Below are 137,271 nucleotides of genomic sequence, written 5' to 3'. Positions count from 1 at the left end.
CCAGTGTGGATAATGATGTGCTTAGACAGGTCCCCCACGTTCACGAAGGCCTTACTACACACGCTACACTTGTGGGGGCGAATATTATCATGGTGGCGGATATGATTGGCCAACTGGCTGGACTGGACGAATCTGCAGGGCCAGAGGGAGGGGCTTGTACTGAACCGCCCAGATTAAGACGGGGCTGAGGTGGAAGAGGACTTGGGGACCTGCCCTGGACAGCCGTGTGACCGGCTCCCGACTAGACCGGACAGAGCAGGCTTTTGTGCTCTGTCTGACCCTCTCCGCCCACCCAGTGCTGGGACGCCACCAGGCCTGGGTGGGAGGTGGAGGGGGAAGGCAGAAGGACAGCACCTCTTGCCGCAGCGCTCACAGACGTAGGGCTTCTCCCCGGTGTGCTGGCGTACATGGGCGATGAGAGAGCTGGCCTGGGTGAAGGCTTTGCCGCACATAACGCACTGGCATGGCTTCTCACCTGGGGACGCAAGGCAGGAGCCGGGACAAGATATCAGCACCTCCCTTCCTTCCACGTCCCCGTGTCGCCCCCGCGAGGCTCACCCACCCACCCGTGTGAATGCGAACGTGCCGCTGCAGGGCGCCGGGGTCAGCGAACTGCCGCTGGCAGTGAACGCACACGTAAGGTTTCTCCCCGCTGTGGATCCGCAGGTGCCGCTTCAGGTTCCCTGTGGCGAGACCAAGGGAAGGCCTGGCAGGGGGTTGGGGGGGGGCGCGGGGGGGGCGCCGTGGGGTGGGGGCCGGGGCGAAAGTAGGTGGGGCGGGGGCCAGCCGGGCCCTACCTGAGGTGGTGAACTGCTTTCCACACTCCCGGCACTTGAGGGGCCCGTCGGCGATGTGGATCTTCAGGTGGGCCTTCAGATTCCCCACCTGCGCCCAGGCAGGGGGTCAGAGGGCCAGCCCCTCCCTCCCCGGAACCTCTGGGGAGGGGAGCGGGGGGCGGGGACCCTGTGGGGGGATCCACCCTTCCTCCAGTCCGGATCTGCCCTCCCGGTTTCTCCCCAGCCTCCCCTATGGCCCCCCCCCCCCTGCCCCCACCTGGTTGAACTTCTTGTCGCAGTGCGGGCACTTGTGCTCCTTGTCGGTGTCGTGCGTCTCCAGGTGGCGCATCTTTGACGTGGGGTCGGAGAAGGAACGGCCGCAATAGTCGCACTGGTAGGGCTTCTCGCCGCTATGCACCAGCTGGTGCCGCTTGAGATTGCCCGATGTGGTGAAGAGCTTGCCACAGTCCTCGCAGCGGTAGCGCGCCTCGCCCGAGTGCCGCTTCTTGTGCAGGTTCAGCAGGCTGATGAGCCGGTAGCTCTTGCCGCACTCCTCGCAGCCATAGGGCTTCAGCGGGCTGGCGGCAGAGCGCGGAGGAGGAGGGTCGCGGGGGGCGCTCGGCGGGGATCCAGGGTGGGTCAGGCGAAGCAAGGGGGCGGCCGCGGGGCCTACCTGTGTGTCTTCTCGTGGGCCTTGCAGGCGGCCGGGTCAGAGAAGGCCTTGCTGCACTCCCGGCACGAGAACGGCTTCTCGCCCGTGTGGATGCGGATGTGCCGCTTGAAGTTCCCTGTGTGCGTGAACTCCTTCCCACAGTCCTGTGGGGGCAGGGGGCGGAGTCAGGGGCGGGGCGGGGCAGGGCGGGGCCCGGGGCGGGGTCGCCACCGCCCGCGGCGCACCTCGCACTTGTGGATGACGGAGCCGTAGGCCTTGGACTCCGTGCGGTCGCCGTAGGTGCCCGAGCGCAGGCCTCGCGCCTCAGCGCCGAGCTCCTGGCCCGAGTCCGTGCTGGCCGACTCCTCACTCTCCTCGGGGGCCTCGCCCTTCTCCAGTGGCGGCCCCTCTTCCTTGACCACCGCTGGCGCGGCGCCCTCCTCCTCCTCTCGCTCTTCTCCCTTCCTGGCTGGCTCCACCTCCATTTCTGCCAGGAGAAGGGCAGGCACTGAGGCGTCTTGGGGGTTGGGCGGTGGGGGGTGGGTGTCAAGTGAGGCTGGGGGCCGGCTCATCTCTGCGTGGGCGCCTCGCAAGCGCCTGGCAGGGTCTGGAACTCTAGGGAGACCGATGACCCGGACAGTGCTACCTGAAGGTTACAGATGGGCCTCAGTCCACCAGGGTCCCCCAAGCTGGCAACCCAGGTGGGAAGGATGCTCTCAGCCAACAAGCACTGGGGGCAGGGGCAGGGGTGGGTGCCAGGGGCAGCAAAGCTCCCCCATGGTGCTCAGCTCAGGGAGAAACAGCAGGGCCAGTACTGCAACAGCCATACTTCTGTGCTAACAGGAAGCGAGGCCAAGATGTACAACCAAGAAACTGACATCAAAGTTCAGGAATGAGAAAAGATGATGTTGGCCCAAAAGCTGATGTGAAAGAGTGACTCAGAGTGAGATCAGCTGTGGCAGGAAGAGTGCGGGACGCTGACCTAAGTGAGGGCCGACCTGGCCAGTGGAGGGTACCTTGCTCTGAGCTCTCTGACAAGGCAGCCTCAGCCTCAGCAGCAGCCATGCCACTCGTGGGGTCCGGCTTGAGCTCCACAGGCTCCCGGGGAGCATCTGCCTTCTCCGTCTGCTCTGCACCTGCAGTGGGGGTGGGGGCATCCAGGGCTGGATTGGGGCCCTCTGTCCAGTAGCTGGATGGGTCTCCTGGACTAGGCCTCTGGAAGTGGCTGTGGCCCCAGGGGTTTGGGGGGGGCGTGGCACATCCCAGCTCAGGCTGTTTGAGCCTCTGCTCTGGCTTTAACAGATGCCCCAGAAAAACCAACAATTTGTTCTGGGGAGCCTGAGCTCAAGGGATGCGTCTGCCTGTGTCCCCTCACCCCCAAGAGCGTCCCGAGGAAGCCACTTGTGGTGCTGGAGCCCACACTGCTGGTGGGTGACAGCCAGCCAGCCGGATCCTCAGCGCGGCAACTCACCGCTGCCTGTGCTCTCGGCCTGGCCGCCGCGCTCCTCCTTGGGCTCCCGGCCTGGGCCCGCGGGCGGACTGCTCCTAGCCGGGTCCAGCTCGCTCAGCGCAGTGGCAGCAGCCTTCTCCTCTTTGGCTCTCTTGTCCCCCACTGGAGATAGAAGAGGACAGACCTGCTATTTCCCATCAAGTGCCCACCACTGGGAGGGGTGAAGTGGCCCAGAACTCGCTAGCTCTTCCACACCCTCCCTTGGGATACACCTAAGTTTGTCGGTTGGGTCACTCAACAGATTCTTCACAGGTACCAACATCATGTCAAGGCTGCCGGCTAGGCCTGGGATGTAACAGCCATGGGGCTGGCAGACTGGTCAGGGAGACAGACCTCGCACATGAAACGGTGCTAATCAGAGACCGCTGCTTAATGCAAAGGAGTGTTCTTTTCTCAAAGTGTGTCAGGAGGACTCTGGCCCACACCGGGCCTCGGGGGCTTTCCTGAGGTGCTAGAGGAGCAGGAGGAGGTGGGGGAGAAGAGGCCTGCTGGAGGAGTGGATTCTGGTGCAAAAGCCCTGAGCCAGGCATGGCTGCCCAGTGCCCTCGGGAAGGGAGGACAGAAGGGCCCCTCTGAAAGGCGTTCTCAGACTTTGCTGCGGCTCCTCCCCACGAGCTCCCCATAATGCAGGGGAGGCCATATGACATTGTCCCAGAGGCAGGGGCAGAGCTCTCTTCAAGAGCCACCTGCTCAGGAACAGCCTGCCAAGAAGCTTACCTTCTGTGGCTGAGGCCTCCATATTCTCCCCAGGGCTGGCAGCCGGCTCAGCCAGTGACTTGAGGGCGTGACAGGCCGTGATGATGTCCTGCATCTGCAGGAAGCTGGCCACGGCCAGCACATCGTCCACATTCTCAGAGCTCAGGCTCAGCTTGGCTGTGTACATAAACTCCAGCACCTGCCCCAGGCCTGCCAAGGACACAGACAGCCGTCACGGACCCATCTCAAGACCTGGTACCAGCACCCTGTCCAGTCGCTCCACTCCATGGCAGAATTGAGGAATTTGTAAAAAGCAGAGTGGCGGTGGCAGGCCACCATTTCCCCCATCTCCTGTGCCAGTGGAGAGGCAGGCTCCAAAAAGTAGCACACCCACAGAAGGCAGAGGGTGTAAACAGCCACTCTGAGCACTCTCCACCCAGCCACTGCGCTTCATCACCGAAGACAGAGTGCGTCACCACTGGCTTTCATCAGGGCTCTGCCATCAACCCTCTATCTGACCTCCAGGCCAGTCACCTGACCTCTCTGGGCCTCAGTTTCCACATCTGTAAAATGGGGAAACAACACCCTGGCCAAACTTCTGGCAGCATGGCACGTCATTCTGGGCTAGGAACCTGAATCTAAGACCAGTTAGCTCCTTCTTCATTCAATCCCAGGACCTTCCTGACACTGTTCCTCCAGACCCCAAACCTTGCCACTGCCATGAAGGCACTGGGATAGTGGGTTGAAGACTGACTCAGCAATGGAAAGGGACCAGGGGCTCAGAGCCTTCCTGCTCTCTGCCCCTTCTGATAAGCCTGTCCTGTGTTCACTCGGCCTGAAGCTTATCATGAGGCCTTCCTGTCACTCTCCCCTTACCACCCCGCTCCCAGTCAAAAGAGGCCCCTCAATCATGGTAAGAACTTGATACTCAGGCACTTGTGGCCAAGTCCTGTGTGGGAAGTCTGGCACCAGCCCCCCGTCCCCCACAGCTGGAAGATGCTGCTCAAGGAGGGCCGTGTGTAGCACGGGGTCCACCACAAGCTCGGCCCTGGACCCAGCAGGGTACCTGCCGCGTTACTGATGTCCAGGTGCACCACATCCTTCTGGTCCACGAAGAGCATCTTGAAGTATTCGCTGCAGGCCGCCAGCACTGCTTTATGAGCCTTAAAGTCAACACCGTCCACCACAAAAGTGCAGTCGCACAAAAGTCCCAGTTGCCGCTGCTGGTTCAGCTGCTCCAAGACGTGTTGGCTGTGCTGGGGAAAATCCATGGCTGGGGAAAGCCACAGGCCTCCGCGTTACCACAAGGAAGGACGCCAACCGGCCCCGCCAGCGATCCCAACACCCCCAGACAAGAAGCAGGGGGACACGGAGGATGGACCCAAGTCCACAAAGGCCGTGTGCCTCTGTGGGCCCAGGCCGACCCGGGCTGGCTGCAGGAAAGGTCCAAAACCCAGAAAGCATGACGGGGCCGACACAAAACAGCCAATTTCATGTTTCAGCAGGTAAATGATACTAAAAAGTAAAAAACCAAGTAAACACAAAACACTGATCACTGTCAGCACTTTAAAAAAAACGGTTGCTTAACATTTTTTTCAAACAAAATGCATAACAGAATCTTAGAATAGACGACAGATCTTTCAACTGGATGTACTGGGCTCCACGAAAACCTCTCTGTTTTGTTCTCACTTTACTCCGTGTGCTGTGCACACGGGGAACATGCATGTGGGAGGGCAGACGTTCCAACGGCCAGCATTTCAGCACTGGCCCCTCTCCCGCAGCACCCACAGGGCTCTCTGCGAGTCCCCTTGTCCACGGCAAACCTGGCCCTTGGAGGTGAGGAGCCATGTTTCCTGCTCTTCCCCACTTCATGGGCTCAGCGAATTACATAAAGTTGGCGAGTTCTCCACCTCTGGAAACCTCTCTAGGTTGTCCCTCGAGAAAGAATGAACTCTGATGCTAAACCAAGAGCTGCCGGCCTGGCTGAAGTTTCTCTGTCAAAGGCCTTGCTTAGTTACTGCCTGGAAATTTCACACAACTATCTCAAGTAAAAATGCTCACAATAACTGCATAGCCTGGGACCAAATCACCCTGAACTGCACAAGCCATGACTGAATAAGAATCTAAAATGGCTCTCCCCTCCTGCTCAATACCACACCGGGGTCCCTCTCAAGATCGGCATTTTCTAAGGAAAAGAAGCAGGCAGGCTCTCCTTTCAAGAAAGAACCAATTTCCAAGTAAATGTCCACGCCCACTCCCTCAACCACATCACAAAGACCCAACCAGGCTGGGCTGTCACACCCTGGCCCGGCATCTGATAAGAGGCAGTGGTTTCTCTTCCAGCTCTTCTGGAACCTCTGGTCTGAGACCTGGGTCTGCTCAGAGCTGCCCTAGGTGGTTCCTGGGCAGGTGAGGGTGACCCTGGGGTGGGGTGGCGGGGTGAGGGGGTGACTTTCAGCCTCCAGGTTTCAGCAGCCACACTCTGGCTCCGGTTTTCCCCGTTACATCAGCCTCTCGGGGCTGAGTCACCACGCTGTAGCTTTGCAGTCACAGTGACCATGTATGGCTGTCTGGCTGTGATGAGACATGATGAAAGCCACGCCCCCACGCACGTGGCTCAGCCGGCACAGATCCGTCAGCTTTGAAGGATGCACAGCCCACCCACTCCACAGTGTTTGGAAATTTATCAAAAGTGGAGGGGTGCATTTGCTGAACCGGGCCAAGTCACTGGGTAGGTGGGCAGGGCTCCATCAAGTAAGGGGGGCCAGAAAGTGAAAACAGGCCATGTGCCACGGGTGCCAGCTCCTGAGTCATGAGCTCAGAACTGCTGCTGCCGGAAACTTGAAAACCCCCATCCCTCCTGGAGCGTCCCCAGGGCTGTCCCTTGGTCCCAGCTCCATACACAGCCCCCCAGCCAGAGGCACAGCTTCTGGGACCACTCAGATCAGAAGTGGCTGTGGCCCGAGGTTCTTATGGATGAGCAGGGGAGAGCTGGAAGCCAGCTCTGGAGCCAAGAGTTCAGACTCGAGGTGGCTGAACAACTTGCTGGGCAACAAACCAGCCGGCACACCACAGGGCCCCAGGAGCAAAGGCTGCTACTGACCGGGATACCCCATAAAGGCTTTCAATCCCTGGGAAAAGTTCCCATTCATTCCATTAATGACCTAAAGGGAGAAGTTTAGCTGCTCTGTTCCTGAGCAGGTCAAAGCTAAAACAGAGAAGTTTGGAGACATGGAAAAGAACCAGTGTCCAGCCTGTGGGCTAAACACAGAGGCCGGGCACTTAGGCCAGGGACCTGAAGCGGGTACATACCAGGCAGGTGTAAATGGAACCACCTAGAGCCAGACATCCTGGAATGGGAAGTCAGGTGGGCCTTAGAAAGCATCACTACGAACAAAGCTAGTGGGGATGATGGAATTCTAGTTGAGCTATTTCAAATCCTGAAAGATGATGCTGTGAAAGTGCTGCACTCAATATGCCAGCAAATTTGGAAAACTCAGCAGTGGCCATGGGACTGGAAAAGGTCAGTTTCATTCCAATCCCAAAGAAAGGCAATGCCAAAGAATGCTTGAACTACCACACAACTGCACTCATCTCACACGCTAGTAAAGTAATGCTCAAAAGCCAGCTCAAAAGTAATTCTCCAAGCCAGGCTTCAGCAATACATGAACCATGAACTTCCAGATGTTCAAGCTGATTTTAGAAAAGGCAGAGGAACCAGAGATCAAATTGCCAACATCCAATGGATCATAGAAAAAGCAAGAGAGTTCCAGAAAAACATCTATTTCTGCTTTACTGACTATGCCAAAGCCTTTGACTGTGTGGATCACAATAAACTGTGGAAAATTCTGAAAGAGATGGGAATACCAGACCATCTGACCTGTCTCTTGAGAAACCTGTATGCAGGTCAAGAAGCAACAGTTAGAACTGAACATGGAACAACAGACTGGTTCCAAATAGGAAAAGGAGTACGTCAAGGCTGTATATTGTCACCCTGCTTATTTAACTTCTATGCAGAGTACATCATGAGAAATACTGGGCTGGAAGAAGCACAAGCTGGAATCAAGATTGCCGGGAGAAATATCAGTAACCTCAGATATGCAGATGACACCACTCTTATGGCAGAAAGTGAAAAGGAACTAAAAAGCCTCTTGATCAAAGTGAAGGAGGAGAGTGACAAAGTTGGCTTAAAGCTCAACGTTCAGAAAACTAAGATCATGGCATCTGGTCCCGTCACTTCATGGGAAATAAATGGGGAAACAGTGTCAGATTTTATTTCCTTGGGCTCCAACATCACTGCAGATGGTGTTTGCAGCCATGAAATTAAAAGACGCTTACTCCTTGGAAGGAAAGTTATGACCAATCTGGATAGCATATTTAAAAGCAGAGACATTACTTTGCCAACAAAGGTCTGTCTAGTCAAGGCTATGGTCAAGTCATGTATGGATGTGACAGTTGGACGGTGAAGAAAGCTGAGCGCCGAAGAATTGATGCTTTTGAACTGTGGTGTTGAAGAAGACTCTTGAGAGTCCCTTGGACTACCAGAAGGTCCAACCAGTCCATCCTAAAGGAGATCAGTCCTGGGTGTTCGTTGGAAGGACTGATGTTGAAGCTGAAACTCCAATACTTTGGCCACCTCATGCGAAGAGTTGACTCACTGCAAAAGACCCTAATGCTGGGAAGGATTGGGGGCAGGAGGAGAAGGGGACGATAGAGGATGAGATGGTTGGATGGCATCACCGACTCGATGGACATGGGTTTGGGGAGACTCTGGGAGTTGGTGATGGACAGGAAGGCCTGGGGTGCTGCGATTCATGGGGTCACAAAGAGTTGGACACAACTGAGCAACTGAACTGAACTATAAATGGAACCAAAGGTGGGTGGCAAGGACAGGCCTGGGCCAAACCAACCTCTGAGTTGTCTTCTCCCTGCTGTGGAAAAAGCCACACGAGCAGACAAATGTGCATGTGTAGGTGTGGGCAGCCCCTGAGTCCAATCACCAGCTCACCCTCTTTGTCCTCAGGAGCCTCAGGTGAGACACCTCCCAAATGCAGAGTGAAGGACCACAAGGGCCTCCTCAATGAGCTGCAGAATCATCCCCTCAGAACTTTCCAATCAGACCCAAACCAGTCCCTCCTGGTGGGGGGCCTGGCTCTCTCACCCTCACTAGGAGCCGGGAGGAAGCACCTCCCAGGCTCAGAAACAGAGCACTGGCTCCCCACCCCCGCACAAGAGGCACCTAGTTGTTCTCATGCCCCTGGACTGGAGCCAGCTGAAAGCAGAACCCTCTAGCCGAAAGAGATCTGACTGGTTAGGAAGATAAAAGTGAGAAAAGACTCCTGGCCAACAGCGTGGAGGGACCAGCTGGCTCAAAGGTCAGGTGATTATTAGCCTTCTGTGGGACAAGGCTGCAACAAGCCCTCACACTGTTACATTCCCCGAGGCTTCTAGCGGAAGGCTGGAAGCCCAGGACTCCTGGAGGGGGATGGGGGATGGGGGATGGTGGGGGGGGGGCGGTGTACAGGGGCGGGGCGCTTATGTCCAGAAGCCTTGAGGAAGGCTGATAAAGGTCCCCAGGAGAGGGTGCTCAGTGACCCAGTAGCTCCAGCCCACAACCCCCCCCACACACAGGAGCAGCTGTGTGCCCTGAGTCATGTTTTCCACCCAAAGCTAACCACAGCTTTCCGATGAGACATGCCCGCCCAGAAGTGGGCTCCTCCCCAGATGTGGGTGTCAGAACACCGAAGCCTTCTGGAATCCCTCTGAAGCCTCCAGAGCTGTTCCAACAAGAGCAACAGTCCTAAAAGCTAATCTGTTCTGACAAAGAAAGAAAAGGACAGGAGAGGATAAAAGAGAAGGAGGGAGCAGGGAAAGACGGGGAAGCAGGGAGAGGAACTAGAAGGAAGGAAGGAAAAAGGAGAAAAAAGGCCATCCCCACAGACAGACAGCAGTGCTCACACATATGCTCACAAGCCCCATCTTGTGATCGGCCCCTGGGGGGCTTGCCAAGTGCTAAACGGTGTCACTTGTCAGCAGGTTTCATAACTCAAACCCCCAGGGGCAGTGGCGCACGGAGCCCCGGGGCAGTCTTCCAGGCTCACCCACTCACCTCCCCGAGCCTGCTGCCTAAGAAAGCTCCCACAGCCCCTTTCTCCCCCAGGCGGTGCCCAGAGCCAGTGAGGGGCCTCCCCTCAGAGGGGCTGAGCTACAACTAGGCAGCGCCCCACCTCCAGACTTAGGTGAACTGAGCATGCAATGCTCCAACCGTCTCCTCTTTCACTCTACAGCAGTGGGCCCCAACCGTTTTGGCACCAGGGGCTGGTTTTCCCGGGGGTGGGGAGGAATGCAAGTGACTGAGGTGACTGTAAATACAGATGGAGCTTTGCTCACTACCGGTCACTCTCCTGCTGTGTGGCCCAGTTCCTAACAGGCCACAGACAGATGCTGGTCTGTGGCCCAAGGGATGGGGACTCCTGCTCTACAGTGAAAGGAACCTACCAGGATCTGAGCAAGCTTAGAGGGGACGAGAAAGAGAGGTGAGTGCATGGGGCACTCAGAGAGACCTGGGGGCTCCAGGGGCGGGCAGTGTGGTGGGAGCCAGGAGTCCCGAGTCCATGTGAGGAGGGGGCACTATCTGAGGAGACTTTAAACACAAAGTAAGATCAGCAGCCATCCAACCTCTCATCGCCTATGACTGGGATCGAGTGTGGCTCCACCAGCCCACCTGTACTATGTGGTGCCCTCTGCCAAGCATAAGCATGCCTTCCTCATTTCACCTCGCTTCAAGGGCGCTACACGTAGGCCTCAGTCAAAGCTGCTTCTAAGAAAGAGGAAATTCACATAGAACAACACTGCAGAGCCCACCAAGCCCAAAGCCCTCATGTTTCTGACCAACTCCTGCCTGTGAACAGGTAGCTTCCGTGATACTGCCATCTGCCTGGTCAACGTCCCTGACTGCTAGGGCAGACCGCGTTGTCAGAGCTGGGATGCTCCCCAGAGGACGAGCAGTCTGGCTGGACACGAGCCCTGGCCGGCCTCACAAGAAATTCATTTGGGAATGAAAACATGAGGGATCTGGAGAAGCCCCGCAGCGTGGTTCCGAACAGGCGACACGGACACAGGCGCAGTGGGTGCAGTCTCCACAGACAGCGGCCAGCAATCCCTCCCTCCAGCCACACCTGCCCCAAGACTCCAGCTGAATCTGGGCAGCTCTGTGTGACTCTGACCAGCAGCAACACTGTGCCCGTCCCAGGCCTGGCCCTTAGGAGGTCTGGAAGATTCTGCTCTGCTTGCTTGGAGCCCAGGCGCCCTGCTGTACGGATGCCCAGGTGCTCTTGCTGGGGACACAGAACACGCAGAGGGCTCTGGAGGAGACACCGCTGCGCACAGGGCCCCGGTGAAGAGCTGAGATGCCTCTGCTGACAGCGCCAGGGGGCCAGCCCAGCCACTGGCTGAATGCTGGCACAGGAATAACCCCCAACACCTCACGGAACAAAAACAAATGCCCAGCCAACCCATGAAATGGGGAGGGAAAAAACTGCTGATGGTTCAAGCCACTAAGCATTGAGATTGTTGACAGCTAGAGATAACTGATACAGATGGTAAAACTGTAAAGAAAAGGGAATGATTCATGAAAAATTACAGGGTAACAGTTCTCTCTGGATGGGAAGAGGCACAATCAGGGGTGTTCTAAGATATTGGAAGCTCTCTGTTTCTTTATCTGGATTTATCTAAATTATATAAACATGTGCATTTCATATACTTTTATAACTATATCTGTAATAAGAAAGAAGTGAGGTACAGGTGCCATACTCAGTCCCATGCAGAGACGGGGTCGTTTCCAACTGTATCCCCGGCTACTCTGGACCGAGCTACCCTGAGGAGGGGAAAGGGCCTTGAAGGCTGACAGGAGTGCAGGGGGTGTAGGGGGTCGGTGGCACCAGAGAAAACACAATCCATCTTGTTTGCCTTTCAGATCCAAAACATGTGCAAAAAGACTGCTGACAAGAGGAAGGTTTCTCACTGGGTCAGGAAATCCATGCTACTCAGTTCAATGAAACCTGAATCCCAGACCCCCCATTATCAACAAAACAGCATCTCTGGAGTGTCCTCAATATGCCAAGCAGCATGGCACCAGGTGTGGCACAGTCCAATCACCTCAAAATTAAGAGCATGGCTACCCTGGGCACCAAGTTCCACCCTGCTGCCTCCAAGCGTAAGGACCTAAGAGGCAGTTCAGCACCACGCAGGCAGCAGAACCTCTGGGGTCAAGCCAAGCAGGGCCAAATCCAGGGCCTGCCGCCCACCACACCAGCAGGTGACCTTCTTTTCTTGCATACTGGGACCAATGGAACTACCTCCCATGTTTGTTACAGGATCCAGTTAGGAAATGCAAGCAAAGGGCCTGCCCAGTGCCTGGCACGTGGTAGCACTCAGCAAATGATTGCTACCAGGAAGCGGAGATGCAAACTACATATATTTTTAGGCCAAAGACCACATCAGATGATTTCCACATTATCTCTTCATGCTGGGCACCAAGTGTACTTGGTGACTTGAACCTTGTTTAGACGTTGTAATCATAACTCATTATTCCTTCTGAATGTAATCTTGAAAAATCCCAGAGCCCAGCTAACATTAAGAGACGAGAGGGCACTGGATAAGAACAAGTAAGAGCAATTTTCTCTGTCAGGGAAGCACTTTATATCGAACAACTGACTGGTAAACCCCAAGTGTGCTTCCGGCTGATGTGCCTGCCCAAACCTCTGAGTGGGTCCACAGAGCACTGCTCTATCTCAGAGTCGAATGGGCACCTGTCAAACATGAAATATTACCCGGGTTATCAGCACTAAACTGCAGGCAGGATTTCCAAACTGCGGCAGAGGGAAGCCATTAAGCCAGGAAACAACTGGCCAATCACCAGATGCTGATCTGAATGAACTGTGGTCCCTGGCTCCTAGAACGTGTTGTGCCAGCTACAGGCCTGGACACGACACAGCCATCCAGAGGCCTTGGAGGCATCTGAGAGCAGTGACAAGGATCAGCATTCCTGATTTTCTAGAAATACTGGTGGTTCCTGGACACAACTTGGCATACACAAACTTGGGCCAAGGAAACGGAAGTTCACAGCAGGCCAGCCCTGCAAACGTGAAACCTCCCTGCCCAACCCCACCAACCTACCTGGTGTGACAACCTGTCCCTTTTCAGTGCAATGTGAGAAGCAAATATCAACAACATGCAACACGACAGAGAAGCAAATCATCAACAAAACCAGCCCTATGGAACTTTCCTCCTTGCCCAGCAAATACAGCTCTTCTATTAAGTTTGTTTTTCTCAAACTTTTAGAATCAATTTCCACTTTATATAAACCCACAAACCTGACTCAGCCCTTCCCAACAGCCCCCAAATGCTTCATATTCTACTGAATAGTGGCCCCCACCCTGAAAATCACTGCTTCCTTCTATATAACGCTCCCTGCCAAGGTTTAGTATTGTTTTCTCTGCTGAATTTGTGTTATTAAAAAAACACTGGGGAAAAAAAAAACTGATTTTTTTAATCTAAAAATAATGTCTAAATATAAAATTAAATTGTGATACAGATGTTGCTTTTCAAACTATAGAACTTCCACGACCTCTAAGATTTAACCATGCTTCTGAAGAGGGAGTGGACACCCTTCTCCCTGACCCCACTGCTCTAGGAATGTGTCTGGGCGGGAAGGGCTGGCTGACCCTGCAGAAAGCAGTCCCGTATCCCAGCACCTATGCGAGTTTAGAACCCACTGTACCAGTATGTGCAGATCAAGGGCCTTGCTACCAAAAAGAGAACATCAGGACACGGGGGACATGCATGGGGTCTGATCATTCTCTGCCCAGTACTCCCTGAGGGTGGTGGCACATGGACACAGCCTGAAATTACACCAGTACATGCCTTCTCCTACCAAGTTTAATAAATTCACTGCTGGGCTTCCCTGGTGGCTCAGTGGTAAAGAAACCGCCTGCCAATGCAGGAGACATGGATTTGATCCCTGATCCAGGAAGATCCCACATACTGTGGGACAACTAAGCCCGGGAGCCACAACTACTGAGCCTGTGCTCCAGAGCCCGGGAGTGGCAACTACTGAAGCCCACTCCCCCTACAGCCTGTGCTCTGCAACAAGAGAAGCCACTGCAATGAGAAGCAGCACACTGCTCCTAGAGGGTAGCCCCCGCTCACCACAACTAGAGAAAAAGCCCACGCAGCAGTGAAGACCCAACACAGCTAAAAATAAACATATACAATTTATTAATTAAAAATAAATAAGTAATATATTCATTGCTGGGTGGGCCGACTTCTTGTTTCTTCCTTACAGCTGTTTATAGCACCTAGGACCTTGCTCTCAAATCAAGCTGGGGAATAGGCCTGGTACAGAACAGATTCCTGGCCGTGTGGAATATGACTGATTCAAGGTCAAAATATTCTGTGAAAAAAAAAAAAATATTCTGTGGACCCTTATAAAATGATCATTATACTTTTGGTGCTTGCTACTGAAAAACTAATAGACAAAGCCACTGTGAAAAGTGAACTTCCAGTCTGTTAATCACAACAGCAGCAATACATATTTGAGAAAACAGTTCTATGCATGTGAATGAGAAATCTCCCCTAAAATACAGAAGCTCTGTGGTGTGATACAGCTGCCCATATACTTACTGTACTCCCCTCTGGGGTCCTCCATCCATAAAACAGGAAACATATAAACAGAGACTAAAGAATCACACACACATTTAATGAGTGCTTACTCTGTGCTCGCCTTAGGGACAGTATCCCCACTCTGAGCCTAAGACAGGTAATAAATCAACACACTACATAATGTCACATACTCAGTGCTGTGAAGAAAACCAAAGCAAGCCAAGGTTATTAACTGAGAAAAGGGTCAAGGAGGAGCTCTCTGAGGAGGTGACATTGAAGCAAAGACCTGGTGGAGTAAAGAGCGAGTCATGCCACCACAAGCTCAGGGACAATTAAAGACATACGGAAGGACAAAAGCAAAGGTCCCGAGACAGATGTTACTTGGCCAAAGGGGCCAGAGTGCCTGAAAAGGGGGAAGGGAGCAGGAGGATGAGAGGCACCGAGGTTGGCAGCAGTAGAGGCTGAGATCACTCAAGGTTTCAGAGGCAAGTCAGGCTTTGGAGTTTCTTCTAAGTAGACTGGTATGTCCTGGGGGTGGGGTGGGGCTGAGAACAGAAGACTGACAGCAAGGTGGCAAGTGTGGACATAGGAACACCAGCAGAGAAGCCAGAGAGGAAGGTGGCCTCCAACAAGCTGTAGGCGGAAAGGTGAGAAGTAGTCACATTAGGGATATGTCTTGGTGACGCCAACAGAAAGGCTGATCAAGGAAGATGTCGGTTGTGAGAAAAGAAAGGAGTCAAGGATGACAGCAAAATTTTTAGCCTGAGAAACTGGCCAAGTGGCAGTGTCATTTACCGAGGTGAGGAACTGATTGTGGGAGCAAAGGGTTAATGGGGGGAAAGCAAGTAGAGAAAGTGGTGAGAAATCCAAGTGGAGAGACAGGCTGGAGGCCACGCCCATCACACCAGGACTCAGCCTCACCCCCAGCCGATGGGAGTCATGCCAGATTTAAGCAAGATGGCCACAGTTAGACTCACGTTTCTGAAAGGTCACTCTGGCTGCATGAGTGTGGAGAGGCTAAAAGGGCAACAGCAGAAGCAGAAAAACAACTCAGGAAGTCTCGCAGTGCTGGCCCCGCAGGACAAGAGGAATGGGACAGTGTCAGCCCCAGGCTGGTGCCGGGTGAGGCTGACTGGGTGCCCAGAACCCAACACACTCACTGTGGGTCTTTCTGAGCAGCATGCGCAAGCAGTACTCCTGTTGAATATCACAGCATCCTTTGAAAGCTTTAAGTACCATCCCTTACCATTTAGTACTCGACCCTGCCCGGGAGAAGCTGGGCCATGCTGTTTGTCCACCACCACACCCCAGGCTGAGAATTATAACCTCTTACTCACATTTCAAAGAAAAATGCCTGCAACTCTGGAGGGACGTACAAGAACCTGGTAACGGGGATCCCCTCACAGCAGCAGGGGAAGGATGGAAAGGAGTTACACTCTTCACTCTTGTATCCTGTCTGGGTTTTTCTGTTTTATTTTACCACTTGTAAATGTTATCAATTAAAATATTAAAACTGAGAAAGTAAAACACAGAGGGAAGGAGGGGAGAAAGAAGAAAAGAGAGAAAGAAAATGTCCATAAAGTCAGAGCTTCTTCACTTTCTCTTAACCATAACCTTTCAGATATTTTCTGCGAGACCTGGTGACTGAAAACTTCTCAAAAGCAAAAAATTTCTCATAAGGGAAATGGAACATTATGGTAATTTGCACAAAGAATGTGTCACTTGGGAAAACTTGATGAGCAAAAATTCCTTAAGGGGACAAAATGGAAAATCCCCTAGAAGAGCAGCTGGTGGCCTTTTCCAGACACGGATGAACCCCTCTGACTCTGCGATGGCCCTGAAGGCCTCTCCTGGGAGTCACACACACAGTTCAGACTTCAGGGAGCTGACTCCTCCGACCCGGTTAAAACTCCTGCCTTGGAATCCAGCCAAAGCTAATTAATTAAGTCCCTCGTGCAAGAGTACTTAAATCTCTGTACCTCAGTTTCCTTTCTGTGAAACGGGGATGATACTAAAAGTGTCCACTTCACAAAGTTGCTGATGGCCATCATTGTTATTATACACAAACCCAGGCCAGAAACATCAATCTGTAACAGGAAAGCGGGGAACGCAACACTCGCCTCCCTGCCCTACCTTCTAAAAATGGACATAGGGACTTCCCTGGTGGTCCAGTAGCTAAGACTCTGCGCTCCCAATGCAGGGGGCCCAGGTTTGATCCCTGGTCAGGGAACTAGATCACACACGCCACAACTAACAATTTGCATGCTGCAACTAAACATCCTGTGTGCCGAAACTAAGACTCAGCACTACCAAATAAAAATTCTAAAAATAAATTAAAAAAAAAATAAATTTAAAATAATAAAAATAAAAATGGACGTAAAATCTCATCAGTAAGCCAGGCACCCATGACAGATAAAGCTTCAACCTGAAAAAAGATCAGAAAAAGGTCCTGCAAACTGCAAAGCTTCTTCCACTCAACAGTAACCAGAAGGCAAGGCAGAGGTGCTTTGTACTTGGCCAAGCAAATGCCACCTGCTATTCTACAAGGAACATGATGATTTTGGAGGAGCAAAGCAGCTTTCATTGAGAAAGAAGATAAAACATGACAATTCCAAAGGAAGGATTAGTCGTCCCAAGGTGCTAGTTAAGATCAAGAATCCAAAATAAAGAAGTTGAATACTATTAATAATTACTAGAAGGTATCTGTATGTATCTGAACTTCAATGTAGCACATGATTTTTCATGTGACTGACTTTTTCTGGGTTTGTTTTCTCATTAGGATTAGTGACTTTGAAGGTCCCTTCTACTGTTCAGATTTAATAAATGTCGAGTAAATGATTTCATTAATAAGACTGAAGATTACAAATGCATGCATTTGAAGTATAACAGATACCATGTGAATGACATGAAAATGACATATTTACCTAGCACCTAGCAGTTTGTTTTTTTTTTTTTTCATCTAAAACTTTCCTTATATTGGAAATCTTATGATTTCCAACTAGGAACATGAACCATAAAGGACATGAACATCAACTATGAACCATATACTGGGATGTCCCTGACAGCTCAGTTGGTAAAGAATCTGCCTGCAACTCAGGAGACCCTGGTATGATTCCTGGGTCAGGAAGATCTGCTGGAAAAGGGACAGGCTACCCACTCCCGTATTCCTGGACTTCCCTTCGGGCTCAGCTGGTAAAGAATCTGCCTGCAATGCGGGAGACCTGGGTTCAGTCCCTGGGCTGGGAAGATCCCCTGGAGAAGGGAAAGGCGACATGAACATCAACTCTGAACTATATATGCATATCTATGACCTATATAAGCCAACATCAAACTGTACATTCAGTATTCCATATAGGATTAAACTGAAGTTAATATTTGGTAAAACTTGACTGGGAAAAACTAAAAGTAAGGATATTTTAGAGGAGTATTTTCAGAGACCTCAAAAACTTAAGATAGGCCTGGACAAAAAGTGGTCAAGAATTCAGTGCCTCTACTTCCAAGGATTTCTTCAAACTGTTAGGCTCCTCAAATCCAGATGCTGAGTGCTGCCCCAGAAGACAGCGATGTTTGGACAGCAGCCCTGGGAGGATGAGAAGCAGCTCACCCCGACCTGGCCCTTGAAGAAACAGTGCTGCCGGCCTCCTGCCCCTCCACCCACCACCTGCAGCAGCATGAATCAGCAAAGCTGCTGGAAGCCTTTTTAACGAATGACTTGCAACCCTGGCGGTTTTTCAGCCAGCCCCTTTTGAAGTGCGAGCTTCTGAGTGAAACTTGGAAACCACCCTAAGCACTGCCTGGTTGCTGGTCCGAGGGCAGGCAGGCCAAGAGACAGACAGAGGCAAAGAAAGAGAGACAGACAGAGCACCTGCAAGGCCATATAAGGAAGCAGGTCAGTCCCAAGGGGCCACTTAATGGGACCATGATGAGAAAGCGATGGTACCCGAACTTAATTCTTAAGGGCATGAAAGACAGGTCAGAAACCTAAATGTTCTGTCTCATTCACATTTCTACCCTTATCTTCTCAACTTTCCAAATGCAAATATAAACTGGGGGGGGGGGGGGGCGGGATATTTACAGCCTATATGGGAAATAAGGGTTAACAGTCCCAAAATATAAAGAACTTTAATCAAATGAAAACATATGTCCACACAAAGCCTGTAGACAAATGTTCACAGCAGCATTATTCGTAACAGTCAAAAGGTCAAAACAGGACTTCCCTAGTCATCCAGAGGTCAAGAATCCACCTGCCATTGCAGGGGACACAGGTTGGATCTCTGGTCTAGAAAGATTATCCATGCTGTGGGACCACTAAGCCTGTGCTCCACTACTGAGCCCACAGGCCCTTGGGCCCACGCGCCACCAGAGAAGCCACTGCGATGAGAAGCCTGCACAGCAACTAAAGAGGAGCCCCTGCTCGCTGCAACTAGAGAAAGCCTACGTGCAGCCACGAAGACTTAGCACGGTCAGAAATTACTTAATTTTTTTAAAAAGACAACAGTCCAAATGTCCATTAACTAATGAATAAGTAAATAAAATGAGGCATGCAGAGAATTATTTGATAATAAGAAATTACTGATAACGTGCTACAATTTGAATTGAACCTTGAAAATATCGTGCTATGTGAAAGAAGCCAGCCACAAAAGACTAAGATGCATGATTCCATTTATACGAAATGCCTAAAATAGGCAAATCCATAATGATAGAAAATGGTTGCTTCAGGCTGGGGGAGACAAGAGGTAAACGGGGAATGACTCGGTGGCAGGTTTCTCCTGGGGATGACGAAAATGTTCTGGTTGTGATGGCTGCACAACTTTGTGAATTGTGCCACTGGATTGTGCACTTAAAATAGGTGAATTGCATGGTATGTGACTGTCTCAATAAAGCTGTTATTAAAAATTAAATAGCAAGAAAAAAATCTTCCAACAGAAAAATAAGCCAAAGAAATGAACAGGAAATTCACAAATGAAAAATGAGTGTGGTCAATATACTCGATACAGAAAAAAGATGTTTAACCTTACTAATAATCAGATATAAATAAGCACAAGTTACCACTTCCAGTTTCAAGGTGGCAAAGATTGAAAAGACTGAGTTTCCACTGTGGGCCAGGGCACATTCCCAGCGAGCAGAAGCAGAAAGTGGTACACTGTGTCAGACTGCAGCCTGTCAACACCAATGCAGATTCTAAATGCGTTCATTGGTTAGGTACAAATTAAAAATGCCTGGATATGAGTAACTGACCAGAGAGCCCACCATGCGGAGGCTACGATTTCCCAACCTGATGGGGTATTACCCAGCTGTAAGGAAAGAGTGAGTCCTGGTAAAGGACTGTGGGACTGGGTCCAGAGAAAACAGAGCCATGCTAATAATAAGTCCCACTATGATGGACACTTGAGGGGAGGTTACTGGCAAGAGAAATAGTTGGCTCGCTGTTTCCCAAGGGCAGTGGCACGTGGGGCGCACAAGTCCAACAGCAGCCACTAGGGAAAAACTGGAATAGCTGCCGGGGCAACCTGCCTGCCGTGTTTCCTACATACACGCAACCTCATCAAGTGTTCGTATTAATTCTCTGGGAGAGTAGTAATATGATCACCCTCGCTGCGCAGATGAGCAAAATAAGGCTTAGAGAGGTTGTCATTCCACCCAGGTCTCAATGACATGCCTGGATCCAAGGCCAAAGTCCACCATACTCTATGAGGTGTGCTCTTTTCACTTTAAACAGAGACAAAACTTCCATGGACAGACAGAATTCTTGAGTCACTGGATCCTCAGTCTGTCCCCAAAGGGCAAATTCTCTGTCATTAACTAGCAACTCCCTTTCCTTATTCTAATTAGTGTTACAAAACATGTTATGTATTTTTTAAAAAGTCAGAAATGAGCAATATTAAGTCTTAGTTCTGATCTTCAGTTTGCAACTGCCAAATGAAACATAAAATTGAAACTCTGAAGCATCTTAAGTTTATGAAAGCATGGCACACCAGGTAAGGGCTTCCCTGATGGCTCTGTGGTAAAGAACCCACCTGCCAATGCAGGAGACCCGGGTTTGATCCCTGGGTCAAGAAGATCCCCTGGAGAAGGAAAATGGCAACTTACCCCAATATTCTTGCCTGGGGAAATCCTATGGACAGAGGAGCCTGGCAGGCTACAGTCCATGGGGTCATAAAAGAGTCAGACATGAATTAGCAAGTAAACAACAACACAGCATTATCAGGTACCCTGGCTGACTCTCACTACACAGGGCTACAAATGCTGAAGAAAAACTGTATGACATCTTTTAAAATGCATCAAAGAACTGGCAAATCAACAAGGAATACTGACAGGTCAAACAAACTTAAGCAAAGGCTGGAATTCAGATAGCAAGTGGAGCTTTGCGGGTGGGCAGCAAGGGCATCTGCAGAACTGGGCAAGCTCAGATTCTCCCCCTACCCCCAAAAAGGGAGGTCCCTCCAGAATTAAGCTGGGTCCCAAAGGGTTATATCTTAGTGGAAAGAAAACAGCATAGAAAACAGCCTATATCAAATCAAGGCACCAGATGGAGAGGTGTACAATCCCTCTGGGAGAATCTGTAACCACTAGATGGCCCCCCATGGACTACAGCCCAAAGTCACACTGTAAAAGATGCACATCAGGTAGATAAAAAGTGATCCCAAAATGAAAGTATTTGATGCAAGGAGTGAGGACCAACTAAAATAGTAAATAAGAAGTAAGTGTATCTAGGGGCTTCCCTGGTGGTCCAGTGGTTACGAATCCACCTGGCAAGAGTCACCGGTTTGATCCCTGGTCTGGGAAGACCCCACATGCCACAGAGCAACTGAGCCAGGGCATCACAATTACTTAGCTCATGTGCTGCAACTACTGAAGCCCATGTGCCTAGGGCCTGGGTTCAGCAACAAGAGAAGCCACCACAAGGAAGAGCAGCCCCCACTCGCCATAACCGGAGAAAGCCCATGCAGCAGTGAAGACCCAGCACAACCAAAAAATAAAAGAACTAAACTACACACCTATGGAATGGAAGTTGAGGAGGGAGTATTAGGAATTAAAGTGTGATAAGGTCCTAACTGCTTGGGAGTAAAGTGTAAAGACACTGACTAAAGTTTCCCTGATAGCTCAGTTGATAAAGAATCCACCTGCAATGCAGGAGACCCCGGTTCAATTCCTAAGTCAGGAAGATCTGCTGGAGAAGGGATAAGCTACCCACTCCAGTATTCTTGGGCTTCCCTTGTGGCTCAGCTGGTAAAGAATCCACCTGCAATGAGGGAGACCTGGGTTTGATCCCTGTGTTGGAAAGATTGCCTGAAGAAGGGAATGGCTACCCACTCCAGTATTCTGGCCTGGAGAATCCCAGGGGCTGTATAGTCCATGGGGTCGCAAAGAGTTGAACACAACTGAACGACCTTCACTTCACAAAATTAGAATGTGGCAAGTCATGTAAATTGAGGGATATGCCATGTTCATGAATCAGAAGATCAATATCATAAAAACATTACCTCTATCCAAACTGACATGTAATAAATTCAATTCTAACAAAATTCAAAGTGATTCTAATAAAAGACTCCAACAATTTTTATGGAATTTGATAAGCATAATCCAAAATGAAAATGGTAGAAAGCCAAAGCCTTACCAGATACCAAGAATTGTTATATAAGAACTTAGAGAAAAAAAAAAGAACTTAGAGGGACTTTCCTGGTGGCTCAGTGGCTTAAGAATCCCACTCCCAGTGGAGGGGACCTGGGTTCGATCTCCTGGTCAGGGAACTAGATCCCACATGCTGCAACTAAGAGTTTGCAAGCTGCAAGTAAAGATCCCATGTGCCACAACTAAAAGATCAAAGATTCTGTGTGCTGCATCTAAGACCTGGTGCAGCCAAATACATAAACAAAAAATAGAAAAAAAAAGTAAAAGAACTGAGAAATTAAATCGGTGGGATATTGGCACACAGACAGAGATAGATGGTAAAGAGCCCAGAAATAGGCCCATACATTTGTGGACACTTGATGTACGATAGTGGTTACTGCTGACTTTAAAGATCCACAAGAAAGGAATGTATTTTTTCAATACATAGTACAGGCTTAATCTGATGTGTTTATTTAAAAAAAGGAAAAACTTATCTCCTATCTCAAACCATATACAAAAATTATTATGAACAGACTAAAGACCTTTGAGTAAAAAAAAAAAAAGAGCTTTGAGTAAAAGGTAAGAATCATAAAACATCTGGAAGACAATACACGGGGAAATACCTTTATAAACCTGAAGCAGGGAGAAAGTTCTTAAAAAGAAATAAGTGCTAACTATTAAGAAAAAGTCAATAAATGACATTAAAACTAAGAATTTCTATTCATTAAAAATAAACTAGAGTGACAAGACAAGCCACAAACTGGAAGTGGATAGTTTCAACACATCTAACTGACAAATGATTAGTATCAAAACAAAAAAAACAAGGAGAAAAAAAGTTTCCATATAATAAAACAATGAGCAGAAAGATTTAAGTCATTTTTTCAGAGAAGCTGAAAACTGAATGATCCATTAGTGCATGAAAAGATGCTCAACCCACTAATAACCATGAAGATGCAAATCAAGACCACGTGCGGTACCACTGAGCTTCCAACACATTAGTATAAAGTCTTAAATCTGATGATACCATTGTTCGGAGGATGTGAAGCAGGCAGAATTGCCAGCTGAGTAAACTGGGGAAACCACTCTGGAAATGACTTGGTATCACTGTATTTAGTCAAACTGAAGATGCACATACCCTAGGATTCGGTCCTCCTCCCTGGGGTGTATGCTGATAGGCTGCATACGCGTGCCCCAGGAATGGTCACCGTATCACTGTCTGTCTCAGCAAAATACTGAAAACAAATGTCCATCAACAATAGAAAGGATATGTAAATTCTCATACAACGGAACATAACTCACCAGTGAAAATGAAATACACCTATATACAACATGGATTAATCTCAAGAACACATGTTAAGCAAAAAATTTAGATCACTGAAAAAAACAAGATAATGTACTGAGTTCAAAATCATGCAAAATTAACTAATAACATTGCTTAGCAACACAAACACATGTGGTAAAACTATAAAGAAAAGCAAGAGATGGGAATTCCCTGGCGACTCAGTGGTTAAGACTTGGCACTTGCAATGCCATGGCCTGGATTCAATCCCTGGTCAGGGAACTAAGATCCCACAAGTCATGGGGCCAAAAAAGAAAGAACACTAAAAAAGAAAAGAAAAGAAAAGCATGGACACAGTAAATGCCAAATCCAGTGATTACGCTGGGGAGGGAGAGGACAGGATCAGGGAGGGGCACTTCAAAGGTAATGTAACATTCTTTAGTGTAAAGGAGGTGATGGGTATATGGGTGCTCCTTGTAAGATTATCCTTCAGGTGGTATATATTCTTTTGTATCTACTCAATATTAAACAAGACAACTTACAAAATTAAACAATGTTACTTCTGACTTTAGGCCATGATTTGAAGCATTAACTTGGGCAGCTGACTTGAGTTACACTCAACCAGGAAAGTCCCTGACAGGGGCCCACCCAGCCCTGAGACTACAGTAATGAGAAATGCTTCACCACCCAGGCTCCTGAGCTGGAGACAACTTCCCACTGGGCCCTGGAGCCTTCTACTCTGGACAGGAAAGGTACTGCTTAGATGAATCGGGTCAGTAGAGGAAGTGGGGTGGGTGGGGTAGGGGGAACAGGTTCTACTGCCAGACCTTTTAAGACCAGAAGCTGAGTACATTTTTGATGCGACAATGAACCCACCAAGGCCGCTTTCAGGCTGGGTCTAGACTCTCAGCAGGAACTGTCACCTCTGAGGCTCTGCATGCTGCTCTTTAAACACGAGTGAGCAACTCTCAACTCTAACCATGCCCTCTGCTTCCTTCCTTTGAAGCTCAAGGCTGATCTCTCCAATTCCTAACAAGCAGGTGTGAATGTAAGAGCCCTGGCTTTCTGTATGCATCTGTGACTACAGCATTGAGGTCAACCGTAGGTAGCCCTCAGACTGTTAGGCTATTGATACCCATGAGGACCTCTGAGAGTGCCAGACACCTATGCTGACACTGAACACACACACCCAGAGCAAACGCTAAAATCACTTGGTGCTAAAATGCTTACTCTTTGTAACCTCTATTATTTCAGTCATTTAAACATGTGGCTGGTAAATGAAGTAGATTATGGTAAATTATGGTCTCCAGGACAATATGCTTTGTGCACAAAATGTACTTGGAGTTTTTCGCTTCCTGTGAGGTTGGAGTCCCGCCCTTTGGTGGTGTCTGTTACCCTGCCAGACACCAGGTCTGAGAACCTCTGTGCCACCCATGTGGCACCATCCTTGGGGGAATTCCAGGACGGTAGAGAGTGGGACACCTGGTCTTTTTTGTGGCAAACTGTTCAAACTGAAGCTCTGCCCACAGAGGCTGCCCTTTTGGCATTCTAGACTGCAGGCTCAGTTTATGTGCAACAAAATCAAGCCACCTGACACTTTAAAATGTCTCTCTTGTACACACATACAGGCATGCATGTGCACAGAAGGCCCGGCACGAGGACACACAGACGTGGTGAACAGTTGTCTGGGACAGGAACTGGGTCAGACATGATAGCGTTAGTTACTTTCCCACCCTAAGCATTTTTTTCTTCCTCAACTCTGCACACTTTCTTTCTTGACCCTCATAAGAGGTTGTTGTTAGGTCATCCTCTCCTAATTAACACATAGAAACACTAGATACCAACTGTGGACTCAAAGACTAGATAAAGCATTTTACATGCATTACCTCATTAATAATTCCACCCAATAAAGCTAGCATGAGGTCATCATTATTCCCACTACACCCCCGAGGAAATGGAGGCTTAGAGAAGTCAAGTACTTTGTCCAAAGGCACACAGCTAGTAAGTATAAAGACCAGGTATGTTAGGCTCAAGTGTCTTTGACTTAGAAGTTCAGCACCTCATACCCCAGAAATTCAGTTTTTTGTTGTCTAGTTGTTCTGTTGTGTTCGACTCTTTGCAACCCCATGGACTGTAGCCCGCCAAGCTCCTCTGTCCATGGGATTCTCCAGGCAAGAATCCTGGAGTGGTATTGCCATTTCCTTCTCCAGAGGATCTTTCTGACCCAGGGATTGATCCTGTGTCTCCTGCATTGGCAGGTAGGTTCTTTACCACTGAGTCACCTGGGAAGCCCACACTGTGATTACCCATGTGGCTAAGAGCACCTTGATCCCGGGACCCATCTCCCTCATCTCCTCAACCCGAGCCCCCAGTGCAGTGTCTGACACATCAGGCACAGAAACACTGGCTGTGTGAGCAAGCCTGGACTCCCTGGACCCAAGCAACACGAACGACCCAAAGCCAGAGGAGCCTGCCTTAGGGTCCCAGGGGCCCAGGGGACACACCCCACCCTGTCTCACCAGTGAACGGACACCCCTCAGGCCTAACCATCAGAGTCAGCAATCCGGTCACACTGGGAACAGAACAGGTTCTCTCAGCCAGCTTCCCTCCAGCATTGGAACAATCGTGATTCCTCCTTTGGTTGTACACCAGAGGCTGGGGTTTGGGGACAGATTGTACAAAAGTATGTATCTTTAAACATTAGAACCTTAAAAGGAATGGGTATGTGCTCCCTACTCTGTCTTTCCCTCTCTGCCACACGGAGTGCATACACAATGGCAGGATCCAGAGCAGCCTGCTCAGTCCATGAGGTGGAAGCCAGGGTTTGAGAAAGGAGAGCCACATGATCAGTGGAACCTTGCTTCTGGATGACTTCGAAGAACAGAGTGAGCTGCCCTGACCAGTTCTGGACCACCTACTCCCAGACTGTTAAGGGACAGGAATAAATTTCTATTTCCTTTCAGCCACTATATTTTGGAGCACTTTAGATTGCACTTAATTAAAACTGCCCAGGGATTAATCTAGCATGATCTTTGTCAGCAAAATGACAACAATATTATCAACATTCTCCCAACCAAACTAACTAGGATTCTGTCATTACTGTACACTTTAAAGAAAAAGTCGTCTTGAAAGGGTGAGTTGAAGCACACTGCGTCTAGAGAAGAGGGACAAACAAACTGACCTCCTGGTTTGTTTCATCTTTGAGTCTTAACAGACATACCTCAGATTTCCAAGTAGCCCAGGCTACTCTGTTCCGACAGTTTGTCTGGGGAAACTCCAGCTTGGCTCTCCTCCTCCAGCTCATTACCTGAATCAAAGACCAAGTGGAAAATCTGATGAGAACCTGCAGGATTCTAAGAGCTGCTCTTATATACACCAAATACAGGCAAATGCAGAGCACTGAGCACAGAGTCTGGCACAAAGGCAGCGCTCAATAAATGTTACACTGGATTGTGACTGGGCTGCTGCCTGCCAGACCCTGTGCTGGACAGCTGGGACACAAAGATGAATAAAGCTAGTCCCAGTCCCTACACTCAGGAAAGCCCCCTACACTCGGGGAAGCCTGCTGACCGGAAGACGTAACACAAGGTTGATAAGCAAAGGCAATGAGGCTGTGGCCAAGTAGTCCTACAGCACTAGCATTCCCCAGGGATGTCCCAGACATCGTGCTTCCCACTCCAGACCCTCACGCAGGGGACACATCCCTTCCCACAACTGTAGTGACTTTTGATGGATGCTAGATCACCAATGGACAGTTCCACTTGAATGTTTTACAGGCACTTACAACAGACATGTTCGAAACAAAATATATCCTCTCTCCTTAAATCCCCTCCCTATCCTGTTCCCTATCCCACTGAGCAGCATCACCATCCACCAGTCAAAAATTCAGAGCCAACCCTGACCTCTCCCCCGGCCTCTAAATCCCCCACCTAAGTCATCATCAACTTTGGTCAAGTCTACCTTCAACACATTTCTCCCCACCTTCTGCCTAATCTAACTCAAGGCCATGGTCATCTCTCACCTCCCCAGTTCTAGTAGCCTCTTAACTGGCCTCCAGGCCCATTCCCTTTAATACAGTCTTCACTAGCGTGATCTTTCTAATCCACAAATCTGATTCTTAAATGCGTTCTCATTAACCTAAAACTGCAAGTCCACGGCTAGGTTTAAAAACTTCCCTAGGGGAAATTCCACTACAGGATCCGTGGCTGGCAAACTAAAGATGCCTCATGCCCCATGGCTGCTTTCCCTCCCCAAAACAAGACCCCTGAGGACCAGACCACACTTAGGGTCTTTCATCTCTGTCCCTAGGCAGCTTTCTCACACATTTCATCTTCAACTGAGAATACTCTTCCCCTTTTCTGCCTGCACTCTCCAAGCATCCTCCAGTTCTGCTTCCTGGGGAACAGAAGCCTTCCTGGATTTGCCTAAACTGTGTGAGGTGCCTCTACGCAGTGTTTCCTGCTTTTTTCCATCATGTCAGAATTGCGTACATGTCAGTATGTCTCCCACGTGAGTTTCTGAGCTCTGAGTGATGACGATGATATAAAAAACAACAGCAACAAGCACACACAGCATTTACTTTGTGCCAGCAGGCCTTCTCAGCACTTTACACCGATTATCTCATTTAACCTTTACAATAGTTTTAGGAGGCAGGTTTTATTCTCAACCCTGCTTTAAGGATAAGAAAACCGAGGCAGAAGGCGAGGAACCAACGTGCCTAAGGACACGGTTGGCAAGCACCGAGACAGGATTCAAACCCAGCTGCTTGGCTCCACAGCCTACACTTTTTAACCACTCGCTCCATCCTCAGAACTCATCAGGAGTTGAACCACCGTCTCTGGAACGAATGAATGAATGAAATGATCTCATACGGGGGCAGTATCGGTCTCCACCACGACAAACTCCTCCTAGGCCCTCACAGGCATGTGTCCTCCGGCCCCGCCGGCCAAAGTGAGCTGCGCGGGCACCCCGCCACCTCTCGGCCTCAGAACGCCCACCCGCAGCGGCGCGCGGGGTCAAGGGGCGGTGACAGCCGGGCGGCGGGGGCGGAGATGCTACCAGCTGGGGTGTTACCCAGCCCGGAGGCGACTCGCGCTCCCTCGCCGGGACGGCGAGTCCAGTCCGCCCGCCCACTAGCCGCCCGCTCGCCGGGCAGCGCCCCCCACCCATTTGTCCCGCACCCTCATGTTGTGCGGGGTCCCCTCAGTCCGGGTTCCAGTCCCAGTCCACTTCCCTCCCCTCCCCCACACAACCGTCCCCGGCGTCCCGCCGCGTCCCATCCTCCGCCGCCTCAACCCGACTCCTGGGACTCCCCCGGCCCCGGGTGCTTGCTGACCCTCACCTGCCATGTCCTGGACCCCACCGCAGAGGGAGGTGCATCACGGCCGCGAGAAGGCCGGGGACGGCACTTCAGAGCAGACAAAGGGCGCCGCCATGTTAGAGTCGGGCGGAACCGACCTCGCTGGCTTCCCGGCTGCAACTTCCGGCGCATGCGCAGTGCCTGTCCTAGGCGTAACTCGTGGACAGGCGCATGCGCATAGCAATCCATAAGTTCTGTAAAACAGTACTCTCTGCTTAGAATTTCTCACATTGTAACCTTTCCTTGGTTTTCTGTTTCAAATGTAAAAGTAGCAGCTTCTACGTGTTCAGCGCTTCCTGTGTGCCAGGCACTGTGTTAACCACTTAACGTGCATTATTTCAAGTCCTCTCACCATCATACGATAATATTTTTCTCCCACTTTTGAAGAAGGGAAAACGGAGTTTCAGGGTAAATGAATTGCCCGTTGTCACGCGTCTTACAAGTGGTGAAGCAGAGATGTGAATGAACCTAGTTGTGGCATCAAAGCTGTAGGACCACAGTTATGTTTTTCTACCTTCTGAGTTAAACGTTACCCCTTTCCCTGTTTAGGGGATATCCAGGATTAGCCTGTGTGTGAATGAGGGTACCTGAAAACAAAAATCGGCTTGCAGACTTTACCAGCTCCTCTGTGGTGTCTTTCCATCTTTTCAGCGCTGCCAGGCCATTGACTTTTCTATTTCCTAATAGTTCTCCTTTCTTCATTTTTTACCCTGTTTATTTTCATGATCCATAATTTTAACAACACCCTTGCAACAACCTTGATCTCCTTTGCTCTCTTGTCTTTTTGTCACGTGGATTTCATAAGAATTTCAACCCTGGATGAATCCAACTGCTCCTTTTTTACCTTTGCCGACACCTAAAGAGCCAAACACAACTGGAGAAAGTACCCAATGGGACAGACTGTTCTCTACAAATTCATGACTGCCAGCCTTAAGACGGACTTCAATAAATGTCAGTCTGGCCAGTTCACTGCTGCTGTCTTCGCAATAACTAGAGAAACTAAAACACTCAGCAACAGTTGACTTCACCCTTTTTTTTTAGCAGGAAAAATAGTAATAGCAAATCTGATAGGAACCCTCTTGTCTTCCCAATACTAAATATGTAAGTTTCTACTTCTGAGTCCATCTGTGTTGGATGTAGTCCATTGAGACTTGCAATCCATTCCTTTCAGAATCTAAAAAGTTAAAATTTTATGTCCCAGACTCAGTAGTAGTTAGAATCCTAGGTACAGGTAGGTTCTGCCAACACGTAAGATTTGGAAGCCATTGGCCTGCTGATGTTAGCCAAATTTTGCTGGCAAGAAAGGTCATGCAAATATGGGGTGTTGCAGCCAGCAGTGTTCAGAAGTATCTGTGAGGTGGGGGCCGCCAAACTCAGCATTCTGGTGCCTGGAGCCAGTGTCTAGTCCCAAATCTAGATCCATGGACACTTGCTGTGGTGATGTGTTTTTTTTTTTTCAAGTCTTAGAAATCATGTTTTTATTTTTTTCATGTTTATTTTTATGCATTTATTTGGCCGTGCTGGATCTTTGTTGCTGGGTGGGCTTTCTCTAGTTGCGGCAAGTGGGAACTATTTGTTGTGGTGCATGAGCTTCTCATTGAGGTGGCTTCTCTAGTTGGGGAGCCCAGGCTCTAGGAAACATGGCTTCAGTAGTTGCAGCTCCTGGGCTCTAGAGCACAGGCTCAATAGCCGTGGTACACAAGCTTAGTTGCCCCGAGGCATGGACATCATGTTTATTTTTACCTTTTACACCATGACAACAGAAAGTACACAGTGGAGAAGTGAATAGTTACATAAACTAATCAAAGGCCTAAAAGACAATGCAATTGAAAAGATGAAAATGAATAAACAGTTTAAAAAATCAATCTAAACCCCAGAAGGAATTAATGATAAATGATCCATAAGAGAAATTGGGAAAATATGCTAGATGCAGGCTTCCAGCCTCCAGTTCTGAGGATAAAGTCAGGATCTGGAAATGTGTTCATTATACGTGCATTTCAGCTCACTATTTGGGGAGCAAGTGGTTGCAGGTATTAAAAAATCACATTAAAAAAAAATCACATTAACTGTATTTATAATCACACATTCACTCGCTTTTTAAAACAAGTAGTTTTATAATTCACAAAGCAATTACCCGAAACTTACAAAAGACGACCCTCTTGGAGCCATGAGAACATCGCCAGCCTCTCCTTTCTGGGCGACCTCCCACCGTGACCAGGCCCAGACACCCTATTCATTAATCTCAGGTTGACTATTCTTACATTTAGAAGAAAACGACTTATCTTTCCCCAAAGGTGCTCCAAGTAGGCTGGAGGGCTTAGCCCCAGAGTCTGCTCAGTTGATGCTGGGAGCCCGAAGAGGAAGCTCAGGTGTGAAAACTGATTCTGGCAGAAAATGAAAAAAATCTGGAAGACCCCACCAACTTGACCGAGAAGTTACACTTGAGCCCCACACAGAACACCAAGTTTGAAGCTGCTCTGTATTCCAAAGGACTCCAAGGCAAAAGGAAGAAAAAAAATTTAAGGTCAAGGTGGTGGGGGGGGCTGGAATTTACACTTATAAAAGGACACCTAAAGACTCACTGCAACCCAGACAAACCTCAGATATTAGGCAGAAACCTCCTAAGTTCCCATGTTGTACAACCATGGGTCAGAAAGAGGCAGAGCCACAGACAGGGAGTGGGCCAGTGGGTGCCAGGGACTTCCCAGGGTGAGAATGTTCTACAGTCTGCTGGGTGCCCATGGACCCACACACTTGAAGCAGGTGAGAGGCGTCCAAAGGAAAGACACCTCCTATGTGTCTGGGGAGGGTCAGGTGAACCTAGATTTCCTGACAATTACAGCTGACAGTTCCCTCAGGGGAGGTGATAGCTTACAGTGAACAGTGTCGGATTTGTGATAAGAAGAAGATTTAGCTTCAGGACCAGGGAATAGGTTTGATCTCTCAAGGGCTTTTGTGTAGCAGAGTTTTATTAAAGTGAAAAAGGACAGAGAACGCTTCTGTCATAGACATCAGAAGGAGGATGGACAGTGCCCCCATCCCCAGTCTTAGCAAGGGAATTATATACTTTCCAATTGGTTATTACAGTAAATCAAAAGGATGTCTCAAGTTGTAAAGATCTTACTAGACCCATTCCCATTATATACATTTTAAGATAACAGGATTAGTCAGAAGGTTTTCAGGAAGGAGAAACATGTCCTCAAGCATGATACATTATTGCTATATAATCCTTACTAAGGAATAAAAATGTTTGTCCTTTCCTCCTCCTTGAGAGCCCCAGACCCCTTTCTCCTCCTTGGGCACCCTGGACTTCTTATCAACCTGCCTAGGAATTGACTCTCTCAGAGGGATGTGTAAACCTCACCAGGTGGGCCCATCTGACTCTGTTCACAGGCTTGGCCACATCAGATAGGTGCTCCTCGGCTACACTTGTCGCTGTGGGCCCGAGGCAGGATCCTCTCCACCCTCAACCCCACTCCTGCTTGTGGATAGAAAACCAAAATTAAACCCTTTAATGCTTCCCTGGTGGCTCAGACGGTAAAGAATCTGTCTGCAATGCGGGAGACCTGGGTTTGATCCCTGGGTTGGGAAGATCCCTTGGAGGAGGGCCTGGCAACTCACTCTAGTATTCTTGCCTGGAGAATCCCATGGACACAGGAGCCTGGCGGGCTATAGTTCATGGGATCCCAAAGAGTCGGTCGGATACAACTGAGCGACTAACACTTTCAATTTTCACTTTCAATTAACAAACTGCTTGGATGCTAAAAGGACCATAGGCCTAAACTCTCTGAAGGCTCAGGAACAACAGAGCCCCAGGCCCCAGCCCAGAGCAGAACCAGGCAGAGCCCGCAAGTGTCCCAGGGCCGTCCATCAATCCCCACCAACAGCTTGGCCTCAATTCCCAGCTCTGCCCAACAATGGGCATTTTCTCTCCCCTGAAAATTTGAACATTTACTGAATGTTGTTTTATCTTTGGATTACATCTTACTATATTCTCCTAGGTTTGCATTGCAAGTTACAAAAAAACACCACTTCTGCAAAAGCAGGTTTTCAGGGTACAGACGAGTTTTCAGCTCTCACCTGCTGTATCCTGAGTACATGGACAAAACATGGGGCTCACTGCCCCACTTCTGCCCTAGTCAGCAGGTCTTCCATCCTGCCATTCCTTTAGTGTACAGAGACCCCAGCCCCTTCCCCATCCCCACCGCCCCAGGCAGACCCTCCGGCTTTACTGGCCAAGGGCTGACTTTGGTGGAGCCAACACAGGGCCAAGCACAGCCATGTCTTGCCCCTTGGAACCCGCATCTAGAAGGCAGAGATCCCACCCAAGCAAAGCCAGTAAACTGACAAGGGTCCCTCCCAGAGCCTCGTGAGGGGCACCAACAGGGGTCTATGGGGGTGACTTCCCAACCGTGGGCACAACCATCCCCTGGACTGAATGCTCCGGAGGAGACCATGAACATGTACAGTCACCCCTAGAGGGAAGTCTGAGCCCTCAGAAGCTGGGTTCTGCCCCTCTGTTTAGAGCACTCACAGAGGGGCACTCACAGAGCCCTTCCAGATTTGATCTTAAATGTGTAAACGCTGCTCATTCCCCAAAATAGCTCTGACATGAAAGGACCTAATGGACAGTAATTAAGGGAGTACTAACAAGTAACCATAACCTGTTTTCATTTCTCTCATTGAGTTTAAGAGTTTTTAAAAAACAAATGGTGCTAACTGAACAATAATCTTCAAAGATAGACAAGTCTCAGGGTAAGTGGTGGCTCTGATGGTAAAGAATCTGCCTGCAATGCAGGAGACCCAGATTCTATCCCTGGGTTGGGAAGATCCCCAAAAGAAGGGAATGGATACCCACTCCAGTATTCTTGCCTGGAGAATTCCATGGACAGAGGAGCCTGGAGGGTACATGGGGTCACAGAGTTGGACATGACTGAGTGACTTTCGCTTTTTCACAAGATAAGCTTGTCAACAGGGAGAGCTGGCAGTACAAGTACCAAAAGCCTGGAGTTAGGGTCACAGCTTTTCCTTGGGGACGTGCCTCTTGGCAAGGCCAGGGCAGCTCTCACTGCATGGACCTCAGGGGAGGAGTCTTTCGGAGACACGAGAGCCCATCACCTCCGAGCGGAGACCAGAGCTCGGCGGGCAGTTCCCCACAAGTCCTTGGAAAGTGTTACTCACTCAATCGTGTCCGACTCTTTGTGGACCCCTGAACTGTAGCCCACCAGACTCCTCTGTCCATAGGATTCTCCAGGCAAGAATACTGGAGTGGGTTGCCATTTCCTTCTCCAGGGGATCTTCCTGACCCAGGAATCGAACTGGAGTCTCCTGCATTGCAGGTGGATTCTTAACCAGCTGAGCTACCAGGGAATCCCCCAATGGTTACAATATCCATGTGATAATGGACAGTTTGCAAGTGCTATCCAGAAAGTGGAAACACAGAATGTAAAAAAATATTTGTACATGATATATCTAATAAGAATCTGTTCTTTAGAATACATTAAGAACTTATATAAATCATCAACAAAAAAGACAACCAAAATTTTAAAATGGAAAAGAACTTGAACAATGACCAGAAAAAATGTAAATGACCCACAAGCACATAAAAAGATGTGTTCCATGAAAAAAAGAAACCCAAAAGATGGATCCCCTGGATGGGATCCTAGGGCAGAAAAAGGTAGAATGAAGGGAACCTGCATACAGTATGGATTTCAGTTTCTAGTAAAGTATCCAAATTTGTTCATTAATTGTGAGAATTCTGTCGAAAATTAGGATGAGAGGTGAAATTAAAAAGTCAAATGAGAACAAGCTATTGCATCAACCTGGAAATTTACAATGAAACAGTAATTTCCTAATAACAAACAAATGAACCCTAAAATATGGAAAATACAAGCAGAACGATTAATCATCCTATGACCCATCCTCCCGGCTACTTCTCCTCTGGTTGTTCTGGGATTTCCCTCTTCTGGAACAGAGAAGAAATAGACACAGAGTGCCTGGGCAGTTCCCCTTAGATCTGACCCCACCCAGTGTCTCTGTCCGCCTCCAGGCATGCCGGCCCAGTGAGGACACTGTGCCAGAGGGAGTCTCAGGAGTCATTGGTCTTGATGTGTTGGGACTTTTTTGATTCCCATGGACTAGATATGCTTACTCAAGTTAAATAAATTAATATTATGTTAAATGATTGCTGTTGTTGTTTAGTTGCTAAGTCATGTCTGACTCTTTTGTGACCCCATGGACTGTAGCCCGCTAGGCTCCTCTGTTCATGGAATTTCCCAGGCAAGATACTGGAGTGGGCTGCCATTTCCTTTTCCAAGGGACCTTCCTGACCCAAGCATCAAATCCATGTCTGTTACATTGGCAGACAGCTTCTTTGCCACTGAGCCACCAGGGAAGCCCGTTTTTTGATAGAAATAAGTTAATGCTTACCAGAGACAAGTTAAGAGTAGGCTTGGAGGTGTCGGGTCCAAGGGCTCACGTTCATGTAGTGTGACCTGGTCCTTCTCCAACCATCAGTCCTGCTGAGTGGTTTCGGGGCCCCATTCACAGGCACAGTCTCTCTCACTGCATCCAGGACCTCAAGCAACTCTGGGATGTCAACCACTCAACATCCATTCTACTGGGAAAAGTTTCTCCTTCCCTAGGACTCCATGAAAACGCATGACTTTGAATGCCTTTGGTGTGGCTTGGGTCACGTTCTCATCCTTGCACCAATTGCATCAAGCGGAGGACTGAAGCTGGGATTGGCTGGACAAGGATCATACACCCATCTTCCACGTGAGTGGAACATAGGGTCAGTCCCCTGAAATTGTTTGGACTGGAAGCAGGTGAGAAGCAGTTTCCATGGGAAAGATGGAGGTACTTCACTTGGACATGAGAACAGATACTGGCTTGGGGGTAAGCAGCAGATTCCATATCACTCACAGTGCACTGCACAGCCCAGAATTTGAAGTCCAAGGTTACAGGGATTTACATAAGATGGGGAAGCCACCCCTCTGATGCCCAGGCTGTCCTCCCACAGCAAGAAGTTCTCCCATTTTCTGAAAAGCAAGGTTGATGATGGTGGTAAACTCAAGGGTCCTACTTTGGGTCCTTGCATCTCAGAGACTGGCCCAGAATAGCCCACATGTCCCTGAAAGGCACACGGACCTTGTTCTTGTTCCTGGGAAGTGGTCACCCAGGATTCATGCCTGCCCCTGACTACATTAGTCACCAACCCCTGAAGAACAATACTGCTTATTTTTACAGCCTATTCCCTCCCCTTTACAAAAAGCAGCTACCAAATGCTAGGGTGGTAAGGAAACTCTTGCTCAGTGGAGTATTGGAAGGGTCAAGGATGATTCAGTACCACAGAGTCATAATCAGCCAGCGCCCCAAAACCGCATGGGTCATGTAGCTTTCCAACACCACTCAGCCCCGGGGAAATTGCCTGGTCGGAGATCCAGCTGCTCCCCCATATCATGACTCTTAATGAGTATGAAAGTCAAAAGTTTGTAATGACTGGAAGGCCAAAGTTTTTCAGGGCTGCAATCTGCATTTGGTTCTTGTGGCCTGGGCACACTCAACATTTGTATTGTTATTACCCCTGTGGGCAGGCTAGAAGGCTAGGAAGGAGGAGCCCCTTTTCTAAACCACATGGCTATCGGTGATATAAACATGCCAAGGAGCTGTCTATGCTGTCAGGGTGGTGTTCACTTGCCCAGCAGCCTGATCACCTCAGTAACTGGTCATGGGGGCTTGACAGGGCCCAGGTTGGCTGGAGCTGGAGAAGCATGGGTGCCTGCCTGAATGGTCAGGTGAAGTGCTATCCTTGAGGTCTCCAGAGATGGAGAGGGAAAAAAGGGATGAGGGCAGTTTATGCTTAAATCTAATTCTGTTGTCATTCAGTCACTCAGTCATGTCCAACCCTTTGTGACCCCATAGACTGCAGTGCTCCAGACTTCCCTGTCCTGCACCATCTCCTGGAGCTTGCTGAAACTCATGTCCATTGAGTCCGTGATGCCATCCAACCATCTCATCCTTTGTTGTCCCCTTCTCCTCCCACCTTCAATCTTTCCCAGCATCAGGGTCTTTTCCAATGAGTTGGTTATTTGCACCAGGCAGCCAAAGTACTGAAGCTTCAGCCTTAGAATCAGTCCCCCCAAAGAATATTGAGGATTCATTTCCTTCAAGATTGACTGATTGGATGTCCTTGCTGTCCAAGAGACTCTCAAGAGTCTTCTCCAACACCACAGTTCAAAAGCATCAATTCTTGGCAGCGCTCAGCTTCTTTATGATCCAACTCTCACATCCATACATGACTACTGGAAAAACTGGAGCTTTGACTAGACAGACCTTTGTCAGCAAAGTAATGTCTCTGCTTTTTATTTTTTTTATTTTTTTTTTTTTTTAATTTTTTTTTAAAATTTTTTTATTAGTTGGAGGCTAATTACTTCACAACATTTCAGTGGGTTTTGTCATACATTGATATGAATCAGCCATAGATTTACACTTATTCCCCATCCCGATCCCCCCTCCCACCTCCCTCTTCACCCGACTCCTCTGGGTCTTCCCAGTGCACCAGGCCCGAGCACTTGTCTCATGCATCCCACCTGGGCTGGTGATCTGTTTCACCATAGATAGTATACATGCTGTTCTTTTGAAACATCCCACCCTCACATTCTCCCACAGAGTTCAAAAGTCTGTTCTGTATTTCTGTGTCTCTTTTTCTGTTTTGCATATAGGGTTATCATTACCATCTTTCTAAATTCCATATATATGTGTTAGTATGCTGTAATGTTCTTTATCTTTCTGGCTTACTTCACTCTGTATAATGGGCTCCAGTTTCATCCATCTCATTAGGACTGATTCAAATGAATTCTTTTTGACAGCTGAGTAATATTCCATGGTGTATATGTACCACAGCTTCCTTATCCATTCATCTGCTGATGGGCATCTAGGTTGCTTCCATGTCCTGGCTATTATAAACAGTGCTGCAATGAACATTGGGGTGCACGTGTCTCTTTCAGATCTGGTTTCCTCAGTGTGTATGCCCAAAAGTGGGATTGCTGGGTCATATGGCAGTAATCCATCCACAAACACCGAGGCCTGCACTGGGGCTATCCTTGAAGGAATCGGGAAGCCGCCGAGCTTGGGTGTCCACTGCTGGCCGCTTGTCAGACATGCTGCCAGGAACCAGAGTCGCTACTCTCAAGTCGAAGTCGCCACAGCCTGAGGTGGAACATCGAAGAATGCCCGGAGATGACCCGGGAGCCCCTAGACACAGGCAGCAGTCTGTCTCTGCTTTTTAATATACTGTCCAGGTTGGTCATAGCTTTTCTTCCAAGGAACAAGCATCTTTTAATTCATGGCTGCAGTCACCATCTGCAGTGATTTTGGAGCCCAAGGAAATAAAGTCAGCCACTGTTTCCATTGTTTTCCCATCTATTTGCCATGAAGTGATGAGACCAGATGCCATGATCTTAGTTTTTTGAATGTTGAGTTTTAAGCCAACATTTTCACTCTCTCCTTTCACCTTTATCAAGAGGCTCTTTAGTTTCTCTTCACTTTCTGCCATAAGGATGGTGTCATCTGCATATCTGAGGTTATTGATGTTTCTCCTGGCAATCTTGATTCCAGCTTGTGCTTCATCTAGCCCAGCATATCACATGATGTACTCTGCTTATAAGTTAAATAAGCAAGGTGACAGTACACAGCCTTGACATACTCCTTTCCCAGTTTGGAACCAATCTGTTGTTCTATGTTTGGTTTTAACTGTTGCTTCTTAACCTGCATACACATTTCTCAAGAGGCAGGTCAGGTGGTCTGGTATTCCCATCTCTTGAAGAATTTTCCACAGTTTGTTGTGATCCACACAGTCAAAGGCTTTAGTGTAGTCATGAAGCAGAAGTAGATGTTTTTCTGGAATTCTCTTGCTTTCTCTATGATCCAATGGATGTTGGCAATTTGATCTCTGGTTCCTCTGCCTTTCCTAAATCCAGTTTGAACATCTGGAAGTTCTCGGTTCACATGCTGTTGAATCCTTGCTTGGAGAATTTTAAGCATTACTTTGCTAGCATGTGAGATGAGTGCAATTTTGCAGTAGTCTGAACATTCTTTGGCATTGCCTTTCTTTGGGATTGGAATGAAAACTGACCTTTTACAGTCCTGTGGCCACTGCTAAGTTTTCCAAGTTTGCTGGCATATTGAGTGCAGCAATTTCACAGCATCATCTTTCAGTATTTGAAACAGCTCAACTGGAATTCCATCACCTCCACTGGCTTTCTTTGTAGTGATGCTTCCTAAGGCCTGTTTGACTTCACATTCCAGGATGTCTGGCCCTAAGTGATTGATCACACCATCGTGGTTATCTGGGTCACTAAGGTCTTTTTTGTATAGTGCTTCTGTGTATTCTTGCCACCTCTTCTTAATATCTTCTGCTTCTGTTAGGTCATACTATTTCTGTCCTTCATTGTGCCCATTTTTGCATGAAATATTCCCTTGATATGTCTAATTTTCTTGAAGAGATCTCTAGTCTTTCCCATTCTACTGTTTTCCTTTATTTCTTTGCATTGTTCACTTAAGAAGGCTTTCTTATCTCTCCTTGCTATTCTTTGGAACTCTGCATTCAGATGGATATATCTTTCCTTTTCTCCTTTGCCTTTTGCTTTTCTTTTTTTTTTTTTTTTTTTTTTAAAAGTATTGTTGTATTTTTATTTTTGTGCCAGGTCTTCCTTGGAGTTTGCAGATTTTCTCTAGTTGCTGCAAGTGGAGTCTACTCTCAGTTGCAGTTCGAGGGCTTCTCATTGTAGTGGCATCTCTCGGGCACTCCAGCTTATTAGTTGTGGCCCCTGGGCTTAGTTGCCCCTGGGCATGCGGGATCTTCCCAGACAGGGGATTGAACCTGTGTCCTCTGCATTACAAGGCAGATTCTTAACCACTGGACCACCAGGGAAGCCCGCCTTTTGCTTTTCTTCTTTACTCAGTTTTTTGTAAGGCCTTCTCAGACAACCATTTTGCCTTTTTGCTTTTCTTTTCCTTGGGGATGGTTTTGATCACTGCCTCCTGTACAGTGTTACAAACCTCCATCCATAGTTCTTCAGGCACTCTATGAGATCTAATCCCTTGAATCTATACTGTTACCTCCACTGTATAATCATAAAGGATTTGATTTAGGTCATATCTGAATGGTCTAGTGGTCTTCCCTACTTTCTTCATTTTAAACCTGAATTTTGCAATAAGGAATTCATGATCTGAGCTACAGTCAACTCCTGGTCTTGTTTTTGCTGAATGTATAGAGCTTCTCCATCTTTAGCTGTAAAGAATATAATTAATCTGATTTCGGTATTGACCATTTGGTGATGTCCATGTGTAGAGTCATCTCTTTGTGTTGTTGGGAGAGGGTGTCTTCTATGACCACATGACCACTGTGTTAAAACTCTGTTAGCCTTTGCCTTGCTTCATTTTGTCCTCCGAGGCCAAACTTGCCTGTTACTCCAGGTATCTCTTGACTTCCTATTTTTGCATTCTAGTCTCCTATGATGAAAAGGACATCTTTTTTGGGTGTTGGGTCTTGTAGATCTTCATAGAACCATTCAAGTTCACCGTCTTCAGCTTTAGTGGTTAGGGCATAGACTTGGATTACTGTGATATTGAAAGTTTGCCTTGGAAATGAGCAGAGATCATTCTGTTGTTTTTGAGATTGCACCCAAATACTGCATTTCGGACTCTTATATAGAACCATAAAAGACACTGAATGCCAAAGCAATGTTGAGAAAGAACAAAGCTGGAGGTATCATGCACGCTGATTTCAAACTATATTACAAAACTATAGTGATCAAAGGGCTTCCCTGGTAGCTCAGCTGGTAAAGAATCTGTCTGTAATGCAGGAGTCTCAGGTTTGATTCCTGGGTCAGGAAGATCCCCTGGAGAAGGGACAGGCTACCCACTCCAGTATTCTTGGGCTTCCCTGGGGGCTCAGATGGTAAAGAATCTGCCTGCAATGTGGGAGACCTGGGTTCGATCCCTGGGTTGGGACAACCCCTTGGAGGAGGGCATGGCAACCCACTCCAGTGCTATTATCTGGAAAATTCCCATGGATGGAGGAGTCTCGCAGGATACAGTCCATGGGGTCTCAAAGACTCGGACATGACTGAGCAACTAAGCACAGCACACATAGTGGTCAATACAGTTTGGTATAAAAACAGACACGTGGATCAATGAAACAGAATAGAGAGCACAGAAGTAAGCCCATGCATACAGAGTCAACTCATTCACGACACGATGCCAACAGTATGCAATAAGGAAAGGATAATCTCTTCCATAATGGTGTTGGGAAACATGGTCAGTTGCATGTAACAGAGTGAAACTAGACCACTATCTTACACAAATATTGACTCAACACGGATTAAAGACTTTAATGTAAGACCAGAAGTAGGCTCCTAGAAGAAAACATAGGTGGTAAGCTCCTTCAAATCCATCTTGGCAATGACTTTTTGGATTTGACACCAAAAGCAACAAATGTAAAAATAAACAAGTGGGACTATATCAAACTAAAAAGCTTCTACACAGCAAAATATATCATCAACAAAAATGAAAGAGCAGCTCATGGAATGGAAGAAAATACTTTCCAGTCACCTATCTGATAAGGGGTTAAAATCCAAAATAGATAAAGAACTCACACACACAAAATGAGCTCATAGATAGAGAATAGATTGGTGGTTGCCAAAGGCAGGAAGTGGGGAGATGGGCAAAATAAGTGAAGGGGGTCAAAAGGTACAAACTTTCAGTTATGAAGAAACAAGTCATAGGGATGCAATGTACAGCATGATGGCTATAGTTATTAATAATAATACTGTATTACATGTCTGAAAGTTGCTGAGAGTGTACATCTTAAAAGTTCTTATTATAAGAAAAATATAGTGTACAGTTGCATGTTGAAGGGGCAGGTATTGAAGCCATGGGCACATTCTTCAGGAGTGCGTGTAGAAGGTGGCAGAGGAGAGAGCCTCAGAAGGAAACAGGCAGTGCTCGGGCACAGAGGGAAGCCAGAGGGGCATTGGCAAGAGCACCACCCCACGAGGGTGTGCAGCCAGGAAAACTTCCCAGAAGCTGGGGGGGAGGAGGCTGAAGAGGGACATGGACTGGTAGCATGGAGGCTGCTGATAACCACCCCAGGGCCTGACCACAGTGGTGGGACGTGGGGGAAGTCAAGGAATGGATGCCACCCTTCCAAGAAAGGGGTGCGTAGAGCAGGCCAGGAAAGGCTCTGACACCCTCACCCTGCACACAGCAGCCGTGGAAGGAGTCTGTTGAACTGAAATGCTTGAAGGCAGAGAAACAGACTGGCCTGTGAAGAAAGGTTAGCAGCCAAGGAGTTTTCTGGAATGAAGGGCTCCTCCAGCATGAGCTCCGCCAGTGAAAGCTTCCAGATAATCCTGGAAGTTCCCCGGGTCTCCCCTTCAGTTTACATTCTCATCAGCACCTTGGCAGTGCAGCAGGCCTCCACTGGTGACCATCGTAGCTGTCCTGACTGGGGTGGAGGCATGAGTGGTGTGTAGCCTCCCAGGCCTGAAGCACCCTGCTTGTGCCCAGAGTCCCCAAAGCCTCCAGGAAGCAGCACCCTTGGTGTCATCCTCCAAGAAGATGGTTATGTGCTGTCTAGATGCCAGGCCACCCTCCCTGTCTCTCCATGTTCCCTCTCTGTTCTCCCCAAGTTCACCTTTCCTCTTTTGAAAAAAGCTACATTCCTTACCATATGCAGTGGGGACCTGGAAGGCTTCCAGAAGCATCTGAACTCTAATCCTGCCCCCAAGGACACCGTGGGGCCCAGGACCACACTGACAACTAAGTCTTCAGCTCCTGGGTGGCATGGTGAAGGCAGGAGCGTCCCAAGGTAGCAGGTTCCCAGATCCCCAGCAGGACCATCAGCATTAGACCTGGCTGCTTTTGCAGGTGTCTGCAGTGCACCTGCCCCAATGTCCCGGCCTGAGCACTCCCTAGCGTTCCCCCCACCATGAGAGTGCCTGCTCATCTGGCTTTTCCTTATCTGCTGCTTTTTCTCAGCTTGTCCTGCTGGTTGCAGGAGCCTCTGCACGCTGCTTGTTGGCTCATGAACCCACTGTCCTCTTGCCTAGAGCTTGGGGGGGGGGGGGGTGTTAAGCCATTTCCCCTGCTCTTCCTCCTCTGGGGTTTATTAACTCTCTCCCTTCCCTGGTGTCTCAAAGTCTCACTGCTAGGAAACAAGAGGGTCTGTGAAGGACTAGAGGAAGGACAATGGCACTTGGGATTCTGCATGTTAGAGGATGCAGGGCTGGGCGGGTGTCAGACTGGCTTTTGTTGAGAAAATGGAGCATCTCTGCTCATCATCTGGGGTGGGGGCTATTCGGAGCTCAAGCTGCTTTTCTAGGAATTGTGGTAATTCAGGAGGAGAAGCTGCAGTGGGGGGCAGGGGCCAAGGCATCCACACCCCACACCTGACCTATACCTCATCTCTGCCTTTATCTGTAAGTTATGGCCCCTCTGGTTTTGAGCAAATGTCCAGTGTGCCCAGGGCCCAGGGGTCCTGGCAAACACTGGGAAGAAGCCAGGCCCTGACCTGCTTCAAAGGACTGGTTGGCAGGGACAGCAGCACCTTCTTTGAATGAGGACGTGGCGGGGGGGGGCTGCTCCTCGGGACACCTTGCTGACACTCTGCAGCATGTGGTGCAGAGTACTCTCACACAGGACTCCCCCAACCCAGGGCTGCGTGCAAGTCTAACCTCCTCCACGGCCCAAAGAGGACACCCCCACACCCACATTTCTTAGTAAACAGAGTTGTGTACCTGACTGTCGCCTCATTTGGCCACACGTGCTGACCCCTTCACCACGACAAGGCTGTGATCCATGAAGGGGAACTTAAATTTACAATATTTAAAAATCATGCTTCTGCCTTAATGCTGTGACTTTTAACATGGGTACTTTCTGATATTCTTTTCATAGGTCACAGCCTTGCCGTGGTAAAGGGGCTTGCATAACTCAACGAAGCTATGAGCTATGCAGTGCAGGGCCACCCAAAACAGACAGGTCATAGTGAAGAGTTCTGACAAAATGTCATCCACCGGAGGGGGGAATAGCAACCCACTGCAGTATTCTTGCCTGGAGAACCCCATGGACAGTATGCACATGCAAAAAGATACGATATTAGAAGATGAGCCTCCCAGGTCAGAAGGAGTCCAGTGTGCTACTGGGGAAGAGCAGAGGGCAATTACTAATAGCTCTGGTAAGAATGATGCAACTGGGCCAAAGTGGGAACGACACTTAGCTGGGGATGTGTCTGGTGGTAAAAGTAAATTTCGATGCTGTAAAGAACAATATTGCATAGGAATCTAGAATGTTAGGTACATGCACCAAGATAAATTGAACGTGGTCAAGCAGGAGTTGGCAAGAGTGAACATCGACATTTTAGGAATCAGTGAACTAAGATGGACTGGAATGGGTGATTTAACTCAGATGACCATTATATCTACTATTGTGGACAAGACTCCCTTAGAAGAAATGGATCAGCCCTCATAGTCAACAAGAGTCCAAAGTGCAGTACTTGCGTGCAATCTCAAAAATGACAGAATGATCTCAGTTCATTTCTGAGGCAAACCATTGAACATCACAGTAATCCAAGTCTGTGTCCCAACCACTAATGCTGAAGAAGCTGAAGTTGACCAGTTCTGTAAAGACCTACAATACTTTCTAGAACTAACACCAAAAAGAGATGTCCTTTTCGTCATAGGGAACTGGAATGCAAAAGTAGGAAGTCAAGAGATCCCTGGAAAAGAGGCAAGTTTGACCTTGAAGTACAGAATGAAACAGGGCAAAGGCCAACAGAGTTTTGCCATGGGAACGTACTGGTCATAGCAAACACACTTTCCCAACAATCCAAGGGACAACTCTACACATGGACATGACCAGATGGTCAATACCAAAATCAGATTGATTATGCTATTTGCAGCCAAAGATGGAGAAGCTCTAAACAGTCAGCAAAAACAAGAGCAGGATCTGACTGTGGCTCAGATCATGAGTTCCTTATTGCAAAATTCAGACTTAAATTGAAGGAAGTAGGGAAAACCACTAGACCATTGAGGTATGACCTAAGTCAAATTCCTCATGATTATACCTTGGAGGTGACAAATAGATTCAAGGGATTAGATCTAGTAGATAGAATGCCTGAAGAACCATGGATGGAGGTTTGGAACATTGTACAGGACGGGGTGACCAAAACATCCCAAAGAAAAAGACATACAAGAAGGCAAAGTGGTTGTCTGAGGAGGCTTTACAAATAGCTGAGGAAAGAAGAAAAGCAAACGACAAGACAGGGAAAGATATACCCAACTGAATGCAGAGTTCCAGAGAATAGCAAAGAGAGATAAGACGGCCTTGTTAAACCAATGCAAAGAAAGACGAAAACAACAGAATGGGAAAAACTAGAGATTTCTTCAATAAATTTGCAGATATCAAGGGATCACTTTATGCAAGGATGGACATGATAAAGGACAGAAACGATAAGGACCTAACAGAAGCAGAGGAGATTAAGAAGAGGTGGCAAAAATACACAGAAGAACTATACAAAAAAGGTCTAAATGACCTGGATAACCACAATGGTGTGGTCACTCACCTATAGCCAGACATCCTGAAGTGTGAAATCAAGTGGGCCTTAGGAAGCATTACTACAAGAAAGCTAATGGAGGTGATGGAATGCCAGCTGAGCTATGTAAAATCCTAAAAGATAATGTTGTGAAAGTGCTGCACTCAATAAACCAGCAAATTTGGAAAACTCAGCAGTGTCCACAGGACTGGAAAAGGTCAGTTTTCATTCCAATCCCAAAGAAAGGTAATGCCAAAGAATGTTCAAACTATACCACATTGCACTCATCTCACATGCTAGTGAAGTAATACTCAAAATCCTTCCAGCTAGGCTTCAGCAGTACATGAACTGAGAACTTGCAGATGTACAACCTGGATTGCAAAGAGGCAGAGGACACAGAAATCAAACAGCCAACCTTCCCTGGATCATGGAGAAAGCAAGGGAATTTCAGAAAAACATCTACTGCTGATTTCATTGACTATGCTGAAGCCTTTGATAGTGTAGATCACAACAAACTGTTCAAAATTCTTAAAAAGATAGGAGTACCAGACCACCTTACCTGTCTCCTGAAATGTATGTGCAGGTCAAGAAGCAACAGTTAGAACTGGAAATGGAACAATGAACTGGTTCAGACTTGGGAAAGGGGTATGACAAAGCTGTATATTGTCACCTGCTTATTTTTAACTTTTAGGCAGATTACATCATGCAAAATTCTGGGCTGGGTGAATCACAAGCTGGAAACAAGATTTCCAGGAGAAATATCAACAACCTCAGACATGCAGATAATACCATGCTAATGACAGAAAGTGAAGAGGAACTAAAGAGGGTGAAGAGATGAGGGTGAAAGAGAAGAGGGAAAAAGCTGCCATGAAACTCAACATTCAAAAAACTAAGATGGCATATAGATGTGGAAAAAGGGGAAGTAGTGATAGATTTTATTTTCCTGGGCTCCAAAATCACTGTGGATAGTGATTGCAGCCATGAAATTCAGCAATGCTTACTCTATGGAAGGAAAACTACGACAAACCTAGACAGAGTATTAAAGAGCACAGACATTACTTTGCACATAGAAGTCCATATAGACAAACCTATGGCTTTTCTAGTAGTCATGTACACATGTAAAAGTTGAATCATAAAGAATGTTGAGAGCTGAAGAATTGATGCTTTCAAATTATAGTGCTGGAGAAGACTTTTGAGAGTCCCTTGGACTGCAAGGAGATCAAACCAGCAATCCAAAAGGAAGTCAATCCTGAATATTCATTGGAAGGACTGAGGCTGAAGTTGAAGCTCCCATACTTTGGCCACCTGATGCAAATAGCTGACCCACTGGAAAGATCCCGATGCTGGAAAAGACGGAAGGCAGGAGGAGAAGGGGACAACAGAGGATGAGATGGTTGGATGGCATCACTGACTCGAGGGACATTAGTTTGAGCAAGCTCTGGGAGTTGGTGATGGACAGGGAAGCCTGGTGTGCTACAGTCCATGGGGTTGCAAAGAGTCGGACACGACTGACAGACTGAACTGATACAAATTTTAGGATTTTTTTTCTATTTCTGTGAAAAATGGCATCAGAATTTTGATAGGAATTGCACTGAATCTGTAGATTGCATGATAGATACGTGCCAGGTACTTAGGAGTCAAGAATGAAGGAGCACAACACACCTATGACTTCTGCTCTTAGTAACACAAGTTCCTCTCCTCCTTCTAGACTGTCCTCCACTCCCACCTCCACATAAATCACCTCAATTCATCCTCAAGGCTGGGATCCCAATCCTCCCTGGACACCCCAGAGCATGATGACATTGGAAAGGGGTCCTGAAGCTTATGCCCTCTGGATGCTGGCTCAGTCTCCAACTAGGCCCTGCCTTCATTTTACATTAGTGTATGTAAATACATACTATTTTGGAGAATCATGCTTTTAGCTGGAAAAAATTTCCAAAAAGGCAAAGACAAGGCTGAACACTGGGCTTGTGCAAGGGGAACTGGAGCCAGAGGCTCAAGGAGAAGGTTATCCCAAACCTTTTCCTCTGCTTGTAAAGGGGCACAGGCAGACAGCATCAGAGGTGACCAGGCCCAGGAAAGATCTTGGATCTGAGCTGGACCAGAATTTGGCCTAATGAGGGGCCTCTGAGTGAAACAGACACAGCTGTAGCCTAGAGGGTTGCAGCCTGAGTTTCTCCATCAGTGGAATCCCTGGACTGCACAAAGGGGCTTGTGCGTGAGCACTGTGCCAGCCACTCGGGACACTGCGATCCTCACCCCGGTATCTTGTTTTGCCTGTTGTGATTTGAAGCAAGGCCTTCAACCTTCCTGTGCCTCCAGAAGTGCTGAGAAGACAGCCTGAGGGTTGGAGGGCACTAGGTCATGCCTCTCTGAACCCAGATTTCTCCTCTTCAGAGGCAGGGATTGGAGAAGATGCAGGCGGAGGGCCCTTCTCACCCTCAAATCCATGAGGTCCAAAGAGGCCCTGGCTCCCAACAGTCTGGTGAGTCTTCAGGGCCACCTGATACTGGCTGCCATTACCCTATTTGTGTTCAAGAGATGTGCCCACATCAAGGCCCCTCCTGTTCACGCTTTTAGTTCAGTTCACTTCAGTCGCTCATGTCTGACTCTTTGTGACCCCATGGACTGCAGCACGCCAGGCCTCCCTGTCCATCATCAACTCCTGGAGTTTACTCAAACTCATGTCCATTGAGTCAGTAATGCCATCCAACCATCTCATCCTCTGTCATCCCCTTCTCCTCGCACCTTCAATCTTTCCCAGCATGAAGGTCCTTTCAAATGAGTGAGTTCTTCGCATCAAGTGGCCAAAGTATTGGAGTTTCAGTTTCAACATCAGTCCTTCCAATGAATATTCAGGACTGATTTCCTTTAGGATGGACTGGTTGGATCTCCTTGCAGTTCAAGGGACTGTCAAGATCTTCTCCAACACCACAGTTCAAAAGCATCAATTCTTCGGCACTCAGCTTTCCTTATAGTCCAACTCTCACATCCATACATGACTACTGGGGAAACAATAGCCTTGACTAGATGGACCTTTGTTAGCAAAGTAATGTCTCTGCTTTTTAATATGATGTCCAGGTAAGTCATAACTTTTCTGCCAAGGAGTAAGCATCTTTTAATTTCATGGCTTGAGTCACCGTCACGCTTTTAAGAAATCCCCAAGAAACAGGGCTGCTGGGGCTCAGAGTGCTAGGTCCATGTCCCTGCTTGCCCCTTGGGCTTCCTTCCCACCTAAGCTAGATGACTGAGGTGCTGCTGCCTCCCACCCTCCTCTCACCCATATCCTGTCCTTAGATGCTGTGAAGGTGTTAGTCGCTCAATCGTGCCTGACTCTTTGCGACCCTTTGCACCTGGATAATGCTGCAGCGGGTCGTATCTCTGTCCCCTATCTGCACCTAGAAGGCACCTCCCACCGGATTTTCCGGAGGGAGCCGGGTCCTCCGCGCAGGCTCCCAGTGCCGCCACCAGGGGGAGCTGCCTCCTTGAAATGGCGCTTATTTTTCCCGGATTTGCGGCAACCCTGATGAAAGGTTGACCATAAGGTCCCACTGTGCCGAGTTCGACCATAATGAAAGCTCAGTGCCGAAGCACTGATGCTTTTGAACTATGGTGTTGGAGAGGACTCTTGAGAGTCCCTTGGACTGCAAGGAGATCAAATTGGCAATCCTAAAGGAAGTCAACCCTGAATAGTCAGTAGAAGGACTGAGGCTGAACCTGAAGCTCCAATACTTCAACCATTTGATGCAAGGAGCCGACTCATTGGAAAAGACCCTGATGCTGGGAAAGACGGAAGGCAGGAGGAGAAGGGGACAACAGAGGATGAGATGGTTGGATGGCATCACTGACTCAATGGACATGAGTTTGAGCAAGCTCTGAGAGTTGGTGATGGACAGGGAAGCCTGGTGTGCTACAGTCCATGGGGTTGCAAAGAGTCGGACACGACTGACAGACTGAACTGATACAAATTTTAGGATTTTTTTTTCTATTTCTGTGAAAAATGGCATCAGAATTTTGATAGGAATTGCACTGAATCTGTAGATTGCATGATAGATACGTGCCAGGTACTTAGGAGTCAAGAATGAAGGAGCACAACACACCTATGACTTCTGCTCTTAGTAACACAAGTTCCTCTCCTCCTTCTAGACTGTCCTCCACTCCCACCTCCACATAAATCACCTCAATTCATCCTCAAGGCTGGGATCCCAATCCTCCCTGGACACCCCAGGGCATGACATTGGAAAGGGGTCCTGAAGCTTATGCCCTCTGAATGCTGGCTCAGTCTCCAACTAGGCCCTGCCTTCATTTTACATTAGTGTATGTAAATACATACTATTTTGGAGAATCATGCTTTTAGCTGGAAAAAATTTCCAAAAAGGCAAAGACAAGGCTGAACACTGGGCTTGTGCAAGGGGAACTGGAGCCAGAGGCTCAAGGAGAAGGTTATCCCAAACCTTTTCCTCTGCTTGTAAAGGGGCACAGGCAGACAGCATCAGAGGTGACCAGGCCCAGGAAAGATCTTGGATCTGAGCTGGACCGGAATTTGGCCTAATGAGGGGCCTCTGAGTGAAACAGACACAGCTGTAGCCTAGAGGGTTGCAGCCTGAGTTTCTCCATCAGTGGAATCCCTGGACTGCACAAAGGGGCTTGTGCGTGAGCACTGTGCCAGCCACTCGGGACACTGCGATCCTCACCCCGGTATCTGGTGTTACCTGCTGTGATTCGTAGCCAGGCCTACAACCCTCCTGTGCTGGAGAAGTGCTGGGGAACAGCAGCCTGAGGACAGGAGGGCACTAGGTCATGCCTCTCTGAACCCAGATTTCTCCTCTTCAGAGGCAGGGATTGGAGAAGATGCAGGCGGAGGGCCCTTCTCACCCTCAAATCCATGAGGTTCAAAGAGGCCCTGGCTCCCAAGAGTCTGGTAAGTCTTCAGGGCCACCTGATACCAGCTCCAATCACCCTCTTTGTGTCCAGGAGATGTGCCCATATCAAGGCCCTTCCTCCTGCTCACACTTTTAAGAAATCCCCAAGAAACAGGGCTGCTGCGGCTTGGGGTATTAGGTTCATGTCCCTGCCTGCCCCTTGGGCTTCCCTCCCACCTAAGCTAGATGACTGAGGTGCTGCTGCCTTCCACCCTCCTCGCACCCTATCCTGTCCTTAGATGCTAAAGGCGTTAGTCGCTCAGTCGTGCCTGACTCTTTGCAACCCCGAAGCACCTGGATAATGCTGCAGCGGGCCAGGTCTCTGTTCACTGTCTGCACTCAGAAGGCACCTCCCACCGGATTTCCCAGGAGAAGCAAGGGTCCTCCGCGTAGGCGCCCAGTCCCGCCACCAGGGGGCGCTGCCACCTCGAAATCGCGCAATTTGGAGCAATCCTGATAAAAAGAAGAAAGAAAGTGAAGTCCCGCTCAGTAGTGTCCGACTCTTTGCGACCCCTCACGGACTGTAGCGTAGCCTACCAGGCTCCTCTGTCCATGGAATTTTCCAGGAAAAAGTACTGCATTTGGGTTGCCATTTCCTTCTCCAGGGGATCTTCCTGACCCAGGAATCAAACCCTGGTCTCCTGCATTGCAGGCTTGTTGGGGGAGCACTGTGCCAGCCACTCAGGACGTTGTGATCCTCAGCCCCTTATCTGGCCTTGCCTGTTGTGATTTGAATCAAGGCCTTCAACCCTCCTGTGCCTCGAGAAATGCCGGAAAGCGCAGCTTGAGGGTGGGAGGGCACTAAGTCATGCCTCTCTGAACCCAGATTTCTCCTCTTCAGAGGCAGGGATTGGAGAAGATGCAGGCGGACGACCCATCTCACCCTCAGATCCGTGAGGTCCAAAGAGACTCTGGCTCCCCGGGAGTCTGGTGAGGCTTCAGGGCCACCCGATACTGGATCCAATCACCCCCTTTATGATCAGGAGATGTGCCCACATCAGTTCAGTTCAGTTCAGTTCAGTTGCTCAGTCGTGTCTGACTCTTTGCGACCCCATGAATCGCAGCATGCCAGGCCTCCCTGTCCATCACCAACTCCCGGAGTCTACCCAAACCCATGTCCACTGAGTCGGTGATGCCATCCAGCCATCTCATCCTCTGTCGTCCCCTTCTCCTCCTGCCCCCAATCCTTCCCATCATCAAGGTCTTTTCCAATGAGTCAACTCTTCGCATGAGGTGGCCAAAGTGTTGGAGTTTCAGCTTCAACATCAGTCCTTCCAATGAACACCCAAGAATGATCTCCTTTAGGATGGACTGGTTGGATCTTCTTGCAGTCCAAGGGACTCTCAAGAGTCTTCTCCAATACCACAGTTCAAAAGCATCAATTCTTCGGCGCTCAGCTTTCTTCACCATCCAACTCTCACATCCATACATGACTACTGGAAAAACCATAGCCTAGATTAGATGGACTTTGTTGGCAAAGTAATGTCTCTGCTTTTAAATATGCTATCCAGGTTGGTCACAACTTTCCTTCCAAGGAGTAAGCCTCTTTTAATTTCATGGCTGCAATCACCATCTGCAGTGATTTTGGAGCCCAAGGAAATAAAGTCTGACACTATTTCCACTGTTTCCCCATTTATTTCCCATGAAGTGATGGGACCAGATGCCATGATCTTAGTTTTCTGAACGTTGAGCTTTAAGCCAACTTTGTCACTCTCCTCCTTCACTTTCATCAAGAGGCTTTTTAGTTCCTCTACATTTTCTGCCATAAGGGTGGTGTCGTCTGCATATCTGAGGTTATTGATATTTCTCCCAGCAATCTTGATTCCAGCTTGTGCTTCTTCCAGCCCAGCGTTTCTCATGATGTACTCTGCACATAAGTTAAATAAGCAGGGTGACAATATACAGCCTTGATGTACTCCTTTTCTTATTTGGAACCAGTCTGTTGTTCCATGTCCAGTTCTAACTGTTGCTTCTTGACCTGCATACAAGGTTTCTCAAGAGACAGGTCAGATGGTCTGGTATTCCCATCTCTTTAAGAATTTTCCACAGTTTATTGTGATCCAGTCAAAGGCTTTGGCATAGGCCGCTCCTTCTGCTCACGCTCTTAAGAAATCCCCAAGAAACGGCTTCTGGGCGCAGGGTGCTAGGTCCGTGTCCCTGCCTGCCCCTTGGGCTTCACTCCCACCTAAGCTAGATGACTGAGGTGCTGCTGCCTCCCACCCTCCTCTCACCCATATCCTGTCCTCAGATGCGTGAAGGTGTTAGCCGCTCAGTAGTGCCTGACTCTTTGCGACCCTATGCGTCTGATTAATGCTGCAGCGGGCCGGGTCTGTGTTCCCTGTCTGCACTCAGAAGGCACCTCTCACCGCGTTTCCCAGGGGGAGCCGGGGTCCTCCGCGTAGGCTCCCAGTGCCGCCACCAGGGGGCGCTGCCTCCTTGAAATCACGCTTATTTTCCCCCAGATTTGGAGCAACACTGATGGAAAAAAGAAAGAAACAAAGTGAAGTCGCTCAGTCGTGTCCGACTCTTTGCGACCCATGACCCCATGGACTATAGCGTAGCCTACCAGTCTCCTCTGTTCATGGAATTTTCCAGGAAAGAGTACTGCATTGGGTTGCCATTTCCTTCTCCAGGGGATCTTCCGGACCAAGGAATCAAACCCTGGTCTCCGGCATTGCAAGGAGACGCTTTCCCCTCTGAGCCACCAGGGAAGCCCAACCTTGATGGAAGGTTGACCATAAGGTCCAGCTGCGAGAGTTGGACCAGAAAGCAAGCTGAGTGCGGAAGCATTGATGGTTTTGAACTGTGGTGTTGGAGAACACTCTCGAGAGTCCCTTGGACTGCAAAGAGATCAAACCAGTCGATCCTGAAGGAAATCAGTCCTGAATATTCATTGGAAGGACTGAGGCTGAATGAAGCTGAAGATCCAATCCTTTGGCCACCCAATGGGAAGAGCTGACTCTTTTGGAAAAAAACACTGATTCTGGGAAAGATTGAAGGCAGGAGGAGAAGGGGACGACAGAGAATGAGATGATTGAATGGCATCACCAACTTGATGGACATGAGTTTAAGCAAGCTTGGGGAGTTGGTGATGGACAGGGAAGCCTGGGGTGCTGCAGTCCATGGGGTTGCAAAGAGTCGGACACGACTGAGCGACTGAACTGAACTGTACTGATGAAAGTCCTGTGGAGTTTTGCAGAGTCAGACATGACTTAGTGACTGAACAACAAAAGCTCGAAGCAAGAGATATCACAGCAATGGCCAGGTTCCCAAAGTTCAGGTCTTATTCTGAACCCCAAAGTATGCTAAAGAGGCTGATGTTTTGGGAAGCTCTGCCTATAGGAATTTGATTCTGACATCTGCCCAAGTCCCCACTTCTGCGTGACCACATGTGGAACTCTGATGTCCAGTGTGCAGGTTTGTGGCCTTTTTAGCTCATCTGGTGGCCAACTTAGTTCCCAAGATCCAGGTAGGGACAGCAAAGAATGAATAGGAGAGAAGGGGGCCTTGGAATCAGCAAACTCCTTCCCCAGTGAGAAGCTGTGTGTCCTTGAGCAAGTCACCCAGCCTTTCTGAGGCTGTTCTGTGATGACAGAGATAAGGATGGCTCCTGCAGGATCCTTGGGACCTTCAGAGGCAATAAGACAGCTCCAAACCCACCACTGGGCAGCTGGACTGTCTCACTCCCCAACTCCACTGGTACAGTTCTGCCTTCTGAAACCTCTCTTCAACTGAGAAAACAAATACATAAAGCAAACAAGCCAGGTACCACTCCGCATCCATTAGAATTGCTATAATCTTTTTGATGGAAGAAAAAAGCAAGTGTTGGTGAGGATGTATGGAAGATGGAACCCTTGTACACTGCTGGTGAAAATGCCATGTACAGTGGGGCGGTTTTCCTGGTGGTCCAGTGGTTGAGAATCCACCTGCCTTCCAATGCAGGGGACACGGGTTTGATCCCGGGTCAGGAAACCAAAATCCCTCATGCTCTGAGGCAATTAAACTCATGCTGCAACTACAGAAGCCCCCACATTGCAATGAAGACCCAGCGCTGCCAAAAAAAAGAAAAGAGAGAAAGAGAGAGAGAGTGTATAGTGGGGCAGCCACTGAGGAAAAATTCAGTCATTCCTCAAAAAGTTAAACATAGAATTGCCTTTCCAGTCCTCAGTATGTGCCCAAGAGAACTGTAAATACACATTCAAGCAAAATCTAGCCCCTGAATGCTCATGCCTTGCAGCAGTCAAAGAGTGGGAACAACCTAAATGCCTATCTGCCGATGAATAGATTATAAAATTGTGGCATATCCACACAATGGAATATTATTCAGCCATAAAAGAAGTACTGACACCGGCTACAACATAGAGGAATCTTGAAAACATTATGTTCCATGAAAGAAATCAGTCACAAAAGGTCACTTATTGTACAAGTTCATTTATGAAACATCCAGAAAAGGCAAATTCATGGAGATGAAAGCAGATGAGTGGTTACCAGGGGTGAAGGAGTGTGTGTGAGCTTAGTCCCTCAGCTGTGTCCAACTCTTTGCAACCCCATGGACTGTAGCTCCTCGCTCCATGGGATTTTCCAGGCAAGAATACTGGAGTGGGTTGCCACGCCCTCCTCCAGGGGATCTTCCCAACCCAGGGATCGAACCCAGGTCTCCCACATTGCAGGGAGATTTTTTACCATCTGAGCCACTAAGGAAGCCCGTAAATACTGGAGTGGGTAGCCTATCCCTTCTCCAGGGGATCCTCCCAACCCAGGAATCAAACCAGAGGGTGACAGCAAATGACTGCTTAATGGGTGGGGATCCCCTTTTGGGGTGATGAAGCAGTTTTGAAACTAAACAACAATATTGGTTGCACAATACTGTGAAGGCACTAAATGCCACCAAATTATTCCCTTTAACATAATTAATTTTACATTATGTGGATTTTGTCTCAATAAAATAAATAAGTAAATCAAGCCAGCCTCATGTGCCTGGAGTAATGGGAGCCCAGCCATCCCCTGGGAGGCCAGCCCACAGTCTGATACTCTGGGGAAAATGGTCCTCCCACCCCCACTTACAGGCCCCCCTCCAAGCCCTGCTGGCACCTTCCTTTCCACATAGCCTGCCCTCACCCAGGTGCCCCACCTTCCTTCAGCTTCATGTCTCTCATCTCCTGCTTCATCAACCTTGCTATGGAGCCCAGTTCCAAAACTTACAACCCTATTCCAGTGGCCTAGCAGCAACCTTTGGGCCTGCTCTTCCTCCTCGTTCACCAGCCTTTACCTGACCTCTAAGACAGTAGCTGTCAGGCAGTCCTGCCCTCAGACTGAGCCTGGAGTTCCTCCTCCTACCTAAGACTGACTTTGCTCCTTTTGGAAACTCCTCCTGGCTCTCCAACCCTAGCCTCTTAAGCAGACCCTTGGCCTTTAACACACTCAATTCAATTTAGTCCTTCAGTCGTGTCCAACTCTTTGCAACCCCATGGACTGCAGCACCCCAGGCTTCCCTGCCATCATCAACTCTTGGAGCTTGCTCAAACTCATGTCCACCAAGTCAGTGATGCCATCCAACCACCTCATACTCTGTCATCCCCTTTTCCTCCTGCCTTCAATCTTTCCCAGATCAGTGTCTTTTCTGAGTCAGTTCTTCGCATCAGGTGGCCAAAGGATTGGAGCTTCAGCTTCAGCATCAGTCCTTCCAATGAATATTCAGGACTGATTTTCTTTAGGATTGACTGGTTTGATTTCCTTGCTGTCCAAGGGACACTCGAGAGTCTTCTCCATCACCAAAATACAAAAGCATCAATTCTTCGGCGCTCAGCCTTCTTTATGGTCCAACTCTCACATCCATACATGACTACTGGGAAAACCATAGCTTTGCCTAGGCAGACATTTGTTGGCAAAGTAATGTCTCTGTTTTTTAATATGCTGTCTAGGTTTGTCATAGCTTTTCTTCAAGGAGCAAGTGTCTTTTAATTTCATGGTTGCAGCCACCATCTGCAGTGATTTTGGAGCCCAAGGAAATAAAGCTGGTCACTGTTTCCATTGTTCCCCCATCTATTTGCCATGAAGCCATGGGACCAGATGCCATGATCTTAGTTTTGTGAATGTTGAATTTTAAGCCAGTTTTTTCACTCTCCTCTTTCACCTTCATCAAGAGGCTCTTTAGTTCTTCTTTGCTTTCTGCTGAAAGGGTAGTGTCATGTGCATATCTGAGGTTATTGATATTTCTCCTGGCAATCTTGATTCCAGCTTGTGCTTCATCCAGTCTGTCATTTCACATAATGTACTCTACATATATGTTAAATAAGCAGGGTGACAATATTCAGCCTTTCCCAATTTGGAACCAGTTTGTTGTTCCATGTCCGGTTCTAACTATTGCTTCTTGACCTACATACAGATTTCTCAGGAGGCAGGTAAGGTGGTCTGGTATTCCTATCTCTTTAAGAATTTTCCACAGTTTGTTGTGATCCACACAGTCAAAGGCTTTAGTGTAGTCAATGAAGCAGAAGTAGAATTTTTTTCTGGAATTATTTTGCTTTTTCTATGGTCCAATGGATGTTGGCAATTTGATTTCTGGTTCCTATGCCTTTTCTAAATCCAACTTGAAACATCTGGGAGTTCTCAGTTCACATACTGTTGAAGCCTGGCTTGGAGAATTTTGAACATTACTTTGCAAGCGTGTGAGATGAGTGCAATTGTGTGGTAGTTTGAACATTCTTGGCATTAGCATTGCCTTTCTTTGGGATTGGAATGAAAACTGACCTTTTACAGTCCTGTGTCCACTGTTGAGTTTTTCAAATTTGCTAGCATATTGACTGCAGAACTTTAAATGCACTCCAGCATCATCTTTTAGGATTTTAAGTAGTTCAACTGGAATTCCATCACCTCCACTAGCTTTCTTTGTAGTGATGCTTCCTAAGGCCTGTTTGACTTCACATTCCAGAATGTCTGGCTCTAGGTGACTGATCACACCATCGTGGTTATCTGGGTCACTAAGGCCTTTTTTGTATAGTTCTGTGTATTCTTGCCACCTCTTCTTAATATCTTCTGCTTCTGTTAGGTCCATACTATTTCTGTCCTTTATTGTGCCCATCTTTGCATGAAATGTTCCCTTGATATGTCTAATTTTCTTGAAGAGATCTCTAGTCTTTCCCATTCTACTGTTTTCCTCTATTTCTTTGCATTGATCACTTTAGGAAAGCTTTCTTATCTCTCCTTCCTACTCTTTGAAACTCTGCATTCAGATGGATATGTCTTTTCTTTTCTCCTGTGCCTTTTGCTTCTCTTCTTTTCTCAGCTATTTGTAAGGCCCCCTCAGACAATCATTTTGCGTTATTGCTTTTCTTTTTCTTGGGGATGATTTTGATCACCGCCTCCTCTACAATGTTACAAACATCCATCCATAGTTCTTCAGGCAGTCTATCAGATCTAATCCCTTGAATCTATTTGTCACTTCCACTGTATAATTTGTAAGGGATTTGATTTAAGTCATATCTGAATGGTCTAGTGGCTTTCCCTACTTTCTTTAAGTTTGAATTATGCAATAAGGAGGTCATGATCTGAGCCACAGTCAGATCCCGGTCTTGTTTTTGCTGACTGTTTAGAGCTTCTCCATCTTTGGCTGCAAAGAATATAATTAATCTGATTTTGGTATTGACCATCTGGTGATGTCCATGTGTAGAGTCTTCTCTTGTGTTGTTGGAAGAGAGTGTTTGCTATGACTGGTGCATTCTTTTGGCAAAACTCTGTTAGCCTTTGCCCTACTTCATTTTTGTACCCCAAGGCCAAACTTGTCTATTACTCCAGGTATCTCTTGACTTCCTACTTTTGCATTCCAGTTCCCTGTGATGAAAAGGACATCTTTTTTTGGTGTTAGTTCTAGAAGGTCTTGTAGGTTTTCATAGAACCGTTCAACTTTAGCTTCTTCAGCATTAGCAATTGGGGCATAGTCTTGGATTACTGTGATATTGAATGGTTTGCCTTGGAAATGAACAGAGACCATTCTGTCATTTTTGAGATTGCATCCAAGTACTGCATTTCAGATTCTTTTGTTGACTATGAGGGTTACTTCATTTTTTTCTAAGGGATTCTTGTTCTCAGTAGTAAATATAATGGTCATCTGAGTTAAATTCACCCATTCTGGTCCATTTTAGTTCACTGATTCCTAAAATGTCAATGTTCACTCTTGCCATCTCCTGTTTGACCACCTCCAATTTACCTTGATTCACGGACCTAACATTCCAGGTTCCTATGCAATATTGTTCTTTACAGCACCGGACTTTACTTCCATCACCAGTTACATCCACAGTTCATCTCTCCCAAATTGAAGGAGGAGGAATTAACTTTCCATGCCTCTAACTTTCCCTTCCACTCTGCTCCTCTCTCTGACACTTCTGGTCAGACCTCTAGGAAGTGTAGCTCACAGGCGTATCTCTACTTGCCCTGTGTCCCCAGCCTCATCCCAGCCTCCCAGCCTAGGTGGCAACTCCAAGGAGCACCTTTAGCACTGTCTTCCCAGCTTCTCCAAGGCCTTTCTGAGGGTTGGTGGCCCCCCACCTCGCTAACCCCACTCCTGCTTCCTCTCACTCCTTCAAGCTGCCCTGGATTTCTCTTCTTGGTCCACCTTGAGGGGGGAAGAGGGGACACTTATAGCTGCCTTGTATTCATCAGGGTGGGCAGACATCTGGGGACACATAACCCAGGACTGGAGGCTCACTTCACAGTCACTGAGGTCCTTTCTCACTTGACAAAGTTGTGTGGTATCCCCTGGATGAGTCTCTACCTGACTTGAGGGAGCAAGGTCCTTCCACCTGTGATAGCACCATCCACGCTCGAGGAGAGGTGAGGCCCTCTGGAAGGCACTGAAAACTCGGCCACCACTCAGCCTCTCACCCCAGCCCATGCACAGAGGCCAGGAAGACAGTGGGGCTGAGCCGTCTTCCTGTGGGACCCTACACTCCAGGCTGGGTGGAGAGGAACTTCTGAGGATCAGCAGCACCTCTGCCACAACCTGCAGGCAGTATCTCCCCTCAGATCGTTCCCTTTATCTGCAGACAGACAGCTCAGTGCCTCCTGGGTCTGCAGCCATCTCCAGGTTAAACACACTCACTCTACAGTTTTCTGTGCTCCGACATCTAGCCCCAGGTCTGGGGGATCACAGGTTATAGGGCCTCTATGTGAAGAAGCTGGGCCCACAGAAACAACTGGGGGAGCCCCACTTTGTGGAGTCTCATTTTCACCATAGTACATGCAATCTAAAGTCCCAAAACTTTTCCATCATTCTTCGGTAATCAAAGTCTGCTGTTCCTTAAGGTCATTATTAAAAGTTTCATTTCATGGAGAAGGAAATGGCAGCCTACTCCGGTATTCTTGCCTGGGAAATCCCATGAACAAAGGAACATTCATGGGGTCCCAAAAGAGTCAGACATGACTTAGTGACTAAACAATAAGAATAAAAACAAAGGAAATACAATTGATTTTCTATATTGTTCTTCTTTCTGCAAGCTTCTTAATTCCATTTAATCTAGTACTTTTTTTTTGTAGACTTCATCAGATTTTTCATGTAGAAACTGTCTAAGGGGAGGGACTTTGTCCTACTCATCACTGTATTTCCAGTACTGACAAGAGTGCTTGTATAGGTAGATACACACAAAAAAATTGTTAAATGGATGGATATACTCACTGAGTAATTTCCTCCATTAGACTGCAAGCTGTGAGAGGGTTAGTTAGTTCAGTCACTCAGCCGTGTCGGACTCTTTGCGACCCCATGGACTGCAGCACGCTAGGCTTCCCTGTCCGACTCCCGGAGCCTACGGAAACTCATGTCCATCACATCGGTGATGCCATCCAACCGTCTCATCCTCTGTTGTCCCCAACTCCTCTCGCCTTCAGGACATTTTATTTTGCTCTCTGGAGCATTTCCCAGTGCCTGGAATAGAATCTGGCATATTGTAGGTGCTTAATAAATATCTGGTGACTGCCTTAAAGTAAATAAATAAATGAAAGTCTCATTTCAGTGATCAGAATGCCCAGTCCTGTGTGAGTGGTCAAGGTGACCTCCTGCAATGGGCAGAAGGGACTTGGTTCTGCATGCATTTCTTCAGTCTTCAAAGAGTGAAGGAGGAAAGAGCTGGATATGGGGTTCTCACCTGATTAAAACTGCTGAAATCCACATTCTCTGTGCTTCGCAAGTGTTTGGAGCTTACACACCCTCTCACCCTCCCCTCCCCCCAGGGATCATTGTGTGTGACCCTCATCCTGAGCCCCAGGAATCCCACGGTCACCTACCTGTGGGCCACATCACCTCTGGCACAGTCCATCTGGAGAACCAAGAAGCCCCAAGTCAGCTCTCTTTCCCAGGCATTAAAGAACCTTGAACACCCTCCATCCTGACCAGCAATGGGAATGCAGACCCCAGTGTGGAGATCACCATGATCCCTGCACTACCCACCCACTTAGCTCAGTCTTGCCTTAGGACTTCCTGGGGATCCTCTTTCTACCTGAAGGGGCTTTCCTCTGGTCAAGACAGACATCCAGTCAAAAACCAGGACAGAAGCACTGACCTTGTTAAAACCACTCTTTCTCAATCCTCCACATATGACTGTCTAGTGTTTTTCCTATTTATTAATTAGTTTATTTGTTCATTATATGCCCCACCCGTAGTGGAATACAAGCTCCGGGCACTTAGCGCTCTGCACACAGTTGTTGTTGTTCAGTTGCTAAGTCATGTCTGACTCTTTGAGACCCCATGGACTGCAGCACACCAGGCTTCCCTGTCCTTCACCATCTCCTGGAGTTTGCTCACACTCATGTCCATTGAGTCGGTGATGGTATCCAACCATCTCATCCTCTGCCGCCCCCTTCTTCTTTTGCCTTCAATCTTTGCCAGCTCCAGGGTCTTTTCCAATAACTCTGCTCTTTGCACCAGGTGGCCAAAGTATTTAGGAGCTCAATAAAACCTGCTTAGCATGTTCATCATATGGGGCTGTTAAGGCTGCCCAACAGTAGGCGTAGTACAAAAAGGGTCATGGATGGGTGAGCAGGGACCCAACACTTAGAACCTGCTTGCAGGGAAGTGTGGGTGGAGTTCTGGCAGCGCCTTGCAAAGTGGTTTCTTGGCTGGTGAGGGTGAAAACTGGAGAGTGAAGGGTACAAAGAAGAGGATACGGTCAGTCCTCTACAGACAGTTCTTTAGAAGTTTTGCTGAAGCGGGGACAAGACAAGGTGTGGCTGAAATGAAAGGTTTGTGTGTGGTGATGTTCTGTGAGGCTGTGGGGTTGGGGAAGAAGCAGCTGCAAAGGAAGAAGAGTCTGAAGGCAGGAGGCAGGTGGAGCAGAGGAAGATGCAAGCAGGGTTAGTGGAGGCCTTAGCCCTGAGGCAGGAGGCAGGACCCTGGAAGTCCTTCTTGGTGACTTTAGCCAAGGCCTTGCCTCTCTGGGCCTCCATCGTTTCATCTGCACCCAGAGGCAACACAGCAATTGTTAGCTTCAGGACCTCTCTGAACAGCACGGTACCTGGCACAGTAATAATACAAAAAGTAGTCATAGTCATTGTCATTTTCATCCCTGTGACGTTGGGAGGAAGGGCAGGAGAGTCCATGTGGCTGCAGAGAACCTGGTGGGTCTGGGGTCTGGGGCCTGGGCAGGGACGGGCTGTTTCCTCAGTGATCCGGGAGGAGCCAGCCACGCGTCCCAGACCTGCAGCTCCGGAGCAGCCCACTGGGACCTCTGCCCGGGAGGCAGAACCAAAGCCAGGGACACCCAGGCTCTGCAGGCCGGACCAGCAGAATCGCCTGGTACCTGCGCACCAGGCCAGGCCGGAGGGCCGGGAAGAGAAGGGTTAAGCCGCGCGGCCTCGGGGCCCAGGGGTGTGAGGCAGGGGGGCGGGGAGGGAGCCGCAGGCGCGTGGCCGCGATTGGCTGGGGCACATGCCCGGGGGCAGCTGCGGGCGGATGGCCGCCCAGACTTCCTGGACGCGCCTGGCGCCTCCGCCGCGCCGCCGCTGGCGACCTCGGGGGACGTGCCGCCGGCTGCCCGGGGACAGCTCCGCTCCCGCGCCGGCCCCCAACCCCCACCCGCGGCTGGCGGGCGGCGGGGACTGTCTCTCTAGGGGCTTGTCAACCACAGTGACAGCGTCGCCGCCGGCGCCGCCCACGCGTGCTGCTAGGGCTGATGCCCACCAACCAGCCAGCACCTCTCCCCTAACAGGGCCGAATGTGTCCAGAGGTCCATCCGCGGGGCAAGCCGCTGGCCCCGTGGAGCCAAGCGGGTGAGCCCCTCTTTAGCTGATCGCTTTGGCTGACCATACCTGCAGCGGGGAGGGGGCTGGTTCTGGAAGCTCCAGGACCTCATATTGCATAACAGATGAGGGGGTCAACTTGCTCCCCAACACCCTCCAGCCGGTCGGACAGCACCCAACTTGATGCTAAAGCTCAGCTTCTCTGTACACTGGGGTTAGATGGGGTCTGAAATCTCGGAGAGAGAGTATTGGGTGCAGTAGAAAAGGACACAGGCTAGGACAGGTCTCCCATGAAAAGACACAGACCAGGCAAAGGGGGACATGGTGGAGTCCTGCTTCGAAAAGCTATGCATCCCACCCAGGAGGAGTTGATAAGCAGTTTATTCTGGCCTAGAGAATTCCATGGACTGTATAGTCCATGGGGTTGCAAAGAGTTGGAACAGGACTGAGAGACTTTCACTTTATAACAATACTTCCCAAGGGCAGGGCTGTTGACAAGATTAAGGTGTGTGCAGAGTCTTGGTGAGTTTCTCTGGTCCTTTCAATCTTTTGCCTCAGGTGGTTTCTGAGGCAACTGTTCTAATCTGCCCTTTGGAACTCAGGGAAGGTCACGAAAGCTAGAGTCTTGCTTATGAGAAATGGTGGACAAAAAAAAAGAGGGCTCTGTGCTGGAGAGCCTCACAGAGCCCTGCAAGGTTTCACACTGTGGCCAGGGATCTTAATGGTGGATGTGCAGGTCAGCACCCCCTCCCAGGCCCACCCGCAGCTGTTCAGACTAGAATCCTAACAGGAACTCCTGGAAGAGGCTCTAGAAAACCCTAAACCAGCCACCAAGAGTTGATAAAGTCTCAGTTGTCATTTTGAAAAGTATTGGTTTGCTCATGCTGGTGAGATAAGCACTGTTGAAAAAGATATAATTCATTTCGAATAGAAGATGGAGCTGATGCTCCTGGGAAAGACTATGGCAGTTTTCAGAGAAAAGTTTCTCCACCTTTTTTTGGTCTGGACATTGCCCCTGCTCTACCTTCTATGTAGGACCCTCTGAACCTCAGCCCTGGATACGGTTAGGGGAGATCACGCCTGCCTTCCTTCCTGGGTTCCCATGGGAGGCCTGGCCTAGTCTGTGTCCTCTGCCTCCTCCACTCCCCTCCCACTCTGCCCTAGCCCACTACCCTGTGTGTGGCTCCTACCTCTTCAGCCCCCCGGCTGCCTTGCCTTTGTAAAAGGGGAGGAATTTCCTTGGAGAGGGAGGCAGTGAGGCGATCACCTGCCCTGCTCTCTCATCTATCACCCTGAACTGTGTTTCATGATAAAATTTCTCATCCACAGCCAGTGATAAATGGAATCAGCCCAGAGGAGACCATATCGGGTGGGGGTGGGAGGGGTGGGGATGCCTCATTCAGGGTTTCTGGGCCTGGGTGAGGGAAACCCAGGTAAATTGTTTCTCTGTGTTAACACACAACCTGGAAAGAGCCAAGGTAGTGGATTTGTGTGACCTGATCTGTACTGTTGGTAAGAAGGCATGCATATGTGATTCTGTGTGCTCTGAACCAGCTTGTTAACCCTGCAGAGTGATGGTGCAGGGCTGAGGGCGTGGTGTGTGGAGGCCAAGCCTTGGAGGGAAAGCAGTAGGGATTCAGAATACAGGCATGGTAGCCAGGTGGGTACTGAATAAGACCCCAGAGCAGAGAAGCTATATCCCCAATGGAAGCTGCTGTGAAACTGTGTAACTCGGGTTGGAACTTGAACCCACGGTCTTCCAACTGAGATCATACACCTGGTCTCAGGACTTAATGAAGCTCAGGTTCTTAATGTCTCATTGCAGAAAGAATTCAGGGAGAGACAAAGTGATAAGTAAGAAGTAGATTTATTTAAAGAGAAACACACTCCACAGACAGTGTGGGCCATCTCAGAAGGCAAGAGCAGCACCAGAGTGTAGGGGTTGTCAACTTTTATGTTGTTGTTCAATTGCTAGTTCAATTGCTAGGTTGTGTCTGACTCTTTGCAACCCCATGGACTGCAACATGCTAGGCTCCTCTGTCCTCCACTATCTTCCAGAATTATCTCAAATTCATGTCCATTGAGTCAGTAATGCTGTCTAACCATCTCATCCTCTGTTGCCCACTTAGAGTTGAATAATTTCATAGGCTAATGAGTGTACTGTTGGTAAGAAGACATGCATATGCGATTTTGTGAGCTCTGAACCAGCTTGTTAGCCCTTCAGAGTGATGGGGCAGGGCAGGGGGAGGGTGGGGAGTGGGTTGGTAAAGAATCTGCTGGCAATCCCAGAGACCTGGGTTTGATCCCTGGGTTGGGAAGATCTCCTGGAGAAGGGAATGGCTACCCACCCCAGTATTCTAGCCTGGAGAATTCCATGGACTGTATAGTACATGGGGTAGCAAAGAGTTGGACACGACTCTTTCATTCCAGCTGTTTGGGGAATGGGGTGGGGATTTCCAGAAATTGGGCCACTGCTCACGTTTTGACCTTTATGGTTGGCCTTGGAACTGTCATGGCACCTGTGGGCGTGTCATTTAGCTTGCTGATGTATTAGAGTGAGTGTATACTGAGGCTCCTGGTCTAGTGGAAGTTGACTTGTCCGCCATCTTGAACCTATTTGGTTCCAATCAGTTTATGTCATGTCCTCGGGCCCTGCCCCCTTCCCTCCTGTTTCAGCTAGAGGAATCAGAAAAATGGGGTTAGCCACAGAGTGGGGTGCTAGGGCAGACAGGAGGAGGGGCTGGGTGTCAGAGCCCAGCCTGCTGCCGAGGGAGGGAAGCAGGCAGCTCGTGGGCTTATGGGCAGGATGACGGGAAACAGCACCTCTAGCAGCTCCAGGTGTCAGATGAGCCCCTAGTCCTCCAAACAGGAGCCTCCAGGCCTTTAGGTATCCAGACCTCAGGCAACTCTCAGCATCAGTCCCAGACAGCAAGATGATGGCCAATGGCTCCTCTGGGTCCCCTCCTTTCTTCTGCTTTTACCCCAGGAATCCATGAGAAGTCCTTAAGCTAATAACTAAGGAGTTAATTAATAATCAAAGTGATAAGCTGGAGCAAGCTTGACCCAGAGCAGCTGAGGGTTTGTTTGATCAAAGCCCAGAGGTCCAGAGCATGGGACCACAAAGCTATTCTGCCACTTGCCAGCTGTCACCTGTAAAAGGAGGTAAAAAGAGCATCTATGTCATAGGTTGCCCTCAAGGCACCTGAGATTATGCTTGTGAGATGCTGAGTCATTATGACACGTATTTCTAAGGCCTCCTGACTGCCAGCTGGGGCCAGGAGAGGAGACCCCTCTGGGGCTCACAGTTCAGGTGGGACTATTGGATTCCTAGCAAGTCAGAGTCTGAGTTCTGGAAATGCAGACATGTGTGCTCACAAGCTCAAGTGACAATGTCCTTGTCGGTCTGGAGAGATCCAGAAGGCTTCATAGAGGAAGTGGCATTTGAACTGGCATCACAAGATGAGTAGGAGTAGATGGAGGGGATGTTCTGGGATGTGCATGGTCCCTCAGCTCCTGCGGGGCTCTGACGTGTGGGTCTCGGCCTGCTCCAAGAGGAGGGTCAGAGTTTCTTTTCTCTGATTCCCACTCGGGGAAGAAAGGGCTATGTGAACTGCCCACTTTGTCCTGGGGGTGCAACACTGTGTGGCACAGAGGCAGGCTCAGTGCTGGCTGAACAACTCAGGAGCTGTGGAGTTAGTGAGTCGGGAAATAACAAGTCAAATGCTTCAGCAGTACCCAAGAGGGGAGCAGGGAAACAGCAGGGCCTGGGGAGCTGCCCAGCCAAGGAGGCCTAAGCCTCTAACAAGGGAGCAAGCATAGGACAAGGCAGGGTCCCACCTGAGAGCCAGCCCGGAGCTGGAAGAAACACCAGGGCAGAGTCTGTGGTGTCTGTGCTGTTTGGGTGCCGAGCTTCTCAAAGCCACTGCCTTTGAGGACAGTGTCTCCCAGGAGTCACACTGGCTTTCATGGTCCACAGGGATGGGTGGAAGCAGCATCCTCCCACCAGAGAGCATCCCCAGAGGCTCTAACTTGTAGCTGGCTGTGTGGAACATGGGTGGCATTTTGAACTAGGCCCTTTTTCCATGCTCTCTCTGGGAGTTTTACCTACCACTTGATGAATTTTACCTGCCCCACAGACAGAAGAAACATAGCCCCTTTCATGACCAAAACTCATATGGATGGCACCCTCTCTTCCACTCCACTCTGGTCCACCACCTTCCACGCTGCTTAGGAACAGCCCATCCATCTGTAGAGCTGGGAGCCAAGGCCCAGGGCTCCCTGCAGGTCAGACGTCTGCCTCCGCTGGGAACCATGCCCCAGGGTGCTCCCGTGGCCAGAGGACCAGCCTGAGAGGATTCTCCCTGAGCTCCCTCTGTCAGTAGCACCCCGTCCTTGGAGCCCCTCGGCAGTGACACACTGAGATTCAAACCCACCTGTGTTTCAGACGGCGGCCACTCCAAGCCAAAGCCTGGTGCCACCAACCCTACCTGTGTCTCGTGTGTGACAGGTATGTGTTCATAGCCAGGCTGCTGCTCATACAGTCCACAGAGTGCACCTGTGGATAAACCAGGGTTTTCCAAGATTAAATTTCAGCACTGGCGTGCTGGTGATGCAGTCTTCCCCACTGATGGATGGAACCCTGGTCCTGGGCCCGCTGGCTTCTCCCCAGAGTGGACTCAGCCTCTCTCCTAGCTCTCGCTGCTCCAGACACAGGGTGCACTTACCCGGCTAACATGCTATAGCCAACTCCCTCCTCCCATGTCCTCCTGGTCCACTTAGTAAAGCCACCAGCCACCCATGGCAGCAGGGGTGGGCCTGAGGGCCTGGAGCTGGAAGTGGCCAACAGAGGACAGGCTAAGGGTGCTGCAGAGAGCATGGCTTCCAGGCCCTTGACTATGGAGCCCCCTCTGATGCCCTTGCCCTGGGACGTCCCAGCCTTTACCAGGCTGTGGTGAATTAGCAGGTGATGGGGCAGAGGGTTGTACAGCAACAGAGGTCTTTTGTGCAGCAGGTTGTACAGGCCATGGGGCCCAGACACCCCGAAAACACCTGCCAAGAGACTCCCTTATACCAGGCCCTGCACCAGTGCGGGGCGCCTTGTGAACTCATGGGACAGGCACTCTGACAAGACAGAGCAGCCAGACCTACCCTCCTGCCAGAACAACTCAAAGACCAGGCAAAATTCAGGACACAACAGCCCTCGAAACATGACATTAGATGTCCAAGGACAGACGCCTAAGAGGCAGGAACCATCGCGGTGAGTCCTTGGACCCCTCAGTATGCTGCCCCCAGAGTATCCAGCTGTGGAGCAAGAAGGGGACCCAGGCAGGTTCAGGGGTGCTCCGGAGGGGAGACACAGAACTCGAGGGCCTGGAAAGCCAAGGCAGAAAGAGTTTGCAGGATGGAGCCCTGGAGAGGAGGGAGCCCCAGAATCTGCCGGGCACAGATCAGCCTGTGCATGTGAGGAACGTGCTGGAGGCCAGGAAAGACCCGCCAAGAGGGTCAAAGGAAGTCATGTCAAGAGCTCAAGCAGGATGTGAAAAGTGTGGGCTCATTCTGACAGCCAGGCCGGAAAACCTGAAAAAGAGACAGAGTATCATGTGGGTCTTGCCACTGTAAAGTAGGACAAAATGGACCCAAGACTAAAGGCTGCTCTAGTTTTCCCAGCAAAGCTTAAAACCAAGACCTAAAGAGACCAAAATGCTACCAAGTAACATCCCGGTGTCCAGAACAAAGTGCAAGGATATTTATGAAATATTCAGCTCCCGACAAAACTCACAGTGGTGACCACCCAATCAAAAGTCAGCAGACGTGTACGGAGGCAGGAAGATACAGCCCAGAAATGACTGTGATGAAAGGATGAGTGTTCAAGGACATAGAAGCTTTTTCTACAACCATATCTAGGTGTTCAAGAAGCTGGAGGACAGAATGAATATGTCTGGAGCAAAAATGAATGCTGTAGGCAGGGGAGGGGGGCATATCTGTCGTGGGAGGAGGGTAAAAACTTGGATCTGAAATCTGAACAAGTAAGGTCTCTTCAAGGGGTGTGGGCTCACAGCCAGGCCCTGTGGAGGTCACCAGGCACACATACCCAACCCCACACAGGCCTGGGATGCCTGGCACAGAGTAGTATGGCTCAAAACATACACTCGAATCTTGTTTAATTTATGCTCCCTTTTTACAGATTCAGAAGCAGAAAGGGTGAAGGTCTTTCCAAGGCCACACAGCCAGTAAATGGTGGGTGCAGTGCCCTGGGCATGTGGCCTTGGGCACTTTGAAGAGCACACCCCTGACCCCCACATCCTGCCAACCTGGTGGGTTCAAGGTGGGCTTTGGGTAACCCTGGTTCCCAGCATGCAAGCAAGCTGGGAGGGGGAGGCATGTCAGTGTTCGGTCCAATAACATTAGCTAGCAGGAGAGAGATGTCCATGCCCACATCCGATCCTGCCACATCCTCCATTCAGGATGGTTGGAGCCCAGTGTCCCCCACCCTAGCTCCCCGACCTTGCCTTGCCCTCAGCCTCCTCAACTTGGGGGGTGGGAACCCGGCTTCATGAGGGTGCTCATTTCTATAATTCTGTAATCACCATAATTGCTTTAATCACCACTCAGGCTGGAGCACTCTGGGGTCTTCGGCCTCTGCATTCAGCCCTCACCTCTGTGCACCTAAGCAGCTCCACCTGGGGGCACAGACGCACAGCCCAGGGAACAGCCCTGGGTCACCCCCACCCAGCCCAACCCTGCCATGGCTTAGCGCTGGGCAACTCCGTCAGCACCAGCCATGTATCTAGACTGTTTGCTTGCTCCACACCTGCCTGACCAGGAGCCCAGTGCCGGACACAGGAAGACAGGATGAGCAGGGAGTGAGTGGGGCCATGCCTGCAGGCATCACACCCTGTACAGGTGCTGCCCTGAGTTCCACCCAGGGAGGCACAGACACACTTCGAAGAGGTGATATGAACCCAGACACCAATCTTTCCTTCTTTCCTTCACCCTGGGTGGCATGTTGTGGGGAGGGGGAGCGTGGGCCTCTGTTGTGTTGATGATGGTGACCTCTGCACTGACTGGGCAAGTACCAGGGTCCAAGCATGCAACTTTACCAGCCTCTAGTGACGAGGCTTCACTGACAGAGGCCTGCGCAGAGAGGGCTGGGGGGAAGGCTGAGGTCCACGGCATGAGAGCTAAACCCCATAACTCCACCTGTCCTTGGCTGCAAACTCTCCAAGGCTGAGGCTCCAGGGTCCTGCCATTAAGGGTTGGGGGAGGGAGGACGAGGGGCCCCCCCAGAGTCCCCACAGCCAGCAGCAGCTGAGAGCCAGGCCCAGGCAGGCGGCAGGACTGCCACCGGCTCCTGCCAGGCCCCTGGCAGCATGAGCAATGGCGGGCTGAGCGATAAGAAACTAATAATTTATGTTTCCAGTTCCCGCGGCTCCGGCGCCGAGGGAAGGCTGGGCCACAGCCTCCTCCTCACTGAGCGGCCGCAATCCTTTATTGCACAAATTATTAACGACCAGAGAATGAATGACTCTGTAATCAGATCAGGGCTGCCAGCACTTTTCATTTCATTTATTTGTATAAATTCTGAAGTCAGGCTCTAGCCTGAGCTCAAAAGCCAGCCTCACTCTGGCCGGGGCCCAGGTCCCCACCAGAGCACACCCCTCCCTCACCATCATCCTTGACTCCAAGTGGGTATTAAAGACAGAGGGGGCTGGGGAGGGGGCAGGGAATGGGCCTAAGCTGCAAGACCTGAGTTGCCACGTGCCCACCGAGACCTCCTCAGACCATGGGTCCTGGACCAGGGTCAGAATTCTGTCCTTCAGCCCTCTCAGAGCCCCCTCCTACCTGTCCTCAGACCAGGGGGTTCCCGGTCCCTGAGGGAGACCCGCTCCTACCTATGCTTCTCCTTCACCCCAGACCCTCACTCCTCATAGGAGGCTCTGATACTCCAGGCCACCTCTGCTTCCTCCGGCCCCAGGCCTCTGCCCCTTTCCTTCTGCTTCTCCTGCCACCTCCTGGTCCTCCTCCCCCGGTCACCACCTGCCTCATGGGCTGGCCTCTCCCCTTCCCTCTTCCTGTCCTGCTGCTGGATTGGGCCCTCACCTCCCTTGGGTTCAGGGGCTATGAGGCTTTCTGTTCGGCACCGAGGAGTGAGCTGCCTATGGTCCTCTCACGAGCCCACTTTTAATCTCATTGACCTCTCGTTATACTACAGCACATAAATTCAGATTTGGAGAGCTTATGTTCCATCATAAATTGGGCTGGCAGACTTCCGATCAACAAGATAAAGCTGTCTCCTGTGAGGTGGGTGTTTTATTAGTCTTGGCCTCAGTGCTGCAGGCAGTGGAGGTGGGGTGGGGGAGGGAGGTCTCTGAAATCCTCCTATGCTGTTCAGAGGGGCCTGATGGTGCTTTTTGCCATCATGGGTACGGCATCTCCTAGACCCCTATCCCCATAGCATCAGAATGAGCAGCCACAGCTGGACCCCCAGGCAAGGCACTGGAAGGTCAATAGGGCGACCCCATGTGCACCCAGGCATGTATCCATGAGTGCCCCTCCCTCTGTGGTAGAGCTTCGAGAGCTTGGCCAGAGCCAGAATGAGGTTCATGAGTGGGGGAGGCAGCTGCACATGCCTGGGCATCCTGAGGGACAAAGGGCTGGAGGAGGGGCCCAGAGAAAGAGCATCCAGGACACAGCTCCAGAGACATGGTGGCCTGGCCTGGCTGTTAGAAGATGCAGACGCCTAACCACCAGGATCCCCAAAGATGGATATGGGGAGGTCTTGACACCTTCAGGCCACCCAGCAGGGCCTGGGCTCCTACTGCCCAGGATTGGGGATGATGTCTGCTGACCGTGCCTGTCCCTCCCTGGAGGACAAGTCCTTCTTCAAGAATTCAGTCTCTGCCAACACTCTCTCCCTCTGCTCCCAACACTTCCAGCCCAGCTTCTGGCCCAGCCTGCCAGCACCACCACTCAGTGAAGCCACCCAAATCAGCACAGTAGGAGCTCCACCTGGCCCTTTCAAGCCACCAGCACTGTGTTCCTACCCATTCTGAGTTTGCTGTGATTGGAGCACCTCTGAGTACATGGGCCTGCCCAGGGCCATGGCAGCACGGCAGGAAACCTGGGCGACTGGATGTATGTTGGTGTTCTGGGGGCACAGTGGGGCCCTACCAGGAGAGGAGGTGATCCTGGGAGGCTTCTTGGAGGAGGGGGTGCTGCTGTGAGTCTTGAAGGTAAGTAGGTAGTTGTTGTTCAGTCACTAAGTCATGTCTACTTTTTGTGACCCCATGGACTGTAGCACACCAGACTTCCCTGTCCTTCACCATCTCCCGGAGCTTGCTCAAATTCATGTCCATTGAGTCAGTGATGCTAATCAACTATCTCATTTTCTGTTGCCCCCTTCTCCTGCCCTCAATCTTTCCCAGCATCAGGGTCTTTTCTAGTGAGTCAGCTCCTCGAATCAGGTGGCCAAAGTACTGGGGCTTCAGCTTCAGCATCAGTCCTTCCAGTGAACATTCAGGGTTGATTTCCTTTAGGATTGACTGGTTTGATCTCCTTGCTGTCCAAGGGACTCTCAAGAGTCTTCTCCAGCACCACAGTTCGATACCATCAATTCTTCAGCACTCAGCTGTCTTTATGATCCAACACTCACATCTGTACATGACTACTGGAAAAGCCATAGCTTTGAGTATACAGACCTCAGTTGGCAAAGTGATGTCTCTGCTTTTTAATATGCTGTCTAAGTGCTTGCTCCTTGGAAGAAAGTTATGACAAACCTAGACAGCATATTGCATTGAGCAGAAGCTGACAAGTTTCCTGAGGGCCACGTTCCTGGCTGGAAGATGGGATGACCCAGCCCAAGTAATAGCTTCGCTCTTTACCAATTTTGAATCATCTGTCCCATCTCTGAGGCCTTAGGTGCTCAGGAACCCACACATACCACTGGATCTCAGACACAAAGTTACACAACTGCTGACATGGGGCAAACTCTCAGATTTTGACAAGGCCAGTTAATCTAGGAGGTGATGTGTCTGTTCTGGAAGAAGAATCTATTGACATGTACACAGAGTCAAAGACCCCATCAAAGACTTGGGTCCTCTGACCTGGCAGGGCATGAGGACCCCATATTTGGAGATGCCTACAATCGTCTACACAGAGGTGAAAATACCCTATATAAGCCCAAGCTCTGCCAAATGCCTCTTCTCCTCCCATTCTCAGTGGCCTCCAAGCAGTCTTCCCACTTCCCCAGTCTGCAGGTGGGAAGCCCCTAGTGCCAATCTGCGACTCTGTTAAATGCTCTGAGGAAAGCGTCAGGTTGTAGCCTTGGACAGAGGCTGGAGCTGCTGCCCTCCCACGTCTATGGTCTGGCCTCGGCACATGGGCTGTACTCAGGATCTCAGCCAGTACCAGGCTGTGCCCTTCAGCCGACCCACTTCTGGGTCCACATGCGGGGTACTGCACGTAACTCCAGGGGCATGTCTGTCCCAGGGCCACCCACTGTGACACCCTAGACATAAGCACAGAAGACAAGATGGGCTCATGGAGAGCTCAGCAGATCACACTCAGACAGCGCCCACAAAGACATCAAAGCACCCCACAGGATGTTACTGATTCAACCTGTCCTGGAGAGATAGGCTCATTGGCAATGGGAGTCCAAGACTTGCCCTGGGATGGGGTCAGGCTAAACCTATGACCTCAGAACACCAGCCTGGGCCAGAGCTGTGGGGAGCAACAGTAAAACTCACTGTCCACCTAAGCTCTCTACTTCTGGAAATCCCTAACGGACAAATCTATGGTGACAAAGTGATTGCTGGCTCTCCAGGTGAGACTGTGTATGAGAGGCTCAGACCACCCACTCCTCCTCCTGGTGCAGGCAGGGCAGAGCAGCAGTCCCACCAGGGCACAGGTGGATGAGATCCTAAAATGTATGGCCAACTGCCCAGTGAAACCCTGTAAATTCTGTTGGGGTACAAGTTTCATTAAAGAAAGAAAAATGAATGGGAATCCAAAGCAACAGTGGTTTGCATGAGGTTCCTCAATACCCCTGCCCCACTTACTGGCCATGAGACAGGCACTCTGGAGAGCAGCCGGGAGTGACAGGGGGTGTCAAGGAGCCCATTACCCAGGACAGAGTGAAGGCCATTTCCAGGTACCTCTGGCTGTTTCTCTTTGAGGTTCTAGTCTGCTTCCCCTGTGCTTGAGTTCTGCTCTCTAAGGTCCCAGAGGACAAAATGCTGGTGACCCCTCTATGTAGCACAGAGAAGGCACTTTGTGGAAAGAAAGTGAGACAGGGGACTGGAGGGCTCAGCCAGTCACAGCCTGTCTCAGAGACCTCCTCCAAAGTCTATGCCTCTTCTTCATGCAGGTTGCTTCTTCATGCAGGAGTGGATGCAAGCCTTGCCAAGACCTCAGAACAGTGGACCACACCTGGCCTTGGGCTCTGACCTCCCCCCCACTCTGCAACACCTGCCAAGGGTGCTCACTCTGACTCCTGCGGGAGGGTCTCCCAGCCTCCGGAGTTTTTTCTCTCGCTCTGGTGAGGAGGAGCTTCTGGGACAGTAGGGTGGGCAGGTGCTGGGAGAAGTGAACAGGGGTGGAGCTGTCCCAGGCCAGGAGGCCAAGCTGCACTGGGAGTGGGTCACATAGACACCGCCCTGGAGAACAGTCCTCACACACTGACACATGAGTGTGTCTGAGGAGCTGTTGCCAGGAGCTCACATACCGCAGGAAGTCCATCATATATATGGTTACTGCTGGGCCAGTCTGGACTCCCTGCACAGCCTGGGAGCCTCACAGAGCTGGGCCTGGAGGCAGTGACTTCTGCTACCACCCCCGAACCAGCGCCTCAGCTCCAGCTTCTCTCAGTCTTCAGGGTCCCTGCATGGATGCCCTCTCTGCTTCAGCTTGCACCCAGCAGCCTGGCAGAGAGCCTACCTGGTCCCCTCTTCCATAAGCCCCCTCTTACTGCCCCCAGAGTCCTTAACTGATGCCTTGAGGATGGCACAGTAAGTGTCTCCAAGGGTCCTGGAGGATTCCAATCCCTTCGCTTGGCCCCACGTTTGAGGTGAGACCTTCAGTTCCTGCACTCTGAGACCATTTATGGAGAAAACACGTAGGGTATGCCAGGGCTCATCACGGTATTGACCAGGGCCTCTGCAGCCACATTTCACCCTGACTGTCTGCTCTAAGCCAAAGGGGACCCCACAGATGTTGAGCCCTTCTCTCATTTTTAGATGGGAAAACCAAGGTCACGATAAGGGCAGAGGGAACTATGTCACACAGTGGCTGGCCAGGAGGACCCAAGTCTCAGGACATGGCAGGGTCTGCTCTCTCCACTGCCTGCTTCAGCCTCTGCAGCCCAGCTCAGGTCCAGGCCAGGCTATGGCACTGAGCAGGGTGCCCCAGTGATGCCAGTAAGTGAGTGTTTTCACTCCTGGGGAGGGACCAGGCATGCAGAGCCAGTGGCAGCTAAGACACCCACCCATGTAAGCAGGCAACAGCTCCCTCTGTGCTGGCATCAGCGCACCCAGTGTATTCTGTAGTTTGTCAAGCACATGTGCATCACTGTCCTTGTGTCTGGGGTCACTTCATCTGTCTGAGAAGCTGTGCATATGTCGGCATGTGTAAAACAGCAGGTGAATATCATGGCACATGGAACCGACAGTGTGCACCCTGTGGGTGCCCTGAGTTGGGACACCAGGCACTAACTCTTTACTTCTTTAAATGGCATTAAGTTAAGGTCAGTGGACCATAAAGAAGGCTGAATGCTGAAGAACTGATGCTTTCGAATTGTGGTACTGGGGAAGACTCTTGAGAGTCTCTTGGACAGCAAGGAAATCAAACCAGTCAGTCCTAAGCGAAATCAACCCTGAATACTCATCGGAAGGATTGATGCTCAGGCTGAAGCTCCAATACTTTGGCCACCTGATGTGAACAGCTGACTCATTGGAAAAGACCTTGATGTTGGGAAAGATTGAAGGTGAAAGGAGAAGAGGGCAGCAGAGGATGAGATGCTTGGACAGCAACACTGATTCAAAGGACATGAACTTGGACAAACTCTGGGAGATGGAGAGGAACAGGGAGGCCTGGTATGCTGCAATCCATGGGGTCACAAAGAGTTGGACGCAACTTAGCGACTGAACAACAACAACAAAAGGTCAGTGGACAGTCCAGCCTCAGAAACACCTACTTTCCTGAAAGAGAGACAGCGTGGCCTGCCGCCAGCTCACAGCTGGCCAACAGCGAGGCATGTCCCAGCAGGGCGGCCCCTCCTGTATCTGACCTGGAACCAGGAACAGATGCTTCCTGAAGGTTCTGACCATTTCTGCAGGGGTGTCTGAGGGAGCCACTGTGCCACTCACCTCTGACCTCCCATCTACCCCTTCCTGATGGAATGGTGCTGCAAACCAGACCTTTTAACTGGACAAGCTGTCTTGGACATGACAACGGTATCCACCTGGCACTCATGCTGCAGGCCCGTGTGTCTATGTATGTTTCGTGCATAGGTCCTGGTGGTGTCTTCCATCTTGGCTGTCATATAAGTTAGCACACACACCGTCTGTGCATATTTGAGCTGAGGATGTCAGCATCCGTGTCTGCACCTGTCCTGTGCCAGCAGCTTTGGGAGCTGCTGTGTGTGCGTGTGGGTGTGAGCACACGTGTGGGTGTGAACACGCGTGTGGGCTGCTGTCTGTGTGCCTTTGAGAAGGCATGGATCTGTTGGTTGCTGTGGGTGCTTGTGTGGGCATGTGTGTGAGGCTGTGCCCACACCTGTGGGGCCCCTGTGATCTGTCCTGGCATGCCTTCCTGTCTGGGCGGGTCTGGGCCTGCTCTCCTACCCCCTAAGGTACCCGGGGTGAGCACAGGAAAACTGGAGGCTGATGGTACCCCTGCACCTGTGGTCTCAGCGACCCACTGCTTTCTTCTGTATCTTCCAGCCTCACCTCTAGGTCTCTCTTCCTGGGGTTTTACCACATCTGGTACTCAATAAGTGATTGATTGGTGAAGGAATGGATGAAAAGGGGGCTCTGAGAGGGTGGTCTGGAGGGGAAGAAGGCGGGCATTCCAGGATGGGAGCGAGCGCCAGCTTTGGACCGGCCGGGCAGCGCCAGCCGGGCGATCAAGGCTGGCAGAGCCTGGGCTGGGGGCATCAGGGTCTGTGGGCCGCCCCCGCGCTCCCTGGGGACGTCTCGGGTCACCGTCTGCACCGCCGCCCGCGCCGCCCCGCGGGTTATTTATGACCCCCTCTCCCTCCCTGGCGGCGGCGGCGGCGGCGGCGGCGGCGGCGGCGGGCAGCAGCAGCAGCGGAGGGCCCCGCGCGGGGGAACCTCGAGAAGCGATGGCGCCGCGGAGGCCGGCGGGCGGGGGCGGGGGCGGGGCCTCCTCGGGCCAGAGGAGGAGCTGCAGCCGCCGACCCCACCTTCCCTCTCTGCGGAGTCGCCAAGCCTGAGGGCCAGATGGCGGGGATCCCAACGCCAGAATTCTGCCCCTCTGGCCTGCCTGATTCCAGTCTGAGAAGTGCAGAGGAACGTGAGGGCTCAGGCGCCAGACGGACACAAGTGGACAGGCGGGAGGAAGGGAGCAGATCCTTCTGGGAAGGCTATGACAGCCAGGGTGAGGATACCTGGTCCCCCAGGGGAAAGCTGCTCTGAGGCCCCATGGGCAGAAGGCTCTATTTCCCAAGAACAGGGGGAAATAGGTGGGGGCGGGGGAGAACTGCCCTGATCAGTCAAGACCCCGGAGAACCCCTGTAAGATGTCTCCTTGGAGTCAAGAGTGGCCCTGAGAGGAGGGGGGTTCTGCAGGGAATTCTGGACTCCGTCACGGTGTTTTCAGAAGGGAACCCTGGTCCTCCAACGAAGGCTGGAGCCAGATGGCAGCATGGAAGTTAGGCTGGGTCCGGTAGGTCAGCCCCACACCTTGCCAGCTGGGCCTCTCCCTGACAGCCACAGGTGGGGTCCCCCGTGCCACTCCTAACCACTGTGGGCACATGTGTGACGAAAGAGGCCAGGGATGAGTGAAGGGTGGTCCTGGGAGGACCCCTGCTCAGACTCAGGACAGAGGAGAGGCCGGGCCTGACAGCTGCCTGGTATCTTCTCAGATCTAGAGATGAGCTTTCAGCCTCCCTTCTCCAGACCACAGTGTGAAGGTCAGGGGTTAAGAGGCCTGAGGCTCAGCGGACAGGTGCAGGCAAACCTTAGAAGAGCTGGGCGGAGGCTGTCTTTTGGCAGCTGGGTCAGGGCTGTAGCCAAACAGGCTCATTCCATGTGGCATGTCCATATCGAGCTATGACCACAGATTAACATGACAGCTCCCCGTGGGTCTTGGCGCTCAGGTGAGGACAGCCTCCTGCATCCATTAGACATGGAGCATCACACCTGAGAATAAGACATAGATCACAGAGGCTGGGTGTGGGAGGAGCTCCCTAGCTGTCACTCCTGGGGTCAGGTATATGCAGGAGTCCAGGTTACAAAGAGAGCAATGGGGCCAAGCGTGGTGAAGTAAGGAGGGGTCACTCACATTCACACCCATCTTGCCACCCACCTCTTAAACCCCCACAAATAAATATACAAGAAGTAAAGGAGTGGAAGTTCCCAGACACATGCCTGGTCTGAGCCCAGACCTCACTCCCCAGGTTGGTCTTGGGGCTGGCTGATACCTTAGCTGAGAATGAGGTGAGCAGTGTACATCAGCACAGGGGTCCCCAGTAGTCAGCCACATGCCCAGCTAGTGCTGGCATCTGGTAGGAGGCCCCTGGGGAGTAGGGGTGGAGTGTTCCCTCACTCCCAGCCCACCCCTGCAGAAGGTGCAAGCACTCCTATGATCCAGCTCACTCCCACCCCCACCCACCCCCTGCTCATATGGGTGCCCCACCAGGTACATCTCAGAGGGGCAGGGGCAGGGGTCTGAGAGCAGAGTTGGGAGCTGAGGCTACTTTCCAGCTTGTCCAAAATGGCACACCCGAGAAATACAAGGTCTCACTAAGTACTATCAAAGCCACCGAGTTTCTCAGTTTCTCTTCCTAATTATCCCACCGCAGGGCCACCACGCCAAACTGTAGCAGGGAGGTATGGGTTGATCCCAGGGGAGAACCCCCCTCATTGCAGGGCTAGACCAAGGCTGGAGGAAGAGGTGAACATGGACGCAGAGGTCCCTCATCCTCAGACTTGCACGTGGCAGGTAACGGAAATATGCTCAAATGCACAGTCCCACATTCAGTTGCCTCTCATCCTCCCCACACACCCCACCCTCCACCCAGATTGCCTCTAGCCCCACTTCCGTGCCCTACCCCATGCTGTTTGTTGTGGAGGCAGACAGCCTGGATTTGAAACAACCGTGTGACACCAGGACAGTTACTTGGCCGTTTTGTATCCCGCCCTTCCTCATCTGTAAAATAAAGACTCTTTGGGTGTTAAAAAAAAATAAAAAATAAAAAAAAACTCATATTAGGTGATCAGGTGAACTAAGGCTTGTGATGTGCATGGTAAGGGGGGCAGTTATTGATAGAATTATCGTTGTTATTCACAGACCACAACCTTCCCCAACACATTTTCCGCGACCACACACCACAAAGCCACGGCACACACCCTGCAGACGCCCGAGGAGACCACTCACACCCTCCGCACTGATTCCTACCACCTACCCAGAGCTGCTGGCTCACAAGCACCCGCCAGGAAAGCTGCAATTCCGATCCCGGATACGCTCTTTCGCAAGGAGCCAGCCCTCGCCCCACGTGGACTCCGGGACTCTGACTGGGGCGCCCAAACAGTGACTCCCTCAGCAGTGTCGCCGTCTGTGTGCGCCGCGACTCGCTGGCATCCGTCCCCCGCACCACCACCTCCTACCCGCCCCCCCCCGCCCCCCGCCCCCCGCACCGGTCTCCTCTCCTCCAGAACGAGAACGCCCACCCGGGAATAAGGCAGGAGGTGCAGCCAGGTCCCGTCGCCCCCGTCTTAGCCCAGTCGGCCGTCACGCACCCCCTACTGGAGCCCGTGCCGCCCGCCCGCCGCGCCAGGGCCGTTTAAATGGGCCAAGTTGTGGCGGCGGCGGCGGCGCGAGTCTCCCAAGTCCCCGCCGGGCGGGCGCGCGCTGGAGTACGCGGGTGCGCGGCTGGGACGGTGGGGCGGGGCGGGGGCCTGGGACCCTCGGGCGGGGCGGGGCACGCGGCCGGAGGCTGCACAACTCCTCACTGCCCGGCTCGGCCCCGCGGGCGCAGCAGCGAGCCGGGCGCCGGGCCGCCCCAGGGGGCGCGGGCGCAGGTGGCCCAGCGCCCGGTGGAGCCCCAGGGCCCTGGAGCTGCGGCGCTGGGCAGGTCGATCGGGGATCGATAGAGCTCCGGCAGCACCATGTCTCGGGCGGCAGAGGCCCTGCCAGCCGGACGGGCAGCGGTCCGAGGTGGCCCGGCTGGGGCGCAGTAGCGGGGAGGGCGGGTGTGCAGCCAGGAGGCTCCTGAGCCCCGGCCCTCGAGACCCAACTCCAGCCCGGGCCGGAACAAGTTGCGCCGGCGGCGGAGGGCCAGGCTGCAGGAACACAGACCCACCATGCCGGCGGTCAAGAAGGAGCTACCCGGCCGTGAAGACCTCGCTCTGGCTCTGGCCACCTTCCACCCGACCCTGGCAGCGTTGCCACTGCCGCCGCTGCCTGGCTACCTGGCGCCACTGCCCGCCGCGGCCGCCCTGCCCCCGGCCGCCTCGCTACCAGCCGCGACAGCGGGCTACGAGGCGCTGTTGGCCCCGCCGCTCCGTGCCCCTCGCGCCTACCTGAGCCTGCATGAGGCCGCCCCGCACCTCCACCTGCCCAGAGACCCTCTGGCCCTCGAGCGCTTTTCGGCCACTGCGGCCGCGGCACCGGATTTCCAGCCGCTGCTGGACAACGGCGAGCCCTGCATCGAGGTGGAGTGCGGCGCCAATCGCGCGCTGCTCTACGTGCGCAAACTCTGCCAGGGCAGCAAGGGTCCGTCCATCCGCCACCGCGGCGAGTGGCTCACACCCAACGAGTTCCAGTTCGTCAGCGGCCGCGAGACGGCCAAGGACTGGAAACGCAGCATCCGCCACAAAGGTGCGGCCGCCGTGGGGGCGCGGACCGCTCCGGTCCCTCCCCTCCGCTCCCTGACGACCCGTGGGTCCGGATCCCCCTCGTTCTGCCACCTGGGAGACTCCAGTTCTGCCTAGAGAGGGCGCTGCGACTCTGGGGCCGCCGCAGGGACACCCCCTTCCCCCAAGCACGGTCGCCTTGTTGGACCCGGGCTGAGCGCCCTCGGCCTCCGTGGTCCCCCCAGCGCTGGCCGCACGAGCCGGCGGCTCTTTCTGCCCGGAAGGTCTTTGCGGGATTCCTGGGCCTTCAGGCTCCGGGGAAGTTTACGGGAACTCGGGAGAGCGGGCGGGAGGCCGACTCGGCAGGATACTCCCCTCCGGGGTCGAGGAGCCACGGGTTCTGGAGGGAGTAGAGGGGCACAAGTGAGGCCGGGTGCGGACGCGCGCTGGTAGAGAGAACGGCAAGGTGCATGGGTGGCGCAGGCAGGTGGGGGCTGCGGGGGCGCGCGTCGGGGCGGGAGCGCGCGGAGCAGAGTGGCGGCGGGGCTGGGAGCAGTCTCGAGGGCTCCCGCAGGAGTCTGGCTCCAAGGCCGCGACGTGTGGGCGCCAGAGCGGGCATGCGGAGGGAGAGGGGGTGAGCGCCAGGCGGGGGGGTGGGGGATAGTTAGAAAGTTAGGGACCCAATCACGCTCGTCGACTCTGGGGCTCGTGGCTCCGCGGGGTCAAGCGCAGTCCCGGGTCCTGACCGCGCCGCTCACCTGCGCCGGGCCCGACTTCCACGGTCCAGCTCCGGACTCCCGCGGACCTGCTAGGAGAGGGTGGAGCGCGGGAGGAGGGGCGCGCGGAGGCGGGGGAGGTGGGGGGAGAGACCGCCCTGCGTCAGGGGAGGGCGCTCGCTGGATCTCGAATTCCGAGCTCTGCAGATCCCCGCAACGTCTGCGAGGGTGGGGTGGGCGGCGAGGCCGGGTGTGGATTCGGAAGTTGGACGGAGGCGGGTGTTCATACTCGTGGCGGGAGGGAACCCGGCCTTGCCCCTGGCAGCGCCCCGGAAGCATGCCCGCGTGCCCGGCCCGACCTGTGCCCGGTCCCGCTCCCTTACCGGTCCTGCCTCGGCTCTCCTCGCAGGGAAAAGTCTGAAGACGCTTATGTCCAAGGGGATCCTGCAGGTGCATCCTCCGATCTGCGACTGTCCCGGCTGTCGAATATCCTCCCCGGTGGTGAGATGTGGGAGAAAACCTGGGGCTTCAGGGTCTTGTTTCTCCGCTGCGGAGCTTGGCCTCTGTTTTCTAGAATCAGTCCTAACCTCAACCCTGCCAGTGGGCAGGAGGGAGCCCTCAGGGGCAAATAGAGGAGACCGCTTTGGTGGGTATGCTGGGGCGTCAGACCCCGTCCCCCTTGATTCAGGGCAGGGTCCTGCCTATCCTGAAGCCTCTCTTTGGGAGCCCGGGAGCTGCTTCTCCTGAGGTCCTGGGGACAGCCCGTGGTGTGAAGGACTCCTCCCTGGACAGTGTCATCTGATCAAGGCCTGGGGACTTTGCCTTGTTACAGGTGTGTGTGGGGGGTGTGGGGAATGCGGTTTCACCATGTCAGCTGGCCCAGCCTGGGAGAGGAGCTGGTCCTAAGGGGACACTTGTTACAGGACGTGACAGTGTCGGCCAGCCTGGATGGACATTCTGGGGTGGCCACAGGCTTGGATGTGAGTGACCTGCATGTCTGGATGCCTAGCGCTGGAGCCCTGTGGGACAAGGCCAGGGATGTCCAGGAGTGTCTGAGGATACAGCCTGGTCTGGGGCACAGTAGGTGCAGTGTGGGCCTTGATGTCAAGAGAACTGCAGCTGGAAGCTGGTGTGGGACCTCCAACCCAGTGTAGAAGTCTGTTGAGATCTTATTAGCCTGGGGGGGTGAGGAGGGCAGGAGAGCTGGGGCCTGTGCCTGCCCCGAAGCACTGCCTTCCCTCTCGCATGCCCTCCAGGCAGCAGTGGCTGGAGGCTCCATCTGAAAATCTTGTCTTGAGAGGGACAGTCTGAGCTCCTGTGGGAGAGCCCATGAGGACCACGGCTCCTGGCACCATTCAGCAACCCCCTCTGCCAGGAAGGCCTGAAAGGACCCTGCAGGCAGCCTTCAGCTTGTTTACTTTGGACTGGTGGTAGGGAGGGGGTGGGGAAGTCTTGGATTCCTGGTGGGCCTTGGGGGTGGGCAAGCCAGGAAGCCACAGACAAACCTGTAAAGACACACAGGTTGGGCAGAGGAAGGGGACACAGCTGAGCCTCCCCACTTGCCCACCCCACACACTGTCTGGCTCGAGCTCATTGTACTCACAGGCAAGCCTGCATGCAGAGCCCCCCAGACAGAGCATGTGCGCAGGCAGCCTACCTTTGCCCAAAGCCACCACACCTGCCTGGGGCAGGAAGCTGAACTCCCCTTCACTTCTCAAGCAGCTGGTGCCAGAGAGGACACCCTCCAGGCTGGTCTGGGGCCTCTGCTGGTGGGAGGAGCCCTGCCTCTCCCACCATCCCCTCTTGAAGGTCTCCCACAGGAGGGGGTGGGCAGGTGGCCTGAGCCCAGCATCAGTCCTCTCTAAGACATTTCCTGTCGGGAAGGCCAGGTTGGGCCCATAGCCCAGGGCTGCCTACCTGTCAGGGGCTCCCAGGCCCCTGCCCTGCATGAAGGATGGCTCAGACCTGGGCCTGCCTCTCCAGAGCCTGGTGGCTCCCAGGCCATCCCCGTGCCTCTCCCTTAGGAAGGTTTCATGGACCCCCTTGTCTTTTCAGCCCCCACCTTTTTCACACAGGCTGTTTTCCACTACTGCCCATGGCCAGGTCCACAGATAAAACGTGCACACTCCACAGTCTCAGAATATGAGTGTGCTCACAGCATAGGCGTCGTGCTGCGGCCTCCATGCCCCACCCTTGCTGTCTGAGGAGCCAGTGCTTGGCTGGGACAGGGGCTTAGCACCCAATTCTGAAATCTGTGTGCTGAGCAGGGGTCAGCAGCTGAGGTCTGTGGTGTGTGTGGGAGGCAGATGTGTCCCTGTCCTTGGTTCAGGTCAGGACTGCTCATCCTGGTCCCTCTTCCTTAACTCCCCACTACCAGAGCCGTTCCAGGCCCCCGTACCTGGTATGGCCTTACCCAAGTGGCAGCCTTACTGCTCTGCTTCCCTCTCATCCTTGTCCCATAGATGAGAAGTAAAGGGAAGTGCACTGAAAACTTTTTCTTCAGAGAATAGTTTAGTTAAAGCAGAAAGGCAGGAAAGGAGGTCCTGGTCCTTGGCCTACAGCAGGCTGGAGAAGGGCAGAGCTGAGGGGCTTTGCAGCCAAGCCCACTCCAGGCAGGCCAGAGCTGTTGAAAACCCTGCCCCCCAGAGCCTGGCCAGAAGAGGCAGGGGGCCGGTCGGTCACCCCCTCCACCTCCCTGCCTCGCTGAAGCTCTGCTGCCACTGGTTTAGCTTGGAGCCAAGGCCAGGGTCTTAGAAGCACAGGCTGGGGGGGGACCCCCTTTCGTCTCGCAGGCCTACCCCCAACTTCACTGCTCCCTCCACCCCACCTTCCCTAGTGCTGCCCAGTCTCTCACTGGACGTGTGTTGAAGAGAGGACCTTGGGGCACCTCCTGGGTGGATTTGTTTTTTTTTTTTAGTTCTACCACTTTATTGCTACCAGCCCATCTCCCTCCACCCTTGTGCACACATGCTCAGTCATTTAACCCCATAGACTGCAGCCTGCCAGGCTCCTCTGTCCATGGACTTTTCCAGGCAAGAATACTGAAGTGGGTTGCCATTTCCTTCTCCATCCTGGGTAGATTTGCGAGGGCAGGTGTGGCAGACTGTGGCTCCCCGACCCTGTCAGGGGCACTGCCCAAATCTGGGACTGGGGTGGGCCATGTGTCTGGAGGTGGGGCTGGTCTGGATCTGAAGAGAACCTCTCCTCTGGAGACTAGGGCTGTGGCAGCCACACACAGCTGCCCTTCTGATCCAGGGGGACACTGTGTGGGGAGGGGCAAAAGCCCCCTGGATACCTTCCTCCCCAAGCTCCTGCGTATGATGGGGACACAATGTCCTGGCAACAGGAGGGAGGAGTCCTAGAAGGCCTCAGTCACTGAAAAGATGAGAGAGAATTAAATAATTCCAAGGTCCCTGCCACCATCCTGAACCAGTAGTTATTAAATAAGAAAAAGCCTCCAGCCCACCAGAAAACAGGAGCTCTTCTTCCCTGGGGTGGCGCAACCTGCAGACACCAGTGGGTGCCATGCTATGCAGGGCCCTTGGCATGAGCTGCCAGCATGTGTGCAGGCTCTGGGCCCTCCCTGCTCACACTTGCAGGTGCAGGGCAGGGGAAAGGTGCACCTCGTAGAAAAACTCTGAATCTCATAGTTCCTGACCAAGGGGATGGATCCCCCCAGGACGCATAGAACAAAGGGCCTTGGCTGCCAGGTGACCTGTGAGCCAAAGGTCTGCAATTTACAAGGGGTCAGCCCCAGACTCCAGGCTTCAGACACTCCTGAGCTGGGCTTCATTTGGCACTGAGCATCGAAAGCGGGCTTGGCATGGGTAGGGGTTCATACAGAGTCTGAGTGGGATTGCCAGGCAGACATGCGTGCAGAGGTAACTGCATACGGTCAGGACACACGTGTCCTGCGGGTGCTAGCAGCCCTTTAGGGGCTGGGAACACCGGGTTGGTCCCCAGCAGGCGTACACACACAAGCCGAGCACCTGTGGAGGGGCTGGGCTGAGTGTGGAGTCTGGACAGGGCAGTGCCCATACGCTTACTCCTGGGCCCCCACCAGGATGGAGTGGAAGGCAGTCTCTGGACGGGTTTGTGAAGGAAGCCTTGCCTCTCTGCTCTTGTCTTGGCCTCTGGCCAGTTGTGAGTGTCCTGGAGGGCCGGAGGCCTCTCTGCTGTAGGTGGGGGTGCCCAGGAGGCTGAGCAACATGGTTTGGCCTAACCTTCCTCTCCTCCCTCCCTGTCCAGAACCGGGGGCGGCTGGCAGACAAGAGGACAGTTGCCCTGCCCCCTGCCCAGATCCTGAAGAAGGAGCTGACCCCCAGCTTCTCAGCCAGTGATGGCGACAGTGACGGGAGTGGCCCGGCCTGTGGGCAGCGGCTGGGCTTGAAGCAGGAGAACGAGCCGCATGTCCATATCATGAAGAGAAGGTGCTTCAGGGACCAGGAGAGGAGGGCACGCGGGCTCTGGCGTGGGTGGGGACTTCAGGACTGGGGTCTCCAGGCAGCGGAAGGCCAGGTCAGACCTAGAGGTGGAGAGCCTTTGCCCTGAGGACAGGGGCCCAGCTTAGCTTCTATCCTCTGCGTGGCCACTGACAGCTGCCGCAGGTGAAACAAAGCCTGGACTCCCAGGGACATGCCTCAGGACCACTGTGAACGTGCCTTGCCCCCACCTGGCGGCCGAGTGCCAGGCCAGGATTCAGTGGCATCATTGAGGAGCAGGCACCACCAATAGTCATGGCCAGAGCAGGCCAGGGAGGGTCCATGTGTGGGGAAGGGCCAGGGAGGGTCAGAGCTGCTGGGCTGAGGAAGGAGAAAGGCTCTTGGAGGAGAGTCTCATGCCACCACAGCCAGGCAGGGAGGAGGGAGCTGCGTGGATCCTCATGGGAGCACCCCTGACACTCACACTCACTCTCTTTGGAGTGGCCACTCCCTTGGCTCCTTACTGCCTCCCTCAGGTTTGGGGCCACCATTCCTGACCTCCTCCTTTCTCCCCTCCCTCCTGGCAGAAGCTTCTCCTTCTGCCCACTCTTTTTCCATCCATCCATTCATCTGTCCATCCATTGTCTGTCTGTCCAGCATGTCATATGTATCCCCAGAATTTCCAGGCCTTTTTCTTGCTTTTAATATATTCTAATTTCTCCTACCCTAACCCTCTTGGACACCAGAGAGCCCTGCTTCCAGCCCTTGCTCCCACCTGTGCTGATGGAAAGCACCGCGTGGGCCTGCCACCACCCTCCCTCAGCCCATGGGTCTTCTCAGGGACACTGCTGTGGGTGAGAAGGTGGGCACAGCACAGGGCTATTTCCTTGCTTGACCCCTCCTACCTCTGCTGTGTGACTGTCACTTCCAGGAGGCGGCTTGGCAGCAGCTGGGACCCAAGGGCCATCATCGGAGCCAGTGGTGGTGGCCGTGGGGTTCATTCCTCGACCTGGTTCCCAGCACCCCCGGAGCAGCTCTAGCAACTAGGAATTAGGGTTCAGTCACACAAGTGGCACATGCAGAGGAAGTCACGGCCCCCACCCCTGCACAAGTGGGGGCTCTGCTGGCTCCACCACCACAAGAGGCAGAGACGTGGGACCTCAGTTCTGTCCTTCCCAATTCCTTGTCTGGCAAGCCCTGGAGCGGGTGCCTGCCCTGTGGGTCTGTCCTGGCGGCAGCCGCCAACATGTTGAGCTGGTACCAGATGATGCTAGAGGTGGTTCTGAGCCAGCCCAGTTCCCTTGAGGCTGGCACTCCAGGGCAGACACAGGGCATGCCACATACATGTTCTGCTGTCCACATGCTGAGTCCTGGAGGCCACACTGACCCTCTGCTTCTCTCCTTGCAGAGTCCACACCCACTGGGACGTGAACATCTCCTTCCGAGAGACGTCCTGCAGGTAGGGCCGGGCCTGGGCCAGGCTTCGCTTACATGTTGTGCATGGGCAGCACAGAGCCTTGTCGCTCCATGTTCTTTGGTTCTGACTCTAAATCCCTCCAGCCTCCCTCGCCTCCTCCTCTCCTTGATCCATGGTCTATTGTTGACTTGTGCTTAAACTGTGACAGCAGCAGAGATGGGTTCTGGGCCCAGCCCTGAAGCCAGAGTGTGCTCCCCCTCTCACACTGGAGCCCATCTGCGCAAGGATAAGGCCATGCCTGCCCCCTCCCACTCTCCCAGAGACCTAACAGAATGTGAGAATGGTGATGTGTGAGTGGGGTCTTGAAGGATACATAGGAGCTCACTAGGGAAAGGGGGTGTCTACAGAGACTTGGAGGAATGAGGGAAGGGGGTGTGGAAAGGGAGGAGGGGAAGCTGGCAGGCCTGGCTTACCTGGGTGCTAAAGGGCCTTAGATACTGGGCCTGTTGGGCATTTGCCTTCAGGCAATGGGGAGCTACTGAAAGCTCTTGAGCAGAGAAGTGGTTGGTGTATGCTTTGACAAGGTCCTGCTGTAGGCCCCATCCAGCAGGTTGGGCGTTTGCTCCAGTCCATGGAGGGGCTGTAAATTAAAGCCATAGTAAGGAGATAAAAATGGGGAGACCTGATGTGGAGGTTGGGGGTGTTGGGGAGACCCAAGTCCCGTCTCAGAAGGGTAGGATGGAGCCCTGGCTGTGGTGTCTGGTCAGTGGGATCAAGTCTTAGCCCAGGGCTTCCAGGGAAGGCACAAGACAGGCCCAGCCAAGCAGGCAGTGGGCATCCAGTGCCTTCGGGCCCCTCTCGCAGCCTGGCTCTGTGCCACATGTGTTATTATTTATACTTCTGAGAATGTCTTGGTCCTGGAGCCAAATTACAATGAAAACGTCTTTAAACTTATTTCCACCTCATTTTGAAGTTGCCGGCTCAACTGATCATTTTTATGAACCGTCATGAACGTTGATGACATTTTATGAGCCTTTTACTTGGGAAGCTACATGAGAAATTTGTCAGTAAGGCCTGTAGGGGAATCCCAGGCTGCTGTTTCCCTGCCTGCAGCCCCTGCTCACTGCAGCCGGCCGTGGGACGTGGGAGAGGGCCCGGGTGTCTGACACAGTAAGAGGCCAGGTCCCAGAGTGTGGCGGACCCTCAAAACAGCTGCGATGATGTCTGGATTTTACCAGAGGGGAGATTGGGGGGTTAGCCAAGAAGACTTACAGCCCATCTGCCCCCCACATCGCCCTGCTGCGGCACCCCAGCATCTGGCCAGGGAGGGCTGAGCAAGCCCACAGCGCAGCTGCTTCACACACCCCCACCTCAGCTCTGCCTCTGTCTCTTCCCGGCTCCTGTTGGCCCCGTCCGTGTGTCTTTCTGTCTCGAGTCTGCTGTCTGTCCTTCAGGCTCTGTCCATCTGTCTGTCTGCTGTTTTCAGCCTTTCTGTCTATCCAGTAGTGCCTGTCCTTGTGTGTCCATCTTCATCCGTCTAGTCATCTGACTTCATCCATCAGTCTTCATCTGTCTGTCTGTCCCTCAGTTCTACTCATCGATGCATTTGCCCCCATCCCTCTGTCTGCCTGAGTCTGCTGTAACCACTTGCCTGGTTGGAGCTCCCCCTTAAGCCCCGTGCATCCAGGGCAGCAGGCAGGAGATGTGGGCCCTGCTCTTCTGAGGCCCCTGAGCTGGCCAAGAGATGGACAAGGGCTGGACAGTATACCAGGCACTGGAGGGGCCCCTCACGGGGAGAAAGAGTCTGATGGTTCACACATTAAAAAAAAAAATAATTTTATTTACTTATTTCTGGCTCTGCTGGATCTTGGTTATACAGGCTACTCTCTAGTTGTAGCGCTCGGGCTTCTCAGTACAGTGGCTTCTCCTGCTACAGAGCATGGGCTCTAGGCTGTGCAGGCTTCAGTAGTTGCCGCATATGGGCTCAGCAGTTGTAGTTCCTGGGCTTCAGAGCACAGGCTTAGTAGTTACGACACACGTTGCCTATGGCATGTGGGATCTTCCCAGACCAAGGATCAAACCTATGTCTCCTGCATTGGCAGGCAGATTCTTTACCACTGAGCCACCAGGGAAGCCCTCTTCATGGTTCTTTACATAAAACCTGGCATAATTTGTTCAGTGAACAACCGAGTGACCACACAGGTTTTCTGGGTCTTGGAGCTCATGGGGCAAGCCCCTAAGGCAGGAAGCGGAGGTTTGATGTGTGGGCTGTGTCTTGATTCCCACAAGGCATCACCTCCGCGGAGCTGCAGCATCACCTCCGTGGAGCGGCAGCAGCACCACCTGAGTGTCTGAGTGACCAGCTCAAAGAGTTATTGGCCACAGCGGTGGTGAGCGCTGAGCCCCACTCCCTGTGTAAGCACTCAGCTGAGGATTCACGGGAAACAAATGAATGGGCCTGACCCCACCTTAAGTCTCTGGGGGTTGGCCCACCTCCTGCAAGAGCCCTGGGGACACCAAAAGGAGGTTCTCTCAAGGGAGAACTCTGTGGCAGCAGCAGTCCTGGCACTAGGCACCCCTCCCCCTCTCTGATGCTGAGGACAGCATTTCTCTCTTCTACCCCCGCCCCCCGCATTGATGAGGATGATAGAGAGGATGAGAATTGCTGCCAATTAATCCCATAAAGTACTTACTCCCACCCCACCTGCCCTCTTGTTTGCATGGCGGGGTGTGGGGGGGGCCTTCTTTCCTCCAGGGAGAGGGGTTGGGGGTGGGGAGAGAGCTTGCATCAGGGTCTCTCAGCGGCTCTAGAGCCCAGCCCTGGAGGCTTTGGTGCTGAAACTGATCTGCTTAGGGGCCAGCTCTGGATTAGCCTGCTCCGGCCACCCCGGCCAGAGCGGGGGCGGGGGGGGGCGGGGTGCCTGGGGGTTATTTAATGAGGTTTAGGGTTGGTTCCCAGGTCACTTGGTGGAGGCCCCCCTTGAGGTGGCCCAGCCAGGAGGCTGCTCCATTACAGGTGGGCTGGGGAGCAAGGGTGCTGGGGAGGGATGTGCCGCAGGGTGGGCTGGGGTCCCTCCCTGCTCCTCTTCTGTCCTGTCCGACCGACGTCCTGCCACTCCAGCTGCGTCTGCAAGGTGGCAGGGGACCTTCTCTGTGCTAACAGAGATGCTCTCAGAACCCCAAGGGCAAATGCCGTGGGGGCCATTCCCTCCCTCTTTTGTCTGGGGTTCTGTGATGTAGGCAGTGAGCTGATTTAACAGGAAGAGCAAAGAAAGAACGAAATTAAATTCCTGTTTATCCCAAGGTTCTTGGTGGGGAGCCCTGGGAAGAGCAGAGTGTCCTTAGCACAGACACACTGGTGACTACTGTGTGCATCTGTGTCTGTGTGTATCTGCAGGTCCGTGTGAGTGTGTGTGTGCACACCCATGTATGCCCCTGGATGGCACACACCTCATTGGCTACAGGTTTTGGTCTCAACCTTGGTTTCTGTATTTGAAAAAACTGACAGTCCGTGGGTGGTTGGAAGTTTTAGTTGCAATAGCATGTTCGCAGGAGCAAGCGCTGGGTCCACGTGTCCTCTCTGGTAGCCTTCTGCCATCCCTGGTGGGACCTGGCTGCTCCCCAGAGCAAGAAGCAAGGACAGTGGCTGGTCTCTCTGCAGAGAACAGAGCCCAGATGGGGCCAGCCCTGCACTCCACACAGACCCTCCCTGGGAGCAGCAGTGGGGTCTAAGTGCAAGGCTGCTGTGTTTAGCAGACACTTAGCAGGTCCTGGTGGTCCCAGGTGGGGCCTGCGTAGGTCAGGGTGAGACTCCAGCACCCACGAGGAGATGGAGATGCTCACAGAAATGGTGTGCACAATGTGTTGTAACACTCAGCGTCCCCTGGGCCATGCATGCTCACACTCAGGCTCAGCCAGGAGCCCCGAGGGGTCTCACCTTCCCTGTCTTGCTTCGCTGCAGCCAGGACAGCGACCTTCCCACCCTCATATCCAGCGTGCATCGCAGCCGCCACCTCGTTATGCCTGAGCATCAGAGTCGCTGTGAATTCCAGAGAGGCAGCGTGGAAATAGGCCTAGGAGCCGCAGGTGAGGAGCCAGGGCAGTGCTGGGTGAAGCAGGGCTGCCAGGCTGCGCAGAGCAGCGTGAGGACAGCCGCCTCTCAGCCTCCCTGCGTCTCTGCTCAGCGGCTCTGGATGCCGCCACCCCCAGCAGCCTTGGCGGGCAGCCAGGGAGGCCAGCGGAGGAGGCGGGAGGTGGCGAAGCCGGCTGTCCCCCGGGGCTCCGTGTGATGGTAATTGTGTTAATCCCAGCCAGCCGGGCAGACAGGAGGCGGAGGCGGTGGCTCCACTGTGGCTGCTGCTGGGGTGGGCTTGGAGTGGCCAGAGGCCACGGCTACCCCCTGCTCTCAGGGGCGGATGGAGGCAGGACAGTCAGGGAGCGCAGGCCTCATGGAGGCACACACCTGGGCATGGCTCCTGCATGGGCAGGGATGTGCTCTGCACACACCAACCCCAGAGCCAGGGCCCCTGGGAGAGAAGGGTCCACGTCCTGAGAGGAGAGGGGCTGGGGCAGGAGGGTGCTTGCCCGGGGCTCTGTCCCTGTGGAGGGCTAGCTCCTGGAGGCAACAAGAGCTCGGAGGGAGGGGGCAGCTTGCTGAGCTTTGGCTGAAGGGGGCTCTGGGTGCCAAGAGGAGCTGGCAGGGGTCCCTTGCTGCCCTATGGACCAGGGCAGACCCAGGAAGTTCCCAGCAGTGGCTGCAGCTTTCAGGAAGGCTGGGCAGGGGGTGGTCCATCCTGGGACCCCCGAGTACCCCCATCAGGCCTTCCAGGTGTGCCAATGGCTGGGTAGTCCTCTGTGGGAGATGGGGGGCTGCTGCTTCTGGAGCCGAGTTAGAGGCTCTGAGCAGGCGGCTGATAAAAATCTAATTGCCCCATCGATCGGGTGAGCCTCCAGAGTCCCACAGTGATTGAGATATTCGGAGCCAGCGGGCTCCCCTGCTGCCTGCACATGCGGAGACCTCCTCATGGTGCCTGGCCTGAGTGTGGGTGTGTGTGCCCCTGGCCTGGCCAAAAGCTTGGGCTTCCACTTACGCCCGTGTGACACGTGTGTGTCAAAGTGCCCTCACTGTCTTCCTGCGGAGGTACAGGACCCACATATGAGCACTTCACGGGTCACACATGATCTGTGTGAAGTGCCATGTGTGTCCTGTGTCCAGGTTTCATCCAGGTCCTGCCCTCTTCTTGGGACTCCAGTCCTCGTCAGCTTCCATGTCTTTCTGCCAGCCCCTGGGTGGGGGCCTCGGCCGGTGCTCACCTCCTCCTCCCCAGGAGCACGTATCAGCCGTGTGTTCACCTGAGCAGGAGGGGTCAGGGAGGACTGGGCTCACGGTGGGCCCTGCAGACATCTCCTTACTGTGTGTGTGTCTGTGAGTATATGCGGCCCTCATCAGGGACTGGTGAGCCCCGGACCTCCATGGCAGGACCTCTCTAGGACAGTGGGCATGGGTCTCACTGTGGGCCCGCCTGCCACCCCCTCCCAAGCACCTCTACCAGGCAGAGAGGAGCCATCACCCCCCAAGAGGAAGGGGAGGGGGTCTTCCCACTGTGGAGAATGAGAACTGGATCAAGGGAAGTGGAAGCCCTGGGGTATTCGCTGGGTCCCCAGGGGGTATGTGCAGGGTGGGGTGCAGGCAGCAGATGTGGACTCAGCCCTCCCCAGGCTTGGCACAGCTGGATGCTGCAGCCCTGGTGGTGCTGCTGGCCGGAGGCTCTTTGCCTTCCTCAGGGGCTTCATGCTGGTTGAGCACCCCCTACCCATCCTACCAGGTCACTAAGGTAGGACCCTTTGTCTGGGCAGTGGGGACAGCATCCTCATCCCTCTCAGGGCAAGGTCTGGGGCTAGGCCACTGGGCCCAGGCCAGTGGCAGGAGGTGGCTGAGATCAATAAGTTATTAGCACCATTCTGTCAGCTGTAAAGTGGAGATTGATCGGCACTCCACTGCTGCACTTCCTCGCCTGATAAAAATGACAGATTAAGGGAATAAGAAAAAGGAATTAGGCTCTGGAGCTGACCGCAGGGTTTCTCAGTAGCTCCCCTTGCTGAGGTGTCATGGTGGGCCTGGGTCACTGAGGGGGTGGCCCCTTCACCCAGATGGCCTCATGAGGAGAGAGTGGGGCCAGGAGTGCAGGGTTTGGACTGGAAGCTGACACGATTGCTGAGCTGTTCCACAGAGACCTCCCAGACCTTGGGCTCAGGAGGGAGCCTGACATCAGGGTGCCAGAGGCTTGGGTAGAGAAAGACTGACTCCAGGGGATCGGAAAGAGGACTTTAGGATAGGGGTGGGGCGGGCTCTGGGCCACATGAGGGGCTATGTGCAGCGGGTGATGGGGTGCCTTTGGGCGCTTAGCCCAGCTGGATAGGTAGTGTCCTCGGGCTTTCTGGGGGCAATGACGGATGTGGCCTGGGGGGAGGAACCCAGGAAGAATGGATGGGGGCAGATGCACCTGACCTCCAGGGCCTGTGGCCTCTAGGAGGAGGTTGGGTTACCCTGGCATGCGACCCTGCACTGCTGGTAGTCAGTCATCCCTGTTCCAGGAGGAGAGGGTGGTAAGGTGCGGAGGAGGGCTCCTTACTCTGCAAAGGAGGCTCATCTGGCAGGTGGGAGCAGCATGGTGCCTGTGAGGTCCTGAGTTGCTGCCTGAGGCCATAACCATGCATCTCCCATCACATCTACACACATGTAGCCCAGAGCCCAGGGTTTGGACTGTCCCATTTCCTCACTCTGACCCAACCCTGCTGGACTGGGCAAGGCTTGAACCATAGGCACCTTTGAGTGATGAGAGCTATGGTTCTGGGCTGAGCTGGAGCTGGGCCGGCACTGAGGCAGGAATTGAGGCCAGTATTGGGGTGGGCTGGAACTGTTCCTGTCCTGGCCTCTACGAGCCCTGAACGCAGGACGGGGTTCACTCTGCCCTCTCCCAGGTGACCTGTTGGGCAAGAGGCTGGGTCGCTCCCCCCACATCAGCAGTGACTGCCCTTTGGAGAAGAAGGCCCGAAGCAAGTCTCCTCAAGGTGTGGCCTTTACCCCGGGGGGTGAGGGAACAGCCACTGGAGAGGGAGGGGGACAGCCTGGACCCTCTGCTGGGCACAGTCAGCCAGCAGCAGGTTCTAAGAGGGGAGCCCCTGTTTCTCTCCCTTAGCAGTGTCTAAAGGGGAAGCCCCCTCTCCTGTGTTTGCCCAACCCAGAGACTCTGTTGCTTCCGGAACTAGGGCCCAGCATGGCCCCTGAGGATCATTACCGCCGGCTGGTGTCTGCCCTGAGTGAGGCCAGCACCTTTGAGGACCCTCAGCGTCTCTACCACCTGGGCCTCCCCAGCCATGGTATGTAGCCCCTCCCCACGGCATCATGAGTGTCCACAATGTGCTTTGAACTCTCCCTGTCCTGTTAGGTCTCTGCTCACCCTGAAAAGCGTGGCTGCTGACACCAAGGCTGGGATTGGGTGCAGGTCTTTTGGCTCCTCAAACCTTGAAAGCCCTTGTAGGTGGACAGTGAGGCCCACCTCCTTCCTGTGCCCAACACAATGGCCTGTTTGGGTATATCTGGTTGGAAGGGTGGTCCCTCACCAATAAGTCTCCCAAAGGCTCTCCCAGCAGGGCCTCAAATGGCCACTGCTCACTGCCATTTCACAGAGGAGGAAGCTGCTTGGGGGAGCTGAAGGGAGAGTGGGAGCTGGGGGTTTCACCAGGCTCACCCATGTCTCCAGCACATACAGGTCCTTGTGGGTCCCCGCCTCCCCTCCCCCGTCCCCATATGAATGGTGTGGTCTGGATACTGTAGTCCTTCCTGACTCCAGCTGCAGTCAGAGCAGAGACTCTGTGAGAGAGTGCCAGACCCCTTCTCAGGAGGGTGGGGCCAGGAGCAGAGCAGCAGTCAGCCCCCTGAACGTCCACGTGGACGTCTGTCCAGAAGCAGGATGGGCGACAGTTCAGGTTTGGTGGCCCAGCTTTGACTGGTGCTCAGGAGGAGCTCCAGCCAGAAACACCACTCCCAGACCGGACACCTGGAAGTCCCCCTACCACCACAGGGGCACCGTCTGGCACCCTGTCCAGCTGCACCCTGACCTTGCAGACCCCAGCCCAGGGGGAGTAGCTTGCCTTTCCTGGCTGGAGCTGGGTGAGGGGTACTTGCTGGGAAAAGGGGCTGGATTTCCTCTCCTTACACAGGCACTGTCCCCTAGGGCAGTCAGGCACCGAGAGCCTGAATAATTCACCAAATGTTAATAATTTAAAAATCTTCCTTTTTAATTGCTTTCCCTGCCCTGCCTGGGGCCGGCTCCGCTGGCTGTGCGGGGGAGGGGCGCCGGCCGCCAGGAGCGGCGCGGAGCCGGGCTGTCAATCAGGCCTCCGCCTTCCGCCCCCGCCGGGAGCCGACGGTAAATAACCGAGGCCGCGGGCGGGCGGGGGCGCAGGGCCCTGCCGAGATCGATGCGGGCGGCCGCGCCGGCTGGGCTCTGCGGGCTGGCACCCAGCCCAGGGCAGGACCCACCTCCGCTTTTCGGGTAATTAATTTATAAACAGGCGGTGGCAGCGGAGCCGGCACAGCAGGGGGGCTGCGGGGCGGGGGGGCTGCGGGGCAGGGAATTCTGAAGTCCCGGCCTGAGCAGGACGGAGGGCTGGGGGTGGAGAGCAGAGTGCCTAGACTGCGCAGTGAGCCCAGGTGTTACCTAGGAGAGGGCTGGAGACCTGGCCCAGCCCCTGGACTCCAGCCCCGCTGCCCCCACACTCTAGCCTTTGCGTGACCCCTCCCCTCACGGGCCCTGCAGTTTGGCTCTTGGCAGTGTCAGTTCCTGTCGAAGTCAAGGTTCCTGTACTACCAGCCTTCCCTGTCCGGGCCTTTCCCTTTCTCCATCCCAACCATGTTTTGGTTCCTAACATCTCCACATCCCTTATAAATGCTCACCTGGGCCCCCTCCCAAGACCAGTCGGTGCAGCCAGGCACCTTGCCTAGGGATGTCTGGTGTCTGCCCTCCCCTGGGGCCTGCTCATCTTTCTATCCCAGTGACCAACCAGCAGGATCTGGGAGAATAAGCTCCCGTTCTGCGTCCTTGGCCAATGTCCTATGCTCAACAGGGTGAGGGACATGAGAGTCTGGTGGGGGCTGGCCTCTGGGTCACTGCTGGTGCCTATACTCCCCAGATCTCCTGAGGGTCCGACAGGAGGTGGCCGCAGCAGCCGCGAGGAGCCCCAGTGGCCTGGAGGTCCACCTGCCCTCATCCACAGCAGGTCAGCGTCGGAAGCAGAGCCTGGCTCAGCACAGAGACGGCACTGGCCCAGCTGGCGCCCCATCCTTCTCAGAGAGGTATCAGGGTGCCTGCATTTCAGAGAGGCCCCTACATTTCCTGTGTTGGCTTCTGGGCTACAGAGCTGCAGGTGGCAGACCCATCAGCTGGTGTCTGCAGGTCAAGTCCACAGCCCGCATCTCCCCATCCCAGCCACACAGCCACAGGGTCCTCAGTGGACCTGGCGCTGTGCTCGGGCCTAGGTTGGCGGCCTGCTCTGCAGCAACAACGTAATGCCCCCTGAGTCGGGCAGAGGCCCAGGGAAACATTCGTGGGGTAGACTGTGGGGATGACCACCTCTCTGGGTGGGGTGTCTTTCTGTTGAGCAGCTGTGGGCCTGAATCCAGGAGCCCCTGAGACAGCTGAGGGCTTTGCTTCCCCAACAGGGAGGTGAGGGGGCTTGAGGCAGATGAGGGGGAGCAGCACGAGGTCTGGCAGGCCCGAGGTTGAGGTCGGAGGAGGCTGGGGAAGGGGAGAACCCCGCAGCAGCACCGACTCAGACACTGGAGCTGCTGGTTGCACGGAAGAGCCCCCCAGGCTTGTAGCGGCAGGGAGACACCAGGCGGGCGGGGGGAGGGGGGCGGAGCTGGTGGACTTTAACTGCTCCCCGCCCCTCCCGCCGGGAGATCACCCGCTCCCCCGCCCCGCCCTTGCACCCGGGCAGTGTTCGCGGCAGCCCCCGCCTCCCGGACCACGGCTAATTGCGCCTGGTCTGCACAGGGTTGGCTGGGCTGGGCGGGGGCGGTAAAAGGGGGGCCAGGGCCGTGGGGCCAGGGGCTCCCGCGCGGTAATTACCGCCACAGTCGCCGCCGCCCGCCGGGCCAGCGCCTCCGCGCCGCCGCCGAGATTAATTGGCGCCGCCAGCGGGGGCAGGGACGACCAGAGCCACGGCGGGCGCACATCGACCGCCCGCGGGGCCGGCAATTAGCAGAGGCGGCCAGAGCGGGGGCCGCGAGGGCTGGGGCGGTAGTTCCGGGAAGGAGGGGGCCCGAGCCTGCGGCGCGCGCGGCCCAGCAGTCCACAGGGAGCTTTCGCCCTGCCGCCCACAGGGAGCTGTCGCAACCGCCCCCCTTGCTGTCGCCCCAGAATGCCCCACACATCGCTCTGGGCCCCCACCTCAGGCCCCCCTTTTTGGGGGTGCCCTCGGCCCTGTGCCAGACCCCAGGTGAGCGATAGGCGGGTGTGCGATTTTGTTACCCGGGCGCGGGGAGGGGCTGTTGGTGTGGGGCCATCGGGTATGTGTCACCGAACCGGTGTCCATCAGTGCTCCCGGCGAACCCACCCCTGCCCTTGTTGAAGCCAAGGACAGACCAGGGCGGGCTTGGTTGGCCCTGGACCACTCGGCCACCCGGCCTCGTGGTCTGTCCCCTTCCCCCCAGGTTACGGCTTCCTGCCCCCTGCCCAGGCGGAGATGTTCGCCCGGCAGCAGGAGCTCCTGCGGAAGCAGAATCTGGCCCGGTATGTGCTTTAGCTGGGGGGGGGGGGGGGGGGGTTGGGGGGCGGGAAGTGGCTCTGCTGAGCTGCCTGACGCCCTGCGGGCTGTCCCCACGGCCAGGCTGGAGATGTCAGCAGAGCTCTTGCGCCAGAAGGAGCTGGAGAGTGCGCACCGGCCACAACTGCTGGCACCCGAGGCCACCCTGCGCCCGCCGGACGGTGCTGAGGAACTGCAGCGGCGCGGGGCCATGTTGGTGCTGAGACACAGCTCCGCACCGCTGCTGGCCCTGCCTCCCCAGGGTCCCCCGGGTCCCGGGCCCCCTACCCCACCCCGAGAGCCTGCCCGCCGAGCTCCTCGGAAAGGGGGCCCCAGCCCTGCCTCAGGCCGGCCCAGTGAGTCCAAAGAGACAACGGGAGCTGGACTCTGGGCACCAGACGGTTCTGAAGATGAACCCCCCAAGGACTCAGACGGCGAGGACTCCGAGACGGTGGCTGCTGGAGGCCAGGTCCCCCACCCAGGCCAAGCCCCACCTGGAGGGGCCAGCTCTGAGGGGAAGGGACTTCTCTCAGGGTCCATGCTGCCCCCTCCACTGCCCCTGGGCTTACCCTACACCGTCAGCCCCTTCTTCCACACAGGTAGGCAGCACCCGCCCCCCAAGCCTTCATTTTTCCATGGGATGGAAGGAAGCCCAGTCCCCCTACATCCCACCCAGGGTCTCACGGAGGGTCTTCATGGGGAGAAAAGTTCCTTTCAGCCATCAAGCCAACATTTCTGAATAATTAAGGCAGGCAAAGGTCAGCAGACAGGGGTGGGGTCATAGAAAAGAGCTGGCCAGAATCCTAACACCCTCCCCCCAACTCAGGCACCATGGGGGGCCTCTTCGTGGACGGGGAGGAGGCCACAACCCCAGAGGACGTCAGCAAGTGGACAGTGGATGACGTCTGCAGCTTTGTGGGGGGCCTGTCTGGCTGTGGAGAATATGCACCGGTGAGGGGCCACCTGCCCAGGATGGTTCTGAGCCCCCCCATTCCCCTGCTGTACTGCCCACCCCAGACTTCTCAAAGACTGGGGGAGGGAGGTACTGGTGAAGTCTCCTCCCTCCCCTTGTCAGCATGTCTGCCTCCAGCATGGGCACATGTCCAACAGAGGAGAGTTTTCTTTCTTCTGACATCTTCCCCAAGTTGCACCACCAGCTTCTCTTGGCTCTGCTTTCTCTGGAGAGCCGAGGCCACCCTAGGACACAGCCCCAGCACTCAGGCCCTGATACCGCGCCCCCTCGCCCTCCCCAGGTTTTCAGAGAACAGGGGATTGACGGGGAGACCCTGCCCCTGCTGACAGAAGAACACCTCCTGACCACCATGGGGCTGAAGCTGGGGCCTGCTCTCAAGATCCGGGCCCAGGTGAGCACCTGAAGGGGGCAGTGGTCTCCAGACAGCCAAGGGCAGCTCGGAGGTTCTGCGTGTGGCTGCACACCAGCAGCCTCACAGGCCCCATCGGGCCGTCTCTCCACAGGTGGCCAAGCGCCTGGGCCGCGTCTTCTACATGGCCAGCTTCCCCGTGGCTCTGCCACTGCAGCCACCAACGGTGCGGGCTCCTGAGCGGGAGCTCAGCTCAGGGGAGCAGCCCCTGTCCCCAGCATTGGCCCCCTCCCCCTATGGGGGGATGCATCCCCCAGCCAGCCGCGCCTCACCCAAGCAAGAGAATGGAACCATGGCTCTGCTCCCAGGGCCTGCGGACCCCTCCCAGCCTCTGTGCTGAACTGGTGTCAGACCCAGGCCTTCAGTGCCAGCTGTTCCCAGGCAAAGGCCACTCCCCCCACAGCTTATCCCCTTTTTGTTTTGGATGCAAAAACAATTTTAAACACATGACATTCAGTTTCCACAGACTCTGGGGGTGACTGCAGAGCCTGGTGCATACCCTGGGGGTCGGTACTCTGCATCCCAGGAGCTGCAAATAAGCCAGAGACCAAGGAGCCACAGAGGCGCGTGGCACTGGCCCCACCACATGGCTGCATCAGCTCGCCACATCGGGTAGGTGCATTCCTGCCCGCCACCCTGGGCTGTGGCGGGAAGCGGGCCCTGCGGTGGTTTACGGATGCAGCTCCAGGAACCGGATGGCACTTGGTACTTTCTGGTCTTTTATGTTGTAAAAATAAAGCCCTGTCCACCATCTACTGCCCTTTCACCCTGCAGGGGCGCTAACCTCAGGGCCTCTGGGCTCAGCCCCAGTGGAGAAGCAGCATGCTTGACTGCCTGGGGTGGCAGGAATACTGCACAGCAGCCCCCGCAAGACTCTAGGTGGGCAGTCCTCAGTCCTCCTCAGAGAGTTGTAGATCCTGCAGCTCGTCCTCTGGCCCCTGGGCCAGCTGCCACAGCTCCTGGGGGTCCAGCCCCGCCTGTGTGTCTGGGCTTCCATCTGCAGGGAGAGAGCACAGCTACATAAATTCTGCTTTATCAGGAAGAAGCCAGCCTCAGAGGTTACTCATCACTAATTAATCACAGCACTAATTAATTTATCGCTGCTGCTGTTGCCGGCTGCCAGAGCCAGCCAGGATGGAGCAGCTGGCCCGATGTCCCCAGGGAGGGGCGTGGGCCCAGCTTAGAGCCAATGGCTCTGCCCACCCACAAGATCCCCCAAGGCAGCCCTGGGCTCCAGACAGATGGGCTCAAAAACCATAGCAGCCCTCACTCTAGGAACCACTTACCCTCTGACTTGCTGACTTCCTCCTCCCCGTTGCTACTGCTGCTGTCATCGTCCTCCTCCTCCACTTTCTGCCAAGCTCCTGGGGACCCAGGCATCCCTGAAAACCAAGCACAGGCACCCATGGGAGTGGACCCACGAGCAAATGCAGAGGTGGCCGCTAAAGCAGCAGGGAGGCTAGGGGCACAGCCTTGTACCACACCTTCCTTTCGGTCTCTTGTTCAACTGGAGAGGACCCGGAACTGCCCCCAAAATGTTGTGGTGGGAGGGGGTGACACAAGGCTTAGGGGTCCATGTTACAATTCCAGGAGGGCCCCCACCTCAAAGCCAGCCACGTGGCAGGAGGGGCAGAGGGGTGATGACAAGTGCCCTTCCTGTGGTTCCATGAGGTGGGAAGCCTGCTAGGCGCACCTGCTCCCATGACCCCAGCACAAGCTGAAGCTCACTCAGGCCAAACCTCTCTTTGTGAAGTCCGGGGCATCATCCTGATCATCACTATCCAGATCGAAGAGGTCCTTGAATTCTGCCCTGTCCTCATCCTTCCTGTCCCCCACCTTGCGGCGCTTTACCTCTGGGAAGTTCAAGTCTTCCAGCTGGAAGGACAGGGACCAAGAGCAGTAGGTGAGGGCGGTAGCCCACCTACCACAGCCAGAGCCCAACTCACATTCCCACTGATGGCTTTACCAAGACCCAGTCCTGCTCCCTCTTCCCCACCGAACACCCCTCCAATAGCCTCCAGTCAACCCTCCAAGTGAGGACCCTGCCTGGCCACTTTTGGGCCAATCGGTCAGCATCACTGGATAGGATTCCTGGACAGTGGCCTCACCAGGCCAGTAAGCAGGCCACTAAGTGCCACTGAAGCTCCAACCTTCCTGTTCCCCCCCAATTTCAGCCATTACCCCAGAACAGACAGCAGCCCACACTGACACCAGGGCATGGCTGCAGACAGCCATATCACTTGGCACGAAGCCATCCCCTCAGGTCACGCCATCCATACCCACTGCTCAGGCCCAAACCCAAAGACAGAGCTAGACCTCTTCCAGCCCTCCCTGCAGGTCCACATGACAAGGTCAGCCCAGAACTCACCCCACAAAAGTCCCAGCCCATCAGGCCTGAAAAGGGGCAGCAGATGCTCTGCCCCAGCACAGCCCTGGGGCCTTTCCTCCTGGGGGTCACAGGAGAAGCCCCCAGACTCTACTTGGGGCTCTGCTCACCATCTGCTCTGTCAGAGTAGCAGCAGCTGGGGGCAGCACCCACCGACCCCCACTCACATCCTCCCAGCCAAGCTCATATCCCAGAACCCACGCCATACTCGTTCTTTGCCACTAATCTCCAGCTGAATCTCACGGTCCCTCAGCTTTCGCCACTGGCTGTAGTACTTGGTAAGCGGGGTCCCCTCCTCTCGGGTTCGCTTCTCCCAGGCATCCTGTGCAGAAGTCCAGGGTCATGTCCCACCCTAGGCAAACTCCCATATACCAGCCATACACTGACTGGTGCCCCCAGGGCCTGGGCTCTGGCCCCCAGCTGACCACTGCACGCTGATCAGACACGCCGAAGGAGACTCTCTGGCGGGCACTGCGGACGTGCTCTGCGTTCTCCTGCACCTTCTCGAGCAGCTGGCGCACCTGACGGCAGTAGTTGGCCACCTTGCACTCCCGGAGGAAGGATTTCAGCTGCAGAAGAAGAGGCTCAGCCTAGCTCCAGGCACAAGGCTGTTCTGTACAGTGCAGTGACCGCAGACAGGCAGGGGTGGGGGGTGGGGCGGTGTCATGGGTTCCTGTGTTTCAGGCCTGGGGGACACTCCTGTGACAGGGGAGCCCTGGTGCACATGGGTGAGGGGGTGTTGCTGTGTGACCTCTATAGCCCAGCCCCTGAGGGCCTATGCAGGGCTGACGGGAGAATATGCATCAAGCCTGGGGACCAGGCAGAGGGGTGGGCAGTGGTGGGGACAGCATGGATCTACTCTCTAGGCTACATCCCACCCACTGCCTGTCTCTGTAAATAAAGCTGTACTGGCACATTTGTTCATGCATTTCTGTGAGTTTTTTTGTCCTTCCTTCTGTGGGAAAGTTAAGCAGTTTCGAGAAACCATGTGACTGCAAAGCTTAAAATATTTACCATCTGACTTTTTACCAAAAACATTTGCTGACCCTTTTCTAGACCACGATCCCTGGGACTCAGACACAGCAGGTGCACACACACTATGTGTGGGCAGCCCCGCCCCACTCACCACCAGGCCCAGACAGGCACAGGCCTCCCTGAGATGGGAAGTACCTAGACTGAGGGTAAACAGACCTCGAAGTGGCCCAGAAGGAGCTCTGGGGAGGGAGGGTCCCCCCACCTCCTCAAGTATTGCCTGAAGAAAAGCTGAGGTGGACAGCCAGGGCTTGCTCCCACCCCAAACCTCTCCTATCGCATCACCCAGCTCAGGAGCAGCTGGAAAAGCTAGCCCTGAGCTGGGGGGCCAGGTCCAGCCTGCTCAGCCCCAGCACCTGCAAGCAACCTCATGGCTGGTCTGGACCCTGGGCTGTGGCAGGGTGGAGAAGCGCTGGTAGGTCCTGGGGTCCTCGCGGTGCACCCATACCAGCCCACTCCTCAGGCTCCACACCCAGGGATGCGCTCCAGGGATCTAGCTGCCAGGCAGTGTCAGCAGACGCCACACTGGCCAAGCTCTGCCACTCATCCCATGTGGCTGGGACTGCAAAGCCTCACTCCAGCCCCACATGAAGGGAGCTAGCCCGTTAGGAGACGGTCTGGTCTGCTGAGGGGCCTGGGCCCATGGAAGCATCCAGGCGGGAGGCAGCGGGCACACACCTGCAGGACAGCGGGCAGCACCAGCTCAGGGAACGCGATGCTGTGGGCCTGACTGTGCAGGTACTCCAGGGTGAGGTCATACAGCTGCTCCACCAGGCCGTCCTGAGGCAGTGGGGGAGCGGTCAGCATAGGGCAGATGGGGGCTCAGGCTCCCCCAACCCTAGGAGGCCCACAAGGTTCAACTCTGGAGGGCAGTGAGCCTTCTCCTGTCCACACTCATCTGCCTCCAGGCACCCCACACACAATGCCCTCCGACATCCTGCCATGACCCTGCCCAGGGCATTCCCGGACCCCTCCCGGAGGCTGGGCTCACCCGATATGCCTTCTCCTGCAGGTTGACCTTGGACAGCTTCAGGATCACAGCGAAGTTGATGGGCCTGGAGCTTATGCGCCCTGGCCTCCTGTTGAAGTCAACCTGCTGGAAAATCTGTCCCAAGGACCTGTCAGCCCTTCCTGCACACGACGGGACCCTTGGTCCCTGGAGACCCTTCTTGAAACCAAGGACAAGACGCAGTGCCAAAAAAAAAAAGACGCAGTGCCAGCCCTTCAGCCCCCAAACACAGCCTTTTCCCCCATCAGCTTGAGTTCTAGATCTCTGGTCCCCCAGAGTCCCTGTGCCACAGAGCAGGTCCCTGGCTGAGGAAGCAGGATCAGGGCACACCTTCATATACTGCTGCTGCCCTCCTCCTCAAATGGACCAGAAAACCTTGAGAGCCAGCGTTTGGAGACAAAGAAGGGTCCCTCCAGCCCGGGGTCACCATCACTGCAATTTCCTCACCTATAACCACACCCCCACAGCCTGGTCCTGATCTTTAGCGTTTGGACAGAAGCCTTTCCTGACCTGAGCTGTGTGCACACGTGTACACACAGATGCACACGTGCAAGGACAAGCACAGGAACACAGTTTTGGAATTCCGGCCCAGCTCTGCCGCTGTGATACTGGCAAACACCTGGGTCAACCCAAGTCTGTGGCTTAAAAGCAGTGCTCTCGGGCCGGCCCTGCAGAGCAGTTGTCCTCACCTGTAGTGCCACTCTTGCCCACCACGCAGAGTACTCACAGGCAGGCTCCATGCAGAGCAACACCCTCACAACACCTACATGCTATGTCATACCCATATGCTATGGGTGAGGAGCCAGCACTCAGGACAGCGGTACCAAGGTGAGGGGTGATCAGGCCACATGCAACAGAAGGCATCTCCCCTCGGCAACCTTGGGCACAGGCTCACCTCGAGGATGAAGGGCAGCACTGGGATGAAGGTGCCCGTGCTCTCCGAGAGCAGTGTCAGGGCGCGCACGCAGTGCATGCGCAGCGGGTAAAAGCGGGCCGTGGGGACCAACCTGGGCACATGGGAAGGAGGGAGTAAACAAAGGCCCAGCCTCAGAGACCCTCTTGGCCCAGCTGCCCTAACCTCTCCCCACCCACTGGGCTCCAACCTCAGGAAGGGTTCTTCACGGGCAGGGCCAGTGGCCACGCCTGCCTCAGACAAATAAGGGCAGAGAAAAAGGCCTCCACCCAAGTTGTGAGGACCTGTCTTCTTACTCAGTTACACCGGGGCACACCCTCCCTATCAACTCAATTTCATTTCAAGGCGTGACATGGTGGGGTAGTGGAAGCCTCCGGTGAAAACCTTTCTTTCTTCCCTTCAGGAGGTCAGCGATGCCCTCTTCTGGCCACACATGGCTCCTCCAGTCTCTGCTCCCAGATACCAACACTGAATATTCATAGGCACACCGTGGCACATCACACCAAATCTGCTCTGTGCAAGTGGCCTTGGGCAAATAAGCCCAAATTCCCTTCAGACTGCACACCACCTCCTCTGCCCTGTGACCCCAAAATATATGTGTGTGCTGCATCCTCGACTAAGGTCACAGGCAACCAGAAGTCCAGCTGACAAGGATTCTGGACTGTACACACAAGGCCACAGACGGCCTAACCCCAGACCTTCCTCAGGTGCTGCCAAGTCACAGCACCACACCCCGGAGGCCCTGGTCACCAGGGGCACTGGCCAGACCCTCCTGGAAAATTCGCTGGTCCTGGCCTTCCCGGATGCCTCCTTGGGTGACCTGACCCTATCCTGACCTCCAGGACAGCCTCCTGTATCCTTGTTCCCAGAAGGCCCTGTGTAACCCTAGCCCTGACCCCCCCAGGACACCTACGTAACCCTGGCTCCTCCCTCCTTCGGCCCCAGGGTAGCCTGCCCCATCCCCGACTCACTTGATGCAGCCGACGACGACCTGGGAGAGCGGGTAGATCAAAGGCTGCAGAGCCTCACTGGGGCAGATGGTGCTGAGGGCACGGCACCACAGGTAGAGGCAGTGCACGAACTGCCAGTTGTACACTGACTGGTATGTCTCCTGCCAGAGAAACCCACGCGGTCAGTCCCTGGGTCCCCTCCATCTACTCCACAGCCCCCACCGGCACGGCCCCTGCCCCGCCAAGGGGCTGAGCTGTCTCTCCCACGAGGCTCAGGGCCCACGGTGGGTCAGGCTCCACTCCTGCACACCTTCCTGCGTGTTGTCATGGCGTTGCGCAAGTGGATGGCGAGCTGGCGGATGTAGAGGAAGGCGTGCTGGTAGGCCACGCCGGTGTCCAGAGCCAGCAGCTCCGTCAGGGTCCGCTGCATGAAGTTGATGAGGGGCAGGGTGCTGGGAGAGGTGAACTTGCAGTTCCTCACGTACGTGATATACATTTGCTGCCGGAAACACCTCAGTCAGAGCTACCTCTGAACTCCTGGTGCCCTGCGCTCCCAACACGCAGCTCTAAGCCCCCTCCAGACACCAGGGCCTTTCCCTCAGAGCTGGCCTCAGCAGGAACCACAGCCCAGACACGTCTGCTGCAGACCCCTCTCCTCAGCATGGTCCTGCTCCTCGAGTCCACCAGCCCTGGGAAGGGTCTGCAGCGCAGAGGGGAAGGGTATCACTGGGAGGCCTGGGACCCAGGGAGGAGAGAGCTGCAGCATGAATAACCGTGGGGTCAGGCAAGGAGTCACAGTGCCCTTGGCTTGTGAAGAGCCCCGACCACAAAGGCAGCCTGCCCAGCCCTCAGGTCAAGACTTTCAACCCAGACCCCAAGGGAAGACCTGGGGGCACTGCTACCTTGAGGACGGGGCTCAGGAAGACATCCTTCCTGTGTCGGCAGACCTTGATGAGGACCACGAAGGCCAGCACCCGCAGTGTCTCCTCACCAGTGCTCCACAGGACCACCATCCTCTGCGGAGGCAAGCTGTCATCACCTGCCCCGGCCCCCCAGAACCCAATCAGAGGCAGCCCTTCCCACAGCACCCAGGGGGAGCCACAAGATAGAGCTCCATCAAGGAGGAGCAAAAACACAGCACGCCACCCCTCCTGAAGGCCACACAGTGAAAACGGACCTGTCATCCACACGTGTATGCACAGGATGACAGAAAGCTGGCCCACCACCAAGGCAGCCCACCCTTGAGTAACTCTGCTACCCTGAGTGTGCTCACACAGAAGCCCATGGGGTGGCACACTGCCCAGCAGTGCCCACCCCAGCGCACCTTTAGCAGCATGCGGCACTGCTTGGGAAAGGTCAGGTAGTAGGGCACAGAGCTGCCCATGTGCTGGAGGACAGCTGCTGCCACTGTCGCCTCTGCCACACAGGCCACCAGCTGGGGAGGAAAGAGAGGTCAGCGAGGCCCAGGATGTGAGGAGCCAGGCCCCCATGTGACTGGTAGGCCCCACCTCCCAGAACTGCACCTGGATGACGGAGCTCAGGTAAGCCTTGACATCCAGTCGGAGCTTGGGCCACAGTGGGCTACTGGACGGCTGCAGCACCCTGTAGAGACGGCATCCCCCAGCTCAGGAGGCCATTAGGAGGCAGAGGCCAGTGCCCAAAGCACAAGGGCACGTGGACCCTGTAGAGAGAGACACCGCCCCCACCCCCCCATCCTCCCCATGAGACGTTCAGGGGCTTCTCCAGCTGGACAGACACAAGAGACACACTAGGACTCTCTCAAGGGTAGCCCCTAGCTACGCTTCAGGTGGGGTACCATCAAGCCTCAAACCCCCACCACATGGCCAGAGGGTTAAACGTCCTCCCTGTCTGAGCTGGGGCCAGCCACTTCCCCCAGAATCTCCAGATGGACCTCTGGCCTCTAGCTCCCACATGCTCAAGCATCCATTCTGCAGTCCCAGGTCTGATCCAGGCATCACAAACCAGAACCACAAGCTGGCTTCCTTTGGGTTACTACTTTGTCATGTTGTTGGCCATGCCTCATGGCTTTTGGGAGGGTTTCTCAATCCCTGGGCAATGGACCAGTACTGGTCCATGGCCTGTTAGGAACCAGGCCTCATAGCAGGTAAGCAGGGGTGAGTGATCTAAGCTTCATCTGTGCTCCCCATCACTTAAATTCTTGCCTGAACCATACTCCCACCCCACTCCGTGGAAAAATTGTGTTCCATGAAACCCATCCCTGGTGCCAAAAAGGTTGGGACCACTGGCTTACAGGATTTTGGTCTCCTGAACAGAGACTGAACCTGAGCCATGGCAGTGAAAGTACAGAATCCTAACCCCTTAAACCACTAGGAAACTCCCTGGGTCACATACACTTTAGAGAAACCAAGCCACTTACAAATTAATTTCAGCAACAGTGGCAGATACTTCTGCAAGTTTCTCAAAGACATCATCCCTCAACACTCACAGAACTCAGGACGTAGGTGTTCATTCTATCTGCCAAAGCATGCGAAAGAATAAAGGACAGGGGCCCCTGAAAGTCTGCTGGCTGATGCCAGCTACTGGGCACCTAAAGCCACAACCCAGGAGGTGGCGCCACCTCCTTCAAGACCCACCATCCTCCATGGAGACTGCTCTGCGTAGAGTAGCGGCCCCCATGGGAGCCCACACCCAGCACCACCTGTACTGCATATTTGCTGCCCATTCACTCGCTGCCTGGCTCCCTCCACCTTCACGGATCTATCAGCTTCCCTGGTCCCCTCAGACAGAGCCACCTCCACACGGCCACGACTTCCTGACCCATCAGTCCAGCCCCCACCACCACGAGACCCAGGTATTCCCATCCCCGAATCCTGGCCTCCCCCACCTCCCGTTCAGATGGTCACAGCAAGACCTCTCCTTGGAGCTTCCCAGACTCCTCTGAGCCCCAATATAACCCACAACCTGTCATGTCAGCTACTCATCTCTGCCCTCTGAAGCCCTTCCACAGCATTCTCTGCACAAGCAACCTCTAATATGGAAGTCAAGGCCTGGAACCTGCATGGATGAGGCCCCTGCTTAGCCAGACACACACACACACGCACGCACACACATGCCACAGAGCAAAAACCAAGGAGAGTAGGCGAGACTGATTAGTCCAAAGAAGAAAAGAGAGAATCCTGACCCAAGAAGATAGTGGACCAGAGTCAAGCACACACTCTGTAGCTCTTAAGGAATCTGGGCCGGGAGGAGGAAGGACAGAGCTACCCCCACAGGGCCCCAAGTGTCCAGCCTCTGCCAAGAGCCCTGCAAAGAGCCTGGCTCTGTCCTCAACATCCTTCTGGGTCAGGTGGGGCCAGTAGATCCCAGTGCCACTACTGTTCACAGGGCAGGCCCCTGACCATGTCCCAGTGCCGTCCTCTTTTCTCTTACCTGCTGCTGTCTTTTGGGGCTTTTCCGAACAACAGCTTCTGGAGACAGCCAAAAAGATCTCTGATGCAGAAGGTGACCAGAGCATTGAACACTGCAACAAGGGATCCAGAAATAACATTCTCACAACAGAGGATCAAATAGAGAGCCTGTATGCCTGGTCCCCTTGCCCCAGCTCACCAGCACTGTCCGTGACCTGGAATTTACTGGTCTCAGCACCTTCCTCGTCTCCTTGGGTGGTGGCCACAGCCGCTCGGAACGCCTGCACAACTTCATGGAACAACTTTGGTGTAAGGTGCTGCTAAAGGGGCAGAAGGACCCAGATGTTGGGGGTGCCGTCAGTTGTGCTTGGCAAAGCAAAAGGCAGCTAGCTAGAGCTCCAGGAATTGCCTTGAAAGAAAGGCACCCCTCACCCATGTCTTCAGACCAAGAGCAAAGTGGGAGCAGTGTTACTCAGCCACATGTAGGGAACAAAGAGAGTCCAGAATCCTCCTGGAAGGGCCACAGGGGAGGGGTGGAGGGTCCCGGATCTGAACAATGACCCACTCCAAGTGGTATCTGGAGTTCTCCCTTTCTGTCCTTTCTTTTCCCTGCAGAAACCACTGCAAGGCCCTCAAAATGGCCCTGCCTCCACCAACTAGCAAAGACACAGAGAGACCACATCCTCCCCACTTCAGGGAGCCCTGGAGAAAAACTGAGAAGAAGGGTACAGGCAGAAGCCCTATTCTCTGAATGAGAGAATGAAGTCCTGAGCCTGCACAGTACCAAATTACTGAAATGAAGCAAGGGCAGACTCAGAGAAGGGGGGGTCAGCTGCCCCCCACCCCCGCCACTTCTCACCTTTGCTGCCTGCTTCCATTTCTCAACCATGGTGAGGGTCACAGGGACAGAATCCCTCCTCTTCCCCTCAGGTCCTCTGGGGACCCCATCCTCCTCCTCCTCCTCCTCTTCACTTGCTTCCTGCGCCAAACACAGGGGGTCAGGCTGCATGGGATGCAGAGGCCACAAATATGTCCCTGTCCCCCACCAACTTTGCGTAGGGCCTCACTTCCAGCATGTTCGGCAGGGAGTGGAGCTGCTCCTCTTCATCCTCAGAGCTGTCTGAATCGCTAAAGTTCAGCAGGCTCTGGTCGTTCTCCTGCAGGAACTTGTAGAACTCAGGGTCTTTGTCCTTCAGCCGAGAGAGCTGGTCCTTGTGCTCAGATGCACCACCTTTACGCCGACTGAGAAGGTGGGGGTCTTCAAGTCTGATTGGCAGCCACAGCCAAGGCCGAGGGGAAATGAGTGGGGGGGAAATGAGGCTTCCTGTCTTCCTCAGAGAATCTACAAGGTTTAGTCTGCTCCCTCCATAGCAGATGCCAACAACCAAGGCAGGGGGATTTCCACAGACTAGGTTTTCAGTAGATCTCTCTCCCTCCAAAACCCAAACTCATACACTCAACAGTCTCTCTACATGTTTCAATGCACTTGTTTCAATCCCAACACATATGACGCTGAACCTGGATTTCCTCCAAACTTGCTCTGCCCACACCCTGCTCTTGGAGAACCCACTCCAGTATTCTTGCCTGGCAAATCTCATGGACCGAGGAGTCTGGTGGGCTACAGTCCACAGGGTGGCAGAAGAATCAGACATGAATTAGCGACTGAACAACAACACCTCAGTTGTTGAAAACTCCCCCTTTTCAGGTACTTAGGTGAAAAGTAAACCCTCTCTGACTCTCACATTGAGCATGCAATCTGTCATGAGATCTCACCATCAATACTTTCAAAATTCTCATGACTCCTCTCCAGCCAGCAACATCTCTCAATTTCCTTGTCCATCCCTGCCCCTTACAGCTGCTCTTAGCACAGCAACCTAAGGGACCTATTCTGTTACCAGTTACATGACATTACATCACTACTCAAAACCCTGAGATAACTTCCAGCTGTACTGAAAGGCAAGTAAAGTCTACAAGACCCCGTCATCATCATGTCTCCAGATACACCTCCTGCTACTTTCCCCCTCATTTCTACCACAGCCGTGCTCACCTCTGAGTGAGCACTCTGACCGCAGGACCTTTTCTGTTCCTGCTGCCATTCTTCCCCTACCGCTGCAGTTTACTCCCTCAGGTTTTGCTAAATTAACACCTCCTTAACAGTTTTATCTATTTTACTGAACGCTGCCGCAGGCGCTCCCAGCTAGGATTCCTATTCTTTTCTCTTTTTAACCCCTTCTGCTTTTCCTTCTTGTCTGCAGCACTTTTCGCTTCTACCACCCTACACACTGTCGTTTATCCAAGGCCGGGTAAGCTCTCCGAGGCCCGAAAAGAAGACTATCCTCCAACGTTGGCTCATCATATGGATGATTTGGCACAAAACAGACGCCCCATAAATACCGATGGAGGAATAAATAAGCCGAAGGGTCTGGGGGAGGAGTCAGAAGTCCCTAGGCCTCGGTTATGAGGCGCCAAGAGGGGTAATCACACTTCTCGGTAGGGCGGGCCAGGAAGATTAAGGGGAGTCGGCTTACACACAGCCCATGAAGGATGCTCCCACTCACCTGGCCAAGGGACTCCCACCTGGTCCATCCGGGCCCCGGGCTGCCGCGCGCACCGCCTGCGTCTCCGCCTCTGGGGTTCCTTCGGGCTCCGATTCGGACTCGGAATCAAAGCCCGAGGCCAGAAACTCATCCACCGTCAGCTCCTCAAGGCGCCTGCGGGCCATGCCGTTGGAGTCACGACTCCCCGCCAGCCCGGTGTGCCCAGTCCGGCCTCCCCAGGGACACAGAGAGGCGCAAGGGGAGCCCCTTTGGACGTAAGCACCCTCCGGGAGGCTACATAGGAGGCTCAACTCACCGCTTGCGGCTCAGCGCCGCCGCCATGACTGCCGGACCTCAACGTGCGCCCTACTTCCGGTCCCAGCAGCCCTTGCGCCAGGAGAACTTCCTGCAGGCCGACCCCGCCCCTGGCCCCGCCCCTTCAGGTGGCTTTAGGGTTCTACAACGGTGGCTGTGGCGGCATCTAGGCGGGAGGGCGCGTTCACCTCTTTTTTTAGGCGGGCGGCGCCCCTACTCCCAGGGTGGCAAGCGGGACTCGAGCTTCCGGCTCAGGCCTGGTTCTGTCACGGCTCCCGCACGCTTCTGTTGAGGGACGGACTGCAGAGCTCCAGGACCCGGCAGAACTGCATAGGGCGGAATCCCGCTGTTCCGCTTACAAACCTTTTTCTCCAAAAAAGGCACTAATAACGACATCGACCTGGCGGAAGGTGGGATTGGGGCCCGCGTCGCCCTCGCCCAGCCCTGCCCACAGCCTCCCAGAGCTCTGTGAACACATGCCAGTGAGGATGTCAGTACATCGACCGCGGGAAAAAATGCATGAGGGTGAGGGGAACCATGCGTCAGAGAGGACTCTTATACAAAGAGCTTTTCCAAATCAATAATAATGAAAAAAAAAAAAAAAAAAAAACCCAACAATCTAGTTTTCCGCAGATCGGAAAACAAACGAAAACAGAAATGGAGATGCTATGGATGAGCAGTTTGCGAAACCACTTCACTGGATAGTCCCGTAGCACCTGCGCTGGGCGGGACTGAAGGGCGGGAACGGGCAGACAGCGGAAAGATTCAAGCATCGTTATTGAAGCCAGTTTGGCCAAATCTCCCTGAAAGAGGATGCCTGATACTTCAGTCCAGCGAGTCCGCTCCTGGGACCCCAGTTACTAAGGCATCTGCCTAAGTCTCCAGGCCCTCCCGGGCAGGGACAGCCACTTTTCCTCTGCCTGGTCTGTGGAACAGCCTGCCAGTGCAAAGACCCTGAGGCTGGAAGGTTGCCTTAGGGAAGGAAGGCGATGGAAAACTTAACCTATGCCCTCCCCTCCCTCCACCCGTCTAATGGCAGAGGTCCGCGGGCCTGGACAGCCAGAGCCCAAGACAGGGGACCTCACAGCCTTAAGGGCGTGCACCCCACCCGCTCTCCCACTCCTCAGCCAGCGTCCAGTCGAGGCCAGACGGGCAAAGGGGCCTGCGTGGCGTTGGAGAGAGGCAAGCAGACGCAGCGTGGGCAATCACGTTGGGCCGTTCGGCCCCCAGAAGATTCCGGGGACGGGAAGGCTTGAACGAGGTGACGCGGGCAGATCTTGGAGGCTTCTCAGATATAGGCGACGGGCGCGGCCCGGGGGGCTTCCTGGAAGAGGAGGCGGACGGAGCCCCAAAACATTGAGAGGATTCGCCCTCTAGGCAGCGTCCCCGAAACCGCGGGAGAGCTCGGGAGGCCGGGCGGGCGGCGCCGAGAAACAGCGGCTGCGGGCAAGCGGCGGGATCGAGGGACGCCGAGCCGGTCGCCACCGCGGAGCAGCCCTTCAGCCTCCCGGCATCCGCTGGTCTGTGCGTCCTCCGCGGATCGGCGGCGGGCCAGCGGCCGAGCCCATGCAGCCGCGCAGCGAGCGCCCGGCCGGCAGGACGCAAAGTCCGGAGCACGGCAGCCCCGGGCCCGCGCCGGAGGCTCCGCCGCCGCCGCCGCCGCCGCAGCCGCCAGCGTGAGTGGGCCAGGGGTTAGGGTTAGTGACTGGCCTGGGCCGAGTAGGAGGGAAGGAGGGGCGCGCCCAACCTGGCAGGCTGCTGGGAGGGGGCGGCCTGGCGCCCTGCCGGTTCGTAGGACCGCGGAGGGTCCAGGGCCCCTGCGTTATCCGCGCACACAGCCGGCGCGGGGCAGGGCATCCCGAGGTGGCTGCTCCCGGAGGTCTGACCCCACCCGCCGCCCTTGAATTCCGGCTGTGCCGTTCAAAGACTCGCGCGGCCTGTCTGCAGGATGAGGGGTTAAGGGTCAAAGAGGGTACATTGCCTGTCGGTGTAGGGGTCCGCTTCAGGGCCACCGGCCAGTACGCATCAGTTCAACTCGTGCACTTCCCGCAGCCCGTGCGGAGGACACCGGACTCCGACCGGGGCGCGGGAAGGGCGGCCAGCAATGGACAGACAGCCTAGTCCCAAAGGAGGGCCTAGGGAGCTGGGGGTGCTCCTGGCGGGAGGGAAGTATGTGCCTGAGCAGGGATCGTGTTAGAGGAAGCTGTACAGGTTCAACGATCCGGGTCTGGCGTGGGAGCCGATCTCCAGCGGGGAGCAGGTTGGAGCAGAGTCTGGCTGGACTCCGAGGAGGCTCCCTGGCCGTGAGGCAGCAGAGTGGGTGGCTGCCTGGAGAGCACATGGGGACCCCAGGGGCATGGGCCCTTCATGGAAACTTGGTTTGGGCTTCTTGGGGAGAAGGTGGCCTCCTGGGCGCCCAGGCCCTGACCAAAGTCTCTAGGGTGGGTGAGCAGTTCTATGCAGAGTGCACCCTGACGGGTCACTGCTCACACGCAGCCCTGAGGCAGAGCGTGCCCGGCCCCGGCAGGCCCGGCCCACAGCCCCCATGGAAGGCACAATGCAGCTGCTGAGCCGTGAGGGCCACGCTGTGTCCCACAACTCCAAGCGGCACTACCACGATGCCTTCGTGGCCATGAGCCGCATGCGACAGCGCGGCCTCCTGTGTGACATCGTCCTGCATGTAGCCGCCAAGGAGATCCGGGCACACAAGGTGGTGCTAGCCTCCTGCAGTCCCTACTTCCACGCCATGTTCACAAGTAAGTACAGCCCATCAGGTCCGGGTGCTGGGGGGCTCTGCAGCTCTGGAGTGGGCCCCAGCCTGACTCGCTGTCCCATACCCACCCCCTTCCCCAGATGAGATGAGTGAGAGCCGTCAAACACACGTGACACTGCACGACATCGACCCTCAGGCCCTAGACCAGCTGGTGCAGTTTGCATATACAGCCGAAATTGTGGTGGGAGAAGGCAACGTACAGGTGTGGCGGCCTCAGCCTCACGGCCCGTGCTGCCGCGGTGCCGGTGCCTCCGCTCACCCCATGTCCCCAGCCTCCTCTTGTAGTGTGGCCACTCCTTCAGTCTTCACGTCTGTTTCTCTGCCCCTGTTCCCCTGGCCCTCTCTCCCACCTTGCCTCACAGACTCTGCTCCCAGCCGCCAGCCTCCTGCAGCTGAATGGCGTCCGAGACGCCTGCTGCAAGTTCCTGCTGAGCCAGCTGGACCCCTCCAACTGCCTGGGCATCCGGGGCTTCGCCGACACGCACTCCTGCGGTGACCTGCTCAAGGCGGCACACAGGTACGTGCTGCAGCACTTCGTGGACGTGGCCAAGACCGAGGAGTTCATGCTGTTGCCACTGAAGCAGGTAACGTGGTAGCTGGGGAACAGCATGGACCTTGACCCGGATTCTGACCCTGACCCAGTTCCTGGACCCCAGAGCCAGCCTTGGTCCCTGGCTCCATCATCTGCACCCTAAAGACCTGGTCCTTTGTCTCTCAACCTTTATCCCCAGTTTCTGACCCACATTCCAACCCAACCACTGTCCCTTGGGCACAACCACCATTATCTAACTCCACCCAAGCACTCACCATTGATTCCTGACGCTCTCTCGTCTTGATCACATTCTACCTACTACCCCAGTAGTCCCTGGTTCCACATCCCCAGAACGACCCTGGAATTGGTCCCCAGGAACTGGACCTGTGGCTCCTGACCCTGCTTGGCCCGTCCTCATAGGAACACTGGGCCCCTTGGACTCTCCCTCCCAGGCACCTTCAGGGCTCCATGGGCCCCAAGATCCTCCCCAGATCTCAGGTCTGAGGGTCCCCACCCCCAGGTGCTGGAACTGGTCTCTAGCGACAGCCTGAACGTGCCTTCAGAGGAGGACGTCTACCGTGCCGTCCTGAGCTGGGTCAAGCATGATGTGGATGCCCGGAGGCAGCACGTTCCTCGGGTGAGGCCAGGCCCGAGGGGTGGGGGTTGGGCAGGGCCCCCGGTGCTCAGGAGGGGATGCAATGGCTGAGGACCCAGCTGTGCCTGGGCTCTTCTGTGCCCACAAACCCCACAGGAGTGATGCAGGCATGTGTCTCAAGAAGGTTCCAGGGTACCTGAGAGGGTCTCAGGGCAGGGCCTGCTACCTGACTATAGCATCCACACCCCAGCTGATGAAGTGTGTCCGCCTGCCCCTGCTGAGCCGGGACTTCCTGCTGGGCCATGTGGACGCTGAGAGCCTGGTGCGGCACCACCCAGACTGCAAAGACCTACTCATCGAGGCCCTCAAGTTCCACCTGCTGCCCGAGCAGAGGGGTGTCCTGGGCACAAGCCGCACCCGGCCCCGGCGCTGCGAAGGCGCTGGCCCTGTGCTCTTTGCTGTGGGTATGCCCACCTGTCCCAGCCTATCCTGTCCCCCAAGCCCTGCCCCGTGTCCCTACCCATGAGCCCAGCACAAGCCCTACTCCCCAACCCTGTGCCAGTTCCATCCTGCACTCACCGCACATCTGCTCTTCCATCCCCCATGGTGTGACCCACTCACCAGTCCCCGCCCCACTCGCCCTGGGAGCCTCCAGGCCCTCAATCTTGAGATGTGATAGAGCCTCCTAGCCAACTACCTCCCTGGGCCCTCGTCCTGCCCCGTCACCTCCCCATCCCTAGGTGGTGGGAGCCTGTTCGCCATCCACGGGGACTGTGAAGCATACGACACGCGCACTGACCGCTGGCATGTGGTGGCCTCCATGTCCACACGCCGAGCCCGGGTGGGCGTGGCGGCAGTGGGGAACCGGCTGTATGCTGTGGGCGGGTAAGACTAGAGGCTGGTCTCAGGTCAGGGGCTTGGCGTGTGCCCACTGGGCCAGCCCTGACCAGCAATGGACCCTCCCCTAGTTACGATGGGACTTCAGATCTGGCCACCGTAGAGTCCTACGACCCCGTGACCAACACCTGGCAGCCGGAGGTGTCCATGGGCACGAGGCGCAGCTGCCTGGGTGTGGCTGCCCTGCACGGGCTCCTGTACGCAGCTGGTGGCTACGATGGGGCCTCTTGCCTCAACAGGTAGTGGCTGGGGTCAGGGCCGGGTGGCCTTTCAGAGTTGGCTCAGCAGCTGTGGCTGCACCAGGACTGCAGGGGTCCTGCCTGAGAGGAGCCAAGGGGCACCCTGCCTGAGGTCACCAGGGTCCCCAATACCTTGGCCAGCCCAGTGGCATGTTCTTTCCTCTCTGGGGTCCTTCCCCCAGGGCAGGGGCTGCCCAGCATTGTCCAGGCAGCCTGTGGCCCATGTCCACCCAGCATGGCCCTGCTTCCAGCTCCAGTGGGATTGTGGGGTCAGCCTCCATGACTGCCTAGCACGGAATTTTAGTCATTCTTCAGGGGAGGGCAGGTCCTGGGGCCGGGACTGCCTTTCCTCCACTGCTCAAGGTCAGCCGCAGTCCTGGTGTCTGCAGTGCTGAGCGCTATGACCCCCTGACGGGAACATGGACATCCATCGCCGCCATGAGCACACGGAGGCGATACGTGCGCGTGGCCATGCTTGGTGGGTGACTGCATTGTGTAGCACCCAGCCCTAGGGACTCTCACACATAACAGGTGCGCCCATGAGTGTGTTGATTCCCTGCAGATGGAAACCTGTATGCCGTGGGTGGTTATGACAGCTCATCACACCTGGCCACCGTGGAGAAGTATGAGCCCCAGGTGTGAAATTCCCCAATCACATATTCCCGTTCCCCAGAGGTGCTTGAGGTCAACACTCTGGCCACCCCTACCACCTAGAGGGTCATCCCTCGATGTCCACGTTGTCTCACAGACTCCCCACCCTGGAGTAGAGGTCTGCAGGTGGAGGTGGAGGGAGGCTGGTGGTGGGTCTGCCCCCAGCCCATCCCTCCAACTCAGGTGAACTCCTGGACGCCCGTGGCCTCCATGCTGAGCCGGCGCAGCTCAGCAGGTGTGGCGGTGCTGGAGGGGGCCCTCTACGTGGCTGGTGGCAATGATGGAACCAGCTGCCTCAACTCTGTGGAGAGATACAGCCCCAAGGCAGGCGCCTGGGAGAGTGTGGCGCCCATGAACATCAGAAGGTGCACGGGCCCCCAGAACTGTCACCACCATTGTCCTCTGTTCCCCCAACTGACAGGGCCTCACCCCTGCACAGCTTGTCCCCCACCTCTCTCCTGAGTCTCCCCTTTCAGGGCCCCGCCCCCCGCATCACCAAGGCCCCGCCCCAAAGACACCTCCCCAGGCAGCACCCCCAGGCTTCTCCAGTGGCCACAGCCCTGGCCCTGCCCCCTATTCAGCCCCCCACCCTCACCTCCGGCTCCTCTTCTTCCACCCTGCCCCCAGGAGCACACACGACCTGGTGGCCATGGATGGATGGCTGTACGCTGTGGGGGGCAACGACGGCAGTTCCAGCCTCAACTCCATCGAGAAGTACAACCCGAGGACCAACAAGTGGGTGGCCGCGTCCTGCATGTTCACGCGGCGTAGCAGCGTGGGCGTGGCGGTGCTGGAGCTGCTCAACTTCCCTCCGCCCTCTTCGCCCACGCTGTCCGTGTCGTCCACCAGCCTCTGACCCAGTGGCACGGCTGCACAGAGGCCGGCCGGCGGCCTCCCTCGTGCCTTAAGCCCCCAGGGCCCAGCACCTCCCTCCCCTGCTCGTGGGGCGGGGCTTGGCCCCCACCAGGGACATCCGGCGCCGTCTGTCCACCGTGCGTCTAGCCCGGGCGTTACTGTGTTTCTTTCTCAGTGTTTGTGTGTGCCATTTATTTATTCCCTCATTAATTTATTGATTGATGTTGAGCAGGCTGCAGCTACCCGTTTCTTTGTTTACTCTTGAAGTGTCCTATCTCTGGGGCCAAGCTGCTCTCCTGGGTGTCCTCCCACCCTACTGAGGGCCCTGGGGGAGCAATGGGGTGGACACTGGCATTCCCTGTGGGTGAGGAGCCAACTTGGACTCTGCAGACCTGGAGGGACCTAGGGGTGATGCAGAGCAGTTATGGGGGGGCTTTCTGAGTCAGGTGCAGACCCCCCAGCCTGTGCTTTGCACACCACCGTTGCCTCGCCCAGCCAGGCATTCTCCCAGGGAGGGCACAAATTGGGCTTCCTTCCCATGGCTGTGGTGTCATTTCTGGATCCTGCACTGAGCTGGGCACTGTCCGCTGCCAACCCCACACAGCAATATGAGCCACTTGAACAATAAACATGTTTCTTGGGCTCTGCGGGCCTGTGGCTGAGTGTCCATCTCTGCTTCTCAGGGTCATGTCTGGGGCGACTGGAGGGGCCTGGGGTGGCTGTGTGCCCGAGCCGAGGCTCCGTGTTGGCATCTGGGGCTTTGAGACAGCGCCATCACGTCCAGGGGCAGGGCTGTGCTCGCCCATGTCTTACCCAGGCTCTGCATGGCATACCCCCTGATCTCACCCGTCCCAGGTACACCTGGGAGGGTTATGCTCTCTCTTGGAATCTGTATTCTGGTTAAGCCTCAGGACCATTTATCTTGACCTGGGGTGAGGGTTGGATGGAGGCAGAAAGGAGGCTGCAGGAGGGTCCTAGTTCCTCCTTCCCCAGTTGCAGAGTCCCGCTTCAACAGCTGAGAGTGAGCACACGTCCCGTACAGTCACTGGTGACTCAGAGGCTGGCATTTACGTGGAAACAGGATGTGCGCTCACATGTCTGGAGGGGGGTCGCTGGACTCAGGGAACTCCATTCCGGCTCTCTGACCCTAGGCAACCTCCAGTCTGATGCAATGGCCCTTGAGCCCTGTCCTGTACAGACTGGGGGCTTTTGACTGGGCTGTGAGTGGGGGGAATCTCTCCTCCCCTTCCCTCCGCCCCAGGCTGGCTGATGTGTGGAGGACCCTGGGCAGGGAGCTGAAAGGCTCAGCTCAGCCTCTGGTAGGGGCCAGTTCCCTCCTAGAAAGACTCCGCCTCCCCAGCCCTTAGGTGCAGGGCTGGCTGGCCCAGAGCCCCGCCCCAGGGGGTGGGGCAGGAGGCTGGGGACTGAAGGACCCAGACCTGTCTACCTGCTCTACTCAGGTCAGCTGCCACTGCCACCCATGGGGAACAGCCACTGCGTCCCTCAGGCCCCTAGGAGGCTCCGGGCCTCCTTTTCCAGAAAGCCCTCGCTGAAGGGAAATAGGTGAGGGGGGCGGGGTATGGCCATGGCCCCTTGGTCACAGGGTCTCCCTCAATCTGCCTCAGGGGCCAGGCTGTAAGCGCCCCCCTCCCTTGTCCCCAGAGAGGATGGCGCACGGAAGCTGGCTGGCCTGTTTGGCACCGAGGCTGGTGCGGACGGGAACACCACTGCTGACAAGATCTTCCACTACATCCCAGGGACGGTGAGCAACTGGGTAGCGTGCCCTGGCTTGGAGGGGTGTGGTAGCGGTGGTGTGCGTGTGACTGCGTGTGTGTCCCATCTGTACTGGGCCCAGGGTCTTCCCTGTCGGCCCCAGGAGAGTCAAGTCCAGAGCACAGCGAGGAAGTAGGTGCAGCCCCGCCCTGGGGAGCTCATAGGCCGAGAGTCTGAGCGGAGAGCGAAACTGAGCCCCGGCACTGAGTCAGTGGAGCGGCAGGGCGGGGCCTCCGTGCCCAGCCACGTGCCAGCCCTGCCCGGGGCCCTGGTGTCCAGCCCCCACCCCACGCCCTGGTGCAGGACAGCGTGTGTGGGCACGTTGAAGCTGGACAAGCACGTGTGTCTGTGCAGCCGTGTGGGCATGGGTGTCAGGTGGGCAATGGGGCTGTGAATCACCACCCCCCACTGTCACTCCAAGAGAGTAAGGGACTTCTTGTATTCAGTGAGCCAGCCTCTCCACTACCCTTGGCCCTGGTTTCTCCAAGAGACGTCCCCTTGGGGTCCACCACTGCGTCATCCTGTACCCCCACGCCACACAGCAAGGAGGGCTCCCAAGCACATGCTGGGCCACCTTTGAGCTGAATACCTGCTAACCAAGGGGGAGAGACACCTGCCCTTTAACCCGGCGCAGCCTCCAAGGGCTAGAGTGAGACTCTGCTGTGTGCAGGGGCCCTGGCGTGTGAGGGAAATGAGCCTCTAGGCTATTGCCCTAGGAGCAACGTCTGTGATTGTGCGGGGAGCACTGGCCAGCACCCATCCTCACAGCTGCTGGTGTCAGCTCCCAGGCAACCTTTCCAAGTGTTCCTGTCAGGCTGGGAAGCCTGGGCCGGTCCCGTCTCCTGCTCCCTGGGGTTCCCTGGGCTCCCTGTGCTGCCTTCAGAAACCAGGCTACCTCAGAGAAGTGGACAGGGTGCTTCTGACAAGGCCCTGGCCGGAATCCCTCCATGTGGCCACATCTCAGATGTGCCAGGACATGGCCTCTAGAGAGGGGACTGGGCTTGCTGAACCTCGGGGGGTGGGGCCAGGGGAGGAGCCGGCACGCCCCTTCCCTGTCAGGAGGTGGGCTCTGCTCCCACGGCCCCAAGCCTGAGCCCAGGCCACCGGCCAGCGGTGTGGCCCGTCCTGCTCCGTGGCCTGTTTTTCATGGGTCCCATCCCAGCATCGTTCCCCACACTGGGTGTGGGTACAGGAGGCCCCACCCAGAGACAGAGAGGCCCGGAAGCTCTGAGTCTGTCTGTTCACATTCCTGGGCTTGCCCAAGGGGTGGCTCAGCTGGGTCAAGGCACAGCAGCCCCTGCCAGCTCCCCAGTGTGCCCTGATCCCCAGACTTCAGCCCCTCCAGCCCCAGTTGGGCACCTGTCCTGATCTGGCTCCCTTTCTGATCATCAAACCCCTGCCTATAGAGGATTCTCTACGTGCCAGAGTCAGCTGTTGGTGGGCGCTGACCCTCCCTCCCTTCAGCAGACAGGCATTGAAGCCCTAGTACCCCGAGGGCTTACACCTAGTACAGCAGTACTGTCCTTGGTCCTGGTCCAGCAAAGGGGCAAATAGACAAAGGCCCTGTTCTCATGTCATTCGCATCCATGACAAAGCCAGATGACAAGATAAAGAAGGAAAAGACAGTACATCAGATGTGGCTAGCACAAGGTGAAATGTAAAGGAGGACCGAGGGGCAGGGGTCAGTGAGGCTGGAGTGTTGGAAGAGCACCCAGACAGGAGCTCAAAAGAAGGGGTATGAGCCAAGCGCTAGACTAGATGAGAAGGGGCTGGGCTGAGTGGTCCAGTCAGAGAGGGCAGCAGGAGCAAAGATCCTGAGATAAGTGGATGCCTGAAGTGAGGGGAGAGGACCCCTTGGCCATTGCCAGGAGCTTGGCCTCTGCTGAGAGGGAGATGGAGGATGCGGCAGTGTGGCGTTTAGCAGGCTGTGATGAGAATACTTACACCAGGCAAATGCAAATACTGCAAATCGGCACCCCCTTCTCGGTTTGTTGTTCAGTCACTCAGTTGTGTCGAACTCTTTGTGACCCCATGAACCCTAACCTTACTCTGTAGAGCCAAGTTTTAAGCCAGTACCTGCTGATGCTGAGGTGTGGGAGGGTTTTGAGCATTGTCTCACTCGAACACCTGAAAACCCCTCTGACCAACAGGATTTGGAAGGTTGAGTAACCAAAATAAGACTTTCCTGGTGGCTCAGCAGTAAAAAATCCACCTGCAATGCAGGAGCTGCAGGAGATGCAGGTTGGATCCCTGGGTTGGGAAGATCGCCTGGAGGACGGCATGGCAACCCACTCTAGTATTCTTGCCTGGAGAATCCCATAGACAGAGGAGCCTGGCAGGCTACAATCCATAGGGTCGCAAAGAGTCAGACATGACTGAAGGGACTTTTAATAGCACAGTAACCAAAATAAGGGAACACAGTTAGGAAATAGTGAAGCTAAGAGTTGAATTTCCGATGAGTTGAAAGGTTGCTGACTCCATCACTAGAACACAGAGTTCTGTCACCAGCAGAGGCTGTGTGTGTGTGTGTGTGTGTGTGTTCTGCACTGTTGTCAGGTGAAGAGACTGTGTGTGTACAGGGCTCTGCACACATGTGATGCTGTGCGTGTGTTCTTAACCTATGTATGGTGAGACTGTGGGCCAAGGCTGCTGGTCACCAGTCAGGCCCCCTCCTCTGAGCTCTTCCCCCACCCTAGAACATCCCAGGCTTGCAGAGCCAGCAAGAAATCCTGGAGCAGCCTTTCCTGAGTGTGTTCAAGGAGGGGCGGCGAAGGGCAGCAGTGAGGAGTCTGGGCAAGGTTGTGCACTACGCCAAGGTCCAGCTGCGTTTCCAGCACAGCCAGGTGGGGGCCGGGCTGGAGGAGGGCATGCTTTGGGGGGGAGCCACCCTGGAGCCTGCCACCGAGTCCTCAGACGCTGGCCCCTCTCTCCCCTAGGATGTCAGCGACTGCTACCTGGAGCTGTTCCCCTCCCACCTCTACTTCCAGGCCCATGGTCCCGAAGGACTCACTTTCCAGGTGCGGGGAGATGGGCAGAGGGAGCTGCTGGGGGAAGGGGAGAGTAGACCCTTGGGAGGCAGAGGGGCCCTAGCCCTTCTCTCCCACTCTGTTCTGGCAGGGGCTGTTACCACTGATGGAGCTGAGTGTCTGCCCCCTCAAGGGGTCTAGAGAGCACGCCTTCCAGATCACAGGTGTGTGGGGGCACGGGTGGTACTGCCTTGTGCTGACCTTGCCCTCGGGACAAGGGGACAGCTCTAAGACTGCTCAGTGAGCCTGGCTGTTGACCCAGCCTGGGACCTTGGCGGGACTCTGAGCACGTTGTGGGGTCCTGGCTTTTCCTCTGATGGGCACATGTGCAATGCCAGGCTGAGGTGGAAGACAGTGGACTGGGGTGGGCACCTTGCCTCCAGAGCTGTGCGTGTGGTCATCAGTGGCTCCTGCCAACCCTTGAGGGGCCTCTCCTGTGGGCCCCTGGCTTAGTGGGCTAAGCCCTGAGCTCTGTCCCTCCCCCACAGGCCCGCTGCCCGCCCCACTTCTCGTGCTCTGCCCCAGCCAGGCCGAACTGGACCACTGGCTCTACCACCTGGAGAAGCAGATAGCTCTTGTGGGAGGGGTGCCTCGCTGCTCCCCAGAGCCCCTGCAGGTCAGTGATGGGAAGCCTGCACCCCTTTCCCCTTCCGCCTCCTCCACCTGCCCCTGACCCTTTCCTCCCAGGGCCCCACTGAGGACGTGCTCCCCCGGACTCTGCAGCGCAGGCTAACCCGGCTGCGGACAGCATCAGGGCGCCAGGTGATGGGCAGTGCCATCTGTGCCTCAAGGGTCAAACTGCAGCATCTGCCCTTACAGGTGGGGGCACAGAGGTGGGAGGAGGTGGGGGCGGGGTGCAGGCTCCAGGGGGGGCCAGGCCCTGGGTGCATGCCAGCGGAGACCCCACTGCGCCCTGTGACCTCCCTACAGGAGCAGTGGGACCGGCTTCTTGTCCTGTACCCAACTTCCCTGGCCATCTTCTCCGAGGAAGCAGATGGGCTTTGCTTTAAGGTAGGTCCCTCCCCGCTGCAACCCGCCCCAGGGAGGCGCCCTGCACGTGGGGGTGGGAGGGGGCAGCAGCTCAGGAGGAACCTGTATGTCGGGGCCTGCTGGAACAGGTGGCCCCACCCACCCAGCCTGCTGTCCTGGTCAGTCTGGTCTCAGCCTGATGTGGGCAAGGAGGGTGGGCACCTTGCCTCAGCACCCTGTATCATGCTAGCAAGTCCACAGCCACCAGCAGGCCAGTCACCTGGGGGTGGCATGGGGCCCACAGTGCTCCTGGAAGGCCTGTACCTCTGAGCAGGCATCTTCCTGGTGCCTGAAGCTTGTGTGTGTGTGCGTGCGTGGGTGTAGGCATGGCGTGAGGGTCCATCCTGTGCATCAGGGTACCTCCTACTCTGGGGGTGATCCTGGCCTTCAGTCATCGAGAAACACAGGGGGCTTCCTCGTGATCCCTTCCCACCCACCCCCATCTTAGTGGGTGGCCCAGGGGACCAGTCCCCGACCAGTCCTGAGTCAGACATTGGCTGGAGAAAGCCCCACCTGGAGCCTGTGTGAAGACACCCCTCTAGGACAGACAGGATCTGCCTGGCCTCCCTCAAGGTGTTGGCCTCAGCCCTGCTTTGCCCTCTGCCTGGCGTCCACTTGCCCACCCAACACGGGAGGGCTCGCCGGGGTGGTGGGTCAGGCCCTGTCCCGCTGATGCCCTGCAGGGGGAGCTCCCGCTCAGCGCCATCCACATCAACCTGGAAGAGAGGGAGAAGCAGATCCGCTCTTTCCTGATTGAAGGTGGGTGAGAGCCAGGCCTGGGAGAGGGGCTGTGGCCCCCGGGTGGGCACCCAGCTCTGCACCAGGGCCTTGCAGGGAGCACCCTGCCTGCCAGGCCCCCTCACAGCATCCATGCACCAGGCCGTCTCATCAACACCATCCGTGTGGTGTGTGCCAGCTATGAGGACTACAGCCACTGGCTGCTCTGCCTGCAGACAGTCTGCCACGGGGACAGGGCCTCCCCACCACCCGGCCCTGAGAGCCTCCCAGGGCTGCGGGCATCCACACAGGTAAGGAGTCAGCAGGGCAGGTGCTGCCGGGCCGCAGTAAAACAGATGGGTGGGCCTGGGCACGGGGAGGTGGGAAAGGGTTCCTGCCACCTGGCTCACCCCTACCCCTCGCCGGCTGCCCAGGTTGTGGTCAGTGGCCGAGGCTCACTCTCCTCTGATGCACGGACCAGCTGGGACTCAGGGTGCCCGGCGCCCCCCTCCACTTGCACCACCCACTCCCTCCCTGAGTCCTCAGCAGCATCCACTGCAGGCTGCCCGGCCCGGCCCCCATCGGTGAGTATCTGGGGGGGCGGGTAATGGGCAGAGGGGGCAGGGGACCATGAGGCAAATTTGTGTTGGGGACCTCATGGCAAGTAGGACCCTAGTTCCTCAGGGGAAGGGACTCTGTGTAGCTTCAGACCGTTGTGTGGGAGAGGGCCCCAGGAAACCTTCTGGAAGGTCCTTGGTCCCCACAGGAGCAAGCCAACCCTGGCTGCACCAGCGTCGGTGGGCACAGGGCAAAGCTGAGACGGGGCGGCAGCAGCCGATCACCCAGGAACAAGCCCCGGGCTGAGAAGCCTGGCCCAGCCGCCCTGCTACGCTTGGACCTGACCAAGGTGGGCCAGCATGTTGACCCCAGCTCTGGGCATGACCCTCCACTCCCTCCCACCCTCCACTTCCCTGGCCTCCTCAGTCCTGAAACCACCAGAGGCCTCTGGCACAGAGAAGGAAGGGCCTGGCTGCTTCCAGCCCCAGGAAGCTGTGTCTCCTGTCTCTTGCCGGTAGTTGAGCCTGGACAGCGGCCCTGAGGCCCCAGACCATTCTCTGGAGACACCCCACTCCCCGCTCTACGCTGACCCCTACACGCCACCTGCCACTTCCCACCGCAAGATCACAGACGTCCAGAGCCTGGATGAGGTCAGTCCCCTGCTGGGTGACAGAAAGAGCTGGTGTGCCCACAGCCTGAGGCTGAGAGGGTACCCGAAGCCTGAGGTCTGCTCAGGCCACTGTGGGAGGCTGAGGGGGTTCTGGGGCAGGGGCCTCTCGGGGGCCTTGGTCACCAGTGCTTTCCCACAGTTCCTCAGCGTGATGCAGAGCTCGCTTGGACCTGAGCCCTCCAGCCCGTTCTGCTCGGTCCCCGTGTCCATGCCTGTCTCTGACTCCAGCTGTGGACTCTCCGGCCCCCACTTCCTCTCCGAGAAGGCAGCTCCGCGGGCCCGAGCTTCTCGGCACCATCGTGCCTCCAGCAAGTGCTGGGGGCCCCGGCCCCCAGACTCCCCTCAGCGTGTGAGTAGCAGCTCCCACCCTGGGCATGGGGTTCTGTGGGGGAGAGGAAACCGCATGGAGCCTTCTGGGACCCTGAGGGAGCAGGAGAGATGGAAACAGGGGAAGAGTGGGGTGGGTGGAAACCAGGGACTGGGCTTGGTGGGAGGAAGGGAGCAGTGGGGAGGAAGTGGGGGCCAAAAGGAAAAGGAGGGGGTGGGGTCAGGCAGATTTGTGGACTGGTCTCCAAGCCCCCTTTCCTGGGGCCCATCTCTCAGACCTGTGGTTGGGGTCCCCAGGTCTCCCCTGAGAAAGAAGCTTCGCCTGACCCCTCACCACCTCCTCCAGGTGAGTGAGGGCCCTGCCCCCTTCTGGGAGAGTTTGGGGTGTCACCTCCTGAAGACACATGCATGTCTGCCCTCCCCACCAGATGGCGGCCCCCCCAGGGGCTACAGCAGTGTCCAGGATGAAGCTCTGTCACCCTCCCAGCGGCAGGGGCCTCGAGGAGCACCAGAGCCTGAACGGGGGCTCATCCAGTGGATCTGATGGCCCCCAGCAGCTGCTTCTGGGGACCACCTGCCTGCATTGACCCTGGAGGAGGGGCCGCAATAGGACCTGGGACTTGTCTGTGGGGCCACAGGCAGTGTCGAGTCTGGGTCTGACCCCAGCAGGTGGAGGGAGCCTCAAGAACCCTGAGTTACCCTGGGCTCTGGACACCTTGGCCGAGGTGACTGGACACCCAGAGGGGCCACACCTCAGCCTGCCTCTCAGGGAAGGAATGAGGGAGGGGACGTGGGGCAGCAGCTTCACCTGGAAGAAGAAGGATGGCACAAGCATAAAGGTTGGAGGGCTGAGAAAGTCAGGTTAGCGAGGGTCAGAGTATGTGAAATCAGAGGGCACAAGAGTCGGAGGTCAGCAAGGTCTTAGACATGACGAGCAGAGGGAGGAGGGTGGCCTGGGTGCGTGTGAGTGGGATGAACTGGTCAGGAGAAACTGGCAAGAGACCAAACAGGAAGGAAAGAGGAGGTTTTATTGGTGCTGTGTGTCCATGCGTCCTGTCCTCAGCAGCCAGTAGTCTCCTGCGTCCTGGGGACCCTGCATGTGCTGCTTCCAGGGCTGGACACCCAACCAGCCCCCCTTGCTCCACCACTGCCTGTGCCCTGCCTGCTTTCCTGTCCCATCTCCAGCTCCTCTCAGCCCTGGGTGAAGCCAGGTGTCCAGTCCCTCCACCCAATACCCTTGCCTTCTGTCTCTGTAGCTCCTCCAGGGCGCCCCAGAGGTGGGGCTCCAGGCCCTGCCTACAGACCCCTATCCCTCTGGGTACCTGCTCACCATCTCGGGCAGGAGCCAAGGAGGCCTTGACCAGACCCTTGGGGCTCCAGGGTCGGAGAAGCCTCAGAGGCCTCCACCGGCCCAGCCTCTTGTAAACAGGGCAAAGGCTGGGACACCGCCCCACCCCCCAGCCTTGAGGCCCTCTGCCTCCTTGCCCTTTCCCCCTGCCCGGATCTCCTGCTGGGGCCTTGCTGCTTCTCTGAACCCCTCTAACTTCCAGTGCCCTGTCGTGGCCCTCCCTCCAGAAGCATAACCACATAGGATGAGGATTCCAGTTAATTCCGGTTTCAGATAAACCACAAACAGTTCCTTAGCATAAGTGGGACTCATCCTGAGTGTCTCAGATTCAATTTTCATCGGACGCCTTGTGTTTTTTATTGCTAACCTGGCCACCTTACTAACCAGCTTCCTGCTCAGCCCCTACCTACCCAGCCTTCCAGAATCTCCCCGCTCCCAAGTGTGGAGCACAGCCTTGGCCTCGGCCACTGGTCAGACCCTCAGTGGAGTCCAGGGGAGCCGGGACCAAGGACGCAGTCTCCTTCTTAGACACTGCAGAACACAAACAGTCAGAGGGCAAGGCCTGAGGGCAGTGCCTTGTCCTGAGCACCTGTGGACATTTCCTTGTCCTGCATCTTCCTGGGCCAAGCCTGGGTCCTAGGGGCTGGGGCTGGAGCTGGGGCTGGGGCTGCGACTGCGGCTGTGGCGCCCCCGCTCCACCTGCCGGCGGAAATATCGGATGGCAGAGATGGTGCCAATGTTGGCCAGCAGAACTGCAAGAGAAGCACAGACCTCCTGAGTGCCGGCTCTGTTCTGGCCTGGTCACCACCCTCCATCCACACAGGCTGACTCTCGAAGGACGAGGGCAGGCTGGCAGAGCGAGGGTGGGTCCACAACGCAGGAAATCAGTCAGGGGAGAAACCCGCACCTCCCCATGGCCTCTCATCCCTGCTAGCCCAGAAGCTGGGACTGGACACCACTGCCCCTCCACTGGACTTCTGGACAACAGCCCACCCCACCCCGGCCCCACAAACCTGTTTTCCAGGCGTCTGGGGCATGCAGGTCTGATGTTCTCACAGCCCAGGTAGCAAAGGCTACGAACACCATGCACATGTCTTTCTGGCTGAAGGTGAACGAGGTGAGGGGACCCCGGGGTGCCACTGGGAAAGAGAAGCATGGCCTGAGCTCCTGCTGCCCCACTCAGACACACCTGCCCTGGTCACATCTATCCTGAGTCATGTCCTTCCTGTGACACCTCTGTCCCAAGACCCAGGGTAGTGTGTGGCATAGTTGAGTCAGGCTGACTTGGGCGAGTGCATCTGGCGTGCTGTTTCCTGGTTTGTAAAATATCTTCTACAGGGAATGTGAGCCTGACCTGCAGGCAGTGCAGATGGAGCTGGGGCTGCCCCAAGTTGTCTGGGGCTGAACCCAAGGTGACAGCCACTTAGGAGCCAACCCCTGCCCGGCTGTGGCTGCCCCACCTGGACTGTCTCCTGGGAGTGGGGGAGGGGCAGGGGGAGGAGCCCCTCCTGAGAGATCATCCCTGAGGCCCCCCCACCAGCTCACAACCCAGGATCCTGGCCTGTCCCTCCCCGATGGCCCTCTTGGCTGAACTCCCTGGACAGTGTGTTCCCAGGTCCTAGACAGACCAGGAGGCCCCCGCAACACACACCTGCTTCCCTGATGGCCAGGGTGAGCTGTTCCACTGTGGCTGGGCTGGACTCCGGTGGGGCGCCAGTCCCCACTCCCCAGAGGACTGACCTGGGGGGCTCTGTGGCCTGCACCTGGAGAAGGGCGGCTGGCCCCAGCGTGCCCCCGGACCTGTCCTCCTCAAGGAAGTGTTCATAGGCCTCAGGGATGGAGATTGGCATGGGGTCTCCAGGTGGAGGGGCCGGCACAGGCCCAGGCTGTAGGGGTGGGGCCTCGGAGCGGCCCTCCTGGTGCTTCGACCTCTGGACTTGGCTGTCTTGGAAGAAGAACTCACACACATCTGGCCACTGGACTTCAGCTGGAGCCTGGGCAGCCTCTGCTGCCCCCTCATTCTCTTCGTCTTCCTCCTCAATGGTGTCACAAAAGAAGAAGTCATAGGCTTCCGGGAGGGTCACCGCAAAGCAGCTCCTGGGCCCTGTCCCCACAGAGGCAGAGGGGGCAGGGGGGGGCAGGTGCTTCAGAATCCGAGGCTGGGGGCTCCGGGGCCCAACTGCCACAGAGTCCCAGGCTCCAGAGCCTCTGTGGCCCCCAGCTGCCATCCTGGGGGCTATGGCTGGAGAGGGTGGGCCTGAGGCCTCTCCTGACCCTGGCTCTTCGGAGCTGGGCACAGCCACGGAGAATCGCACTTTCTTCTTCTTGGGTGCTTGGATGGGGCCTAGAGGGGGCTCCCCAGTGTGGTGTCCAGGGGCATCTATTGAGGGCTCCCCTCTGGGCTTCTGTTGGCACCCCTCTAGAGACCGAACAGGGCTCAAACCCAGCTTGGCCACGGGAACAACCTCTGCTTCCACCATGTCAGGCCCAGCCTGGGGTGTGGGAGCAGGTGGTGTAGACACACCCACATCAGGTCCAGCCTCGAGCACAAGATGAGGCAGAGCTGTGCATGGTATAGCCTTTGAGGCAGGCATCGATGAATCCACCTCTGGCTGGACCACTGGCCCCGGCACAAGCAGGTCCACATCCAGTCTAGGCTTGAAGGTGGCTGTAGACTGAGGCTCATCGAGTTGAGGTTCAGAGGCGGGTGTAGACTGAGGCTCATCGGGTTGAGGTTCAGAGGCGGGTGTAGGCTGAGGCTCATTGGGTTGAGGACTGAAGGTGGGTGTGGACTGAGGTTCATTGGGTTGAGCGTTGAAGGCGGGTGTAGACTGAGGTTCATCGGGTTGAGCGTTGAAGGCAGGTGTAGACTGAGGTTCATCGGGTTGAGGCTTGAAGGCAGGTGTAGACTGAGACTCAGCAGGTAGAGGTTCGGAGGCAGGTGTGGATAGAGCCACGTCTGACTTAATCGTGACATCTAGAGGAGCCTCTGGGTCAGACATGGACACAGCGCATGGCCCAGCTCTGGGGCTCATTCCAAGTCGGTCTGTTCCCTGCTCAGTAGTGGGGACAGACATAGACAGATCCACACCTGGCCCTTGTCTGGCCACCTGCTCGGGGGCTCCTGCAGATTCTGGCCCCAGCTCAATCTGCCCAGTTCCTGCTGTCTGCTTTGCTGCTCCTGCTGGGAGACCCTTCCCCCTGGACCCAGTAGGGCCGAGGTTGTCCTCAGGCCTGGCCTCTGTGAGCAGTGGGGAACCCAGCTGGGTGGCAGCAGGGCCTGGGCCACCCGAGCGCCCACCCGCTTTGGTGCCTGCAGTGCGCCTCTTCTTTCGGCCAGGGCTTCTTGGCGGGGCTCCAGGGCTGCCAGGGGACCTCTGGGGGGCAGCACTGCGGCCAGGGGACTCAGGACTCCCAGCGGGCTCACCAACAGGAGTAGGGGCAGGGCCCCGGGGGGCTGGCCCCTGCAGAATCCTCTGCATCTCGTCTCTGGAAGACACTGGCCCCGGGAGGGATGAGCCCTGGATGAGAGGGGCGGCACCAGAGCTGAGGGACAGCCGAGCTTCTGATCGTGCGGACGTGCTGGGCGTCTGCTGACCGGCCTCTGGGGCCAGCATGGGCTCACGCCAAGACCTGCTGACCAGCTGCCGGGTGGCGGCCTTGTCCTCCTCCTCAAAGCTGGGCCAGCTACTTCCTGCGTGAGCCAGCTGCCCCTCGAGAAGGGGTGAGGGCCCTGGGGGGCTGCTGCCACTGCTGTCCCTTTGGTCAGTGTCGCTAGACAAGGGTTCATCCCCAGAGGCCAAGCCGGCCTGCAGGAGGCCACACTCTTCGGCGGCGGCTGAAAACTCAGCCCAGTCCTGGTCGCTCAGCTGGACGCTGTACTGGAAGTTCTCCATTCTGGGTCAGCAGAGGCACGTGAGCCACAGACCAGGTTCTTCACAGACCCAGGCCCAGGGCCCCGGCCCGCACTCACTGCCACCACCCCACCTGCCCCCTCAGGTTTCCATGGCCCAGAGGCCAGCCCTCCATTTCTGTCCTGAAAGAGAGCAGAACAAACAGAGTCCAGAGAGAAGCTGTGCTGTTTCCCGGAGTTGGAGCATCCAAAACTCCTGCTTTCCCTGCTTCCGAATTGAGCGCAAATGGTAACGTTACAAGGACATGTTGCTACAGTCCTTCATTAGAGTCAGTGAAGTTTACTAAAAAGCAGGGCTCCTCACCCCCAGGAGAAGTTTCCCTCCTCAAGGTGTGTGTTTTCTGTTCAGCTGAGGCAGCCTCCAGCTTTCCTGCAGAGCTGCTAGTACCAAGGCCAACTTGACGCAGCAAAGCCCATTTCAAGGACCACCACTAGGGTTCAGTTCACCTGAGTAATAGTCCTGGACTGTCCCAACATGCCCCAGGTGGCAACTGGCCACGGGAGGAAGGGCCGTGGTGTCCAGCAGGTGACCAGTCTTTAGGGATGACCTTCTACCAGCCTTGGCTGGGACAGGCTGCCGGGATTCTTCTGAGCCTACCAAGGTCACACCAGTGCTGCCAGACCCTACTCAGGGGTCATCAGGGAGAGCTGGCTCTGCCCCTGCCTGAGCAGGAGGTCCCAGACCAGAATGAGCCTCCTGGTTCCCACCAGCCCCCTAGGGCCACTGTCAGAGTCTGTGCCCCTGACCCAGACCTGCCCAGCTGTCAAAGCCCTCCTCCCTGCGTCTCACTGAACCAAGGCAACCCTTTTGGTTGGGAGCCCCTAACCTCTCAGCCTCCGATGAGGGGCTGCCCTTTGGCCCTTGGTCAGGTACCGCTGGACCCAGGGCATGGGAGGCCACTGGCCAGACCAGTCCTGCGATGGAGGTGCCTTGAGACCAGGGCACCGTGGCTTCCTGACCCGTCGCCCCTTGTCCTTTCTCTGGTCCTAGGGAAGCCCCCCGTAGGGGCTGTCCCCTTTGGGACCCCTTAGGGTGGGGATGAGGGGCTGACAGTACTGTACCTGGGACCCCACAGCCAGCCGGGGCAGCGGAGCTGGGCGTCCGAGCTGCCTGTCCCAGAGCGGCATGGTGCAGGGCTCGCTGCTCAGGCCCCACCCCCATTGCCAAAAATACCACAGCCCCATGGTCACATGTCTCCTGCCAGGCAGCAGGGTCCAGGCCACAAATAGATGGCATTTGAGGGGCTTCCAGCTACGTGAGGGATGCCTTCCTGGTCAGGTCAAATGCCGGTCAGAGAATGCTGACCAACAGTCTGGCCCGCTGGGGCCTCCCTTTCCCAAACTGAAGGCCACTCTGTAGTCCATCTTGGCTGAAGGCTGCTCTCTCCTCCTAAAGTGGCCCCACCCACTGTGAAGACTCAGACCCCTGCTCCTCCTGCCTCCTCACCCGCTGGCAGCCCCCCAAGACCAATCCGAAAGCTTCTGGGTCTTAGGGCTTTACCCTGACGCCTTTGGGGAAAAGAGGGAGTGAGAGAGTGATGAACCCAGAAATGAGGGTCCCAGAATGTTCCTAGAGGTCATTTGGACGTGGCCACCCCTGACCTAGGTCAGGGCTGGCACCTCCCTGATCTGGCCCGTCCCCTGGCAGTGTCGTGAACCTGCCCGGGTGGGCTCTCAGTAGAATACCCACATGGAAGTGGTTGCGAGCGGTCAGGGGGAGCCAGTCACTCCTGCCAGCATCTCTCCTGACCTAGGCTCCTGCAGGCAGAGCCCAGGATGGGGGTGGCAAGCAGGCTGTCTCTCCAAGAACGGGGGTCTAGTGCTGCCACCCACAGGTCACCAGGAGGAGCTGGGCAGGAGACATGGCTTGTGGGAACAACAGTCCCTTGCAGTCACCACCCTGCTCAGCCCTCTGAGCACTTTTCCAAAATGTGTCTGTCCTGAGAGGGGTGCCAGGAGGACCCTCTTTCACTGTTGAGCTTGGTAAGATACAGAGAGGGTGAGTGACTGGTCCGTAACCACACAGCTAGTTTATTGGCGAACCTGGGGTCATGTATGGATGTTGGACTATAAAGTTGGACTATATAGAGTTGGACTATAAAGAGAGCTGAGAGCCAAATAATTGATGCTTTTGAACTGTGGTGTTGGAGAAGACTCTTGGGAGTCCCTTGGACTGCAAGGAGATCCAACCAGTCCATCCTAAAGGAGATCAGTCCTGGGTGTTCACTGGTAGGACTGATGTTGAAGCTGAAACTCCAATGCTTTGGCTACCTGATGCGAAGAGCTGATTCATTTGAAAAGACCAGTGCTGGGAAAGATTGAGGGCAGGAGAAGGGGACGACAGAGGATGAGATGGTTGGATGGCATCACTGACTCAATGGACGTGGGTTTGGGTGGACTCTGGGAGTCCATGATGGACAGGGAGGCCTGGCGTGCTGCAGTTCATGGGGTTGCAGAGTCGGACACGACTGAGCAACTGAACTGAACAGATCCATCCTGCCCTCAAGGCTAGTGTTGCCTATCGCCAAGCAGGTACAGTGACACACACCCCTCCTGCTGGGGGACAGAGGAGGGAGTAAGGGGGTCGGACAGTAAACATCTGGATGGGTAAATGGGGTCATTTCTGACAGCAACACATCATAAGAAGGATCTAGAGTGGAGAGGAGGGGGCCCTCTGAGGAGGGTCTGCAGGTTGGGGGTGGGGGGGGAAGATGGGGTGTGGGGAACATGAGGACTGAGTCTTTGAGTGAAGGAGACCAAGACACCCAGGAAAAGCAAGGTCAGGTGGCATTCTTGGCTGCCCCGGCCACCCCAGGTGGGCAAGCCTGGCCCGGGGCATTTCCTCATCACTGAGTGTGGAGAAAACCCAGGTTACCCTTCTGTGTCTCTCCTGCCAGACTGCTCACACAAAACACTGCTCTGTGCCGTGTCCCAAGGACGAAAGAACAGATAAAAAAAACCGAGGGTCTTGGAATGCGGGAGCGGACAGGCCCTTATCATCCTTCCCTCCCCCATGTAGTAACTATTAACAAATTCAGGTCCTCCTGAGGACCTAAGGACTCCATTTGCCTCATCCAATCAGCAAATGACCCACAAGACCCCTATCCCGCTCCTGAACCCTGGCTATAAAAATGGGCTAAGGAGCCCTGTTCAACATCAGCTCTCCCTTGAGCCAGCCCGCTGATCTAACAGCATCTCCCACTCTAATAAACTTTATTCTCCTCTCATTCTGCCTCATGTCTGGAAATTCTTTTCCAATCCACACACAGACCACAACACTCTGGTCACCAAAATTGGAGAGGGAGGTTCCTATGCCAGGCAATTTGGTGACACCAGCTGGGTGTCCCACAGGTTAATTCTGATAGTATCTGGAAATTCTTGGGTAGGGGGCTCAGTCCCATAGACTGCCCTCAACTTCAGGTGCCAATGGCAAAGAGTGGTCCCCAAATCACCCACCACTTCTGTCTAACTTGGGTGCAAATCAGAGGCTCCCACGACCCCCTGTCCCTTGCATTCAATTAATTTGCTAGAGGAGCTCACAGAATTCAGGGAAACCATCACTAACACTCACCAGTTCATTATAAAATTTGATGATTTGCTGAAGGATAATCCCATGGACAGAGGAGTCTGGCGGGCTACAGTCCATGGGGTCACAAAGAGTCGGACACAACTGAGGACACACACATCTACACGATGAAGGATATGGATGAGGTCCAAATGGGGGATGGGCAGGGCTGGGTGGCAGGGGGCAAGGACGCCTCCATGCGTCAGTGTGGGATTTTGCCAAGGCTTCCTCATAAAGGCATAATCTCTTATTAGCCCCATTTTCAGCTCCTCTCCCTTCTCAAGAGAATTGGGGTGGGGCCGAAAAGTCGAAGCTTCTAATCAGGCTTGGTCTTTCTGGTGACCAGCCCTTACAGGAGCCTCATTAGAACAAAAGATGGCCCTGTGCTCTCAGAAGAAATTCCCAGGCTTTCAGGAGCTCTGTGCCAGAGCGGGGCAGACAGCGGGACCCCTGCTGTCCGTGTTCCTTCCATCCCACCATCCACTCCCTGCTCCTCACCAGGCTCTGCACTGGGGCCCTGTTGGTCGCTTAGCTGCGGAGGGAGGTCCCACTGCATCACTTCCTGTGGAAGGACATGTGGGTCGTTTGCAGTTTGCAGCTATTACAAAGAGTGATGCTATGAACATTCTGGAACCTTTCTCGTGGCAGTCTTGGAGTGTTTGTCCAGCTCTAGAGGACACTGCCCAACAGTTTCATGGGGTGGCTGTGCCTTTGCTCCAACATGTCTGCGCCCACATGGCCTGGTGAAGCATTTTCCTTAATAATAAAGTTATTGGCCTTTGGCATCATCTTTAGTGAGGATGTGTATCTCTTCAGTGATTCTGTCTTTTCCTATTGATCAGCAAATTTGGAAAATTCAGCAGTGGCCACAGGACTGGAAAAGGTCAGTTTTCATTCCAATCCCAAAGAAAGTCAATAACAAAGAATGTTCAAACTACCACACAAATTGCACTCATTTCACATGCTAGCAAAGTAATGCTCAAAATTCTCCAAACTAGGCTTCAACAGTAGGTGAACTGAGAATTCCCAGACGTTCAAGCTGGATCTAGAAAAGGCAGAGAAACCAGAGATCAAATTGCCAACATCCATTGGATCAAAGAAAAAGCAACAAAATACCAGAAAAACATCTACTGTTTCAAAAACTGGAAAATTCTTAGAGATGGGAATACCAGACCACCTTACCTGCCTCCTGCAAAACTTGTGTGCAGGTAAAGACGCAACAATTAGAACTGGACATGGAACAACGGACTGGTTCCAAATTGGGAAAGTAGTACGTTAAAGTTGTATATTGTCACCCTACTTATTTTACTTAAATGCAGAGTACATAATGCAAAATGCCGGGCTGGATAAAGCACAAGCTGGAATCAAAATTGCTGGGAGAAATATCAATAACTTTGGATATGCAGATGACTTCACCCTTACGGCAAAAAGCAAAGAAGAACTAAAGAGCCTCTTGATGAAGGTGAAAGAAGAGAGTGAAAAAACTGGCTTAAAACTCAACATTCAAAAAACAAAGATCATGATATCCATTTCCATCACTTAATGGCAAATAGATGGGGAGATAATGGAAACAGTGAGAGACTTTATTTTCTTGGGCTCCAAAATCACTGCAGATGGTGACTACAGCCATGAAATTAAAAGATGCTTGCTCCTTGGAAGAAAAGCTATGACCAACCTAGACAGCATATGACAAAGCAGAGACATCACTTTGCTGACAAAGATCTGTCTAGTCAAAGCTATGGTTTTTCCAGTAGTCGTGTATGGATGTGAGAGCTGGACCATAAAGAAGCTGAGTGCCAAAGAATTGATGCTTTTGAACTGTGGTGTTGGAGAAGACTCTTGAGAGTCCCTTGGACTGCCAGGAGATCCAACCAGTCCAGCCTAAAGGAAATCAGTCCTGAACATTCATTGGAAGGACTGATGCTGAAGCTGAAGCTCCAACACTTTGGCCACCTGATGAGAAGCGTTGACTCATTGGAAAAGACCCTGATACAGGGAAAGATTGAAGGCAGGAGAAGGGGACGACAGAGGATGAGATGGTTGGCTGGCATCACTGATTGGATGAACATGAGTTTGAGCAAGCTCCAGGAGATGAAAGACAGGGAGGCCTGGTGTGCTGTAGTCCATGGAATCGCAAAGAGTCAGACACGACTGAGCAACTGAACAACAGTTTTAAATTTTAAAATAGTCCAAGTTATCAACTGTTTCCT

General features: G+C 54.3%; 7 protein-coding genes and 1 long non-coding RNA gene across 12 annotated transcripts in view; 4 read left to right on the top strand and 4 right to left on the bottom strand.

Annotated features, from left to right (window-relative positions):
- ZBTB17 (zinc finger and BTB domain containing 17) overlaps window positions 1–28,653 on the bottom strand; it is a 29,833-nt gene extending 1,180 nt beyond the window's left edge. Inside the window, exons 1-13 of one of the 2 annotated variants that reach the window (XM_043924129.1) lie at window positions 28,528–28,653; window positions 26,407–26,493; window positions 4,701–4,907; window positions 3,656–3,844; window positions 2,900–3,040; window positions 2,445–2,564; window positions 1,674–1,915; window positions 1,450–1,592; window positions 1,054–1,354; window positions 798–885; window positions 567–683; window positions 355–475; window positions 2–132 (exon numbers count right to left, since the gene is read on the bottom strand). In XM_043924129.1, coding sequence (XP_043780064.1) covers window positions 2–132; window positions 355–475; window positions 567–683; window positions 798–885; window positions 1,054–1,354; window positions 1,450–1,592; window positions 1,674–1,915; window positions 2,445–2,564; window positions 2,900–3,040; window positions 3,656–3,844; window positions 4,701–4,905 — 1,798 coding nt within the window. In that variant the 5' untranslated portion in view covers window positions 4,906–4,907; window positions 26,407–26,493; window positions 28,528–28,653. The remainder of the gene's footprint in view (window position 1; window positions 133–354; window positions 476–566; window positions 684–797; window positions 886–1,053; window positions 1,355–1,449; window positions 1,593–1,673; window positions 1,916–2,444; window positions 2,565–2,899; window positions 3,041–3,655; window positions 3,845–4,700; window positions 4,908–26,406; window positions 26,494–28,527) is intronic. The other variant, XM_043924130.1, reaches the window with a different exon arrangement.
- A 33,379-nt stretch (window positions 28,654–62,032) lies between these two features.
- Window positions 62,033–74,798, top strand: LOC122708207. Its single transcript, XR_006345046.1, has 4 exons — window positions 62,033–62,316; window positions 70,499–70,587; window positions 71,223–71,519; window positions 73,652–74,798. It is a non-coding gene; the product is annotated as an uncharacterized LOC122708207 (long non-coding RNA).
- Window positions 74,799–79,419: 4,621 nt separating this feature from the next.
- SAMD11 (sterile alpha motif domain containing 11) lies at window positions 79,420–102,376 on the top strand. Its single transcript, XM_043922791.1, has 14 exons — window positions 79,420–80,342; window positions 81,443–81,534; window positions 85,282–85,463; window positions 86,863–86,913; window positions 90,833–90,957; window positions 93,853–93,942; window positions 94,117–94,251; window positions 96,067–96,229; window positions 97,259–97,374; window positions 97,589–97,667; window positions 97,765–98,279; window positions 98,507–98,631; window positions 98,934–99,044; window positions 99,157–102,376. Exons 1-14 carry the CDS (start codon window positions 79,826–79,828, stop codon window positions 99,400–99,402), a joined length of 2,547 nt encoding a protein of 848 aa, XP_043778726.1. The 5' UTR covers window positions 79,420–79,825; the 3' UTR covers window positions 99,403–102,376.
- NOC2L (NOC2 like nucleolar associated transcriptional repressor) lies at window positions 99,769–111,751 on the bottom strand. 4 transcript variants are annotated; one of them, XM_043922793.1, is made up of 19 exons: window positions 111,595–111,751; window positions 111,300–111,452; window positions 109,809–110,007; window positions 109,601–109,720; window positions 108,941–109,061; window positions 108,764–108,854; window positions 106,876–106,954; window positions 106,677–106,787; window positions 106,255–106,368; window positions 105,663–105,851; window positions 105,374–105,513; window positions 104,385–104,496; window positions 103,472–103,585; window positions 103,159–103,260; window positions 101,874–102,017; window positions 101,657–101,770; window positions 100,802–100,937; window positions 100,349–100,444; window positions 99,769–100,059 (listed from the first exon to the last, which is right to left on the bottom strand). In XM_043922793.1, the coding sequence occupies exons 1-19, from the start codon at window positions 111,618–111,620 to the stop codon at window positions 99,953–99,955; spliced, it is 2,268 nt and encodes a 755-aa protein (XP_043778728.1). In that variant the 5' UTR covers window positions 111,621–111,751; the 3' UTR covers window positions 99,769–99,952. The 4 variants fall into 4 exon arrangements, with proteins under 4 accessions (XP_043778728.1, XP_043778729.1, XP_043778731.1 ...); XM_043922794.1 differs by having other exon boundaries at window positions 108,941–109,058; XM_043922796.1 differs by having other exon boundaries at window positions 109,809–109,983.
- A 412-nt stretch (window positions 111,752–112,163) lies between these two features.
- LOC122707381 (mitogen-activated protein kinase 7-like) lies at window positions 112,164–113,627 on the bottom strand. The gene is made up of 2 exons (XM_043922800.1): window positions 113,341–113,627; window positions 112,164–112,917 (listed from the first exon to the last, which is right to left on the bottom strand). Exons 1-2 carry the CDS (start codon window positions 113,448–113,450, stop codon window positions 112,683–112,685), a joined length of 345 nt encoding a protein of 114 aa, XP_043778735.1. The 5' UTR covers window positions 113,451–113,627; the 3' UTR covers window positions 112,164–112,682.
- KLHL17 (kelch like family member 17) lies at window positions 112,916–118,783 on the top strand. The gene is made up of 12 exons (XM_043922798.1): window positions 112,916–113,269; window positions 114,090–114,349; window positions 114,447–114,568; window positions 114,729–114,950; window positions 115,419–115,535; window positions 115,744–115,957; window positions 116,234–116,378; window positions 116,462–116,629; window positions 117,019–117,107; window positions 117,192–117,265; window positions 117,464–117,645; window positions 117,908–118,783. The coding sequence occupies exons 1-12, from the start codon at window positions 113,160–113,162 to the stop codon at window positions 118,134–118,136; spliced, it is 1,932 nt and encodes a 643-aa protein (XP_043778733.1). The 5' UTR covers window positions 112,916–113,159; the 3' UTR covers window positions 118,137–118,783.
- Window positions 118,784–118,878: 95 nt separating this feature from the next.
- On the top strand, window positions 118,879–127,107 carry PLEKHN1 (pleckstrin homology domain containing N1). The gene is made up of 17 exons (XM_043922799.1): window positions 118,879–118,990; window positions 119,596–119,698; window positions 119,798–119,897; window positions 122,605–122,751; window positions 122,845–122,925; window positions 123,026–123,098; window positions 123,423–123,550; window positions 123,622–123,753; window positions 123,865–123,945; window positions 124,647–124,722; window positions 124,843–124,991; window positions 125,115–125,264; window positions 125,447–125,587; window positions 125,757–125,888; window positions 126,048–126,257; window positions 126,533–126,581; window positions 126,664–127,107. The coding sequence occupies exons 1-17, from the start codon at window positions 118,960–118,962 to the stop codon at window positions 126,777–126,779; spliced, it is 1,899 nt and encodes a 632-aa protein (XP_043778734.1). The 5' UTR covers window positions 118,879–118,959; the 3' UTR covers window positions 126,780–127,107.
- A 137-nt stretch (window positions 127,108–127,244) lies between these two features.
- PERM1 (PPARGC1 and ESRR induced regulator, muscle 1) lies at window positions 127,245–133,622 on the bottom strand. Its single transcript, XM_043922792.1, has 4 exons — window positions 132,559–133,622; window positions 129,235–131,619; window positions 128,597–128,722; window positions 127,245–128,335 (listed from the first exon to the last, which is right to left on the bottom strand). The coding sequence occupies exons 2-4, from the start codon at window positions 131,477–131,479 to the stop codon at window positions 128,220–128,222; spliced, it is 2,487 nt and encodes an 828-aa protein (XP_043778727.1). The 5' UTR covers window positions 131,480–131,619; window positions 132,559–133,622; the 3' UTR covers window positions 127,245–128,219.
- Between the last annotated feature and the right edge of the window lie 3,649 nt (window positions 133,623–137,271).

The sequence above is a fragment of the Cervus elaphus genome, chromosome 14 (assembly GCF_910594005.1).
Source record: "Cervus elaphus chromosome 14, mCerEla1.1, whole genome shotgun sequence".
Lineage (NCBI taxonomy): Eukaryota > Metazoa > Chordata > Mammalia > Artiodactyla > Cervidae > Cervus > Cervus elaphus.
The sequence above is the reverse complement of the archived record's forward strand: the minus strand, read 5'-3'. Positions and strand labels throughout refer to the sequence as shown.

What these genes read in the sequence shown, in the direction of transcription:
- LOC122707381 (XM_043922800.1), bottom strand. Translation starts at nt 113,450, where the DNA reads ATGCCCTGCCCCGCGCCGGCTGTGTGCGCGGATAACGCAGGGGCCCTG. An exon ending in CCCTCCCAGCAGCCTGCCAG is followed by an intron (nt 112,918 to 113,340) that starts GTTGGGCGCGCC and finishes CTCCTCTTCCAG; the next exon opens with GAAGCCCCCCGGGCCGCGCC.
- PERM1 (XM_043922792.1), bottom strand. Translation starts at nt 131,479, where the DNA reads ATGGAGAACTTCCAGTACAGCGTCCAGCTGAGCGACCAGGACTGGGCT. An exon ending in CCTGGCCATCAGGGAAGCAG is followed by an intron (nt 128,723 to 129,234) that starts GTGTGTGTTGCG and finishes TCTCTTTCCCAG; the next exon opens with TGGCACCCCGGGGTCCCCTC. An exon ending in CCCAGACGCCTGGAAAACAG is followed by an intron (nt 128,336 to 128,596) that starts GTTTGTGGGGCC and finishes CTTCTCTTGCAG; the next exon opens with TTCTGCTGGCCAACATTGGC.
- PLEKHN1 (XM_043922799.1), top strand. Translation starts at nt 118,960, where the DNA reads ATGGCATACCCCCTGATCTCACCCGTCCCAG. An exon ending in TCCACTACATCCCAGGGACG is followed by an intron (nt 119,898 to 122,604) that starts GTGAGCAACTGG and finishes CCCCCACCCTAG; the next exon opens with AACATCCCAGGCTTGCAGAG. An exon ending in GCCCGGCCCGGCCCCCATCG is followed by an intron (nt 125,265 to 125,446) that starts GTGAGTATCTGG and finishes TGGTCCCCACAG; the next exon opens with GAGCAAGCCAACCCTGGCTG.
- NOC2L (XM_043922793.1), bottom strand. Translation starts at nt 111,620, where the DNA reads ATGGCGGCGGCGCTGAGCCGCAAGCG. An exon ending in TGCTGCCCTTCATCCTCGAG is followed by an intron (nt 103,586 to 104,384) that starts GTGAGCCTGTGC and finishes TCCTTGGGACAG; the next exon opens with ATTTTCCAGCAGGTTGACTT. An exon ending in TGTCTGATCAGCGTGCAGTG is followed by an intron (nt 101,771 to 101,873) that starts GTCAGCTGGGGG and finishes ACTTCTGCACAG; the next exon opens with GATGCCTGGGAGAAGCGAAC.
- SAMD11 (XM_043922791.1), top strand. Translation starts at nt 79,826, where the DNA reads ATGCCGGCGGTCAAGAAGGAGCTACCCGGCCGTGAAGACCTCGCTCTG. An exon ending in GGCCCTGTGCCAGACCCCAG is followed by an intron (nt 97,375 to 97,588) that starts GTGAGCGATAGG and finishes CCTTCCCCCCAG; the next exon opens with GTTACGGCTTCCTGCCCCCT. An exon ending in CTCTCAAGATCCGGGCCCAG is followed by an intron (nt 99,045 to 99,156) that starts GTGAGCACCTGA and finishes GTCTCTCCACAG; the next exon opens with GTGGCCAAGCGCCTGGGCCG.
- KLHL17 (XM_043922798.1), top strand. Translation starts at nt 113,160, where the DNA reads ATGCAGCCGCGCAGCGAGCGCCCGGCCGGCAGGACGCAAAGTCCGGAG. An exon ending in CTTCCACGCCATGTTCACAA is followed by an intron (nt 114,350 to 114,446) that starts GTAAGTACAGCC and finishes CCCCTTCCCCAG; the next exon opens with ATGAGATGAGTGAGAGCCGT. An exon ending in TGCTGTTGCCACTGAAGCAG is followed by an intron (nt 114,951 to 115,418) that starts GTAACGTGGTAG and finishes CCCCACCCCCAG; the next exon opens with GTGCTGGAACTGGTCTCTAG.